This window comes from Anas platyrhynchos, chromosome 2 (genome assembly GCF_047663525.1).
Source record: "Anas platyrhynchos isolate ZD024472 breed Pekin duck chromosome 2, IASCAAS_PekinDuck_T2T, whole genome shotgun sequence".
Classification (NCBI taxonomy): domain Eukaryota; kingdom Metazoa; phylum Chordata; class Aves; order Anseriformes; family Anatidae; genus Anas; species Anas platyrhynchos.
In genome coordinates this window covers 40063621-40188830 of record NC_092588.1, presented here as the reverse complement: position 1 = coordinate 40188830, position 125210 = coordinate 40063621, and the positions used below count along the sequence as shown (strand labels likewise).

The window sequence follows — 125210 nt, the reverse complement described above, 5'->3', positions numbered from 1 at the left end:
AAGGGTTTAGCTCTTTACCTAAACAAGCAGAAGTAATGTCCCAAACAGGGCTGACCCTGCTTGAACTCTGGATCAGCTCAGCCAGGTGTCAAAGGCATCACCCTGTAGTGAATGAGGGACAAGATCTTCCCTGGTACTTGAATTTGTTATCTCAGTTCACAGGGAAGCCAGCTTGGACAAGAGATGAATAAAAATGGGAAACTTGGGTTATCGCCTAGCAATGGGAAACTGATTGGCTGGGGAAGATTTAGATAAATAGGTGCTAATGCATGGTAAGGGCTGTTACTGAGTTAGAGAACAGCGCTAGGGATGCGAGAGGTGGACTGGGGCACTGCTCCAGTGACGTTGATGGCACATCAGTTGTGCAGGGACACCTTGGGGCAAAGACCCAAGGAGCTTTAGTGTTGTTTTAAGCATGCCATGACGTAAGCAAGGTAGACAACAGGAATTTTACGCTCCTTTCCTGAGCAGCACAGTGATTTTATGTTTGCATGAAAAAGTCTTCACTTAGAATCCACACAGGAAATGTATTCTGTGCAGGTGAGTTGTGATTGCAACAAAAAGCTGCAATGAGCAGATCCGTCTACGCTGGTGAGAGGAAGGATTTTTAGGCTTATTTTCCAAGCCATTAAAGCTCTAATTCTGGCGCAGACTGTTGTGCCGTATAGTATATAAAAACAGCAGAGAGACAATCTTTGCTATTGCTCCATGAACTTCAGACTTATCATGGGAAAAGTGAACTTGTCACGATCTCTTTTCAGTAGACTGAGGTTGCAGAGAAGCTTAAGGGGGAAGTTGGTTGAGGGAGAGGCACTGGGAGAAGGAGGTGTGGACAAAGGGTCTGTGAGTGGACCTGTTAAGCAGGCAATTATAGAAGAATAATTATATGAGATTTTGATTGTTGCAGAAAATGGTAACAAAAATATGTTCATAAAACTGAGGGTTGGCATTAGGACTGCTCCCAAATTTCATTGCTTGAATTCTCATTTGGAATAATAGGGCAGATCTTTCATATATATATATATATATATATATATATATATATATATATTTTTTTTTTTTCAAACTCCATGTCCTTTTTTAGTGATTTTTTTAGTGATTTTCCTGTTTTCCTTTTCTGCTGAAACTTTTCTATTTCTCCCCTCTCGTGGCAAGGTTGTTGTATTGTTCTTTGGGAACCCACTGAATTTCTGAGCAGGAAGAGAGGCATTTTGGGGTCAAAACAGACTTACTGTAACCAACTGCCTTGTCCCAAGCTGGCTGCTGAGGGGAGCATCCAATCTCTTCCATTGTGAATGCAGTTAAAACAGATTTAAAATCAACCACGCTTTTATTCTTAATAAAATGTCTTTTCCTGTGTTCCCACTGATGACACAGCCCTGTTGCTTCCCATAAGACACAATCTTTGTGTCTTTTGGAGTTACAAAAGTAACACCAAAACACACAGCCTGCGTCCTGAGGGCTGCGATGTGACAGCAGCAATAACCCATGGCAGCGACCGCTACGTGCCAGGCTCATGTGTTTTATTCTCCAATAAAACACAGCTGGGCGTCCGATGCCGCAACAGCTGCCCAGCCTCATCCATGCCTCGAGCTGAGAGCCCACCCGCTTGCGTTTCAGCTATATATCAAGAACTCTTTGTTTGCCAGCACTGTCAGTTGCTACTGCTCTTTGGGGATCTGCAAAGCAGGAGGCAGACACCGAGGGCCTCCCAGTCTAACGCACGGGTACGGATGCGACACACCACAACAGATACGGACCAAATACCCGCGTCCCTTCTCGCAGAGCAGAGCTTGATTTTGATCAAGGTGCATCGCTGTTGTGCTTCTCAACAGCCACCTGTTTTTCTAAACCATGAAAAGGACCGGGGGTCGGCACTGATTTCAGAGATTTTAAGAGAATATAACCATGTTCCTCTCCATGATCACTGCTTTATTTATTCGTGCATTTGTTTGGGGTACAATGCACCAAACACGTCAAGGTCTTGGCATTCAGGGGATGCTAAGAACTGCTTTACAGCATAAAGCTAGCACAGTGTTTCTACTAAATTACTTTCTGATCATGCTAAGGGAGACAAATTTACCTCCTAAGTACTTTATAAATTAGTCTTACTCTGAAAGCGACATGGTTCCTTAGCCTGTGTCTCAGTGACTTCTGAGAGTTTTCTTTACCGGTTCTAAATCAAAGTTTTCTTTTTTCTTTTTTCCACTTACTGTCAGTCTCTGTGATCTCAGTTTGGGGTTTGGTGATGAACCTACATTCTTTCTCACTCGTTTCGCATTTTACAGTCCCAATGTTGCTTCCAGTCACACCCCATCAACCTCAAACCATACTCTGAGTTGCATGAAAGCAGTTCTGATACAATCAATTGCGCAGGTGGAAGCGGTATCATTATTTGAAGCCAGTCCATACACACAGCTTGCTCTGAAGGTAGGCCACCGATTAACCATTTTTTTTTTTTTTGACTGCAAGCAGAAGCCAGAAGAGAATCCAGGTTGTAATTTAGAGCGTGCTTGTTTTGGTGTGACAAATGACACCTCGGAGAAGCAAATACGAACAAGTTTCCATTAAAGCAGTCAGAGGTAAACCTAAATGCCAAGAGCAAATACATCTGCAAGAACTGTGATGCTACTCTACAGCACATCTTTAGAGCCATAATAATAAACATTTAAAAAGGTTAAACCCCAGTTTATAAATAATAAGATCAAGTTTCAAACACACATTGCCAAACAGTTGCCTGATACTGTTTTTTCTTCCCAGTATGATTACTCTGTGCTCAAGCATGAAGCAAAGGCTCTCCTTACCAGAAAGCTCTGAGGTTTTAACTGAACTGGCAAGGCAGGTGAGGTTTCAGGGTAATTTACCCCAATATCCTTGACCACAAATGGATCAGGGACAACAATTTGGGACCTGCTGCTGTGGATTAGTATCACAACTGCAGAAGAGCACCTCGAGACAAGCTAATCTTAGGTACGAAGATAATGAAGTGTGAAACACCAGCTCTGACCTGTAGCAATCAATAGTTTCTGGCAGTGCAAAGATGGGTGCCTACCCTGGCAGGTTTACTGCTATCATATGGCAGGCCCCTTATGCAGTGTTTTCAGCCACATTGGCCAAGAGCGTTTTTGCAGTCTTGCCCCTGTAGCAGTGCTGACAAACAGCCTTCCCGGGTCACGGGGAGACAACAGAGAGCAGTGGTGGAAATTGAGACTTGTAGCTTAGGGACTAGCAACACCCAGCCATAGCAAACACAGTGGCTCTGCAATCACCACACCATCAGAGAGCTGGGCAGAGGGGCAGAGGCGGGAGGATCAGCTAAATCCAGCGGCTCTGAATAGATGGGCTCAGCACTCTGGTGGGCCACAGCGAATCATCAGCAGTTGCCCTAAGTTAAGGGGCATTAAACTTGCCTGATTAAAATGGTTCATACAGTTTAAACGCATATTATGTGCTTTGTATTAGTGAACAAGCAGAAGCTTCTTGCAAAAATACTGCTGAATAGAAATATGCCTAGGCTGAACAGAGCACACAAGCTATCGGGCACTGATGTAGCACTTCACTGGCATAACACTCCAGGCACTGAAAAAGGAGACATTTTTTAGGTGAGGACAGACTTCAGTGAATTTAGGGGTTTAGTCTACGCTTACATGTCATTAGTGTTTGATATCCCTACATTAGAGCTTTAAATTTCTCATTTATGGTATGCCCCCTTAACTGTATAGTCTACATTTTATTTTCATCTTCCATGTAAGTACTTGTGAGGGAACTTAAGGATTTGCCCATGACCACGCGTGTAACAATTTAATAAAAAGGCAAAAAGCCAGATGTGAGCTTAATTTCAAAGGCACAGCCTGCACAATGTTTCTACTGAAATTGTATCTAATACTACACAAGGATAGCTGACAAACACCTCCCTCACGGGAGTCTGTGCGCCCTGCAGATAAATTGCTGTCTCTCGTAGATTAATCAAATATTTGGTAGAAGCTCTTCCAACTTGCCTGGGAAACCAAGTGCTGTGTTAACCAGGAGATACCTTTACAAACCGCACGATTCACTTTGGACTTGATAAACAGAGAAACTTAAACTTTTTGAAGGGAAACAAAACAAAATAAAATTAATTTCTCAACTTTTCCAGGTTTGATTGGCTCCCCCCATGCATGCATACACATACATACATACGTGTACACACACACACACGTTTATATACGTAAATGTATATATACAACAGTTTAAGCAATATGCTGATTTTCAGAAACTGATGCTATTCTGATACTCTGCATTATTTTATACCCATCAAGCAGAGATCTGGCTGATTTATATGAAAATGACACTAAATCATTCTTCTTTGTACGGTGTAGTTCACTGTGACAGAGAAAATCAGTGCCATGGGCAAACCATCAATTCAAATGATTTTCAAACCAAGCACAGCATGCATTATAATCCTGTTTTCAGAGCGCTCAGCTGTTAGCTGATGTCTTTTCAATCCACTGTGAGGCAAACAAGCTTTGTAGCTGGTGATTTTATGACACAAACATCCCTGAAGGAGACAAAGCTGTGGAATGACAATGAAGAACACAACTGTTAATTATATTTTTAAAATACTTATTTATCAGAAAATATTGATTTCTTGAAGACACACAGGCCATTACAACAACAAAAAGTATACATATATATAATATACCGGACAAGGTGTTACACACTGTATTTATTGTTAGTTGGAGAAGTTTGTAGTGAATTACCTGGGATACAGCACGTGAGCAGGAACTTGTTACTTCATACTACTGTGGTCTGTCATTCTCAGCATCACTTATCTCCGCTGTTGTTCCAAAACTTGTAACAAAACATTGCTGTTTATGTGCCAGAGGCCCTAGCCAGTACCGATAAGCAGCAGCTACTCCCCTACTACACATCTCAAACTTTTAAGCACAGACTAAATTTTGTAATCAAGCTTATCTTGCTGACCTACTTGCTGCCTCTTTGTGATGGCAAACCCTTGCTGTGCCAACTACAGCAAGTGCCACTTTGGAAAACTTAATTTCTATCTGACTTAATACAATGTTTTGATTTGCAAAGCAGGGAAGCCAAAAGCATGTAGCTGCTCAGTTCTTGCTAGTCTAAGCTCTGGATCACAGGTTCAGATTTCTCTGCCAAAAACATTCTGTATGCTAGGGTCAAGAAAGAAAAAAATAAGTAAATAAACATAAAGTGAAGAGGGGAACTAGCATAGTCTTTTTCTCCCACTCCTGGGGGACAGAGACCAGACATGCAGGGCATACTGAAGGGCCATCTTTATGTACATTCATACGTGAGGCTTGGAAAAAGGTGGTTACAGGAGAGAAAGAAGGGATGGATGGCTGTGTTTTTGTACAGCTCCGGTGATCTTTCTGAATGTCCCTTTCCACAAAGCATAATTCTTTTTCTTGCCAAAGGAAGAAGCGAGATAAGAAAATCAAAGAGCTTGATTTTCAAAGAGCTTGAAAGCCCCTCAGCACTAACTAACGTAAAATCCTCAACTTCCACCATTTTGTCTAGCTCTGCCCTTCCAGGAATTGATACGGGACACCCGGCCTTTTTACCCACATGGGCACTACAGAACAAAGAATTTACTCCCTTTTTTAAGGTGCAAGAAAATGCTGGAAGGAAAATTAAAAAAAAATAAAAAATCCCCTTCCCTGTTGAAGATGTGCCAGTTCGCATGAGACATAATAAAGAACAAAGGTTCTGGTCATGCTGAGAATATCTACTCTTCAGTCGGTTTGAGCTAACATCCAACTCCTCCAAGTCTGGAGGAACCCCCTGAATTTAACAGGGAAATGTTTGGAGGGACTGTACCAAGAGATGCCTGAATGCAGCATAGATACCATCCATGCAAACACGTCCCACTTATCAGGGTTTTTAGAGGGTGTCAGTGTGGAAGGACATGTTAATCCAGGGGTGGTGGCTGACACCATCTACAGTAGTGAAAGAATTGGGTGGTTTTCTCTCGGGGGAAGTGGTGGAGGCTTTGCAGAGTATTAAATACATCAGTAGCCTACTATGGATCACGTCTTCATCTCCTTTCTACACCTTTCAAACAAATTTGGATAATAAACAGTTGAAGACAGGAGCCTCCTCATCCTGCAGCTGTACAGCTTTTGATTCTCAACACAGCCAATCCTCCCAAGCGAGTTAGAAACCTGTGACACAGAAGTCATTAAGTCAGTTCAGATGAAACAGGTAAGGATCACGAGGAAGAAGAAATGTCTGTGTATGATAAAGCCAATGACTCGGTAACCATCATTTCTCTCAGACGGGGGTACAGGAGAAAATCTAAAAATTAAAGAATTGGAAGAGAGAGGAACCCAGGAGCAGGAAAACACAGACAATGCTGAGGGTATTTCCGATATACATTCTGAAAAGCAATGAAATGTGAATTTGAAACAGCTACATAGCAAATGCTAGTCGTTTACTTTTCTGGCAAACAGTCCGTGCTAGGGAAACAGCTATATGGAAAAAGAACAGAGGCAACTTTCTGCAATTGTGGGTAGGCTGCTTGTCTGGTTTCGTGGTACCTCTTCCCCCAGTGCATTAGTCAGGCTTCTCAGAGAGGCTTCAACAGCAAGGTCACGGGCAGACAGGAGGTCTGTGGGATCAAAACAATGAAGTTTCTCCTGGAAGCATTTCAGAGAGACAACCCACATACTGTGCCTGTAACACACACCACACCCTTAGAGTTTACCCTATAAACTATAACAATCAACGCAAATTACTTGCATTAATCCGAAGTGATGGAGAATCACTTGCCTGCTTCTCCCGCGAGTAGTCCCGCCATGAAAACCCCAAACTCACCTTCTGGTTTCTGACAGCATTTCAAAGCGCAATTTGATGGCAAACAATTGCTTCCTTCAAGTCAGATCTGCCTTGCCACAGACACAGTAGCATCATCCGGCCTGTTCCTTGGTGAAATCATGAAACGCAGACATTTATGCTTTAAGATTTTTCTGAAAAACTGACATTTTACCAGTCATAAATCAGAAATAGTTATACCTTTGCAAGATCAGAATAAGTACACCCAGCAAAACTAGATGTATTTAAAATTACTTACTGTAATCCCAAACATGCAGACCGAGATTATCTATTGAAATGCCAGGCATAAGGTATTCATTAACTAAAACCATTCTGTAATTTTATTGATATATTTTGTGGAGTTCACATATTTTTGTACAGCAAACATAACACTGTAGGCCACAAGAAGCTGCAGCACTATTGTTTAATAGCAGCAAGGTATATTTTATAATCAGGGTATGTGGACAATAAATAGTCTGTTTCTTTGGATGTGAATGTTTAAAATGAAGTTCTGCTGCAGCTTCATAATGTGATTGCTATTTTACAGAGCTTATACACAAAAATATATATGCAATCTTTTTGTCTATATTTTATACAAATACAACAGTAGTTTGTGAATACATTTTAAAGTACATATACATGATAAGCAACTCGATTTCCCATATCACAGGATAGCAAATTTTAAATGCAAGAAACATATACAAATTCAGTCTGGAATGCAGGGTTTTCTGTGTTCTTTTTTTTTTTTTTCTATATTTTTGACTCAAAACTTTTATCATTAAAACATTTTAGCATACAAGTCCAAACAATTTTTCCACTAGCTAAAAAATATAATTTCAGCAATCCGAGTCAGGTTTGGGTGTGTCATCATTCCCCAATATACTTTTTTTTTCCCCAGTTTTGTCTAAATTCAAAGGCTTTTAGTAATATACAGTGTGTTCTTCACTCCACACTGTACAAAAAGCCCACGTTTAATTTTAATTAAGTCATCTATTTTTGTGAACAAGAGCTGGGCTTGTCAGCGTTTAAATTTGCATGTCCAAAATTTTACTTTTGCAAGTGCATATGAATACATTGTGGTGTTGTACAAAGTTCATTAATGACAAATTAAGTCACAGTATAAAAATATATCATACAACTATAGGTCTAGTATAGTCCTTTTTTCTATGGGTAAAAATACATCTGAATGAGACAGGGAGGTTTGTAGCACCATGAGAGGAGTTGTATCCCAAGTTACATTAGCAGCATGATCCAATATAACAATATTGCAGGAGTGTTTCTGAGGAGATAAACATTCACTCTGGTTCAACTGTACCACTGAAGCTTATACTGAAAAGTGTTTACATATGATTAGCAATAGTTCTGTGTCACTTCCAGGGCTAGATAACTGTTATCAAAAGACACTGCCTTCCAACAAAGTAAGACACCCTTATTACATAAAAAGCTTTGGGACTATCCAAACACATTTTGAGCTACTGTGGCGTTATTTGCATGGTGAGGGTCATGCTAAGTAGGCTATGGTTTTAATGGTACACTGGGAAGATGCAGGATGGGCAGCTAAGTCTATACAGTTTACTACATAACAGGTAAGTACATTTATTTCAGAGACTTATCTAGAGACCGAGAAGAATACAGGACAAGCTGCTAAACCAGTGTATGAGACAGACATAACGAAGGATGCAATCCTGCTCCCCTTGACGCTTATGGATGCAGGATCAGGCCCTAAGTTAACTTCAGACAGCAGCATAGCGTTGATAGCATAGGATAAAAAAAAATCTGCATCAAATACCGCATGTAAGTATTTCTGCAATAGTTTACCATCCAGAACTCCAGAGGACACAGTTTACAATTGGTGAGGACAAACTCCTAATTTTTCTTTTTTTTTTTTTTTTGACTGGTATTCAAAATGGCAGTAGAAGACAGTGTAGTTTGAAACATGTAAACCTAGTAAAAACCATTGTAAAACCCTTAAGAAAGACACACTGGTTCTGTGCAATATAGCAAATTGATAAGAAAACACTGTAAAAATGTACCTGTTTAAAATTACAATGTCTACCATTTTGTACACAAAGCATTATACCAAAGGCCTACATATATGTAATCTAATGGCACTTGAAACAAATTATAATAAAAGGTTTTATAATAAAAAGCATAACCTGTAAGAAACTTTCTTAAAAGGTTTAGGTTTTTCTTTTGAAAGTGCTATATCTTGTAATATGTGTAACATAGAGGTTGACCAAGCTTTATTTTAAAAAATATTGGCCTATAATACATGTTTAGCTCACTAGGCAAATGATCCTGAAAATATGTACTCTTAACATTCATTATTAGCTTAATAAAGCAATCAGCTCTGGCTCATGTTTCAGTCAGTATATGGTTTTTAAAAACCGCTACTGCCAAATTAACAATAAATCACTCTATTCCACAATTTACTACTAAATAAAGCACAAGCAACAAGTACACAAAAATATATATATTAAAGAAAAAAAAAAAAACCAAAAAGACCTTACTAGAAGAAGTTGCACAAAGAGTGGTGCATGATCGGCCAGCCCTCCCCCCTCCCTCGAAGCATCAATTTGAAACCTAGAAAACAGGGTTTAAAAACTGACATTTTAGTAGTGGCCAATAACGACTCTGCCTGAACATTATTCGAAAGCACGAAGGTGTTAATATTGCTTACAGCGTCAAAGCTGCTTCCACGTAATCATACATCCTCGTTCAGCGGCACGCTAACCTGGCCGACTGAAGCCCTGACTGAATGAGGTTCAATATCTTGTCTGAGGTCCCTACTTCTCGAGTGAAATGTACGTCTACCTCTGAAGTGAAATGTCAACCCCTGCTCAGGAAGCTAAGGCACTAACCAAGTGGTAAGGACTCCGGCTAAGTACTAAGAACTGGGTGTTGGCCAAGTGTTTGTTGTGTGTGTGTGTTTTAATCAAGTCTAATCAGAAACTGAGACTGATAAGCAGGTGGCACTGCCTCTCGCTGAGTGTTAGATGGGCCACATCAAATCCCTTCTGCCACTAGTCTGGCAGAGCATCTGGCAGCAGCAGGTGAGATTAAATTTACTGGCGATGCCTGAACGAGCAAATTCCTCCATGCCATACCAAAAACTCCAGCTTTGAAGCTCCTGGTGCCTGCACATTCCCTGCCCAGGAGGAAGAGTGCTGCCACCAATTCTGCTGCCAGAGCTGCCCGTGAGATGCTGAGCACTCGCAGCTTCCCCCTGCCAAGGGGAAGCTCCACGCGGGGCAGCGCCCACCAGAGGAATGAAGTCCACTGATCTTCATCCCTAATTGATTTAAAAAACTGAGAGTAAAGCCAACATCTCCCTATATGCATTGTGGTTGCTGATTTAAACCAGAATTACATTCTGTTGCATTCACCTTGTGCTCTGTTCACCTGTGTTTTTCTTTCCTTTATAAAGGTGACGAAAAAAAAAAGCAATATTGAACAAATCATTCAACTAAAGATGTAAGTAAGCAAGCGATCTGTTTCATAGAAACCAGAGGAAGCAGTCATGAAGCAGAGCTAAAAGCCCACTTTGAGATAACATGCTCCTAAACCCAAAATCTAGGAGTAGTTTGCAGAATTTCAAAAGGTATTTTCCTTATTAATACATCCTTATTTTAATGCCTTTGGAACACAAACACATTTATAAAAATGTTATCTTTCAGTAATAAAATTTAAATACACATATGTATAAAATAGTAAAACTACACCTGCATATTGCTCCTAGAATTAAAAAAAAAGTAGGAGCTACTGATAAAACATCTGGAGCATGAGCTCCTTAAATGGGAGCAACTTTTGTTTCTGTGAAGTATATTCAGTTTAACCACTTAAAACCTTGTATGAATCCTCATTATTGTTTGAGAGATACTAATGTATTTGATTTCTATTTTTTAATTCCTTGTGCAAAAATGACAAGGAAAAGCGCGTTATTGTTGAATTACAGCAAATCTAGTTTGCTTTCATGCATCACAGGTTTGTTTTTTTTTTTTTTTTCTTTTTCCTCTTTTGGTTATTAGGGGTTGGGGAATAGAATATATTGCATTAGGTAAAAGTGGTGTAAGCAATATGCTTTTACTTCACTCCTAAGAGTCCTGTCTTTAAATCTTGGCAGTGGGCAAAAAGTCCCTAACCAAGTACCCAGGTGTAGAAAGTATGATTAACATCTAACTTGTTGCTTAGGAGGACATAACACACCATGTAACACAACTGAAAAGTTCATTCCAATAAAAAAAAATATTAAAAACTGGTATTTGCAAATTTACATTCACTCTCTGACTGCACACTAATATTGAACTGAAAATAGATACACACTTTCTGGCTGGACTCGATCCACCCTTTGGCGGTGGCAGCTGGGAGAAGACTGATGCCTACAAATGTGAATACGCTATTGGAAGATTCCTATGCAGTATTCTTTCTATGCTACTAAAGAGAAAAAACAGCAAGTTAAGAATTAAAACAAAAACTGCGACAAAATATTCTGCATTACTAAATTACAACACTTTTATATTTCAAGATCAGCCATTAATTTTGCCTGTTTTCCTCTACCAGAGTCATGAAAGCACAACACAGTTCCAAATTCAACTTGAAACTTTTGTCATTTAGGCAAGCAGAGATTCTCTGTTGAAATTCTGTTCAGCCACGATTTTACAAAATTAAACTATATTTTTTTCTTCCAATATTCATAACAGGCCACAACAATTTAAGCCAGAAAATGGCAAAATTTGTAACACCTTTTATAATGACTTCAATACAAGTCAAAATGTTATATATATGTACATGTGTATATATGAACTTCTATATATACACATACAAGTTTTCAGAAAAAATCTGAATTCTATATTTATTTAAAAATTTAGAATTGTCATTATAGAACAGATCAGATGTCACCATTTGGGAAGAGGTTTTTTTTTTTTGGAAAGGGACTAGGGATTTTTTTTTCCCAAATCTTTAGGAATCTTTGCAATACGTATTTGAACTGGATTCTTTGCAAATGCTTAATATATAAAAGGTAAAAATGGTAGTTCTACCACTGACATCAATAAAACAGAGTGGCTGGTATGGTTGAAAAAGTTTATAAAAAGGGATGCATGTTGAAAGTTTGCTTGGGATGACTTTCTAGTGAACATTTTAAATGTGTCAATTGGCAGTGAAAATGAAAACAATATAATGAGACTTTAAAAAAAAAAAACAACAAACAAACAACAAAGTAAACACAGCTGAGAATAAACACTTTCAAAACATTAAAAAATTTCTTACTGGCTTCATGAGATTGGTACTGTACAAAAGCAGAGAATTTATAATGTCTTATAGTAGGCACTAAGTTAAAAATGGTCACCTAAGGCATTTCTACAAATAGACAGTAACAAGCCAGCTTTGTACATCCTATTGGAAAGCTTGATGAAATCGTGGTAGGGTGGTGGTTGTGCTTAGACTGCTTGTGAAAGCTGCTGACAATGAGTGCAGAGACCCAAGACCTATACTATTGCTAGGATCTTGTGGATCCTGTGTTTGTGGTGGAAGTTGAGTCATAGAAGAATGTGCCTCCTCCTGCGTATAACTCATTCCAAGGTTTCCCACTGAAACAGAAGGATTATAGGGAGGGCCATTTACAGGTATGAAGTTGAACAGCTGAGAAAAGTCCAATGATGGGGTGTTTAGAGGTTCACTAATAGGAACAGAGCCCTTGGAAAGGGAAACCTCCCCAGACCCATCATCTAGTGGCCCTACTTGTGGATCCAGCCCTAGTTTTGATGAAGATGCTTGAGAATCCTGGGATGAAGAAGGCATACCACTTTGCAACTCCATTAAGTAACTTTCGATTTCCCCTTTCAATGGCTGTTCTTTTTCAGGCATAGAAACTGCGTATGAGGTAGAACTGAGCGGATATTTCAACGATAGCTGGTGAGAAGGGTGGACAGACTCCATATCTATTGGACAAGGCATTCCCAATGGTAATGATGTGGCAACCATTTGGTGTGCAGATGCAGAACTCTGCATGGACTGAATCTGAGTGTTGTAGAGATTTAATTGCAAAGTGTTTGTAAATGGCTTTGATGTCAGTTCACTGGAAGGTAAAGACATCACTGGAAGCAGCTCATCCTTAATAGGCACAGAAACGTTGCAGGTAAAGGGATCTAGAAGGTCCATTGGCTCTGTTTTGACCTTCAAAAGTTCTTGGTTGTGACTTTTCTTCATGTGGCGCGTTAGGTGATCCTTCCGCCCAAATCTCTGTGCACAGTACTGACAGAGGAAGTCCTTTCTTCCAGTGTGCACTACCATGTGTCTACGGACATCCTTTCGGGTGTAGAACCGACGATCACAGTGTTCACACTGGTGTTTTTTCTCCTTCACTCCACCCGATGACTTGCCTGCATGAGTTTTTAGGTGCTCCAGCAGCACTCCTGTGCTTTCAAAAGTCTGCAAACATACCTTACAGGTGAGGTCACCGCTTGTTGCTGCATGCAAAGCCAGGTGACGTTTGAACCCAAGCTTGGTATTGTAGTTCTTTCCACATTCTTCACACTTAAAGGCCTCTTTGTTGGGATTGTGTGTATGTAGGTGATTCTTTAGGTGATCTTTTCGGTGAAACATTTTCTCACAATAATTACACTTGTGGGTTTTCTCAGGAGAATGAGTAGCCATATGCCTTTAAACACAGATATATTCTGTAAGTAATTATTTTGATCAAAAAACACACGTGCTCATTTTTTAATGGCAGCTAAATACTACACTAAGGTTGCTTTGCAACAGAACCTTTTAACTGAAAGCATGACACTACAAAGACAGTTTGACAAATTAAAATATAGCAAAACACGAGCCATTTCTCTTAAATTGACACTTTAGTTTTGGTGGGTTTTAGCTACTGTAACAGGGGTATAAGGGCAAGTATGAAAGTACTTGTGTAAAAGTCCATAGCCAAAAAATTTCAGTCCATACTCTTTTCTTGTGACAATTCCTTATACAAATGAAAATTCTATTCTCATTAAGAAAACAAACAAACAGAAAACAAAAACAGAAAACAAATTAAGAAACAAAATCAAAGACATTAGCTTGCAAACTTATGTAATTTAGATTTCTAGAAACAATCCAATGGCTACTTTTAATTAACACATCCTCTCTGCAATCAGCTGAAGGCGTACACAAATATATACTTTTACACGGCTTAACACGGCCAACATAAAATAGATAATATAATCTGAAAGATAAATAGAGTTTAATACCTTAGTAATTTGTACTTAGAAACAAAGGCCTTGGTGCAGTCTTGTTGTGTGCACTTGTAGGGCCTCTCTCCTGTGTGAGAGTATGAGTGAACCTTTAATTTCTCAACACTGTTAAAGGCCTTGTCACACAGTTGGCAAGGAAAGTTTTTTCTTGGTTTGGTTTCACCACGCTTACGTTTCCCTGAAGGGACTTTCTGGGTATCTCTTACTTCTGACAAATCACCAGGAATGACAGTGGCCATCGCAGCCTAAACCAGGCCTTCTTGTTGGACACTTGGGAATTGCCCAACTCCACTAAATGATTTAGCTTTAGATGGCTTCTCAAGTTTCATGTGGTCGTAAAAGAAAGCAAAAGGGGACTGGAAAAAAAAATAAGAAACAACTAGTTTGTAACTAAACTTAAATTTTGAAGTTTACTTGCTATGTGATGCTTCTGAATAAAACTTAAAAATAAAATTAGGTTCAGCTGGTCTAATGTAATACCTGTAGGTTTCTTTACACTATTTGCTGCAACTCTTAAAATGCATTGCTCAGGATGAACAGATCCACATATGCCCTGAAATTACACCTCACAACTTTCCCCTCAGGCATTGATGGAGAACAGCAAAGTTTCTGTCAGGTTTCAGGAGGCATCAGACAAAGAACTCACTTCAGAACATATGAAGATGGCTTTTGGCAGCTTCAGGTTTCAAAGGAATTAAAGCTGTGCCTGTGGTGTTTGTACGGACATACACACACATGCACGCACACATGCACATACACAGTTATCAGAATGAAAATCTGCACGTCTTGAGATGCAACTGGGTGTTTGAAAATCGATGTGAAAGGCAGCGTTTTGACAGCCTGGGGTGGGGGGGCGGGGCGCAAAGCTCATATTCTCTGATATACCGGCTCATTTTGGTTACTGTCTGTGCGCCTATTCTAGCAAAACGCACACGTTTCCAATAATTTGTAATGCCAAGTGAAATTCTCCTCTGCTAACGGAGGCTCAATGTGTTAATAACAGAAACCTCACAGATTAGGCTTTTTATCAGCCCGGCACGGGAAACCCACATCCTCCTCACACCACCCTGCAAGGCACAAGGGTTTTAAGCGTTGAGGTTAGCTTGGGATGAAGGCTCCTCGTCCTCCGAGAGGACCCCAGCCCCTCCTGGGGTACTGCACACTGGGAACTAAACCGGCAGCCTTCAGCTCCAGGAGGTGGGTGATGCTCTCATCTGAGCTGTTGCCAAGAGCGGCTTTAAACTCGCAATCTGGTAACATATAGTAGCAACTGGGCGCCTGTGATTACAGGGTACTCAACAATCCTCCATTGTCAGAAGCCGCTGACAGCTTTTATTTGATCGCTGGAGCGCAATTGCTACTTTAGATACCCAACCCGGTGCTACCCGTGATGGAAAGGGTCAAACGCGAGGTCTGCAGTGGCAGGGGCAGAGAGGAGGACGGCAGAAGGGCAGCACCCAACGCAAGCAGCGGGCAGGGCTGAAAAGCCCCCAGATTTGGCCTTTCTCTGGCAAAAGCAGCACTCCCCCCCCCACCCCGGTGTCATGGCCCTGCAGCTGCCACCCTCCATGGCCTCCACTGGCACAGCTGTGCGAGAGGAGGCCGGGCCGGGCCCGACGGCAGCAAGGCCGGGGGCAGAGGCAGGGCTGGGGGCTCAGTGGCCGGCCACCCCCTGTCCCCTGGCAGCAGGGCTGGGGAAGCCAGCAGCTGTTGGGACAGGTGGAGCAGGGCGGCCAGGAGTCAGGCAGGGAGCACCAGGCAGCAGCTGCTCCGGCCTGGTGCCACCTCCCCAATAAGCACAACAAACGCATCCCAGCTGGCAGCCAGGGGAGGCTCGGTAGCTCGGAGGTCCCTGCCATAGCCCCAGCGTGGCGCTGGAAGAAAGCGGGGAGGAAGAAAAGCCTGTGTTTATGTCAGGATGTGGCAGGACAGGACATGAGGGGTGGGGTGACAGGAGGGGTAGAAGGGGGTGTGCCTCTTTAATATCTGCATGTGCATTTTTACGAATGCTTCAGATTCAAGATTTCCATTTGAAACGCATATACAGAGTATGTCTTTGTCTATGCCTCTTCCTCCCTCCTCCCCGTAACTTCTCTCTTGACTTTGTAAGAGGAGAGAAACACTGGCAGAGCAAGATGGAAACCTGCTACCTTTCAACCCTACAGTCTTTGAATAGCAGATTAAGCTATACTATACTCTTAAAGCAAGAAGTTTTGTAAGACCACCTTTCCTCCCCCAAATTTTACACGGAACCACTAGCCTCTTTAAAGATACCCAGCAACAGAAAAGGTGTTTCTTTAAGGACTCTTATGATTTCAGATTTGTCTCTGGCCCATTCCCACTCATGGGACGAAGCTTGGGGACAACAATTCCACGAGTGGGAATGTGCACAGGTCTTCAAAGAATCAGCTTAATTTCAGTTTCTGTCTCATAAGTGACATTCTTGTTTATAAGTGAAAAAAATTACAGTTGTTTGGAGGCTTGAGACCAAAGTACTTCTGTAACAAAAGTAAAAGAAAACCAATTCCAAACACTTCAATGGAGCTGCCAATGTATTCAAGAGGTGGAACTCATTCACATCAAGGTTGTGATAAGTTTATAGGTTGAAAGATTTTTCAGTATACACTTTAATGAGAATCTGGTAATAAAATTTATTGTGCCTTCTGTAAACAAATACACCAGTCTTCTATGCACATTGGCCTGAAGATAGAATGAAATCTCATTTTAGCCTGTTCTTTCCTGACAACTGAAGTTCTGAGGGAGAAAAAAAATCCAGCCCCCTCTATGTTTACATACAGCATACCCATGCCTCGTGGGCACCTACGAGACCTGGTTCCCAGAGTGTCCTGAAACACCTACTGCCTCTATGTGGGGAAGCAGTGCTACCACCTAGTGCCTCCCAGCCAAATCCCCACCTAGCCTGAGCTACAGGCAGTGTTAGTGACAAAGAGCGAAGGAACTACCTCTAGTGCTTGCTGTATGAGAGCGTGATTAATTTGACCATGCTGGGTCACAGCAGCAAGTGGCTTCCATGCCAAGCAGATGACAAGAGGAGAAGCAGGCACAGCTGGCGGGATGCAGGCAGGGCGATGCTGGGTTGAGACGGGACAGTGGACAACAGTAGGGGGGTGGGCAGACAGTTGTGGGGAGCACTTCATGGGGGTAGGAACATCTATGGACAAGAGGACAAGGTAGTCTGGTAATGCTGAGGGGCAGGTGGGGAGCTGAATGCATGTTGAACTTGAGAGACACAGCATAGCAGGCCATGCAGACGGGCGATGCGCAGGGTCTGACGCGAAGCCAAAAGCAGCGTTTGTTGTGGAACAGCATACGGAGTTTAGCTGTTAATTTAAACAACCGACAACTTCTCACTCCTGTTCTAAATGCAAGGATCACATCTCAGGCTTGAGGCCATCCTATATTCAGGCCAATATTATGTTACTTTCATCTTCTCCAAAATTTCAGGTGATCTAGTTGCTGAACCAGATGCAACTCAGCACATTCATATGGATGACGAATTCAAGTTTTGTTTCTTTATGATCAAAACTAATTAAGCTGACTTTGAACTGTGTTTAAGTGTCCTTAAAATGCATTATTAGAACAAATATAGTATGGATTCAATCTTTGGCAATGACAGTGTTTTATTAAAAAAAACCATGTAAGTACTATTATCTCAGTATCATTTCTCAACAGATGAGGCAATTAAGAACTTCAGTATTGATTTCTGAATAGCAAATAACCACTTTCTTTTTTTTTTTCGTGTGGATATATAGACTGAGCAATGGAGATAAAACTTAAAAAAACACTGATCCTCAAATATTACACTTTCCAAAGACCAGCTGAAAGAATTTTATGAGTAATATTGCCTGTCTGTGTCTCAACACAATATCACTTAAAATCCTCATTCTTATTGGTGCTTTCACAACTGCAGGATGAGTGATTATATGCAGTATCAAATATAACAAACACATTACACAAAAGCTCATATATAATACTATTTTTAAAGAAGCATATACTTAAAACAGGAATAAAGGAGCCTCTGTTCAATGCACACCTGATGTTTGCCCACTAAAGTCCTCAGATTTTGGTCTTAACCAGTTCCGCTGACTCTTCTTGGAGGAAACCAGAATCCAGTACTTCCCATTTTTACTGGTCTGAAAAACAAAAGGAAGAATGGACTAGACTCTAGTGAAACCAGTATATTCAGAAAGTCTGGGATGTGGTAAGACTGGGGGTTGAAAAGGATCAGAAAGGAAAAGTTAAAAGGGAAAGAGCCAACCCATGCACAGAACATTAAGTACTGTTAATTATAAACTGTATGAATCAATTGCTCTTGCATTATCAGTAGCAATTAATGCACTTCAATTTCCAGCATACTTACATCATTTCAACTAACTCTACGCTGGACAGTAAAAAATAAATAAATAAAATTAGACAAAAGCAGAGGAGTTTTCAATAAAGTTAAAACAAACCAAGAAATCCACAGACCACAAATAATTTAGAAATAGCAGTGAAACATGTAAAACGCTGGGCCCAGACTTGAGTTTCTTACTCAGAAAGGACTGAATAAGAGAAGATTTCTGGATTAGACCCAATTTTACTAGAACCTAATGCCTTCATTCTGCTTAATTATACAGGAAATAGCAGCTTAAAAGGTGACCTGCAAAGGAAAATAAAATTAATTTAAAAAAATAATAAAGCATCCTAATGATGTACGCGCTACAGGTAAATCCCACTAGAGGGCAAGTCTAGGTGTGCCTGAGCAAATCCAGAGGGCCTTTCTGGAATTTCCCTTACATCCCCCTTTTCCCTGCCACCATCCTTTTTAAAATTGCAGTACATCTTCCTTTTCTTGCCAGAAGGCCTCTTGGATGACACAGGTATATACTGAAAACATGCCCAATGCCTAATTTTAGTGGAGAGGTTTATCCCCTTCAAATCCTCCAGGTATGCAAGGGCAAAGCCCTGTATAGTGCATGTACCCTATGTGACCTATTCGGCTGAAGGTATCTGGTAGGACCCCTGGAACAACACAATATTGCCCCCCACACAGTTTTCGCGTCTCATTTTCCATTCTCTCTGTTCAAGTTTTCTTTATTTTGATACCAAATGCAGCTTTGCACAGCCCCAGCTTCCTCTGCTGGGAAGCACAAATGTAAGTAAACCAGCATGCTTGAACACCTATCAAAGGCAGAAGTGCTTCACAGCAACCCACTGAAGCTGTCTGGCAGCCGTGCAGCATTTACAGGGGGCTTCTTACATACAGGCAGGTGATAAAAACAGCTCCAGTACCCAAACCAAAACTGGAAGCTTTGTTTTCAACTAACAAGAAAGAGAGGAGACGCAACTCTCACCTCTTCTTTCAGAGGTCCCCCCATCACTCTGTTTTGGGGAGAAAATGCTGATGATTTCTTGCTCCATCTCCCAGCAAGACCATTATAGATTAGTTACCCTGTGATGCCTATCTCAACATATCCCACTGCCACAGCAGAAAGGAAGTGCTTCATTATCCAAATGTTTCTCCTAAAGTAGCTCACAATAAGCAGACAGCATTTCAGACAGCCACAAAAATTTAATGAATTAAGTCCTAAGGGACTTATTCCCTTCACTATTGGTATTCACAGACTATTTCCAGTTTAAAAAAAAATAATAAAAAAGTGTAAAATAATATAATGAATATAATGCTCTCTCAACTGTATTCAACATTTTTCACTTAAATGCTTATGGTACTGAATTCTCACATCTGAAGGAGCTCTAGCAAAAAGCAGACGGCCTTAGGGACAGGCCATCAGAGGCATGGGAAGACTGTCCTATCAAGGGGAACTGGAGCAATGGGAGCAAGTAAATAAGGAAGGTAAATGCCCGATGTACTTAAAATACTGAACAGAGTGAAGAAGGAAAGTCAGGTACTCTTATTCATTACCTCACAAATATAGCTAAATTGCAACGCAGTGGATCCAGATGAGGGCAATGCAGGATCTCAACTTCTACAAGACCATTATTAAGACAAGGAGTTCAACAAGATACATACAAAAGAGGAGATGTTTGAATGAATGGCAAGAAGATCTGCCACATTTGATGAGATCAGACGAAAACACAAGATAAGAAAACTATGCTTCATGGCAGCAAGTCAGCTATTGGATAAAGGACTTTCTCTTACACACAGAATACCACAGTTGTCCATTATAATGCTGATTTTCAGACCACCTTCTTCAGAAGCTTTTGGTGCTAGAAAATCTCTGAGGCAGAATACTGGACAAAGATTTATCGTTCTTCTCATAACTGCTTATAGTGTTACTAAGCTTTCCTCTCAACCAGGTGAGATAGGAACAATTTTTAATGAATATTAAAGCTCAAATTATTCTTCACATGAAGCAGAGAAGCATCACAATGCGAAATGCACTGTTACATGCGCATACATGCCTGAAACCCACGTGGGAATTCGTACCAAAATAGACTTCCATCATTTATCAGATTATAATTCTTAGAAATTATCAGATTTCTAGTCTCCATGAGGTGTTAATTTTGCCAACCCTACAAACATTCAGATAATTGCCAGTTAGACAATATTTTAATTTACCAGATCTAAGGAGTCAAAGGGAAAAAAAAGCCCCCAAACACTAAAGTAAATCACTTGTTCCTGCTTTTGAAAATAAAAAGAGGTACATTTGTTTTTTTCAAAATTCACAGGTCATCTTTAAGAATCTGAAAAAATAGCTGCACTTGGAAATGTTTTAAAACATGACTTGTATATGTAAACTAAAAGGATAATGAAGACATTAAACAAACACAACCAATAATCCTCCCCCTAGCTTGCATGTCTTACATTTGTTGAGAGCGTCCAAACATAATAAAGGAAAATGTCAGTGTCGTGGTTATTTTCTTTCAAAATAAGGGAGTTATAATGAGAACACAGTATTGAGAACACAGTATCTGTCAGCAAGTGTCATTGCGTTTTGAATACAGAGCAGTGCATCAAGTTTTGATTCTTGAAATTCACCAGTTTGTAAAGCAGAACAAAGGTCCTAGAAACATTAGTGGTAATAATGACAGAATTAAATATTCAACAGCATTACAGAGTCATCTTGGGTTTTAAATATTTATTTAAGGAAACAAAATGAAAAGTGGTTACTTACCCTATGGAAACTGTGATTCTTTAAGTGCTGTCCGCACAGATCCCAGGTGAGCAAGTACTCACGTGAACAGGACCAAGTTCTCTGCAGACAATAATGTCCATCCAGGCTGTGCCTGTCAACCCTCATGACTGCTACCGTCAGTGGTGTAAGGCAAAAGACTGCCAAACTGTGCCGTGCACATCCTTACAACACCCAGCGTGGTGTGCAGCAAGAGCATCTCCAGACTCTGCTTTCCAGTCACACTGTGGGCTAAGAGCCACTCTGTACACACTGCCACCAACACGCTGCTTTGGAAAGTGGCCACCTCCAGCTTCTGCATCTGCTCCTGGGTGGAAACAGTGTCTGCTGCAGCCCTGCCAGCCACAGTCCTGTCTCAGGAGTTTGGATGCTGGATGAGAGGGGGTTGTCAAGGTTTGCGGTGGCTGATGAAGGAGTCAGGCCCTAGCTTGGCAAGGAGAGGGAAATATGTGGCTGGAGGTCGATGGCCTAGCTGGGAGTGTGGTTTGAGGGCAGGAAAGCTGAAACACGGACGGACATCCCAGTTTGGGAAGATGGAGGATGAATAGGTGTAGCCAAGGAAGACAGGTGATGCTGCTGCTAAGGATGGCGATGGAGAAAACCATTACCAAGTTTAGGATGGCCCAGTCTGACCTCCCTCAGATTTGTTACTAAGGAGTAAAAAGATTCCTTCAGAGTGAAGGACAGATCGCTTGTGGTGCCTCTGTGGAGAACGTGTTTGGAAGAACCGCAGTTACTGTAGCATAAGAAGCCACTTTTCTTCTTTTCTTTAAGTGCTGGAAGAGGAGCAAAAATACTGACTGAGGAAACCTGCTCAGGCACACCGAGCAGTCAGGTGATGGCAGTGGTAAGTGATAGCAGGGGGAGCAGAGCTGAGGAAGCATCCAGTGGTCGATGCAGCCACCTCCTTTGGTGCAGAAGAGCCAAGATAGCAGTCAGACAGCACCTCCACTACTGAGCAGCAGAACTGAACTACGAAACTCCTCACCAGGTCTGCTTGTCTCAGCCAACGCCATCAAAAACATCCAATATCAAAGGTGTGGATTTAACCCTCCTTGCATCAAACTCCTCTGCTAGGCCACACAAGGGGGTGTAGGCACAAGTGGCAAAGTGCTTGCAGTGCTCCAGGACAGCACGCTGGGACCTACAGGCCTGCAAGGCTCCACCATCCTTCCTGGATCATCAAGGGTCAGTCACCATGCCTACTGCACACTTGCTTTGACCTCAGGGCAAGTGGTAGGTCTCAGTCCATCTGACTTGGTAGAAAGACACTTGACTTTTGCAGGAGACTCGTCTTAAAGCAGATGTAGGTAGCAGGTCAGCCCCCAACCAAGGTTGAACTCTTGGTCCAACCAAGAGGTACCTCTTACTGAGAGTGATCAGTAAGGGAGTAAGGGAGGGTCTCAGCTGGAAAAGTTGATCCCACCAAAGGAAACAGTCAGGCACGTACGAAAAATCTGGCAAATCTTAACTGGCAAAGATGCTGAAGTATTGATGACTTCAGGGGTGCCTTTCTCGGTGTTGAACTAAAATCGGTCTTCTGATTTTATGCAAGGGTCTGAGACGCTCTTCGTTCTTGGCAGGTGATCTGATACACATTTATTTGAACAGCATGTCACTTTTTAAAGGAAACAGCCAGTAAAGCCTGCTCACCTTTGGCACCCATGTTTAGAAGGACAATCCTGTCACTGGTAGGAAGATTCTCCCCAGTTTGCTCCAGTGAGACTGACATCCAGAAAGTGCTTTAACCAGGGAGCTTAAAGAGGCCAGGAGAGGCTCATTTCTGCATTTCCACAAAATGATACTTCATTTAATTTTCTGCTTGCTTTATTGTGTAATTTGGAAGAGATTTGAACAGCAAACAACATGTACGCACATGCTTCCCCCCTAAGCAAAGAAGACACCTGGCACGACGGTCTATAAACACGGCACTGCCAAATGGCAGGAGGGACAGCTTTCAAACCCCCAGAGCCCTGCTTTCAGCTATCGTGGCCTTTTGTACGGGATGCAGCGAGAGGAAGAGAGCCAACAGGTACATTACCTTGTAGTAACAGAGAACTGGTTGAGGTTTTTACAGCTGCTGTTCTCTCACAAGCCTACGGAAAGAAGTGAAAAGTCCAAGGGATCCACCCAGAGGCCCTCAGGGTTGGCAAAATGGCATTGACAGGTGGGTCTCGATGCCATCAAACTTGGCATTTTACAGTTTTGGACAAGATATCATAAATAATTGCTCACAGACGTAGACATTGGCCCTATTGTACAACAGCACTTTACATAAAGGGAGCACGCACACATATGCGAACTACTCACAAAAGAACTGATAAGTGGTTGTTTTTTTTTTAATATATATGCACAGCCATATTTATCTTATCTTTAACTTCTCCCCATGGCAGGAAACCAAGTTCAGAAGAACCCTTTTCCACAGAACTAAATTCTAGTCTACTGTATGCATGGTCCTTCGTGGTGGGACAGCAGTGAGAGCAGGCATGGGTTGCAGTACGACAAGACAAAACCCAAGCGTGCACCAGGAGAATTGACCATTAAAGCTACTGCAGGAAAATGAAACGATGTGGGAAAAATAATGAAAATATCTACCCAGTGATCCTGGGTATAAGCACGAGAATGACTTAGAGATAACGATACAGAAGACTTCACCCCTCGGGAAATGGCCTAACAGCTAAAACATAAGGAATTACCATGAGCACTGAAACTAACACCAGGCAACCATCGCAGTCTAATGTTAGGGACAGCACACTGCTAATACCTAGCGTGTGTGCAACAAAGATCATGCTGCAAAGTGTACTATGCACAAGGCAGAAAAATACAAGAATTAAGATACTTCATCAAATTCAAAACTTCAACAAAGTCTTTTTTCTTTTTATTCCTTGAAACACATCCACAAAACAGAGAAATTTGCTGAAACTGCATAAAATTGAGTGGGGATAAACAAACATATCCTTTCAAACTAGTGTGAAAGATGGGTAGGCAAGAGGAACAAATGTGCTCACTAAGATGCCCAGACCCACTTCATGTTTCTGTGAATAAACAAATAGATCCCACTAGTAAACATTTGTTAAATATACATTTTTTTTTCTAACTTAATAAAGGAAACATCTGGGGGAAAAAATCTAAATTGCTGTGGAACAATGGCCACTATATGAAGATAGCATTCATCTAGATTTGACTACTACATACAGAACTTTTTTCCTGATCATGAAACAATCTGCAACTCTTAAAAATCTGTACTACAGTCACGAAATACGGACAATCAGTTTTTTAATTTTAGAAAATAACTCAAAACATGCTAGAAAGAGTATTATAAAACTTTTTTTTTCATAATATATAAAAAATCCTATCATGCTTGTCTTTTTTTTTTTCCTTCTTAAGTTTCTGGAAAAGTAGAAAACAAATTCACCAAAGTTTATTTTATCATGACTTAATAGTCTGTAATTTAAAAACAAAACAAAACAGAATTTCAGAATGCTAACCAGCATCTCTTTGTGGGCTTTCCATATTTTAAATTACTTAGGTCCACTTTAAATCTTGAGAGCTCAGTTTTGGTTACTAAATGTTCCAAAGGATTCCGAAGAGCTGCCTAGAGTTTAACCCATCTGATGCTTGTGGTTTTATGGGCTTTTTAAGAATCTCCATGGCATGGCATAGAAGTTTCTCTAAAAAATCTGGAAAGACTGTGACACAAACAATGTTGATGCTATAATTATTTTTAGAATGTTTAAAACCTGCAAAAGTACTTTTACATATTTTGGAGTTAAAACACACACACAAAACACACAGCAAAAACTACCAGGAACGATCTACCTTCATGATGCTGATGGTGCTTATGTGAAAGCAAACATTGGTTACTACATAATCTGCACATAGGAATATGGCATTTTTATAATAAACCCTAATCAAAAGCAATTCCTGCATACATGCAAGCAAACACAGACACAAAATGTGCCTATGAGATCCTACACTAATACAATTAAGAATTAATTGATGTCCATATAAAACATTATTTTCCTTTGTCCCAAGAGTAAAACAAGACATTGTTATATCTAAAAAGATGAGAGTAAGTGTGTGGGACAGATTAATGGTACACCTAGCCCATTATTCTGTCTCCAGTAATAGCCAAAAGAACAGGTCACAACTGCGTGACATTTCTTACCAATACTCTTCTGACCTGCAACTATTTTCATGTCAGGGGCCTCCTGAACCATTATATAGTTTCTGTTAATTTAGCAACTTTCAGCACATCATTCTTCCAAGCAGTAGTTCAGGCTCCCCTTAGAAACCACATCCCTTTCTAATATCCACAGCATACTTTGGAAAAGTTGTCCCACAGGTCTCTCCGCTTCCAATTTTATGGAGAACCTTTTGAAGGCTCGGGAGCAGCCTTCTCCCTTAGCTTTGTATGCTTTTCCTTGTCCTTCTACTGTTCTTCACGGCTGGCTCCCTTCTCCATAGTAAACTTGCTCACCCACTTGCTCATCCCCTAACTTACACCATTTATGAGTGTGATGAACAGCACAGATCTCTGTGGAATCTAAGTGGGACACTCCTTTAATTGAGAATGGACTTTTTACTTCTACCCTTTGATCCTACCTTTAATACGTTATCTGTGCAGAGACCTAAAGACACTCCCTCCTGCATTATAGCTCCTTAGTTGCCTTAAAAAGCCTTTTATATAGTTTACTTGGGAGTTTTGAACCAGAACATCTTTAATTCTCACTGATGCCTCCAAATAACTCCAAAAGGACCCTAAAACAGGACCCTAAGAGTCTTTGACTCTTCCCAAATAATCATACCTACCCGTGTGGCCACTGATTCTATGCTTTATTGTAGCTTCTATCAAAACTGACTGATGGAAATTTCATATAACCTGCTGCAGGCCTGCCTGTCTTGGACCACCCCCAAAACTGTTTTGCATCCTTACCTTTCAGAATTTTTTTCTAAACCTGCATCCTTTAGGATATACCATTTAAACAACATAATTAGGTTGCAGAGCATAACCAGGTAGACAGAAATTTAAAAGCTTTACTTTTCTGAGAGTCATCTGCCCTGAAACACAATACAAGATGTTTTTAACAGTTTCAACAATCTGTCAAGTAAAAGGGTTCCTGCTACTGTGGTCTGCCAGGTGGAATTCACAATGACACTGGTGAACTGAAAACAAACTCCACTCACATCTATTACCATACAGCATAATCTCGTGCAGCTAGATCTTGTCCGGCTCAGCCGGAGAGAGACAGACCAAACTGGAACAGCACAGAAGAAAAGCAGCCACCAGTCACGCTACTTTGTGCTGTGCTCATCATTTAAGCTGAAAATGTAAAACTTACCAAAGAGCTCAGCAATTTCACTTGAAGGTCTGCTATGCAGACAGCACAAAGGAACTGGCTGTACTGGAGAAATTAACAGGGTGCCAGAAGGCAGGGACAGGTTTTAAATAGCAAAGTCTGTAAAATAAGCATGGGCTAGAAAGTCAGAAAACGTTGGACTACAACAATCCAACCAGTGATTCATCGTTTGGGCTTGGAGAAATCCTCTACCCCACCACAATTTTTGCCTGCTGAGGGAAAAAAATCACCTATCTCACTAACACAGGCTCAAGAGGGGCAAGGTGGTGGGAGGAAGTGTTTGAAAAATTGCAATAGCATACAGAAGCTGAAGTGACTGCAACAGGGAGAGACCATTCACAGGAGAGTTAGATCTGCCTCATGAGGTTAGGTTAGATGGTTAGGAAGCTCACATGTGGGACAGACAACTCCTAACAGACAAATAAAGTGACTGAGAGAAGGGTCATCTCCCCCCAGTACCCATGCCACATCCTCAGTTTACATGGTGTGTTATGCAGCAGCCCAAAGAACACAGCAGAAACCCAGTCCTGTCCTTACTCACACAGCCTGAACAACAGGGGCTGGGGCTCAAAACTGTGACAGAAAAAGCATAGCAGTGCTTTTTCTTCTTTTTTTTTTTTTTTAATAACCTCAGATTTTTATATGATTTAACGGTGCTATTTCAATTAAAGCATTGATCACGACTCCCCCATCTCATCTGCTTCTTTTCCCAGCCCCCAAAGTAAAGCAAAAAGTATGAAAAAGAGTGCCCAATTTCTAAGCTGCAGCAAATCCTCCAATATACCCGACAGTCAACAAACTGCTGCTCTATCTGAAAAGAAAATAACTTCATAGATCACCACAGCCTTACATTAAATAAAAAGTGTCACAGATAGTCAACATGGCGTTTGCTACTGTTGCTATAGCTCTGATGCTGTGTGACTGTATCATACAACCTTATGAGCTAAAACACAAAAGACTGAGGAGAGGATAAGTAAAGATGCAGAGTACTTTAGGTGGAAACAAGACATATATTGAGAGATCCAATGGGTTCTGCTGCTTGACATCTCAGGCAATGGCCTATTGCCACATGTATGCGAATGACTTAAAAGAGCATGGAGCAAGGGACAATATGCAGCAACAAAGCAGATCCCTCTTCAAACTTGTCAGTTGTCTGCAGCAAAGCTGTTGTCAGTGAGCCTTTTGCAACCTGTGCAGTGCAGGCACTGCAGGTATTTTTGATTCGGTTCATACAAACCAGCTTCATCTACGCAATGCTGTTAGCATACACACAACCAGCCTGCTCTGCTTATGCAGAACCCACAGAGTGCTTGCATGCTGTTAAGAGAGCATCCTTGCTAATGAGATAAAGACATAGCCCTGCATTTGTTCCCATTTCCCATTTGGTGTGCTGAGCAGTTGGTTCACAGTGCTCTGCTGCAGTTTGTCATGCAACGTGCTTTGGGGTGCATACCTGAATCTCCAAGAATTGAGATGTGACGCCAGATTGCTGAACAATTAAAAGCACTCATGTGTAATTTAGACCTAGACAACTGAGCACAGCAGAGGGAGGTGAAGCCAGGCAGTTAGTATCCGGAGCAGCCACCTGGAGAGCAACTTTTGGGATCAGGAGACTGGCAGCAACTGCTAGTTTCAGGCAGCGAAGGCAGAACTTCCCAAAAAGTCCATACAGAGCCTGCCCTGGAGCTACAAGACTAATCTGGGAGCTCCTATCAGTCTGATGAAATGTCATCAGCATGTAGTCACCAAACAGTTTTGCCATTAATCACCAGATAATCAGCTCGTTACTGGCAGGGCAACCAAGCCAGGAAGGCTCACAGCAGCGTGAGGAGGTTGCTCCACGGCCCGTCAATGCGCAGGAGGTCACGTACAGCTCTGGAGGGATAGGGCTGCTCGCTGGCACAGAAGCAGGTGGCGAGAGACAGACCTCTTCCCTGCTCGATCCCCATCTCTGCCTCCCAAACACACAGATTTAGGACTTCATCAAGACAGAGCACTCCCCCACAGTCCTGCCAGACACAGTTTATCACAGTAAGCATTCACCAGTACTAATATTAGGCGGTCTGTGGTGAAAAATCTGCATTCTGCAAAGTCATTTTTGCTCTCCACAATCCAAGACACCGGTGTAGTCAAGAGTTCTCTATTTTTTTTTAAAGCAACTTAGTTCAGCTTCCCTGATTTCCGAGCCTACGTGAAGTGACGGTAGAAACACACACACATGACTTTGCCTTGAACAGCTGCAGGCTGCCAGCAGGGCAGGCTTCCAGAAAGGTGGAAGGAAGACGGTGACAAAAAGGATGGAATAAAAAACAGTCTTATGACTGTATGGTATGCAGCAATGTTTCACGCACGTTATGGGAAAAAATCCTGGAGGGCAGATGGAAACATGAAGTGGAGATGCTTTCGCGAGTCCCAGAGTACATTCCTGTAATGAGCTGTCCAACAAGACGCCTGAGCTCCTTTCCTGCTGCGGGAAAGTAGCTGTAAACTAGTGAAAAATTTGCCATCAAAAAGGTATGTTTTACTTTAATTTTATTTTTAAAATGTTGTGACAGGGTGAGCTTTACATTAGTCATGCACTCAGTTTGTGTTTCAGACAGGTGTTCAGAAAAGGGATTTATTTACTGATTTCACTGGTGGTACTTTTTCAATAATAATAATAAAAACCCTTAAAAACAGTAGGTTGTGCAAGGAGTGAGATCCCAAATACTGTCAGGAAACACTTCTAATTAACTCAGCTAGCATAGTGGTCTCCTTATGGAGCATCATCTATGCTTTGCTGGGTGCTGCAGGTAGATGTGAAATGCTTGGTCAGTGTTTTGCTACAACTGTTTATGTTTAGCACCTTTGTATTGCCTGTTTCTTGTCCCCTTCCAGAACTGCACAATCCATTTCAGTCTTCCGGGAGTTCTCCAGGAAACCCTCCTTTCACCATTCTGCCTTTGCCACCTCACGCTGAGCTGACAATTTCAAGGTTCAGATCCACCTTTCATTTATCTTCTGAAATCTGATGGCTATCTTTTAGCTAATAACTCCCCTCTTCACATGGGCTGCAGCTTTTTACGTGCTAAGAGAAATCAGAAAAAAATAAAGTTACCACTCACCCCACTTATTACAAGCTACTTCAATAATGCTGACTGGTTTCTTCCCTCTCAACCACATCCAAACTCTTTTCCTCCCAGCTTTTCTTTTCACTGTGTTCCCTTCAAACCTGCAGGATGCTTTCCAAATTACCTCCACATACTACATATGCTGTTGTGTTTTTTTTTTTTTCTGGGGCATGCGGAATGGGTTAAGTTGGTTGTTACTGTTTCAAAATTTGAAATGGTCAGGCACTGCTGCATAGGCATTTGAATGTAAAGTTCTGATTTTTTATTATTATTATTTGTATAGAAAAAAGACAGTTGGGATTTTATTTGTAACTGTGCAAACGTGCAACTAACTGTCCTTAAGCTGAAGGGTATTACTCCCTGGCAAATTCCTGGGAAGTGCAAGGGCCTCATTTATAAAGACAACAGGCAAAGAGGGATAATGCACTACAAGGTTACCTGCTAACAAGATAAATGAACATTTCCTAGAAGGAAAAAAAAAAAAAGGAACTCCTTTACCTTGCCATATTTGTGTCAACCCCCCCTCCCACGCACTCTTTTTTTGTGGTTCCTACAAGTTACTGTAAAGCACAGTGCAAAATTAAGAGAAATCTGTCCTAGTTGTTACGTTTCCACAAGCCCACTATGCTAAATAAGGTTTTAGAAAAGCAAAGCAGTTTGAAATTCCTCGGGCGCTTCACCCTCAGCACGCTAATGAAACTCAGCGACAGCGTGGCTTTAGATTTGAGGCTGCATTAAGATTTATAAACACTCTGAGCATGACTAAGGTCTGGAGCAGGGGGGCAGCATAACCAAAGCTGGGGAAGGCTGTGATTAGTGAGGAGGAAATGAGAGGAGATCAAATCAGCTGAGGAAAGAGGCAGAGGAGCGCAACTCGTGTTTGGGACTTGGCACAGCAAAGAAATGAATTGTTAAAGCTTCTACATCGGCCTGAGGAGGAGGATGCCATTTCAGTAGGTTGGGGGGCAGGAGCAAGAGAAAGAAAACCACACGATATGAAAAATGCACAAGCACCAAAAACCGTGATCAAGAGCTCTTGTATTTGTGGGGTCTGGTACTGAAGAGAGAAATTTAATAATCCCCATGTCACTGGCACAGATTGTCACAGATGGCACTGACTAGGAGGAGGTCAGACCCACGCTTAGAACTGAAGGGCAGCTCGCATGGGCAGAGGTGAGGGGCGCAGACAGGAGGAGGCAACACGAGTCCCATGTAACACCACCCATCCTCTACAACTGTGCCACCCCCAAAAACAAGCTCCCCTCCAGCCCCCCAGTCCCCTCTCCTTCCACCCACATGAGGGGCCAGGATGCTGGAGAGTGTGGGTCCGAGCTGTGCCCTGGCTCAGCTGGCATGGCTTTGCTCCTCGCCACATCTAGCTTTGTGCCTTCCCCGCATAGCCAAGCACCCCAGGGAAGGCAGGGAGAGGGCAGCGTGCTCCCAGGTATGTCAGCACCGACAGTGGGGTCACCCCTCTGGTCCTTCTAAACTCCTCCAGACAACAACCAGGGCAAGGTAGATACAGGATGGAGACCTGGGCAAAGAGGACTTCATGCCACTCCTCATGGGATGGGGCTCTTACACAGAGGGTAGGGAGTGTAGGTAATGGGGGAAGGAGAATTGGAGGTACAAGGAAGCTGAGACAGCAAAGCTTCCTTCAGCAAACCAGGACTGACAACTAGGCAAGGTTAGCTGAGTGAACGAGCCGAATTTACTGGGTTGCATGTGCAAGAATTTGGGGGATGGCAGGGAAGGAGCACCAACTGTAAGGCTGTTATTCTCCAGTGAGGTAGTAAGAGAAAAGAAGACACGCAGGGGTCAGAGCTGAAGCACAGAAGTTTGGAGGTGGCCGGTGAGAGCACATACGTGTGGATGAGGAGCCTGCAGCTTATAAAGACACGTGCCTGCTCCGAGCTGAACGGCGAGGGGAAGGCCGCTACCTGCGCCAGGACGCTCCAACCCAGAAAAAGTAGTTTAAAACCCTGCTGCGAAATGATTGTGCAATTGGGCATGCAATACTTACTGGATCGGTTTCCTCCTCCAGCCTCTGCAGGATCCTGTAGCTGTTTCTTGAGTATTGTTCGCATCTGATGAGTCACAGTGCTTCCAGCAGGCCCAGGCCGGGCCGGACAGTGTGGCATAGGTGAGGCTACTGACCTTTATTTGCTGGGCTTTTACCTGGTTGCCTTGGGCCTCTGCTGTGGCATTGTGCACCATCCGGGGAGAAAAATAAATACATCACTCCTGGACTTGGTGGCAATGTCACCAGCAAAACCCCAGCCTGGGGAATTTCAGAGGGCACTCATCGAGAACCCCGCTGCGTTCCCTCGCCTTCTGACGCACCCTTTGTGGTCTTTTGCATCAAAGCTTCCCTGAGGCCATGCCCAGGTGTGCCCTCTGGCTTTCACTTACACGGCAGTGACCTGTACCAGTCCATCCTGCAATGATCCTCCTCTGAGTAATGTCAGACCAGAGGCCACATGATCCCAGAGCCTTTGCAGACCCTTCGTGACCAGTAACTCACCACAAGCAACCTGTTTGCAGCCATTACCACAAGTACAAGCCAACACGTCTGGTGCATTTACATCCAGACTGGACAATCCTGGAGTGAAGGAGGACACGGACAGGGAGCCAGGTGGGAAGAAACAGAGTGCAGAAAACAAACTAGCACATTATAAGCTAGTAACTCAAAGAAACCTCAGAGAGGAAACTAACTCACTGCGCCGGTAGGCCTTTTAGATACGACTTCGAGAATTAAGTTCAGCACACACACGGCACTGACAGGAACTAGCGTGGTCAAGGTAACATCCTACTGCAGACAGAACCACAGTAGATTGTTAATTATTTCCCAGTGATCAGGAGTCCAGACATTCTTTCTCACTGCCTCGATTTTAAGGTTTACAAAGGGACAGTTCTGCACGTTATTTGCTTGACTGAATCCTACGTTTCCGTACTTAGGAAAGCAAAACAGAAGGAAAAAGAAAAAAAACAGTAAATTTGTCATGCCGTTTTGATTTGTTAGGGCAAAGCTTTATTGAACATACAGAAAAATATCATGCAGAAGGGAAAACAAAACAAAAACAACAACGAAAACCCAACCCCCTCCCCCAGATCATTCCTCATCCTCGGACTTTAACAGCCCACTCTAATAGGTAACAGGAACGGGCTTGGGCACCTGCACTGACTGTTTTCAAGTGCGTCTTCTCAAGCCACCGAGATGCCAAAAGAACGGGTCAGGTGGACACACATCTCAGGTCTGATAGACCCTGGTCCCGTTTCTCTGATACCACCTCTGTATCTTTGAGCAGCGGTGCTCGGATGTGCTGCTTATCAGCTGGTGCATTTTTATCAGCCTCCAATCCTCGCTTAAATAAAGGAACAAAACCACCTGATCGTCTGCCCCTCTGAGGAGTATTCCCTTCCCACGCAACCTGACCTGCCAATTCCTACCCCCGGGGCTCCTGCAGCTTCCCCAGCACAGCGCTACCATCCTCCTGCAAGGATTTCACCTCGAAAATGGTAAAACCTGAGCTTCATCTCCAGGCTGCAAAAGCCTGTAGGCCACCAAGCGTTCAAGTTTTCTGTTAGATACACAGGGTACTTTTTATTTACAAAGGCTTGGATGTTGAGCTGACCCCACCACAAACAAAAGGGGTATTTATTTACAGATATCACTAGCAATTTACAAGAAAAAGTAATAAACAGGTCACACATGAATGTGAAGATGTCTGAGCAGCTGAAGCGTTGAGCAGCTAGCAGGACATTTCAGCTATCTCAGTCAACTTCAGTATTGCATCCAATGCTCTATAAGAGCGACAGATCGCTAATGCCAAGTTAGTCATTTTCAGTAACAGTTCTCATGGAATTTTTTCCTTCTAAATAATCAAAACAATTGGTCATTGGACCTTATAAGGGAAAGTGCCATCCCAAACGGAATTTCATCAAATACAGCTGGTCTAGCTTTGTGGTTCCCCCTCCAGTGCATCTGCAGCACCTGAGTATCGGGGCTGTGTTTTATTTCGTGATTTAAACAAGATGACGAGATCATACTATTAAAATAATTAGCAGTAGACTAACTTGGTCACATAGTTTCAACTCTTCTTATGACAATGAGAAACATCCGATAATACCACAGCATAGCGATTTTTAAACTAGTAAATACAAATACTTTATTTTTAACAGCAAAGTCTTAGCCTGTGGGATGTACTGCCAGGAGGCAACAACGTACAGTCAGGCAGACAACACTTATCTCCAACTGGATCATCCCGAATTGTAACGCGATTTTAAGAGGGCTTCAGAAAAAATAATAGCAACCCTCTTTTTCCAGGACGGGATCCAAACCAGCAGAGAGTTAAGAGAGGATTTGCTCCTCTGTGTCTTACGGTTATACCACCCCCTGCAGCATCTGATAGCTGCTAATATCAAGACAAAACACAAGGACTAGACAGAACGGTAGTCAGAATTCCTGCTGTGTCAGATCTATAGAGGATAACACCTTTGTGAACTCCAAGGAGCAGCCTCCCATCGCTCCAGAGCGTCTCCTGAAACACGCAGTTGAGCTCGCCTCGAGTCTAGCAAAGTATATGTTTTAAGACCTCGGGCACTGGGACACCTGCCAAGTCACAACAAATATGTATACACAATCTAATCTACTTAAATTTTGAGTGGAAACTCTGTGCCCTTTAGATATATCCCTCAAGGCTACGAATAGCTTACTTGTTAGACAGGATGAAGTTTCCCTGTGTAAGTAATAACCCAGCTCGTCTGGCATCTAACCACGCCTCCCGGCTCCTTCCAAAATCAAAGATCGAGGAAGGAGGAGGGATGGGGATGAAGGTGAGGAGATAGACGAGGAGATAGGGGCGAAAGCAGAGTAAGGAAGAGGAAACAGACAAATTATAGGTGGATTAGGAACAACAAGGCTCCCGTAACAGAACAATCATAAGGAAGCAATCGCTTCCCTCCCCTTTATTTGGCAGATGACAAGTCGGTTAAAAAACAAAACAAAAACGAAACAGGGAATACTGTGAACGGGGGAGGAGGCGGGAAGGGGGGGGGACTAGAAAGTGAAGTGAAGCAAAGCAGAGGCAAGGCAGCAAGGTTTAACTGCAAGGCAATGCTCACTGTCCAACAGATCTGAGCACAGAGAGGATTATTCACAGCCTTGGTATGGTCACCTTTTCTTAGGAAAAAGTGTCCAGAAACCAAGCCAATGAAATCCTCGGGAGCCCGTGCTGGCTTCTGCAGCTAAAAATAAAATTAACAGGAGAATAATCAAAAGAGTTTAGTGTACAGATGGATGTAAATGAGCAGGGGCATGTCGCGCCAGCACAACGCGGTAGTTAAATAACTGTGGTGCTTTCTAAAACGAGCTAATACTACTGTTTTTCTTTAGAAGCAGGTGACCATTGTGTTTGAAATTTCATACAGCACTTGTTTTCATGACCTATGAACCCTCTGCTAAGAAAAGCTAAACAACTGGATAAATTTTAAATAAGGGATCTTTGCATTTGGACGCTCTGAGAAAATTTTCACCGGCAGCCTTGTTTCCTACCACTGACCAATCCCTTATAATATAATAGCTATTAATCCTTTAAAAACCTTGGTCTAATTGCACACAACAGTGGACGGGCTTATCTGAAGTAAACCCGGTGCGATTACACACTACTTGTTTTAGCAGGTTTTATTCTACTCTTAACAGATAACGTTACAACTCCACATTTCCCAGTGCAACCACCCTGCTTACACAAATCCGAGTAGCAGAGGGCAGGTGAGGGAGATGTGGAGGTTCACGCCCATGCCACCGATGTTTGTGAGTGCACAAACCTGCAACCTTTAGGAGAAAAGAAAGGGTTCATGACAGCAAGCACTGGGTAATCCAGTCTGACAGCACGGCACCCACCCAAGCTTTCCGTCAGCAGCAACACACGAGAAAGTAACACACAGACTTGGCTGTAGAAATTAAGTTTCTTTCCGGCCTCCTATCAGATCGCAGAAATCTGCAGGAGTAACGAAAGGTATGCATCTCCTCCTCCTGCAGAGAGAGCTGGAAGCTCCTCAGACTGAGCCACGCGTGCTACGTATTACCGACCACACGCGAGACACTTGTTTTGTTGTCCTCCTCACCCCCAGCTGCTGAAGGGATGGGTACGCAGCAGCCAAAGAGAGGAAGGGTTGTGTGGAGGAACGGTTAAGAAAGGCAGCTCAGTGCTGGGAAGAAAAAAAAAAAAAAAAAAAAAGGTAGAAAGGCCTGATGATTTCTGTGTCCCTTTCTGAAACCATCTGTGTCCTTACAGCTTTTGGAGGGGCCTGTATCCCCTGTATCCCAAATGGGAGCTGAGAACATCAGACATTTGTATTTCAGCCTCACTCTTGCATCAGTTGCCACCAAAACTTTGGGGTTTGTAGCCGAAAGGCTGTACGTGCACGGATGAGGGCTGCTACTTCACTTCAAATGCAGGGCTGTGGGAACCAGCACTGAGACACCTCATGCTTTTTTTCCTTTTTTAATTTTCTAAAAACAAAACAGTGAAGAATCACTCAGCGTGGGTATAGATACGGTACAGATAATTGCTGGCAGTTAACCTCAAGGCCTGATTCCTCATCAGATTTGATATCTGACTTGGCAAGCAGCTTCAGCGGTTACGTTCCCCTCTCTGGAGCGGTCCCAAGAGCCGAGCAGCTACCTCCAGCATTAGGTAACTGCGCCCAACCAGCGCCTTGTTTACCGGGCCAGCCGCGGGCAGAGGACACGGTGCCCAGCCCGTGCCCCGGGCTGGCCAGACACAAGCCACCTCCTGGCTGCGGGCCGGGGCGAGGCAGCGCCAGGCTGCAGGGACCGCAGACGGCTCCGAGGACAGAGGGATGGAGGAGCAGCACAGTGCCCGCAGCTCAGTGGGGAGGGTGAGAGGCACTGGGTGGCTAAATCCATGTCACCAGGGGCACAAGCACTTCCCTGAATGAAGCCGGCCTGCCAAACGCCCACAGCAACCACTAACTACAAGGAGAAGCAACAGCAACTGTTTCAACTGGCTACTCCCACTACAGGGAAAGTGAGATAGAGGTTCACAGCCCTCGGTTCACAACCAGAGGCTGCTGCCAGCCTCCGAGAGCAACACGGGGCCTTCTGGAAGGTGAATCAATGAAAGAAACCCAAGTATCTGGCACACGGATGTAGCACCACCTCTGATATTTCAGCACTACCTTCTGATTTAACAGGAAGCAACGCTTCCACGTGATGAGACGGGAGGGTCTCAGAACTGCATCAAATCCAGAAAGGCTTTGTTTTTTTGGCCTCAGTTCAATGTTGAGGAAAGGTAGAAAAAAGTTATCAGGCCATACTATACCTGATGATAGCACGGCCTCCTGCTTGGAGCATGTTTGGAAAGAAAGAATGAAAACACGAAGGTAGAGAGAAAATAGAATAAAACGTAACATGATTTTTAAAAGCTGAACAATGTCAAACATCCAACTTTCCTTCAACATGCCAAAATACTCGTTACACAAAGGAACCACAACAGTTGTAGTCTAGCTCAGTCGGACAGCCGATATACCACCACCTGAGCTGCAGTTTGCTGAGCCGAGAGGAGAGGGGTTAGTTCCAGGATGGCCAGGCAGGAAAAGCAGCAGATCAAGAGGAGATGACAACAGATTTCTCTCTGAAAAGTGGAAGGATGTTATTTATGGAGTGCTGCCAAGACTGGTTGTCAGTCTTTTTTGATTCAACATTTTCATTTCCATATGTACTTTTTTATGCCTGTACGTGAGCACTACCGAAATTTGTGGAAAATGCAAACCGAGGTACCAGAAGCTTAGTACAGACTGAAACAACCCATAAGGAAAAGTGCGACAAATCTTAAGGACAGCTGCGACAGAAAGGGGATGAAAAGTTGCAACAAAGGAGAACTTAATGCACTTAGAGACTAGTGACTTCTGCTGAGAAGTGAGGAGTCATCACCTGGAAGTAGCAGAGAAGGACAATGTCTGTGTATGACCATCCTATAAGCAGCTATTAAAAGACACTAAAGAGAGCTGTTGCAGAAGAAAGAAAATAAAATGATTCAAAAAACATCAGTATTTCCAGTGCAGAAGGGGACATACAGACATTACTATCAGAATCTTGCTAGGAACACCATGTACAAATCTGGTAATACAGATTTGCAAAAGATTTATTTGGGTAGCATAACAAGACATCTGACAAAAAAAGTAATCACAAAAGGTCTTAATAATTACACCAAAGACAGTCAGAAGGCTTGGCATAAAAAATAAATATAAGCTTACCATAAGTAAGTTTAGGCTGGAAATTAAAAGGGTTTCTAGCCAGCAAAACACTGCTTTTCAGTTTACATGTCGAAAGATGGAGGAACACGTAACTAGTTTGCAGGTGGACCTACACCGGGTCACAGACAGACAGACGGACGTGATTCCTGGGACAGCCAGCCACTCATCTTAGCCAGGGCAACTTGGTCCAGTCCCACATTGGAGGTCCCAGCACAGCATGGTGATGGACCCTGCAGGTCAGGCCAGGGGCCCTGCACCAGCCAACAGCAGGCCACGAGGAAAGGTAAGCACACAGGATTTTGGGGAAGTATCACTGCTTTCTTTTAGCTTGTTCTGAACCAACCTCCTACTATTTCTCTTGCCTTCTCGATAATTTTGCTCCTCCTTCATCTCATCTACCTCATTCATGAGTCCTTTATGGCCCGTGATTTGAAACCTCTACTGTGTTTTGTAGTCTCTTACCAGGCTGAAAAATCCAAGTCTCCTTAGACCTTTCCTGTGTGGAAGCTGCTTCACTACTTTGTTCATATTTACCACGTTTTCCTGTATTTTCTCCATTCTACATCTCTCTCTGGTGTGGTATTCAAGACAGAGACACAGTGGCTTGCTGCCTGCTTTATGGTACATGGTCTTCGCATGCTTCTGCTGGGGAACGTCTTGCAGCAGGGTGCTCAGACGCTTGAGAGGCTCAAAAGGTCACAGGAAAAAGTTCATGGAAAAAGTCTAATAAGGGTTGGTAAATAAAAAAAACACCACATCTGGCCTTTGACCAGCAAATTACTGGAGACCAGGAGAATACTCTGGGAAAGCTACAGTGACGTGCTTGTTCCTGTGCCTGCCACTACACGTTTGGTTTTGCCACTGTCAGATACAAAATGCTGGGCTTTGATACACACACCGGTGTAATCATTCTTACTAAACAGATTTGATCAGCACTTATCAAGCTGATTAAAAGCAGGATTCTTCATCTCAGGCCTGAGTTGAAAGCAAGACAATTCCTCTGTTAACTCACACAAGAATTGACAGTGCTGTCAGTAGGTGCACGCGCTAGCTCAAACCCAGCATATTTTACTATTGGCAGAATTAGGAGTATCGCATTTCACGATGCTGCCAAACACTTGCCATCATAAGACAAACTTCTCTACATAAGACAACAGATGGCTCTGCCAAACTGCCATTGTTTGGGCTGAAGTTTTACAAGTTAGTGTCTGCTTCAGTATTTTGTTTCTTTGCTTTTTATTCATTCAAAACAGTACAGACGTTAAAAAAAAAAATCTAAGGAAAAAAAAGTTTTGCTTCCATCAAAAAGCTCTGACGGATTTTTCCTACTTATCCTTCTCCTAGAGTTTTGAACCCCTGTTCTTTGGGATGGAGACTTGAAATCAGACAGAAACAGTGGTCAAGCTGTCATTCCTGTGACTTCTGCCCAAATCTGGCCAGATGGATTTTTTTTTTTCCTCAATTACTTTTTCCACAACCTCTTTAGTCATTCAGAAACGAATCTTTTGAGTCGGATAATTGAACGCTGTCCTGGAGAACTCAGAATCTACCAGAGATCTCTGTCATTTAAATCGAACACTATAGAAGAGGTCATTAATTTTCCAGGTCCTTGGCATGGGTCTCCAAGGAGCGATTTGCAGAAATACTTAATGCCTGCAGTTGCAGTGGAAGGCAGCGAAGGCTGTGTTCTCAAAAGATTACGAAAACAATAGTTTTGAAAAACTAGGCCTAGTAATCTCAAAACAGGTTCTCCTGAAAAAAAAAAAAAACACCACAGAAACTTGATTCTTAATAAACAACCCTCAGGAAAACCACAAGAGCCGTTTACTTTATTTTCATGCTGGATTTTACCCTGGCCACGCATTGCAGGCTGCTTCGTTTTGGTATCGAAGTGCCTAAGGTGCAGGTCCTGTGGCTCTCCATCACGAGAGGCAGAAACGATGTACCACCGCGTAGGTAACGTCGCGAGGGTATGGGCTGGGGCTGCAGGGCAGGGTTTCTCCAAGTATCCAGAGCCTGCGGCAAAACATCAAATGTGCTAGGGAGCATACCAGAACTCTGCATAAATATGTTCCATTGTCAAGATCCATGTATAAGTTTCCAGCCAGCAAACTGGCTTGTGAACTCCCATCTGCGGGATATATACAGCTCCGAGAACGAGCATCCCGCTGGGTATGTGCCTTCAGTGATCCAGGGCCTGAAACGCAGGGCAGCCCCGGAGCGCGCATGGCAGCGACTGAGAGGAACGTAATGTGGCTTTGTGTAAACGGGGGGCAGAAGATTTTACCACTTGGTTTAACAACAGGAGCGTCACCCACCATCGCTAAAGTGACACACAAAGTTAAAGCGTGCATATATGCAACTGCAAACACTTTAACTGCTTCCCCCCGCTTTCCTTTCCACACTTCTCAGCTCAGCTCTGTAAGCCTGACAGGGGAAGGACAGATGCCTGCTGTGTTTTCCTTTTCAGCCTCTAGTACACTGAATCCTAAAAATGGATGCTATTTTTTTTTTTTTAAAGCACGCGAACAAAGCAACACAAGTCCGAAAGCCTCCTTTAGCTCTATTTATTCTTACACGGTCATCGGTGCTTAGAAACAAACATTCTTCCTGTCCACTGCTCTCCCGTGAAAGCCCACAGTATCTATAGTTACTGGAGAAGAGTGCTTCAGTTATCTAGGCTCCGCTCCTTCCCATGCTTTACTTGCAAGCTTGCCCCAGAAGGCTTCCTTTCTCAGAGGATACCAGAACCACGATTTCGCTTTCTAAAGGCAGCGGCTGAAAGTTCTCTCTCATCACTGGGAAGCTCATCGCTCCTTAAAAGATTCAGATACTGCGATCACATCTGAGACCAGAGATCTAGACCTGCTTCTGATGGATTTAACAGCTTTCAGCCAATCCGCCAGGCCCCCAGCGGTGCAAGAAAAGTTGAGAGACTGCAACTCTACCCCTAAGAAATGCTGCTGGAGAGCACAGGCTGAGAACAAAACAACAAACCAAAATGAAACGACAGCTACCAACTTCCCCCAGACCATTTTTTCCTACTTAGTTGTAGGTCTTCCTGTCAAAGGAAAGCATATGGGGTAGGTGGCACACACCACCAGAGTAGCACTGCGAAACTCTCAGCAGGACAGAAATAGCATCAGGAAGAGCACCTCAGCTTCCTTCAGAATGTCCATGGTTTTCTAACAGCCCTGAAAAGCCAACACCACAATGACTCCCCTCTAAAGAACAGAGTGGCATGAGGGTGCAAGAGGAGAAGGACTGTATCAAGCAAGATGCTTTCCTACCTTTCTTAAGCCACACCTGCTTACAAAAGGCAATCTCACACAAATATGAGATACTTTGGGCTGATTTTGCTAGGCTGTTCCCCCTTGGCCACTTGAAAATCAACTTTTCTAAAGAATATTTTGTATTTTTAGATAGAGATAGCTTAGAACCATTCCTCTGTATGAGAGGATGCTTCCCCCTGGTTAATGGGGCAGCAGAAATTTGTGCCTCAGAAATTTGGGACATAATTCTGAAAGGAGCAAACAAACAAGCCAAAGTCCAGTTCATGCAAATATCCTCCCAGGACGGCGTTATACGATTCTTCCAGTGGTGCGCAAGGTGCTCTGAACAAACAGAGCACACTGCAGGACACAGGGAAGCAGCCCAGAGCAAGCCACACACTGTAGCAGAGCCCTTCCCCAGTGTGCGAGGTCAGAGCCCAGGGAACTGCTGTTGTACAGGACACAGGACAGCAAAACCCATGGGCTGAAACTCTGCTGGGAGATATGCATTGCTGGGAGCTCAGCGAGGAGAGCAGACAAGAATCCTCTGACGCACACACGTAGTGTATCTGATGCATTTCAGAGGATGATACATACTGCAGGTATGTCCTTGGTCGCAATCTGCCAGCACTTTATCTATGAGCTCCTCACCATTAGACAAATATCCCTGGGTTTCCTAGTGCTCCTCTGTCACAGAGCACCATCCAGCTAAGCAGGGAAGAAATAAGAACACAAACATTTTTCTTTTGCAAAGACTGAGAAATGCGTGACAGAAAAATGATGAAAGCAGAGTAGAAAAGCAATTTGGTACGGAAAAGTACTACATTAAAAACAGCAAGGAAAGATTCAGAAGAGTTTGAGTCAAAACAAGTTAAAAAACAACAATTGAAGAATGCTTATAAATCAAAGACTTCAAAATACTAAACAATAAGAGACTTCATTATGAAGAAAAATAAACAGAGAGACAAAAGGACCAGATCAGTAAGATGTTTTATAGTGCTGTTAAAACAACAGCCCACCTTGAGAAGGTAGCTTTCAGATGCACTGACAACTTTGAACAAATTTATGCTCTACATTTTTCATTAGAAATATAAATCAGAACTGTTGTTGAGGAACAGTTGCACAAACTTGAGATGAACGTGAAATAAGAGTAACAATATAGGAAACAAGTCATTTTTAGATGGGCAAGGAGAGAAAGCAGAAACCCAGAAAACCTGAAGCAGGCAATGAAACAACCAGTCTGCTCCTTCTGAAGGCAGTGGGATGCAGTGATGATGGCTAGGAACACACACCCTGGTACTCTTTTACTATAAGGAATTTATCAAGGGCTTGACCTCTTGCCTGCCTCGTTGTTTCAAATACAAAAACTCCTCTTTGGCAAATACATCCTCGTCTGTAAAACATAATTATGGTCTGAAAGTTGATGCTAAAAATAACTCTAAGGAGCTTCGCATTCACGTCTTCTTGATTTCTGTATCAATTTACTTGATTGCAACAGTCAAGTGTACACCCTCTGGTCCTCAGGACTGAAATGAGTCCTTAGGAGGTTCAGTCCTTCAGAGGTGTTTGACAGGGTGACAGTTTTGTATTTACATCTGTAAATAATAGTTTAAACATTTGTGTGCGACTGTAAACACGTATCTATAAAGGACAAAGCATTCACAAATGTTTAGTAACTTTCTTATGAAAAGCAAGCATCTGAGTTTAAAAAAAAAGAAAATTAGATTAGGGAAACTTGAAAAAAATAAAAAAGAATACATATTCTACTAATCCATACTGGCATGCCAGGAAAACTTAAAGACAATTTGGAACGAACTTCACAAATTCTTACAATTAGGAAATACATGAGGAATAACATCATGAATAAGTCTTCAAATTAGCAAGTGACCAAGAAGTACGCACTTTGCCAATTTCAGTTCAAATCAAAATACTTCATGATACAAGCATATTTTTAGTACTTTTACAAATAAATGATTTCTTTGGAATAAGATTCTTCACTCACTAACATTTTCATTTTTTCCTGCAGTGTCAGAAACAGCCATTTCAGGATGACTTTCATGGATCTGCAAATTTAAAGGGACAATAGATATGCAACCTCACACAAAGTCGGTGCGTCAGGGAAAAAAAAAAAAAAAAAAAAAAAAAAAGACAAGATTCTTTTAAACAGGAATCTTGAAAAAGGCGTTTTTCTTCACTCTAAAGACTGCCTGAAATGACCACGGGGCTAACCTGATGACACATCTATTTACTATATTTTCTTATGCCCGTTACTCAGTTGTTGGCAGTAAGACAACTTTCATTTAGCAATAGCTTGGACCCCTCGTAAGGGAATGTGTACATAGTAGCTCTCTAATCTCGCTGCCCAGCTGCTAAGACAGTCACATGAGTCACTTGCTGCCTTTAGAGCAACACACACCACTTGCTGAATTTAGAGACAGTCTCTGTTTCTGCACTGGCCATACATACAAACGGAGCAATAACTATCCTAATCACACACCGAAGTGTCTAGGTATTGTTTTCTCTTTTTTGTTTGTTTTGGTTTTAAATGTGAAAGTGGTGAGCCAAAGCACAGCTTTTACTAATGCAGTTAACAACCCAGCTCCACAAAACGATTCGGGAGCTGTTTTTGCAGCAATCGTTTCCACACAAGTTAGGCGAACTCCAGGAATCGGTTCAAAGGTAGGCAACTTCATCTAATTGCTGAGCGAAAATACAGCCGTGGTGGAATGAGGGACTATCTGCCAGGACGATTAAGCATACAGCTGCAGGACAAAACAATTTACAACAATTCCTTCCTTATCAGTTTTTCAAACTGTGGCTGTTTGGAACACCATCTTATTCAGCAGTGGACTTAAAAACACTTTACAAGAAGACTGGCATAGCAACTTCCACGCAGCTCCACCAAACTCCACGTTGCAAACATTACAATCACCAAGATAATCTATACGCACTGCATAGGATGTATTTTCACAAACAAATAGACAGCCTAACAACAAAGCACAGTTAGTTTTTTGGGCTGTCATTGCTTCCTCAGTGTAGGCCCTGTGGTGTTTCATTTACCCTGTACCACATGCTACCTCCTCTCCCATATTCTCCCCGTCTCTCATCCTGGCACTGCTGTTTGCTGGTGGCTGGGTACAAAGTGGTCAGCAAGGCAAGGCATTGAGCTATGGCTGTGTGTATTCAGAGACCACTTGTGTAACAAGCACAGAACCATACATCAAGTTACAGAGCTCATCTCACCAAACGAGGACTCTCTTAAAAAAGATTACCCACATTTCTGGTGCAAAATACATTGGCCCTACTTGCAAAAGGTGTTTCAGTGTCCCAAAAGAAGCAGCGTGTCAAACCCTACCTAACTCTATTAGTTTCATGCACAGCCAAGCTCGTCTCGAAGTGTTCTCTGCAGACATCTTGCCACTAGGAAATCACAGTAGGTAATGTCCCAGCTCACCAGTCAAGCAGCAGCACATTTTCAAGTTAAATACTCTAATTTGACAGATAACATCAAATCGAGCTCCATAACTAGCCAGAACAGAGTATCAAGTAGTAATAACTAAACATTTCTCTCATGTTGTACCACTCTGAATTAGCATTAGCAAGAAGAAAATGAAAATAGTTATTGCTAAGCTGTTCCAACAAATTTTGCACTGTAATTCACCTAAGTAAAAGCAAATTGCTTGCCTTAATATCTAATAACTAAAAAAATCCCGGTCACTGATGCACCCACAGCAGCAGTCAACCTACAGCCAAATTTCAGTTTCACACACATATCTACTGTTCTTCCCAGTAGCATAGAGCAGTTCTGAAGTGAAAAGATAAGACAGAACTTAGTTTTCAGCTGTACTTTGTGTGCTTTACAGACCTTTCTGCAGTCAGTATTGCTGTCTCCCACCTTTGTGTGTCTCTCTACACAGAGACAGTATAGAATTACAAACACTGAATGAGGAAAATGCCACTTCAGGAAACAAAGTGTCAGAGGAACATGGAGCAAGATTAGCAACTGAAACGGGTAATTCCCATGAATTTCCCAGTCTCCAACCCATCTAGCACAAATTCTCATTGGTCTTTAACCTCCATGTAATCAGTAAAGCATTCCTTTCAGGTGTTTGGCTATCACAATCTAATATTCTACATTAAAACCAGGAACTGTTAATGCCCCTACGCCGAGAAAAGGGCTTTGCATTCACCATTTTTAATCATCAATTTGTCTCAAATGGCCAGAATGCTTTAGATCAGGCCAAAGCAGACTGACATGTAAAACAATTCTTGGAAAAAAGGCTGCAATTTGATAATGCACGTGTTACACATACTATTAAAGAAGTCTCTCTCCTGAAGAATTCGAGTTTATGGGTGTATTTCTGTGATAACCTGAAACCTCTCAGACTGACTCTAGTAAGAGACAGCTGCCTGGTATAAAAACATTCCCTACAGAATGATGTACGATGGCTTAGTGGATTAGCATGTTAAAAGCATAATCTCTTTTGACACAGCTATTTTTAAGCTGTTTTAAAAAAAAAAAAAAAAAGTAGAAAATATTAATTCTGTTTTCCAACAAACATAACTTTTGATCTGCTGAGTCAGAGGTGTTATGCATAATAATCACAGCAGGAGTACAAGGCTATTTGTGTTCACTTGCAGGAAAAAAGACAAGCACGATTCTGTGCAAATAATAATAATAAAATCACAGAGCAGACTTCAATTAAAAGCAAATACACCAGAGGGAAACAGCAATTCTGACAAAGCAAAATACTTGTATTCCTAGGAACACTCCACTGTACTAGAAAGCGAAGTCCAAAGCCATGTAACATTTACATTCAAGTTTTATAATAAACACTCTCAACAATGTACTAACATGCCAGGTGTTACCAAAGTCAGTACCACATCGCTTTTAATTCTGAACTCTAAGACACAAACCCAGTAAGCTCACTAACCTTAGAAAGCACATCATCATACGCTGTCTGAATGTAGTAGAAGAGCTCAGTGCTTGTACAGCTCCAAGAAATAGTCATGGCAGGATTCTCAGTACCTCTGCCTGTGTAGGTGTCTAGCCTTTTTACCTCAAAGAAGGTTATGGATGTGCACAACTTTTTTTCATCAAGTTCTGATGGTTTTGTTACATAAAACTAAGTTCCTTTAAATGAACATTACATATTATTTTTATTAATTTACTACTGTAATACACATTTCCTTTCTGAGGGTTTCAAACTATTGCTAAATGAACCCCAACATCTAAATATTATTTCCTTGGTTGAAAAACATCAGATTAGTATAGCAGTTATTTTTGTTCGCTTTCAAGACAGTTCAATACTTTTCCAATATTTTTATTGAAAGGATTTTTGTCCTTTTCAAAGCATTAACTTCACATGTGGTTACATTTAATTGACCTTTCAAGTCAACGGAGTTGTAAAAATTATCCCGAAGTGTCCAATTTTGATACTGCAAGAATAAAAAAAACCTGAAAATGTTACTTAGTGAAGGATCTTATTCCAGAGAATTCATTTATCTGTAAAAGCCAGAGTAAAGCAGTTCTCTGTTCATACTGCAGAAAGAGACCGCTCCTTCACTGCAGGTCTGCTCCTCCCCAGCTCAGGACATTGCAGTGCCATCATTAGGCAGCGTCCCCTGCCGAGAAGCACATGACTCCACTGTTCTATAACATGCCCTGAATGACCACCAGTTGCTGAATGATGCTAAAAAAATACTGACTTTAACCTATAAAACCCTGAACAGTTTGATACTTGGCAACCTGAAAGATCACCCCTTTTCACGAAGGCCATCTGAAGCAGTCTCAAATGCACGTTGTAATGGAATAGAAATAAAAAAGTGGGGAAATATCACTTGCTCCCCAAGAAGCATGTCAGCTTTAGCACAAATCTCTTGCTCTGAGAGAGGCTTACACAGACCACGCAGTTACTACTGTACTTCTACAAGTGACATAGCCAGAATTTGACAGATGGAAATCTTAGATATTTAGAGATAATGAACTAGAGGCTGAATCTTGGAGGTAGTAGTGAAGAAGTACTGTCAGCATTCAACTGGATTTTAAGCTTTGCCAGAGGAACCTGGGACATGCGTTTTTATGGACTTTTTGTTCAACTTCATTTGTTTTGATTTATAGCAAAGCACTGCTGAGGAGGCCAAGGAACCATGCAAATAAATGTGGTCAGAATCGGAAGGAAAAAAAGTCTCCCTCTTCCATCTTCAAGTTTCGTAGTTCAGAGTTTGTCACTTAATAACTTTGCCAGCCGCTGTAATGTACTTTTCAAAAAAGTACCGAGAAACAGACTTCTTAAACAACTGAAGAATGCAACAGGTGAAGGAAAAAAAATAAGAACAAATTTCTGTCTCTGTGGAACCAGTCTAAATACCCATGGCAAGGAGGCAGAATACCTGATATCAGGTTTTGACTGCATATTTTCTCAGATATGCCCTCATCATGAAATCCTATCACGAATTTACAAAGTTGCTAAATAACAGATTATCTCCATCCCCTAGACCTCTTAAATCTCTTACAAAGGCCTAAGTTACAAAAAGTTTGGACATATGCATGTACGGATGCCATTCGGAGCACTGTCAGCATCAGAAATGGCCAATTTTATTTGTAATTGGGGAAGAAGAATTAACGCATCAGTTAAGCCCCATCTTCTTCAAAGTCTTACTGTTTCAATGAAACAAGTATAACTTAAACACTATTACACGTAACAGTTACAGAGCACTTGCAACTTGGTAGCAAATTCCTGCCTGCCTTTACACTTTTTTTCTTAAGCTATTTACATAAAACCTTTATGATAAAAACACCCCCACCAAGTATCAAAGTACTGCCTTCATGATGAAGGATGAAAGCTTAGCAGGAAAGATTATTTTAGCTTCAAACTCAGTTTAACAACTAAAACTACAACAGGAATAGCCTCCAAAGTTTAGGACGTCCCTAAAGACTTTGAGGGTTTGCTCAGAGAAAAGAGACTTTCTACGGCTTGATTCCTAATGAAATGTTGCCCACATTTGAAAAAAACATCACTGTATGCAAGGACTTATTCAGACAAATCCTTTGGGGTCCACCTAAGGAAGGACTACAGAGTTCATCTCACGATAACAGAACGTATCACGAGTTTCAAGGTTGCAATGGGACTGTGCAAGAGAAACCAGGAATTGTCATAATTAAAGAGACCGAGGGTCAGCGAGTGGTTTAAGTCATCAGAGCCCTTTTGCGACCACACCTCCCTTCTCACTCAAGGCTGGAGGAAAGATCTGGTCTCCTACATTCAGTGCTTGTATGAGGCTAACTACAGCAGAAATAGAAAACAACGGCATGTTCAACCTTCCCAGAGCGAAGCACCTTTCTGCCCCAATCGAATGGACCAGTGATCAATGCAGTTAAAAGCTTCTTAAATGCACTTTTCTTTCAGTACAAATATTTAAGCATAATGAAGAGTATGAAGTTTGGTCTACATGAGGCACAGATAAAAACTGTACTAGAAACCAAAATTAATACTTGAGATGGACTTAACTTACTTGTTCTCAAGTATTCTGAAGTGGCCAAGTTCTCAAAGGTAAAATAACGTTATACTGCGGGGGATACCTCTAAAACCAGTGTTTTTTGAGGAAACCGATTCCACAGTTCACTATTTCTGAAAGCACAATCTAGATTTCTGTTTGCCCTCTGTGACTGATGCTCAGAGAGTGTTTGATACCATTCACCACTTATCTGATCAGTGCTACAAGGCTGCAAAACCTGAAGTCTTTTCCTCATAGCTTAATTTAACCTTCATCCGCTCTGGGGCTATTCCAACTGCCCAAATACCACTACCACTACGTTTGCCACTCTACACCCTGCTTTTTACACTTGTAGCATCACCAGCACAAGTCAGTTCCCCAGCACTCCTCAGCACAATTTCTGCAGTACAAAAACGATCAGTATCAACCCTTAATGGGACACAGATTCAATCGGAGAGAATGAAAGAGATTAAAGCAAGTTGAAGAAGTGCTGGGATTTGAACCCAAAAGGAGAGGAAACACTTGTGTAGGTAAGACAAAACCTCTTTAAAAAATTACAACTGGGAAAACATTACAATTTACAAGTAATGAGAAATTAAACTAGTTTGATATAAATATTTCATATATACTTTTTAAAGCAATTTCAACACATATTAAAACCAGCCTGAATAATTAGGATAATTAATATATTATGATTCTCAGTAACTTTTTAAGTAACAAATAATATAACTGTTGTTTAGGAATAGAGCTGATTTCATTGTACTGGTATGCTTATAACCATACTTAAACACCATTTAAAATAGCATGTAGCAACACCATCCTTTGACATATGCAATAATATTTTTATTACTTTTTCTGAAACTGATTAAAATATAGCCATAAGCTATATGTTTGTGCTGGGGTATAATTAGAAGTGGTTTAGTCTAAACACAATCCCAGTATTCAAAAGAATTAAAGAAAACTGTCAAGTCACAGAGCAAGAAAAAAAAGTCTGCATATCCCCATTAGCTGGCATCTATTGTGATCAGCTCTGTCCAGGCTCTTCCCTAAGCTACGTGGTTGACAGTTTCTTAGTGTCCTAGATGAAACAAATTATGCTTGCATTGACCACAATAACTTCCAGAGAACAAAATAAGCTTGAACAATGCCTACGTTCAGCTTTTAAGCAAAGTACAAAACCCCACAGGAATTCTACATTGGTTTTATTTCAGCTGAATCCTCATTCTGCTTACAGGACTTGTGAGGGCAGGAGCACCAGTACCTGATAACAGGTAGCTAACACCATAAATTTACACCTCTGTACTGCATCATCGTATGAAAGCATAAGGATAGCTGTAGGCAATTTCTCCTTTTACATATTTATACTGTATCTATACCTCCACGTGATAAATACTGTATTCTTGTTCCGCCTCGAATGTAGGCAGCTGGACTAAATGCACAATTAGTATACATGAGAATTCCACACGTGACAGTAAGAGTTTGAAGAAACTTAACGTTTACAAACTTGTAAATGTTTTATTACTAACTATACAGGCTTGATTGAAATTTAATAGTAAGCTGCCAGAATTTTTCCTTCTGCCTTTTCTTTTTGGTAATAAGATCACTGGTTTCTTTTCAAAAATGTCTCTTTTCAGAAAAATTCCTATATTACAACTGATTCAAAAGACATGACACTCTTCCTAACCAGCCAGATGTTTCCTTCAAATATGTATATATATATAGTGCATATATGTACCATTCGTGATAAATACGTATACCACACAATAAACAGTTTTATTAGAAGTGACAAGCACTTGGTACAGTAAAATCTAATTTGCATACACAGGGTTTTTCCTTCTGTTCAAACATTTAGTGTAATGAGATCTCATTAATTCAGAATCAGATGACTTGCAGGGCTTTTTAAAGTACTCATGCCCTGGTAAATCTGATACCCTGTAGTATACAAATACATACTCAATAAGTGAAGAGGGAAGATAAGCTTTCTGACTTTTTCCTTGCTGTTTGATTACTTGGCAATTCACAGTGAATGTGCACAAGGCAAAAACCAACCCTCCACATCTCATTTCACGAGGAATACTTTGGATTTGGCAGCCTCAGAAGTGCAACGTGACCACGACCATAAACAGAAGCTTTCAGAGTGAAAGTCAGCAATACACAGCACTGGGCTGCCAGGTAAATTACCTGGATGGTACAAGTAAGGTACAGCCCCTGTGCAAGCTGCACAGCTAAATGGCATGAAATAGAAGTATTCTTTACACAAGTATGGAGGAGATTATTATAAGTTATCCTAACTTTGGTAAAAAACAACTTTGACAAATAATTCCCTTTAAACACTTTCTAATCTGATTTCTAGGGATATTCTCCTCTGAGAGGGGAATTTAGCACATTAAGTGCAAAAGAAGCTTACAGCAACACAGTTTACTGTAACAGACACTTTTTTGCATTTTTCCAAGTTTCATTACATAATTATTTCTTAATTGCATTTGATGGCAATTCCAGATTTTTCTTTCCTGATTCCCACTTGACTTCTCAAAAACTGATTTGAGCTGTTTTACTTTGGAGTTTTGAGTTACTGTTCTGTGCATTATAGCCACACTTGTCTACATTGATTTGTTTTATCTGTCTCATTTTTTGGTTTTGTACTAGTTTGGTCCTGGATTTTTTAACTTTATTTTTCCATTTTCTTTCCTTTAAACAAATAAAATAAATTTATGCACATCAGGGCACATTCTACTCTCTTCATGCCCTTGCAAGTCTATCAGAACTGTCAGGGTTGGGCAAGTGTAAATTTGTCCATCATTTTGGCCATGCATTTGGATGTATTTGACAAGGTACCTATGCTCTGAACAGACAGGGAGGTAGAAAAGGAACAGAATTTATTACAAAGAAGGCTACAATATAAATTGATTTATTCCTTCGACATAAGAATAACTGCATAAGCTTTCCCACTCCTAGCTGTCAGCTATGTACATATGCTGTCATCTCAAATCACTGCTATGCACTGTGGTTAACTTTAATGCCATGATCCTACAATAACTGTTTACAAGACACGCAGGGTCCATTTAAATACTAACAATTTTTTATATATTCTATGAGAAGGCCCCATCATTTATAACTACTTTTCAAAGCATGTAATATCTCGTTAAATTTTTAAAAAATGTAATTCTCTTAATTTCTGCTAATTCAGCCCTATGAGATGAGACAATAACAAGTGAACAGTGATGCTGAAGTAGACAAGAGCTACTTTAACAAGCCTGTCTAAATAAAACACTTACAGTAATGGTGATCAACTTTATTCAACATTAGGTTTTCATAACTGGCACACAATTAGAATTTTTCACATTTGATGCTTGGTGGACAAGTTTTCCCTGAAAATTCATTAGTATTGCAGTCTGCTCAATTTCAGGCAATGGGCCACTATGTTCCTTGAAAAATTACAAATAAAATATAGGCAGCTGCATAAGTGATTCTGCTGAGGGCTAACCAATGTGTTTTACAAGCCAGTTACAAATTTGTACAATTTAAAAAAATCAATATAAATTTAATTAAATTCTGGATGTGATTTTTTGATTAACAATTAAGATACACAATTCCTTATGATCAAAATGCTCAGAAAAAAATTAAAAAAAAAATCCCTGATACTTCAGAAACTTAAACATTTTACTTTTGATCAATACAAAATGTTACTGTGCTCTCCTACTTGAATTATTTTTAAATAGTTTTTTAAGGCTACCTAAACATTTGGTAATTGGATAAAGATGCTCAGCAGTTCAGTGGATAGATGCTGCACCTTTCTCTCAAAAGCCCTGCAAGCTAAATCCTCCCTAGCTGCAGATATTTGGAGTACCTCTCCTTGAAAGCAAGTGCTCTATCACTTCGGTGGAGGTGGCTGCTAGCTCCTTTTAACTCTACACTGCCTTTGAGAATGGCCTCAGTGCTGTAGCATACTTCACATTTTCCAGAATATTTTTCCCTTGGTAAACAGATAAACTTGTTCAAGAACCTCCCCAAAAGGTATTTGCCTGCTCACAAAAACTAGTTTTAAATACATAAGAGGTTACAGACACAAAATGTAACAACATTGTTTTAGACTCTGGAACAAAACCTCCCTTTTAACAAAACAGCCTTAAACAGTTACAAACAGTGGTTTATTTAGTGCCTGAGCAGTGCCCTCTTTAACCCATTAATTTTAAAACATATGCACTGCCCTGAAAGGAGGAGACTTAAGGGCACCATTTTGACTGACTAACTGCAGAGATGGACGACCATTAGAAGTGGCTGCGCTTTGGATGCAGTGGCTTTTTGAATTTAAGAAACTCCTGCAAAGTTTCTTAATTTAAATCTCAAAGTTCTACACTGGAAAAGTCATTTTTCAGGATTACTAACTAAAATGTACACACTGAGAAACACACTCGAACTAAGCATTCAAGACTAGTTTAATGCAGGTCAATTTAAATTCCTCTATTTGCTGTACTGTTGTAGAACACCACAGTTATTAACTTTTAAACATTATTGAATAGGATTGAGAAATAACTAAAAAGATTTTAAATACATTTAGAACTTCCCAGTTCGCCTACAAGAACTAGGATAACTTCACCAACAACAGCCCACACTATTTGTTTCTTCAGGTGTTTTAATTTTAAAAAATATTCAAAAAAATTACTGAATCATGTATAGAACCAAAACAACATATAATAGAGAAGATTATCTTAACTCTTAGAAGTAAGGAAGCTTTGAAAATTACTTCTGTTTTTATTAAACACCACATCATCCCTATAAGAAGAATTCAGTTTTCTTCAAAAAGAGAGTAATTAAGTTTGTAAAAAACAATCCTAAACAACATTTAGCTTCTGCTATTATCATCATCATCTGGATGACACCTTAAAATTAAGCCCATTTAGAAGAGTATCAAGTTCTGTGAGAACACCCTTCCCTCCTTCCTCCTCCCTATGTCCTGAGTTTTGCACTCTGGTTGGACATACCGGATTTACTTTGTAATGCATCGCTCTAAGTCAAGAGAGAGACTCCACAACATGTGTGCCTTTCATGTTGTTATGATCAGTGCCTATACCTTTTTTTAAGCACTACTAAATTAATGATTTAGAAGCTCTTGAGTGGGTAAAAAGGTTGTAACATCTTAAATATTTTGTACTGCTGGTCACAGATGCAGTATTTGAGGAGTTCTTACACACTGCTCTCAGCACCATTAACTAGTTTATTAAAGGCAGTTCTCTAAATCTGCCCATCTACCTACCTACCCTGGCACATTAAGGAGAAGAAAAAAAAAAAAAAAGAAACCACACAACAACAGATGATGTACTGTTATTAATTTATCAACTTTCTATAAATTTTAGGATACTGTTCCTTCAGTCAATAAAAAGAAGAGACCAGTGTAAGAAATATTTGGAAAGGAACTTTGAAGTAGGAATTCTCACTAACTATAAAAAAAGATCTTCAAACCATGAAAGACAGCTCTGGAAAAATGTTCAATTTCATTTCTTTATACAAACTGATTAATCTTTCTTCCTTAATGAACTTCTTTTCTAGCCTAAGAGTAGCTGATGTGATTTAATTTTCACAACTGTGACTCAGTGGAAAACTTTGAGATTTCTTCCAAAATCTCTAACCACAAGACTATACTAGTCAACAACTACTGTACTACAGCTTCTTTGGCCACACTTGCAGAAAAGGTAGAGATCATTTGTGCACAGGCACTGTTAAACACAGAGAGCTACCACAACTGATACTCAAATCCCAGAAGTTCAAAGAAAGCACTTGCTGGAGCAGCCTCCCTGCCAGTTTAGTGCTCCATCATCCCTCTCTAGAACCCCACACCTGCATTCAGCTTTTCATCTAGAAGCAAATACAAAGAATGCAAAAACAAAGGGTGTGTAAGGGAAGCACTGAAACTCCTCATAAAGCTATCAAATTGCCAGGTTAAGAGGCGATGTTAATTTTTTTAATAGGATATTTTACTGAAAACTGAAATCCATAGGAGGTAATTTGAACAAGCAGAGCATTTCACATCATGACAGTTAAACACTTCCAAGTTAACAATTCAGCAAAAAACTGTACCAGGCAAAACCCATGCTAAAAGCACGCATGCACACACACATGCACACGCATACCATGAAACTAGACCTCAGTTAGGATGATTTTTCTCTTTTTTAAACAAAGCCAGAGGCGATTCTTCCGAGAGATGCTATAATTACACAGGTAAGGTGTACTTGTAAAAAGCCCCTAGTTTGGCCAATTAAAACTTGCAGTTATTTTCACTATTTTTGAAACCTTTTGGAACTGTTCAGAAGAATTAGGTGTAGGACAAGCTCCCCAACACTTTTCAACAAACCCAGGTGCCCCCAACAAAACTGCATTTATTTGAAGTAGAAATAATGCGCCCCGCAACTTTTCCAAAATGCCTGCGAAATCGCACTGCACACATAGGTCTCCTCCCAGGGAAGCCATAGCTAGCAGAACAGCACTAGGTTTTGACATAACAACCTGAGACCATTTCATTTCTGCAACACCCTTTCCAAAAAAACGCTCTCCAAAACACAGCATTTTAATTAGCACACCACGAAAACTCCCCTGAAGACTTTGCTACGCACAAAAGAATTGCTGCAATCCAAACGAATCTGCACGTTTCCCCCTGTTATCTATGATTAATTTCTCAGACCAGGGCTGATTTGAGACCTTTCCATTAAAAAAAAAAACAACAACGAACCACCCCTCTGCTAGAGGCAGAGGTACTGCAGAGGTGATGATAACCATAGGAAAAGAGAAGCTGTCTCTTTAAAATGCCCTGATCCCACGTGGAACCAACATCAGCAGCACTTTCGCATTAACTTCAATGTGAGGCAAGATGAGGCATCATTATTTTATATAAATAAAACGAGGAGACTGCAGAATACATTCTTTGTGGGACACAAACAGGTGAACTGGCCATGCCAGGGAAATCAGCAGCCACCCGCAGGAGAGGTGCCCTGCCCCTGAGCACTCCGAGCTTTCCCTATGGAGCATTACCTCAACCCCATACTACCCTGAAGAATCCAGTTTAAAGAGAGGAGGGAGCCACCACGAAAACTGGAAATTCAAAGGCAACGAAAATGCACTTTATAAACCGGAAAGGTTTACTCTTTGCCTCACACATCCTAATTAGATCAGGAAAGTGACACTACAAAGGCTTTACATTCCGGTCCGAAGAGAGAGAAAAAAAAAAAAAAAAAAAAAAAAAAAAGGAAAAGGGAAAAAAAAAAAAAGAGAAAAGACAGAGGAAAAGAAAGGAGCCCCCATCTCCAAAACTCCCCCAAAGACACAAAAAGCATTAAAAAAGGAAGTTATAAAGCAGCATATAGAGCATTTATCTTATCTAGGATCACTGCACATTACCCCAAAGTTATGCACTTTCTGCACTATCATCTCCCCCTACCTCTCTCTCCTGAAAGGGATTTTCACGTTTTCTCATTGTCGGTGGCGAGTTATAAGAGGCTTTTGCCTTCCCAAAGAATTCATCAACAAAAAAAAAATAATAAATATTAACTCCTTGCTCCCTGAAACCTTAAAACGGTCTCGGGAAGGCAGGGGTTTTATTCTGTTCCCTTGAGGAAGAAAAGGGGGAGCAGCCCCGATTTTTAGGTATTTTTTGGCATTTTTTTCTGATTTTTATTTTGTTATATGCCTCAGTTCTCCCTCCATTTTGGTTGTTTATGATACTGACAACAAGCTGTCCCTGCTCTCTCTCTCTCTCTCTCCGGATCTCTCCTGCTTTCAGTTAGCAAACCCCCCTCCCCAATGCAACGCGGCTCAGCACTTACTTGGGTTCACACTTTTCTCTAAACACACACCGATGGGGAAGGGGAAGGCTTCTGGGCCACTCGGAGGGGGAGAGCAGGCAAATTCGTTTCTTTATTACGAAAAAAAAAACTTTTGTCCAAAAAACGACGGGGAAGGGGGGGCGAGCGCCCCAAAGTCCCTCCGGATCCCCCCCAAAGCCGCGGCCGCCGGGTCCGCGGGGGAAATTTCTGTGCGAAATTCGGCCGGTTTGGGGCGGGGGGCGAATTTATATTAATTTTTTCCCTCATTTTTCGGCCCCGCGGGCTCTTAATGTCTTCCGCTCCCTCTTCGCCGCTGTCACTGCCTTCGCGGCACAGGCTCCGCTCAGCCCGGGAGGGGGAAAGGGGGGCGGCCGCCGGGCTCCTGCCCCCGGGCCCCCCCCCCTCTGCCCCCTGCCCCCTTGCCCCCGGGCCCCCGGCCCCGGGGGTCGGCGCCGGGCACCCCGCGCCCTCCTCGCCCGTCCCCCGGGCAGCCCCGCCGCCTCGCCCCGCTCCCTCGCCGAGCAACAGAGCGCCGCGGGGAGGGAGGGAGGGGAGGGAGGGGAGGAGTGGAGGAAAAAAGTCCGGAGAAGAAGGTTTTTCGCTGAAAATCATCCCTTTTTCTCCCGGCCCGGGGAGGAGGCTAGGGGAAGGAGGGAGGGAGGGAGAGAGAGAGAGAGAGAGCGGAGGGAGGGAGGGAGGGAAGGAGGGAGAGAGAGGGGGGCAGCGCTCGCCGCCCCTGCCCCTGCGCCCCGCTCCGCCGGGGGGGTCCGGCGAGGGCCGCCGGGGGCTGCGGGGGCCGGGGGGCGCGGGGTGGAAGGCAGGGGCTGGGCAGCACCAACTCCTCGCCGCCGCTCGCCGCTCCTCTCCGCTCTCCCCCCCCCCTCCCGCTCCTCCTCCTCCCCCTTCATAATTTAAATAACCCTGATATTTCCCTGCTAAACCCCGGCGCCTGCCCCCCAAACCCGCAGCAGACTCACCGCGGGAGCCTCAGCATCCCCTCTGCGCCCCGTTTCCACCCTTTACAGTGTTCTCCGATTTTTCTGAAATTTTTTCCCCATATTTCGGGCTGGACGCGGCGGGCCTGGAAATTGTTTGCTTTCCCGTCCTTCCAGCAGCCATTGTAGTGTATGCGCTGCGGTGCAGCCCAGCCTGCCGCACACGCCGCGCCCACACCGCCCGCCGCCCACACGCACCGCGGGTTGGACGCCTCCCCCCGTCACTCAGCGCCGCGGCCGCGCCCCGCCGCCGGCGCCTGCGGCCCGCGCCGCCCGCCCCGTTGGTGGAAGGAGGCGCCGCTCACGGCCGGGGCGGGCCCGCCGCCGCCGCCATTGGCCGCCCGGCCCTGCCGCTCAGCGCCGCCGGGGCGTGGGCGGCGGCGGCGCTGGGGCCGGGGGGAGCCGCGAGGCCGGGAGCGGGGTAGGCTGCGCCCGTACTTAAGCGGGCTGCCCGGAGCCGCTGACGTCTTTCGAATTGGAGACGGGGCTGACCCGCTCCCGCCGCGGGGCTCCCGCCGAGCGAGGTGAGCGCCGAGCCGCGTCCCTCTCCTCCTGCCTCCGTCCCCTTCCCTCCTCCTCCTCCTCCTCCTCCTCCTCCTGCTCCGTGTGCCTGCAGCGGCAGGTGAGGCTGAGGGGAGCCCGCGCGCGCGGCCGTTACCCGCGCGGGGCGGCCGTTGGTGTGCTGGGGGGGGGGGGGGGGCTCCTCCTCCTCAGCGCCTCAGGCGCCCCCCGCAGCCCCCTCGCTGATGGGGGCGGTGAGGGGCGCCCCGGCTTCCCCACCGCGCCCCGGCCCCGTGAGGCGCCGGGGGGGTCCCGCGGGCCGCTTCGTGGGGTTTGGGGTTAATAAAGTGGGGGCTGTTAGCCGCGGTGTGGTCGGCGACCCCGTGTGTGGAGATGTTATTATTAAAAAATACCGGCTGAACGCGCACAAGAAGTCACCTTTCGGCGGGGGGAGCCCAAAGGAGAGGGAAAAGTGGAACTGAAGTGAAAAAAGCCCCACGGGGAAGGGAGTGCGAGCAGCAAGCGCGTGTCTGCGCCGCACGGTTTCTAACTCCTAAAGTTATAACTGCTAAAATCATAACTTTGAGCTCTGAAACTGCAGCAGGAGAGCGCCCGGGTTTGGAGCCGTGAGCCCAAAGCACGGCTGTGGGGAAGAGCTGTGGGGTCAGGACGGTGACCGCCTGCCCTTCCCTCGGGTCAGGCTGCGAGCGCTGAGGTGCTGGGGACAGAGGGGCTGTCAGAGCTTGTGGCAGCGCTGTGCGGTGCTCTGCCTGGCAGGGTTTGCTCGTGGCTTGGGGGGAGGCTGAGCTGCCTGCTCTGAGTCTCTCTGTAAGGTCCGGGGGTGTCAGAGGGCTCCGGCAGTGCGATCCCACTGAAAATGTTCGCCGCCGTCTGTATGGTGAGCAACGGTGGTGGTGTGTCCTGTGGTGGTGGTTCTTTCAAGAGGGGAAATCTGAAGTCAGTCTGACCCCGTACACCGTAAGACACGCCTGCTTTTGTAGTACTTGCACTTCTGTTACCAGTGTAATACACGAGTTACAACTTAAATACACGCAAATATCTAAAAACTTTGTCAGTAGTACTAACGTGGGTGAAGTATCGTGGTGTACTTCTCTTCTGCTTTGCCTCCTCCTTCTCAAAGACTGGGGTTTTGTAATTGTTCTGCATGCACGTGTTTCCATTTTAGTTAGGAGTTCCTGATCAGAATCCTCCTGCACCCACAAAAAAAGCAAACAAGCCTAGTCTGTAAACTTAGCTTGCCCAGTGGATAGTTCTCTAAGGAAAGCAGAAGGTTTTCCTGATGCTGTTTTTTAAAAGGCCCATTTGCAGAGAGTTGTCATGTGCCATGTAGGAAATAATGCAAGTGTCTGGTCAGTATAGCTTCACAAGAGGTGACATGTAAGGCTTATTTACTTGAAATAGCTTACTTTTAGCCAGGAATGAATCTTCATTTAAAATACCCTGTGAGCTACTAAGAGCAATATTTGACTTGTTGGTAACTGGTATCAAGCAAAACTGGCTGTTTTATTGCAGACCTGCAGTTATCATTTTCCAATGGGGACAGAACAAAGTTTAAGTTCAGACTTAGCAGCAGTGTCTTTAGGCAAAATAAATGAAGGTCAAGTGAGGATGCTGTTCCAAAGTCTCTTTAATAAACCGTATGTTAGTTTTCTGCAAAGATTTCTTATTCAGTCCTGCACTTCTGCTTCCACTGTCTCAAATATGTCATTTGGTCAAGGTTAATTCATGTTTTTGGTTAGAACTTTTCTTTTTTTGAAGAAAAACCCGCATGACCACATCAGTGCCAGAGGTGATGTATGGGAAGCAGTAAAGGGGGTGTGGGTCTGTTACTCTTCTCAGTGTCCTCGTCTTGGACCTGTGTTGATTATTGGCACTGAAAGATCTCAAGCTTACAGTTCTTAGAGCTAGGGTCAAACTAGGTGAAAAATGTGATAGAAGCTGTCACACACAGTGTAAGGGGGTCTGGTCTCCTTGTGGTGAAACATTTTCTGTTTTGTTAAATGTCTGATACAGCAACACAGCGGAAGGCTGGGCGCTTCTGTAGACCTGGGTACAGGTGATGTGATACAACTAAGGAAGAGGCACAAATCTGAGAAGGTTTTAGTGCTTTGTTCCTGAGGCCTGTTAACTGAAGTATCTAAAGTGCATTGGTTGTGAACTGTTTCTATGCAGCTGATGTGGTTGCTTCCTCAACAATTCCTCACCAGCTGAGAAGCTGGTGTAAGTCACCTCAGTGGCTCCGTTTTCTGTAGGAACTTATCCAGGAGTAAGGTAACCTGATGATAAAACTAAACTTGCCTGAGCTGTCTTCCTGATAGTGCTTTTAAAACTTTGGAAAAAAATGTTAAAAAAAAAAAAAAAAAGCCCTGCTCTGTGTGCGTTGAAGCCCTTTATTAGATGCTGAAGTTCAAACTTAGCACTCGGTTACTATTAAAAGCAGATGCTTAACCTGTTTCTTTTCTGTTTCTAGCCAGGGTCCAAGTGCCTATAATGCCCAGGCACGCACAACAGCTTAGAGACCATGACAGAAATCCTTGCATAGCGGTAAGACGATCAATTTGGGATTTCTGTTTCTATGCTTCTAGGTTAAAATGCAAAAATAATTCCTCTAGAAATTGTATTATGGATAGCACTCCTGCATTGTCATTTTGCATTACAGGTTCCTTAGACTCTAAAGATGGGAAAATATGAAAATCATGTATTAGAGTATATGTAAAATAGCAACCTGTAATTCCATATAAATGGGAGTAATACAACTGATAGTAACTGCTTTGCTTTTCTGTCCTTAAAATCAGAGCCTGAAGCCCTGTTTGGACAAGCCCAATGTTATGTTTTGTTTTCTAAGTAGTCCTTTGTGGGTTATACCACAAATCTTTGTAAACAATTATTTTGTGGACTCTATCCTTTCTATGTGAAGAGTATAATGTTTGTTACAATTTCCAAATGAAGTCATTGCTTGCGGATTACTGATTATCTGCCGGGGTAGATATTCCTTTGCTCTCTTTGATACCATGCTTATCTGAGGAACTGCCTCCTAACTTCATAGATATTCCGGGACTTGTTAGAACATTTAGACACTGATACAGTGACTTCACCCAGCTCTGAAGTTTGTTTTTCCTATTAAAGGAAACAGATGCCTCTAGAAAATGTATGGATGACAACAACTATAAAAAGGATATGTGTACAGATTATTTTTTGAAGTACAAGAACTGCAGAAAATTCTGGGTAAGCAGGTTTTCATAAACTTCACGGATTTTGTAAATTTTATTCCACACCTTGCTTTAAGTGTATTACTTGTGTTACAGTGCTTTCTGAACTCTTTGGACTTCACTAGTGCTGGCTGCTGCTGCTGTTCTTAGGGTGACTTACAGACGTTGGTAGAATTCCTAGGTAGTCTCAGTATGTGTTGCTGGAAGACATAAGGAGATGCACATCAAAATACTCCACTTTGTTTTCCAAAGTTTACCCTCTTAAATTGTGAGTCAGTGTTCTTGTGGTATGTTTCTCTCTAAATTAGTCAGATATTTCTGGCAATAAGTTCTGTTTTGCAATGTGTCCAAGGCTTGTGTTCTGAGACATAAGACAAGTTCATCTATTTTTTCTATCCTTATGGGTCATGTTCACTTTAACTTAAGGTAAAACTCATGAGGAGTTCATTATTTGGTGATTATTTCTTACTTCTTTCTGTATTGTGGCAGGAAAGTATCATTAGGAGCTACGTGCAGTTAAACTGTTCTGTTGTCGTTTCTCATGCTATTGTAATAGGCTTTTAGCTTATGCCTTTAAGTACTTGTGTAAGCCACCAAAAACCTGTGTACAGACAATTGCACGTTAGTCTGATGTGTCATGGGAATACTGTAATCTGAAGCAGCAAGGTGAGCTATCAGATAGCTTCAGTTAAATACTAGCACATTTACTTGTCAGCTAATCAGATCTAGAATATCTGGCTCCTCATATATAAAGAGCACTTGTGTTGAAGAATCTCATTTAGTAGGAGCTCAGAGGCAGAGACTTCTGAGAAGTGTGTTCTCATGCTTGCTTTCTTCTATTTTCAGCATGACATAATGATGCAAAGGAAGAGAAACGGTGTGAAACCAGAGATGCCCTCAGCAGAAGAGAGAAGGAAAATCTTGGAATCAATGGAGAAGCCGTACTGACTACAAACTGGCACTGTTTTACTGTTCTCACTGTATATATGGAGACCGGTCAGCAGCAAGTTGGCCTGTTATAAACCAGACTTCACTGTTGCTGTATCTTGGATTAAAATCCGCTCCTAAATTTTGAAATGTGTGAGCTTTCTGGGATAGGACTGGTTCTGTTCGTACTATTCCTCATGGGAACTCACTGGAAGACATGGGTACCAACGCAGTTTGTCTAGACACCTTGGAAGCAGAAACTAACTTGCTGTGAAATGCTAAATATTAAACCAGTGGGACCCCCAAAAAGTCTGTTGGAAGGAAGGAGGGTGGGAGGGGGAAGACTTACAACGTAATTCTAAGGGTGGGGGAGGCTTAGAAAGATGAGTATGAGCAACATCTCTTGTATCCAGCTGTTCTGATTAACATCCTGAATTTATCATGTGTGGCCCCATCACTGTTCTCACATGAGTTGTATTCCATGTCCCTAGTTTAAGTAAGACTGTTCATCAACAAAAATCCCAAATCTAACAAGCTGTCTCGAGGCTTGCAACTGCGCTCCTCGGTGGAATTGGAGGGTTGCTGTACATCAGTTGTGCAAGCTTGGCTTGCTACAAGGTTAGAGAAGTTGGTGAAGATGGACATGAACTCAGGTCTGAACCGAGTAGTGCCTTCTACAGATAGTAAACAGATACTGGGGGGGGGGGGGGGCTGTGTTGGGGTGGGACTTCTAGGCATGTAAACATGCACTTGGAGTGACATAGCAGGTTTAACTATAGTACATCTAAGACTCTGGACAGCTGAACCTCTGCATTTGGAAATGCTTACTCATATGAGACTACAAAGCTCAGTCTCCTCAGGCACTCTGGTCTTAAGACTGATTCCTTATCTAAACCGGATAGCTCGGTTGCTGCCTTAGAACACTTGTTTTCTCTACCTTGAGTACTTCTTGGTGTCCTGGCTTAAAAAAGTCACACTCTGTGGTAAAAGAGGTAAAAAGCCACTGTCATGAGCTCAAGTTCCATGTGAAAACCTCTAAGGCTCGCTGTGATTAAGTTGGCAGAACTCTGGCTGACCTCCTGGAGGATGGTGTAAAAGTGTTGTCTCTATTTAGACTGTTTTGGAAAGACTTCATGGCTTCCTGTTTCTCCTTCTGTCTGGCTTGTCTCATCTCTTTCCACTGGAGGCCTATTTCTACGCTTAGTGGGATTTTATGCTGTTTTCCCCTTCCCTCTTGTCGTTTGACCTGACCAGTAACTAATAGAGATCTGCTTTTCTTCTTTCTTTCTGGCCTTTCTCCTTTTACACCTGAGTGTTGGAGTGGATCGATCGTGCCATTTCTGTTACTGGAAAGTGTGTGTAACTCTATGCCTTCGGAGTGCACAGTGCTCTGAGCATAGCTGTCCAGCCTCCAAACCATGTCACAAGTTTTCTAGTGAGTTCCTGGCAAGGGAAATAGACCTCCTTCAATAAAGATCATGAGATTCTGTATTTTGAAATGTTTTCTCTCTACTTAACATTTAAACTTTGCTGTCGCTGTTCGTTGTGGTTTTTAGTTTGGAGCAGAGGAGAAACTTTCAGAGCAGACCCAAAGGCTCTATCTTGCCCACCACTTCTAAGTTTGTTCAATATCCTCCTATTTACCAGGCTTTTCTTCTGAATTGGCACCATTCTTCCTTGGTTTGAGCATTTTGGCCTATGTTCCAGTTCCAGCATTTTTCCAGTAGCTCCATTCTTCCTCTGCCCTAATGTAGTCCTGCAATGGCTTTCTAGTACAGATCTGCTTCGTGAGGATCCTGTGCTCTCCTGAAGGGAGGATCTCTTGCTTTCATTAGTCAAGCTTAACAGTGGTACTTCCTCATGGGCTGTGCCTCTCATTAACCTTCCTGTTCATCTGCAGTGCTGGATGGAGGAGCTGGCTGTCCACTTTTCCTTAGGGTTGTATCTCTCTGGACTCTTCTGGCATTGCTGCTGTGCTCATCTCAGGGCACCTTCTCTCCCACTTGGCACAGGCTCATCATTTGGCACCTCGGCTGCATCTTTGGGCATGGTCTCTTTGCTCCTATGGCTTTAGTTGCTATTCTAGTGCTCGCTGTTTTCCTGTTGCTGCACTCAGGTTCTGGGATTATGCTTAAATCTACTGTATGCTTTAATTCTTTGCAGCAAAAACAGCATTTCCTCTTCGGGATTATGTTGATGCTGCTCAAGTCTCTTGAAGCCATCTCATTTATTCTAGGTTATTTTTTTCAGATTTTTGACTGTAGAAATGCCCCTTCTAGTTCTGGCATTTACTTCTTTTATTTTTATTTTTCCTGCTAATGTTTGCTTGGAAAGTTTCCACTGTTTGTTTTCCCTTGGAAGATGATTGACTTACAGAGCTGTGCAGGGTGTGTATTATACTGTGTCCTTACAAAGACTTACTAGGACTGGACTTCAGAAAGCCAGAAGAGGAGATGCATTCACTGCTGGAAGTATTTCACAATGCAGAATTGGGATTGCAGGACAGTCTAAGGCATATATAATATAAGGACAGTTTTCTAACATTAGAGCATCTGACCATCAGTGGACACACACGGTAAGTTCCTGGGTGTTAGGGCAAACCTGGTTTTACTGATCTGAGGGCAGTGTAAGCAGTGACCTTGTGCATTTCATTCAGGTAATCAATCGTGTTTTATTTCCATTCACTGGAGGTTGCTGCTCCTACTTCTGAGGTTGAAGGATGATAAATTAATAGCCAAAACATAGGCTCTTAAGTATGAAATAGTTGGTTTTCATTATTTTTTTTGTTGTGTGTTTAACTGTCTTTGGTTGTGAGCCAAAAATAACAGCCTTGTCCTCATATCTGAGTTTATGCTCCTCACTTCATTGAGACACTGAGGTAAGCTGTAGGCTGCCAGCCTTATGGGGCAGAAATAAACTGGACTGGGCTCCTTGTCTCTCTAAAGCGAACACATTCCTGTGCACTAACCTGGGAACGTATCATAAAGGACCAACGCGATTCCCTCAGAAGAAGGGAAAATGCCTCTTGTGGGTTTTATTTAGCAGCATTAATTCTTAATTTTGTTTGTAGTGCGAGGGCCCAATCTGGACAGTGGTGGTAGGCTGTTTCATTTTTTGTTTGACAGCTGGATGGTGCTGTTGCACAGCCAAGACTATATGAAAACAAAATCACTACACCTACTACTGGCTTTTTCTAGCTTTTTTAGCTTCTTCCCACGGAGATAAAAACTTATGCAGGGGAAAGGGAGTCTCGCTGTCGTCTCTACGATATAAACAGAAGGGAGTCTGGAGTCTCGGCTGCTGGAGAACAGGGTTTGTGTGCAGCATGAGAAGTCCTGGAGTACGGTCCTTCAAAGAGTACTTCTTCCACTGTGGTCACTTGATCAGAGCGGAGCACTGAGCCAGCAGCAGCTGCAGGCTCGCTGCCAGGTCCAGGTAAACACCCAGACCCGCGTCTGTGTGTTTTACCAGCTTGCATTTCCCATTAGTCTCTAGCACAAGACTTGCACATTTGGTTCTGGAGCTTTCTGCTGCTGTGATTGGTGTGAGTTTGTGCTCCCAGAGGTGTCCATCATCTAGCTCCAGTCCTGAAGCCCTCTTTGGGTTTAAAAGGTGAAGTTTTGCAAGGCAGGGAGTAGTTCTGCGAGTGTGAAAGGTAATAGAGCAAAACATGCAGACTCGTTTAAAATTTTTGTTGTAGCCTATTTGATAGGAAAATGCAAAAGGGATGTACTACATTTATACCTACTTAATGCAGTGGGTTATCAAAATAAAGCTTTAATAAGTTTATATGTCTGATATCATGTACTTAACTCAGATTTCTCAGATTTTGAATAAATAAAATCCTGAAAGATGGAGAAACTATCTTGATGCCTTCTGTCTCCAAATCCTTTTCTGACTGACTGCAGTTCTAACACCTTCAACACAGCAATCTTTAAGTCACACACCTCCTTCCGTTTTGACACTCGAGCTGCTAAACTAAATGTAGCTGCCTTGTTATTCCTGTACACCTTGCCTGTCTCCCCTTCAGCATCCCCTTCACTGATTTTAGCCTCTTGCCTTGCACTAATGCTAAATTCTGTCCCATGGACTCTTATTCTCCTATTACACTAGTTTTGTGGATTTTTTTTCCCCACCCAGGTACAATGCTATTTCATCTCCTGATTTCTCTATTACTTACTTGCTTTTTATCAATTGTTTTGCCTCCTCACTTGTCTCATAACTTCATGATCACCATCCACGTACAAGGTGCAGTTTGTTGCGGAGGTTTCATTCTGCAGCTTTATCTTTCCTAAGTGTCTATTGCCCAGTCTTCTGTCACAAGGTATTTTCTGTTAGCTCTGGCTGGGATATCGTCCTTGCTTATCTGTTATACAATATTTTTCTTAACATTACATTTTCTTAGCATGCAACTTTTTTTTTTTCCCCCTAAGCATTTCTTACAACACATTTCTTACAGTTTCTTCAACTTCAGCCCCAAAACGTTCTTCTATAGCTTGTTCCTGGTGATTAAAATGAGCAGGTTACTCTAGCCTACATCTAGGAATGTCTACATCTATATAGGCACGTATATATAAAATGTTAATTAGGTTGCTAGTGAAAGCATCTCAATGTTTCTTAGAAGTTCTGGTAGCCATTTCTCAAAAAAAAAAAAAATAAAAGGTTTTGAGTCTCATTTGTTGCATGGTGGTGCCTTGTGTTTAATGCAGGCTGTCGGCTCCTTTGGCAGCAACCTGCTCTTCTGTGTTAGTCTGTGCAATGCTCTACACAGCCATGGCACTGTAGGAGCAGTACAAATAATACCAGAGTTTGTTAGATTGAGAACTACAACTGATTTTCGTATCTTTGCAATCCCAAAGTGGTATGGCAATGGACTGGTTATTAATAATTACTCCTTCCCTGGATAATCTCGTTTTAAGAGACATGAGGGCTATTTTGTCACGGAACATCCTGAACTGTAAGGGACCTACAAGGATCATTGAGTCCAAACGCTTTCTACTGATGCTGTCTGTGGGAGTAATCACTAATATATATTATTTAACAAAATCAGACAAGCTGGAGAGGCGTGGCTCTTCCATAAGTAGGAGAGAGGCTTCTTTTGGTGGTGGTTTTCAAAGCTAATAAAATCTTTATTGCCCCTGAAGCTGGGCATACACCTATTGTTTTCTGAACACATCCTTTTAAAATTAGTTTTTAGAATTGCTTTTTTTTTACTTAGCTATATATATATATATATTTATTTTTTTTTCTCTTTTACCGAGGTAATTGAAAGATTTGCATGCCTAGGTCCATTATTAAATCCAAAATAACATTTGGATTCACAGTCTGCCTGTTTCAGGGGCTAAGCATTCAGTGTGAGCAGATTCTGTTTAAAGCTCCACTCCTAATCTATTCAACTCTGTCTGCAATTATTCCACAACCTGCTATTTTTTTTGTTTTTAATTATTTTTATTTTTTAACATAGAAGGTGAATTAGATTTTGTACTGTTCTCCCAATCATTGCTCTTTCTTTAAAAGCCCTGGTACCCTTGAGCTACCACTTTACTTTCGATACTTCGATAAGCAGATGTACTCTGCAAACATTTCCTGATAGTTAAGTGCCTTGGCAGAACGCAGACTTGAAACTGAAATGAAAATCTGTAATTGCTCAATCTCTGCCATTTTTCTAACAAATAGTTTTCACTTTCATTTTCAAAAAGCATCTTACCTCCTCCTATTTCATATTTTTTGGTTACATCGGTGAATACGAGCTATGGTTTACCTTTTGAAGCTGCTAAATAACAAATGCTTTCTGTTAATGCCAAATTCATATTTTACCTGGAAAATGTTTTTACCCTTTTACAGTAAACACTACCACAAACACCTCCTGTTTTAGCTTTTTCTCTGACCTACGCTTCTCATTCCCTTTAGTGAAGGCATCTTGTTTCTAACATCCTCATTGGCGCTGAAATGTGTGCATCTTTGACTACCTGGTTATCTCAATGTTTTTGATTTACACCTTCTCCAATATGCTTTGTATTTTTTTATTTATTTATTTTTTTTCTCAAAGGTTTTCAAATTCAGCCTTTGCTTTTGGAAAGATGCTGTTAAATTCTTGGCTTTTTTTTTTTTTTTTTTTTTTTTTTTTTTTTTTTTCTTGTTGTTGCTTTGTTTTAACACTTCATGTGACACTTTCCTGGCACAATACCCACCCTGTGTGCCAGGGAATATTAATGTCATCCATTGTCCTGTAAAATAAGAGTAATGGCCCTCATATATTGCAAAACACCATTTCATGCATGCTATGGATCAGTAATTTGAAATAAAGTGACCAAGCTAGAACAACAGCAAAAAGTAACCCTCTTTATAAATTTATTACTACTGGAAGGGATGAAAATGAAACATTTCTTTAGCTTTTATTTTATTTTATTTTTTTTTCCATCAAAGCAATTGCATATGAATGCTGGGTGATGTTAATAATAATAATAAAGTACTCCAAACTTTGCAGTTTGGAAACTTTGTGGGTCAGATATCAGATTTTTGTCGTACATGCATACAACAAAATTGAATTAGGGTCTATCAAATATGAGTATTGCCCGCGTAGATAACACTATACCATGTTATATCAGTGGGTTAAAAATTGTAAGCGGTAAAGATACTTACACTTAAAAGTTATTCCAAAATAGAAGATGATTGCAAGATAAACAAGAAAATGTACAATGAAAGGAAAAAAAAAAAAAAAGCTTATGCTCAAGATATTAAAAGTACTACTAAATATATTAAAAACAGTTCACACTTGTAAGACAAAATTAGACTAGTAGTAGAAATAGGGCATGTCAGCTCAAGCTTGAGGACAGTTATAAGCCAGTGAAGAATTTAAGAACTTTTCTTTGATGATAAAAGATTGCAACTGTTTTGTCAAAAAGGATTTTGTATTATTTTCACAAAAAATAGCCTGCTAGTAATATTGTTTATTATGACACTTAAGTCTCAAAATTTGTCCTAACTTGACATGTGTGAACCCCCAAGCAGTCCTGAGAGCTGGAGTTGCACATAACTGATTAAGTGATCGGGGACAACAAGGTTGCATACAGGAATTAGGGTGGCAGGAGTCACGCTTGTGGTGTTTTCTCCTGAAATTTATTATCAAGTGGAATTGAATGAAGTTGCTGCACTGGAACATCCTAGGAATATTCAGTGCTTGCTTCAATGCATAGGTAAGGAGGAGGGGATAAAGGGACAGATCCCAAGGTATGGTGTGCTTTATGAATTCGCTGTATCCTGCAGTGTCAGTCTTCAGTAGTTTGGCTCTAAATTTCCTAGTGGCTGATGGATTCAAACAGACTTCACTGATGGCCTAAGAAATGCTGTGCTTTAGTATTCTACTTGACAAGTTCAGCAATTCCTTAAATAAAAGATGGCAGCTTAAGATTCTGGGCTAGTCCAATTCTGAATGGAAGAACTGTTTTGACTCTTACACTCAACACGTAGATCCCTAAGGGCCTGTTTCCTTGTTAGCTATCCGTGTAGATGGTGGGAACCCGTGGGTGCCAAACGCTTTGGTATCAGAAGTCCCCGGTGCTTCGTGTTGTGCTGTGTGCTTTGGTGCTGCTGGGCTGGGAGCTGGCCTCAGCTCAGTGCCGCTGGGACTGATGGAGCACGTTCTGCCCGTCCTGGGGGTGCTCGTGAAGCCTGCCTGTAATAGTGTTTATTATGACACTTAAGTCTCAAAATTTGTCCTGCTTTGAAATGCGTGAACCCCTAAGCAGTCCTTAGAGCTGGAGTTGCACATAACTGATCAAGTGATCAGGGACAACAAGGGCTGTGATTCTGGAGATGGCAGGCGGCTAAAAACAGATAAAACCTAGAAGGAGCAAAGAACTCCTACTCTCTCCAGCTGGGCATTTTAAATCATCTTCTTGACAGTGTGCCAGTCTTTTTAGCCCTGGATGTGATCACATTGCAATTAAATGCTGGAAACCTACATACGTGAGGAGCAGAAAAGCACCGGAAAGGCTTGGTGGTAGGTTTCACCTACCCACGTGTTAGAAGCAATTTTCAGGTTTCTGCCCTTTAAATTTTAATGCTCAAAACCCCGAGAATCAATTATGTTAATAAATACTTTAACACCTCAGCTCTTTTAGGGTTGCTGAGGGACAGGAAGAGTTCGCAATGTGTTTTGATTTTCTGTGGTGTAGAGAAATTGCCAGCCATGGGTTGGCAGAGATCACCGCTATCTCTCTTGGTCTCCTCCAGTAGGCAGCCACAGGGGATTGGGCTCCCAAAAAAGCTGCTGTAAAGCTGCCTGTGGACATCTACAAAGAGCCAGCTGGTCCTTGTGGTGGGGAAAACTAGTTCTCAGTTTGACCCAAATGGGTACAGATCTGCCCAGTTTTGTGCTGGTCCAGAAATGCAAGTTTCTGAGTGTGCTGGTGAGGTCGCAACGATTTGGCATGTGTAAAATAGTGACTAGTTGATGATGCTGTCTCTGAAATCACAGAATCTGACTTTTTAAAATATTAATGGCTTCATCTATGTCTTGGTTTTTAGTCTTTCATCAGGTAAAGAATTTCTGTTGACTTGTAGTGAATGGCTTTACGTGCGTGTTTTTCCTCTGATTTATCTCCAGTTCCGTATTCATGCTGCTAGATTCTGTGCAAACCCAAGAGAAATTGAATGCCTTGTTCAGTAGGGGATTAATACTTCTCCTGAGATGTTTCTGACGCAGGAGGCTTGCAGATGTTCTTATACAAGCCTTTAAAAGGACATTCAACATGTGGCATTGCAAGAACAGACTCAGCAAACTTTAGGTAAGCAAATTGGCTTAATTTAATGAGCCACTTTTCATCAAGCTAGATGGGGCCAGATCAAGTGCCTTGCCAAGAAACTTACTTTTATTGGTGCAGTGTAATTCGGTACTTACTAAACTATCAGTTTTATGCAGTGTTTTTGAGGAAGAAAGAGCGGAGCTGTTGGAGTGGGGAGGTTTCCCACCGAAAGAGGGCGTGATGGGGATGGCTCAGCTGAGCACAGCAGGGCTTATTGTGAGCTGGTCATGCAGGTTTCCAAAGCAGAAGTTGATACAGTGCTCCACAACCAGTCCGTGGAGCTCCAAAATCATCATCTGAAACGAAGCCCAAAGCAACGTGAGCTGTTTCATGTGCCTGCCTCACTGCTTTGTGTTTCAGCACAGATAAAATCTTAATCCTAAAACAGGTTGGAGGAGGAAATCGTCACAAAACCAGAAAGCGTCCTGGCACTTCTCATCCCGCAGTAACTTCTGGGGGTTTCTAACAGGGCAAACCATTCACCGTGCTAAATTCACGTGCATACCCTTTTGTGGGTAGTGAATATTTTGGCAAACTCAGAGTTGCTCTTTTGAAATCTGTGTGCAAAAGGAGCTTTTGACATTTCTGTCCATAAGCTCAGTTCCCTGCATCCTGAAAGACCGAGAATGACAAAAGTTAGGCACTTCTTTTAATTAAAAGTGGGAGTACTCCAGCAAGAGATGCTTGCACCATCAGAAATGATTTTATTTTTTCCACCTAGAAACTGCCCCCCTGTATCACTTTCTGTACTGTGGGATGTGTGTAGGTTTTAGTTTGCTGTGTCTTCTCAGTGGGTCTTTGGAGGAGACCTTACTGACCACCTGCTTTGAATATAGTCTGAAACAGCTTGTCAGGCAGCTCGCAGATAACATTGACTACCACAGTATTTAACCAAATGGCCTTAAAATGACCAAATAAAGTGTGTGTTTGACCCCTCTGCACCTCAAGCCCCAGAAGAACAGCATAAATATCAGGATTTTTTGAGAGAGAAGATGACTTTGTTAATATTTTCTTTGCTTATGTTACAGCAATTGATTAATTTGTCCTGCTATCTCTGGGCATACAGCACTCCTGAAGCATAAAACACAATTTATTAGACTATTATGAAGGCAGGTCCCTTACAATTGCTTTTCTTGGGTCAGATATTGACAAGCCCCTTGTTTCACCGCCTGATTCCATTTCAATACATCACTTGTGCCTTCATCACCCAGCACATGCTGACTGCTCTGTTTTCTTAGGTAGGGTAATAAGTCTTCCCTCAATGTGTGAAATAATCAGGCGAGCCATTATTAGATGTCACTACTTCAGCCACTGGAGTAAAAGCTTTGTTATAAAAGTGAAATAGAAGTTAATTTTACTTTGAAATATTAGCACTTGGTTGCTAGGGCATCTGTTTGCCAAGTTACTTTATATTTCTTTATATTTCTAGACTGTACCATTGTTTCCTGGTTTCTGAAGCTGAAACAATATTGTTTTTATCAGTCACATGGCTTCTGTTAAAAGGGAACTTTGGTTTGGTCCTCTTAAAATTAGAAGCATATTTTGATACTATTTGATTATTTTTAATGTTAAGCAACCCAGAAAATAGAGAAATTTCTAAAAGCAATTTCTTAAAAGGTTCTGGACATTTCCAAATAAATATAACAACACTAACTAGTTGTCTTTAAATTATCTCATTGTGTTTTATTTTCTATTTCTTTTACTGTATTACCCCCTAATATATCCCAATAAAGGCATTTCAATCACCATAATCATAAAGGACTCAACTTATTAACACACATCCATATTCATACAATCAAAAGAACAGCCAGCAGCTTACATCCCTGTGACGGCTCCTTACTTTCACTGGTGGATCAGAGGGAAGCTGTTAGGGCTGAGCTGCATTGTTGAGCCCTGCTGGGTGGTGGGAGAAGGAGATTAATTTGTGCGAGGTGGGCAAGAAACGCTTAGACTATCAATACCTGGAAGATGTAAGAAAATGTTTTGCTTCTGCCAAGGAGTTCAGAGGTTATTCTTCTTCCGAAAGAACCTCAGAATGTGCCAAGACATGATGATAGCAGCCTTTTGAAATGTTGTCTCTTTGCTAAACAGAATAAAAGCTGTTTGAGAGCGATCCAAATCTGGCAACCTGCTTATTAGCAGGTGTGTCACCTGCTCCTAACAAGTTACCTGGGTGTAGAGCAAACAGCATCCCTAACAATCAGCTTCACCTACAGACATTAAAAGAAAGCATCCAATTAACTCTCACCCAGCAGTTAAAGTACGTTTTGATTCAGCAAAGATACCAATAGGAAACCAAAGTAATGTTTTCTATTCCCAAGAAGCCAGACTGCATAACTGGTACTCTCCTTCCTCAGGAACTCCAAAGACCTAATCCTCAAGAGAAAAAAAAATAATAAAATTATGTCAGCCAAGATTTTATTAACTTAGAGGAGAAAAACAACTTCCAAATTCCTCAACACATACCATGTTCTACCAGCTGAGCTGAAAAAATGATCCAGGGAATGCCAGTTAGTGGCACTACTGAAGAGGACCTCTCACCCTATTACAAAGACAGGTAATTTCCCAGGTAAACCTATCCTAAGTAATTTTTTACTTAATTTTTCAAACTTCTAAGCTGTCTTCATACTTCATGTGCAGGTTTTCTCTCTGTTGAGGCAATCACATTTTAGTTCTCAAAACCAGAGGCATATTTTCCCCTCTTCTTCGAGACCTGTTTAAACTATTTGGATGTTATTAAGCTAAGTATCATTTATAAGGATAATTCAAGCAGCAGGAGACAGAATGGAAAAATAGAATAGTTGAGAGTATTTGCAGACTTTAAGAAATATATCTTGCTTTAGTGTTTAATAATAAAATTATGTTTTTATCTTTAAAAAATCCCCTGGAAGAGGATTTTTTTATTGCCAATATAAAAAGATCTAGGCCATAGCTACTTCAGTCTTGAATAACAATTAGAAGTTGACACACACCTGTAGCATCAAAGCTCCCAGGTTAGCAAGTGAGAAGATCTGGCTGATACATGTGGGCAGGGAGCTCTGCAGTCTCTGCCCTGTTCTTTGTAGACCTGTGGCATCCCCAGTGAGGCCAAGGACTCTTGTATTTGTAGACCCAAGCCCAAAGACTATGAGTTTCAGACTAGGTTTTCAGAAAGGAAAGCTGTGATTTCAGGCATTTTCTTCCCTCTAAGTGTTGGGCTCTCTGCCTATGTCTCAGGCTGTGCTCACAGTATGGAAATGTTTGGACACTTGATGTGCCTCAAATCATGATGTTGATATCACACTCCTGATGCTTTTACACCTTCTTTTAGTTTCATTTAGCTTCATTTAGCTCAAGAACCTGCACCACATGCTAAATTCCCAACTCCTCCTCCTGTCTGGGGAAGCGGGGGCAAAAAAGAAGAGGAGATCTGGGAGTATCTTGCCTCCACTCATACACTCTTCCAGAAACTGAGCTAGTTTGGGAATCTGGAGCCTACTTCTCATCCAATTTTCTTGTCCTGAGGGTAATCCAAAGATAGTCTTCCCTTTGAGAAGATGAGTGTGTCCTCTCCACTCACCTTGATGGTAGAAATTCACCCCAGGCCATGTGGTCAGAGTGGAAGTGCAGCGGATTGTCCTTTGCCACAGAAATGACCGATCAGTGTGAGCTTCAAGGTATATTTTGACTGCAAGCAAGTGTGCTGAAGTGTTACATTGTCTGTGAATTTGGCTTTTCTGCACTGTGGGTTAATGAGTAATCCACTGTGCACCTTTATCTTGCAGACTTTTGTGTTTAATTGTTGGTTGCACCAGAAGGAAAGGAACTTATTTTTATACTATTTAATACTGATCTTTTTTTTTTTTTTTTTTGACGTGGCAGCTGAGATCAAGAAACAAACTGCTCTAAAGTGAGTTAAACTGGAGGGCTGAGTTATCTAACAGCTTCCTATTGTGGAAACGTGGAGATCCTGCTCCCTTTCCCAACCCTTCTTCCCCTTGCCCAGGGACAGGCTCACCTTCAGCCTGCTGCCATTTCTCACACGTGCGGGATCCTTCCCTGAGCTGATCAAATTTGCTAACCCAGCAGGTTAAAGGGAACAGCTTCTGTGGGGTTAAAGGCTGGCTTTATGTAATTTCACGCTTAAACAAAGTGATTGTGCAAGCACTGGGACACGTGAGCCGCAGGCATGACACGGCATCTGCTCACAGATGATCATTTGCGATTGCTTCCCCTCTCTTCAATTATTAACATTTGGGCCAAGAGACCTCCCGTTTAAGCCTGGGTTACCACAAACAAAATTGATGAGTCAAGACTCCGCAACAGCTCATATCCTCTGTGGCTCACCGAGGAGACCTCTAACACCAAAAGACTCCAGTTGCACGACACGAGGTTCAATTCCAATTTTCCCATCTAATTGTTTGACTTCTTACCAACAATAGTCTGGGAAAAAAAAAGGCAAGAAACCAATCTTATGAGTATTGCTTCCTGTTTTCTGAAGCTGACTCCAGAACAACAGTTTGTGTAATGATGATGAACTGTTAAATATAATTAGGTCTTTTTCCCTATGGACTTTGTAATAAAAATTGTAAACAATATTTTGCAAATAAAGCTGCAGGCCTACAGGCTGTCACTCCCAGATGGCATGAATTAGCAGAGGAAGATTTGTTGTGCTTCCTTTCCCCGGCAATCCACCCCTCCCTTGGTTCTGGATGTGCTAGCCTTGGACAGGGATGACTCAGCTGCTGGTTAATCACCTGCTGAAGTGCTAAAAGTGATAGCTTGGCTCCCTTTCCTTAACAGTGAGCTGTCAAGGCAGACCAGCAAGAAAACACTTTCCTGCGGCTGGGAGAGTTTTCCTGCCTTCACATCTAGATTCAGTGCAATTAGAGGTTGGTGCCTTCATCTGCACAGATTTTACTGTGACTTCAAGGGTCCCTGTTGAGATCTTGTGTAATAAAAGCTTCCCAGTGCATGAACTGGTCTTTCACGATAGAGATGACTTTTTACAAGCATCGCTGTAAAACTTTCATTAGCAGAAAAGCAACTGACATGAACAGCTCACCCACAATGTAACTGGAGAGATACGGGGCAAGGATGTTTCACTGTTTTATGGCTGGCAACATGGAAAGTGACAAAGGATTTCCAACCAGAGAGACTGTTCCCCAAGAGAGATCGGGTCTAGAACCACATTCCAAAATCTTGCAATTTTAAATTACTGCTTTCTGGATTGGTGATGGTAGAGAGGGACGGGAAAACTACAAACCACACGGGAAACTACCAGCCCCTACACCCCCAAGAGGCTGTACGTGTCCAACAGCTGCTAGGGAGAAAAACAGGGAGAGCCATTGGTTGGGTTGTGACAGGTCTCAGTGTCTGAAATATTGTTTACAAACAAATTGGGATAGCGTGAGAGATACAAAAGCCCAGTTTACCACACTCAGTTTTACCTAATGCAATCCAAGGTCCTCATGGACTATTTGTTTCGGTGTCAGTACCTTCTTCCCCTAAATATTAGAAGAAATGTAGTGTGTGAGCCAGCTGCCTGCTCTCAGCATTAGTAACACCAACCACCCCTGCTGACAAGCAAGCAAATATTGTGAGAAGATCATCTCCAAGTCTCTGCTGTGAACCCTGGCAAAAGCCAGCATGCGCTTTGTGTTCTCCACCTGCTGCGGTGCAGATTTGTACTGCTTAACCTAACCATCAGGAAAAAGGAAAAAAAAAATCTAAGCTTTATTTACCATGGCAAATATTTTGCTGGATGTATTTTACTTTGGCCTCTGTCGTATGACTGAATATATTTGGGAGAATTGGCTCCATCCTCAAGAGAAGAGCATCTTCAGCTCTCCTCACTCCCACGGGGATGGCAGCAGCAGTATCACGGCCCCTCTTCAGCTGGTTGACCAGATCACCCATTCCCAAGAGATATTTCCCATCCTCTTTGTCACGGTCCTCTGAGCCAAAATTCTGCTACAAGCCCACGATTGCACAACGCTGCAATTTCAGTCCTGGAGGGCAGAGAAAACAGTGCCAAAAATGATTATTCAAAGTTACAGGTCTGTGTAACTTCTCATTGTAGCGATGCCATCGTAGAAAAAGTTCACCACCTGGCAGGGTCAAGCTAAATGAACACATGTAATTCTTGTTCTCTATTCTTGATTCTTGTTTTTGGAACAAGTCTGATTGTTATTAACATTTTTGTGTAGGAAGGTTCAAGGACATGGCGGAATCCCATGCCAGGTTTGCTCATATAATCATGCTTGCTGTCTCTCAGCAAATTTACAGATTAGTTGTGTGATGAGCTTGTTGTTTGAGAAACAGATCTCAGATTTATTCTTTCACATATTTTTCCTTAATGTTAATGTGTTATATTTAATATATTCCATATATTAAATTGTCTGGGATAGTAAATGTTGGACTTGATACTATTTAGGATTCTTACCTGCAGAGTTAATATTCCAAAACATCACCACATACAAAATGCAGATATCCAAATATCTGCAGAAAAACAAAAGCAAGGGCACGCATACATCTCTAAATAAGTGGCATGTAATACTGTGTACTCCAACCTCAGCGGAATGCCACTGCTAAGCTGTGTTCTTTGATGGATGACAGCACATGCGAACCTTAAGAGCCAAACAAACATTATCAACATTGTACTGACTTGGTGGTTTTTTTTTTTTTTTTTGTTTGTTTGTTTGTTTGTTTTTGGTCTTTCTCAATTCATTTTCAAACCATCGGCCACAAATGTTGGAAGTGTCTCCAGACTAGCAAAACTAACTATTTACCATTCTTTTAACTTCATCTTAAAATTAAGCACAATGTATGTGTATGTGGGCTTATTTTTTTTTTTTTTTATGATTTATTTTTTTAAGAATGATCTTATTCCTTAAGGGATTATACTCCACTTACACTGAATCTATTTTGCTAATCCTCTTTAAAATATCCAAGATAACAGCAATCAATTTATAGCAATTCTTTTCTCTACACAGACAAAATACAAAGGTTCTTAATATTTCCAGCCAAGTTTCCTTATATTCCAGCTTGGGAGTGGCAATAGGATGAGAGCCAAGGAATTTCCAGAAATCTTGAAATGCTAGTAAGTCATTACTGACATGGTGCCATGAATATTTAGTTGAAAAAAGTTAGATGTAGGATAATTCTGACCCTGATTAGCACTTATTATCAATGCACCCCACCAGAAGTCAAAGCTTGCTTTCACAATGGGGAAAGAAGAAAGGTAGCTACTTCCATAACTACAGAATAAACCTAGTGTTTCAGCATTTTCTGACCTCAGATAGTCTCTGAAAGAAACTGCTTTAGCTACTGTCTCTTCTGAATCTCCGTCACTACAAGTTATTATTGATTTGGGTTACATTTTTATTATAATTTAATGATTTATTGATGTGAAAATGTTATTTGAAAATAGTTGTAGGTATATAAAATCTGGAGAGCAGTCCTATGCTAGAGGATATCTTCGAAAGCTGATTTCAGGGGAGAAGGGGGTAGGAAGCCATAATGAATGCAGAACTTCAGAAGCTCTAATGGTTCACACTTAGAAGCGTAAGCACAGACAGCGTAGATTTCTTCAGTGTTTACCTGGATTTCAAAGTGGCTGAACTAGACTCTTCAAAATAATTAAGAGAACTCATATTTGGTTTGTAAAGGCCTGATTTATTGTTCTATTAAATCGCCTCCAAAATCCTCAGCCAAGGAATGATCTCTCTCCTAGCTTTTCCCCTAGATCCGTGGGTATTTTCACTGCTCCTTTTTGTTATTAAGAGAATGCTATATATAAAATATATAGATACATATAACTCAGGTATGGATATTCATGGTAAGGCTCTGTGATTTTGCCTTCTGGAATATGATAAAATGCAGTAAGACAAAAAGTAAGTGTGCAAGAAAACACAGGACAGACGTCAACAGCAGAAATAACACAACACTTTCTTTGGATGTGAAAATCCATTATTTCTGTGTGGCATTATTCTAAAATATATATACATATATATATATTAAAGAAATAGGAAAAAGGCTAGCCTTGTGGCTGAGTTAATATATGATTATGTGAATATGAAAGATATTCATACATCAGTTTCTCCTTAATACAGGTTCTTAGCAGTCAGGGTGCTACCCCACAAAATGCTGTTTTTAATGAGCACAAAGGCTACTCATCCAAGAAGGAAAGCATTGCATAGACAAGTCTCCATGACATCAGATGTAAAGCACTAGTCTGCTAGGGAATAGCAAATTGCAAAGACAAGTTTAAAAGACTTTGCATAAAATCAAGCAATAGTTCTCCCAAATCCTCTTAAGATAGTTGTTCAAGGCCTAGAGGAATCTCTGCTCTTCTATGACTTGGAGATGATTTTGTTTTAGCCTCTGATTGCCTTTGGCTACCTAATTATATCACTGTTTTGTCCACTGGTCTACAGAGATGTCACCTGTGGAATTAGTGGCAGTTCTTGTAAGGGCATCACACAGCTTACAACATGCTCAGATCATTTTTGCCCATTTTAAAGGCGACTGAAAACGTTGCATTTTAACTGCACAGAAAAAAAAAAAAAGTATTTAAAGTAGAGTGATGTATCTATATTTTCTGAAAAGAGTTAAAACTCAGCCAAATAAATTTTTACAGCAATGCTTCTAATGCTCGCTGGGTAACCTGAAAACCTGACCCACTTTAGATGGACAGTTACAATCACTTGCAAATTAAAAGCAAACATATTTTTGTCTTATATTATCTGAATACTAAGGACCAATCTACAACCCTTAAAATGTTAACAGCAATATTTTTGCAGATAAAATCTGCTGTACTGAACAGTACGATGGAAGGTTGTTTGCCATTTCATTGCATATATACATATAAGTGGTAGAAACTAGTTTTGTAGTTATCTTCCAAGTCTTTAGCTCGGAAGCAAGGTTGGACGCGAATTTTGGCCCGTTACTGCAGGTGATGATTAGATCTACAAGCAAGCTCTGCCTGCTTCAAGTATTCCCTTCATATTTCCACTTGCATTACCCTCCACAAGTATTACACTACACTGCAATGCTTGTATTACATTCCCACTTTGTATTACAGAGCAGGTGCTCACGTGGTGACTATTTCTCATAGTCCACAGGCTCAGAGATGTAAGCCATACTGATAAACATGGCAGCTCACCATTTTTAGTCAGCTATCTTAATTTTGCCCTCTTGCATTCAAACTAGTTTATACTCTCAATTGCTTGAGAAGCAACTTACATTGACATCTACAGATCAAAGACTTGAGGATGAATTAGCTCTAAAGCACATTATACAGTATTTTTTGTCACACAAGTAGCAGTTGCTATTCTTGTCACTATAGAGTCACATGAATTGTCTATAGCAGATGTAACGGTAGCCTTAAATTCAGGTGAAACTATATTTACATACATGTAGAGCAAATCCTTAACTATACAGTGTGATCCATACCAAGGAAATATAGTTACAGTTTAGAAAAACTTCAGGCTCAAAAATAGTGTTACCTCAAGCTTATTATATATTTTCCTTTTTTTTTTTTTTTTTTTTTTTTTTGAGTGTGTGTGTAAGATTAACTTGGCATTCAGTTTTAGGAAGCTGTAACACAGGAGATTTCAACTACATACCTTGTCATTTTACTCTCATCCGCTGTTGCAGACTGACTCGATGCCAGAGCAGGGAAGCTGTGTACTTCCTGAAGGAAAGACTTCAAACAAGCACCTCACCTGGCTCTTCTGCTGGGATTTGTTCCTTCTGAGATTTGTTCCTTACACAACCATTACCCACATGAGTTCTTGGAACTGACAGCTCTTTCTTGAGCTGTTAAAGACTTCCCAAAACACAGGTGTGTTGTTTTGCAATAACTGCAGCATGTCTGGAGTCAGATTTAATATTCAGTTAACTGTACGTGGTGCATTGTATGAATTTTGCCTCAAGGACAAACGTTAACATACCAGAAATATGCAGACAGATCAATAAGTAATTCAAAGTGTATTTTTTTAAATTAATATAGAGAAGCCCACAATACCTGCTCTCCATTTATTGATGATGCTCATCAAAGCTTTCACATAAAACAGGTACCTCAACTGTCACATCTCTGCGTTAGTCTCTCAGCAAGCTTCTTTTATACTGACAGACTTAACACAGATGATGCAGACTCCCTGTGGGGCTGCACCATCACCAAGGTTTCATAGCTTACAAAGCTTATTCTGCAAAATCTTTGTTGCTGCTGCTGCCTGCATCTGCTGACAGTGCCATTGCCACTGCTCCTCTCCTGCTTTGCAGTCCGCATAGCTGTCTTCAGATGATCAACTGCCAAAAGTTACCTCTCTTCTGGTATCTGCTCAGTTTCTTCCTAAAATGAGATCAGACCATGATGAAGACCAGCTACCAAACAGATCTGTGCTGCTCTGGAGTATGATTACCAAATTCATAAAATTATATAGCCGGCATCTCAGCTGCTAGCTTTTCGTTTTCCTCTTCAGTTGCATTCAGAGGATCAAGCCAGTGCCAAGAAAAATCATATTCACCATGCTTTGAAGCATTAGGGAATAGTAAGACATTTGCTACCACAAGAATATAGCTCATATGGAAAAGAAATGCAGCAGGCAACAAAACACCATGCCCTGGATTGTCTTTGAATCACTGTATCAATGACTGTCAAGCCAACCTTGCCACCCCAGTCAACTTTGGGACCCAGTTATTTTGTTAGAGACTATTTAGGGTTCCAAGCAATGGCCGTGAAACCAGTAATTCTGGTAGGAGCTGCCTGATGTGAAAGCAACTCTGGGCTGATGTGAAAGCAACTCACGGTGCTGTCCCAACTGAGATACTCTTTCATGTTCTACCTTCTTGTCTGAGTCTCATGGAGATCCTTCTGTGAGTTTTCTTGCCGGGTGCAGGAGGAGAGTACTTCTGGGCATCAGGAAATAATCAGAACCACTGTCATGCTGGAAGTCAGCCATCTGTGATCCTGAGAAGTTCATATGGTGGCAGAAGATCTCCACACTCACCTCATATCTCCTCCTGAATCCATGGGAGGAACCCGTGTTTCTTAACTTCCAGGGCACATCTCTACACATCTATCATTCAGTGATGTGCTTAGTATTCATGGGAGATCAAACCACCAGCAGGATACGGTGTTACCTTCCAGTCACAAAGTAATCATCACACATGCTTTTGCAATATAGCTCTGTTTACTTCTTGCCAATATTCAAGCCTACCATGGGGATTGTCTCTTTCCAGAAAGACACGCGCAAGCTGTAGCCACCTGGATCACTATCACACAGCATTCATCTCTTCCAGTTGCACAGGTAGATAATAGGGACATTATGTTCTACTCCAGGACAAGTAGGGACAAGATCTTCTGTGTCATCAAGCAGACTGAACTGATGCATCAAATCCCCCTCTCTAAAATGCAGACCTAAACTACAACATGGCTCGAGAAGCAATTTACACCTACATCTACAGATCCAAGACACTGGTTCTCAGTCTATTTTCTTTCATGAACAATACTGCCTGAAGAAATTGCTTGTTAAGGAGACCAACAAGAGGAAAAAACATGAAAATGTTTTTTTTTTTTTTTTGCTAGATACATAAATCTTAATTGCTATCATGCAGCTGAAATAATTTCAGTTTCTGGACACAAATCTTGCTTCATTTGACCAATAAGATTTTACCACTGCCTCAGCTTCATTCTAGATGGCTCTTCCCTGCAGAATTTTTAAAGACCTGTATCTGACCTTAGTAGTATCCAGTGAAAGGACAAGAGGCTATGGACACAAAACAGAAAAAAAATCCATACAAGCATAATTTAATTAAAAAAGCGAGTGTGGTCAAACACTGGAACAGGTTGGCTGGAGAGGTTGTAGAACCTGCAGCTTTGGATATACTCAAAACCTGGCAGTACTGAGCAACCTGCTCCAGTCAGCCTTGCTCTGAGTCAAGGTCCCCTCCAAGCCCAATGATTCTCTGAAGCAGAAACAGCTCTATGGAGATACACTTTTCACACACATTACTAGGAAAGATCCTCCATATCTTTAAGAGGTGAGGAGCCTGCAAGAAGCACATACACCACACAGCTGTAGTAGTTGACTTTATTACCAGCAAACAGTGCTATGTACATACATATGGGCACAATATAAGGCATATCTGTTTATTAATTAGTAACTTTAATTTCCTGAGGTGTCCTGAAAAATGAGCAGAATTTCAGAGACAGAAAAAAGACAGAGATCTGAAAGGACAGTTGAAACAAATCTTTTCTTCATCAGTCTGAATTCTACACCTCACAGTCTGTCATATCTGTAAGGCTATTTTTAACATGCTTGTTTGACCCATTGTTTCTTGCTCATCATTAGCAAAATAGTTTTATGTAAACTTTTCTCAAATCAGTAAATCACCAAATGTATGGACAAGGGAAATGAAAGTAGCTTCAGGCCATCATGGGACTTTTTAAAATAAAAATCACCCTTTTCTTTATACTGTCTGCAATTTATTTCATACCAGAGAACTTCATAGTCATAGTTTGTAGGTGTTGCCAATTGCCAGTGGACTACTGTGACACGAGATAAGTTTAACCAGCATGTGCAGAAATGGCATACATTTAAGGTATAATCTTTTTTCTTGTTTGGGATTTACCTGAAGTCATGGTGTCGCTTTCAGTTTTCTTGGGGTCATTGTCAGAAAGGGCTTCCTCAGCCTACCAGAGGACAGTCCGAAGAATAAAGGGAAAGTAAAACAAGTCACTGTAGGCACAAGGCAACCTACTGCCCAATCCAGAGGAATAAAACATGATGCTGTTACTCAAGCTGGAGCTGTATAGGTCCCACTGACTCCAGTTCCATCAGCACCATTCCCTTCTGAAATAATCCCAGGAGAATCCCTGATTATACCACGCAATACCTTTGCTTTTAGTAGCTTTCTTGGCAAGATGTTTGATAGCCTACCTAGACTGTTCGTCTTTTAAGCATACTCCACTTAGGAGGCAAAACGTTAAAAGTTGTTCCTAAAATATTGCACTTAAAAGGTATGTAGAATTCTACTACAAAGTTGCAGGCATAGTATTAGCTTTTAAAATAAATTAGACAAAAAGTCAATTAGCAGCATAAATGTCATTTACATTCATTCCTTCCCACCCCCCCCCAAGTCATGCATAGTCTGTGAACCCTGAGATCGCCAACCTCCCCCAAACTAATACATTACATTTATTTTGCACCAACAGAGAACATTTTCATTGCATAAAACTTCCATTTGTATAAACTTGAATCTGTTGGTTCAGGAAAGTCTTGAGTTCCTCCGTTTACCAAGGAATGGTAATGGCACTGGTAGTACAGCCCCTCCTCGTGGTCCAGTGAATGGCACAGAGGTCAGGTCCATTAGAGTCTCTCCTGGCTCCCAGCCAATCACATGATGTTTCTTAGTCCCATCTCCCCCCCCAAAAAAAAGTGCCAATTATTAATTCGTGAAGCAGAATGGTATTTAAGGCATTATAATAGACCACCAAGGGAACCTATTTCAATCAATCTATTTCCATAACGAGGTAAAAAGAAAACAATTCTTTGGATAAAAAGTTCAGATGAAAACAGTTAAAAGCTAATTAAAAAGTAATTTTCTTAAAAATTGTTACGAACTAGAAGTGAAGCACCTTAAGTTCACAGCTGCTACAGAAGCAGACCTTTCCTACCACCACCTGTAACAAGCTCTGCTTTTGTGTTGCTGAATTTTGAGATATTTTCAGTCCTTCTTCCCACGACCTTTGAAGTTATCCATTAAATTGTAGGCCCCAACAAATTCCGCAAGGAGAACAGAGATTTTCACTGGCATGATGCTGTAAGGCAGAGGAGTAGGAGAAGAGGAGACAAAACCAGAACAGTTTAGAAGAGTTGTGCAGTTTTATCACAAATCATTTCACCTGGCTAATACTGACAAAGAAAGTATAGTCTCCAGAATACAGTACCACTGGTCCTCTACTGGCCCTCTCAAATACTGATTATGCTCATTTGGCTGCCTTCGTTGTTACCATAGATCAATTTCCTGGCTCTTGCAAGCCAGGCTGGAAGTACTCTATAGCTGGGGCAAGAAATTCCAGAGGGGCACTTCCTGAGGGGCAGGCCCAGCCTCTAGAGCCTGCAGTGACACCACACGCCAGTGGAGTGAACAAGCCAGTTAGACATTGCTCTGTGGTCCAAGGGTAGAATAAATCCCTAGAAACTAAATTAAAAAGGAAATATCCAGAAATGTGGAGAACTTAATGAGAATTCGTATCAGCAAGTAGAAACCTAGTTTACATTTTTAATCAGAAGTTTTCAGTCTGGCCTGAAAAGGGGAGGAAAATAAAGAAGGACATGACTTACTTTTTCAGAGCAAAGAAAACATACAGGCTGCGTGGTATGAACAAGATTTCTTGGTCTCGTCGAATAGCAGTCATTATCTTTTCAGCCACATACTCTGGCTCTAAAACAGGAAGCACACGTGACCACCTGAAAGAGAAGGTGTTTTCTTATAACAAATTTCTTTGGATTCACAAAGAAAACAGTAACATTTCATGTTTCAGCTAAAATGAATAGTAAAGTACCAAGGGCTTTTGTCACTTAAGTTGCCCAGTCACTGAAATGTGAGGCCCTGAAGATAATAAAAGCAGAGCAAAGTCTAGCTTGTAAGAATCATAAAGGAAACAAACATGAGCACACAAGCATGCATAATGTGGAAGTTGCATAAAAAGATCACAACAGCTTACTCACTTGGTCTGAGCGCCATCAAACATTCCTGTGTTTATGAAATAAGGACACACAGTTGTAGTTTTAATACCAGTCTTTCCCAGACTTCTCATCTCTACATCAATAGACTCCGCAAAACCAACTGCTGCAAATTTACTTGCACAGTAATCTGTAAAATAAAACAGTAATTGCAATTAAACATTTTAGCTTCTTAATTAAACCTTACTACACAGGTTCAGTGAGTCCTACCACTGAACATGGTCACAGGAGCAGTAGCAGTATTTGACAGAACGAGGACAAAACTATTCGGTTTTTATGGTGTGCAACACCAGCACTGCATTATAGAAACTATACACACTACCTGCAGAAAATTACTGTCAGATAATAACACTTTACAATGGAGTAGGAGGCATTTCCATAGGTTACTAATAAAACTTGTTTGATGTGATTCATTCTTACTTTTCCTTCTACTACGTTCACTGTTATAGATTGGCAGACAGAGTTTCCCATCACATCTCTCTCACCTTCTTGCTTGCTAATGAACAACAGCAGATTAAATTATCTTTTTGTACCAGGCCTTATCATTGAATCCATGAACTAGCTTTTTAAGCAAACTCAAGCTTTCAGAGCTCTCTAATGTGGTTTCAGCTTGCATCCCAATTTGTCTTCATTATCACTGCCTTGAAGCTAGATTTCTTTTACTCCTATGCCACTTATTTCATTTTCCTCCCCACTTTGCAGGCACTTTCCAGGAATTCATTCTGAATTTGCCCTGACCTCAACACTTTCACTGTGTTCTCTTGAATGAATGGCAGAGAGAATGCGAAGTGAGATATCACACATCTACCACTGTACCACATCTGGATTTAGTAGTTTTTTGAGTTAGGGAAGCTTACACAGGACCCTGCTTAGCTTGAGAACACATCTGCAAAGAAATGGTCTCTTCCCCATGAAATACCTTTAGGTTAACTTTGGAAACTGAGAACCACAGTGTTTGTTGTTAAAGTTCTGCATGAAGCTTCTAGGTCCTCTTATTGCCTTGTCACAACACTGCTGAGCATCTTGAAAACCTCTTGAAGGATTGCTCTATTTAAGGTCAGCTGATTTGAAAGTATCACCATTTGCTTTATCTATTCACAAAGACTCAGGAACTCAGAATTAGGATTTTAAATCACACTAATTGTCTAAATGAACATTAGCTTCAATACACTACCTGCAAGACGATTGACTCCAATCAGTCCCGCTGAGCTTGCGATGCTAACCAAATGTCCATGGTTAGAGGCTATCATTGCTGGGAGGAAGGCTTTGCAAGTCTGCAACGTAAGTCAGAGTTCCAATGAAACATTTTAGCAAGTAAGCTACCTGCTAGAATATTTTGAGGATTTTACTCAAAGTGCATGCAGAATTTCCCTATAAGTAAGGTGTCTCCTCCACACCCTCCATTACACAAGTGGGGAAAAAAAACACAGGAATTTTTTGTTTGAACTCTAACCTAAGCTGGAACCTTGCAGGTCCTACCAGTATTGTATTGTTTTCCCCTCAACACCAGCGACAGATGTTAACTTGCTGAAAGGTAAAAACACAGCTTCAGCTAGCTGTTTTTTTTTTTTTTTTTAAACCGCAAAACTCAGCACTGTGTTGTTTCAAATGGACATTAAGCCCTCACTACAAATTTTATAAACCAGCAAAAATTCAAATTTCATGTCTTCCTTCTATTAAATTTACTTAATCTTTGTGATTAAGTTTATTTATGAAAAAACTGAAGCATGTTTTAATATCCTGTTTGTAATTCCTTAATGGTAAAAACACTGTATAGTGATCATTCTTTCCTGAAAGGAAGAAAATTATTCATTTTGGACAAAAGCCCCGCTTACTTAGCATAAGAGCATCGTCTGAACATGTGGTATTTCTTACTAAAACTATCATAACCACAAAGCAACTAGAACAATAACAGAATTGAACACTTCTGTTACTAGAGCAGCAACCTCTAGGCGGGGCCTGCTTCACATCAATGAATATTGAGGGATATCGCATCTGACTCGCCTCAGAATTTAGCAGATGGCAACCTTCAGTTCTTAAGAGCATTTGTAAATGCTAAGCAGTTTTGCTTCCACCTACCTACCCAGAAGTTCCCAAAGGATCTATTCTCCCACCTTTTTTTAAATCTCACAGACTGCAAGGCATAGAAAATTTCTTGCATTATTTTTTACTGAACTGATGGGAGCTCTATATCCTTGCATATTTTACTCTATTCCAAAAGGCAAAATTAAAACTGTAAACATATTAACAAGATGTTTTAATACGTATCTATAAGGAGAGCATTACCCAGAAGTGTGCCATTGTGTTCACTTGCATAGTTTTTTCCACAAGCGAATCTGGAGACTCGATAAACCTCTTCCCAGTTACAATACCAGCATTGTTGACTAGGATGCTAACATCGCCAACTTCTTTTTTAACCTAAAAGAAAAGCCTTAAGATTATTACGCAACAAATAAAGCGTAACAAAAAAAAATATATATATATATATAGAAATAAGAAACAGAAGTGTTGCACATCACAACCAAGGTGAACATACTAATCCAAATCCCTTGTGTTCTTGCATGTTCTCACCTGTTTGGAGCTCATCTCACCACCGGACTTTCCTTGGAGCCCAGCAGTCTCACAGCTCCAAGGGTGCCTCTGCCTTTCAGCCTTCAGTACCTACAGTCCTTGCTATGACTGTTCCAGCAAGCCCCTACTGCAGAGACCTTTGCTAATACTTGTGTTTTGATACGTGAATCCAGTCTTAAAACCAATGGATGATTCTGTATTTAGGGCCATTTCCATGCCGTGCTGTACAGTACATAAGTTCTCATGCTAGGTGAGCTAGGAACTACTTACTAGCATTTTAGTAGTTTGGATATTTCGAGATTCCCAAGGTTCCACTTCTTCTGACTACAATTGTTAGACACTAGCAAGCATTGCACAGCGCCTTCTCCACTAGCAGTAGCTTCACGTGTATGCCATGAGTGTTACCCTATCAAACCAGACCCCCCAGCATCATTGCAGAGGAGCAAGGGGAGTTCCCTACTATGTTGGGGTTAGAATGAGCAGTCACTTTTGATAAATATTCTACATATTTATAAGCAGTGAGAAAAACAGCCTAGACAATTAATTTCTACCTTACAACCATCTCCTTTATTCAAATACCTTGGTTACTTCAAGCCACTTTATGGATCAGGAATTAAAAAGTTTTGTGTTTTTTAAAAAAAAAAAAGTTTATTTTCCATGAAAGCAGCCTGAAAGAACACCACAGTTGCAGTGATGTTAGGTCTCAAGGTAACACAAGAAGTGAGACAGTCCTTGGAAGGACGCTAGTTTGTTACAAAAATTACACAAAAGCTTTAGGGATCTTTTATTTTGTCTTCCTTATAAAAGGAAGCTTTTATTCAGGCATCTGCACTTTAGGTGAGGGAGTGAAAAAACACATGCATTCACAGAATGCAAAAGCCTTCGGAGCCTTCCGGGGCAGGGCATGGTGCAGAGGCTTTGTTTCTAATTTATTTGCTTTGATTCTAACACCGAGCCAGAATCCTTTTGAAATGGTTCCAGAAAATAAGTTGGCTAAACAGTAACCTCTGTGCATGTAGTTCAGTAAGAGGAAGCACAGTTCTCGTTTTAGCTCCAGAATGAGAGCTTCCAAGAATAGACTCACCTGACAGGACAACTATAGGCCAGCTGATATCATCAAGATATTGTACCAGCACAATTACAGTATTTAATGCAGTATTTCAAGTACAGGTCATTAATCTGAGCTATCCAGGAAATAGGAAGTGAGTTCACTACTTCGGTTGAATTTGCACCTTCAAGTGCTAAAACAGGTGGTGATGAGTGGATTCGGGAAACTATGTTCTTATGCCCTCTAGCCACCCAGCTCCCGATCACAGGAAATTCATTTCTTGATGGTATCTCATCTCCTACATAAATACATAAAAATGACTGAGCGGACCACAGAGGGTAGGGTAGCCTGTATAACAGTAAAGAATTGAGTTCACCATTTATTCTCTTAATTTCCCTGTCTTCCTTAAACTTGTTCCAACTTCTCCATGTTCATTAAACCAATAAGTGTTATTAAAAAAAAAAAAAAAAGGAAGTAGCCTTGGTAGGATTTTACAGAATAGCTTTGATACAGCTCCCTAAGCCAGAACCCCTCTCCACTTCAGTCAAAGTGCTGTCATATAACAATTAAAATATTTCTGAAGCAGTGCCACATGATCTTCGCAGTCAGCCTTAGACAAGTTGATCCAGTCACCAATGCATGCACTCCTCATTACAAGTAAAAATGAGTCTGAGTTCAGAGACAGGCAGTAACCATTAGTAAGTGATGCTGCAGTACAGGCTGCTGCCTTGGGTCAGAGGATCTTAGCAAACCTGGAAGCATGGACCCATACCCTAGGGTCTACCCTTTAGGGAAAATAAATACCTGAATAGACAATCATGCTGTTATTGTGCACAGGCACGGATGTGGTGCACAGTTTATAACTTGGAGCTTGAGGCATTCAGGTTAGAAGGAGAGGAAAAATTCTCAGATGGCAGCCAATAAGAACAGCCTTGATCACCCAATTCTAGCCAGGGGCAAAAACCTGAGCAACCCCTTCCTTTACTCATGGTTAGGGATCGCTGTCTCTACCAAGCTTTCCAAAATATATTCACACTTGGGAGAGAATTCAAAGCAGACCCGAGTGCCTTCACGCAACCCAGACAAACGCTTCCAGCTTCACAACACCTTTGGTCGTGCTGCTTCCCTGCTAACCAGATGTGGCAGCTCCTCGTTCAGAGGACTGCCTGTTTTAATCCCCTTCCCCTCTCAGCTATCCCCGTGCACAACAGAGCCAAGGCACTCACACCAGGCTTCCCCATTCTGTTTTCAGGCCAGAACAGAGGACCTTCTCTGAGTGGTTTAGCAGGGCAGGGAATGTCAGCCTTCCAGAACTGTAAACCTCTCCACTGTGCAGAGCAGGAAAGCACGTTCTGGGTGCTTGTTTTAAGCCTAGGTAAGCTGAGCATTATGCAAACTGCTGATCTGGTTAAGCATCTTTTTCAAGCATAAGCGCTATTTCCTGTTTGTTTCTGCATTTACATTTACTCTTTATGTGGGGAAATTTGGTAGTGACTAATTCCCATGAATCACAGACAGCATCCTGAAGTATCTGCTTTCTATGAAGGGAGCCCCCCCCTCCCCCCAGCTGCCTCCAAATTTTGGAAGAAAGCACTGGGCGTTTTATAGTCAACACGAAATATCACCAGGAAGTGTTTCTGCTGTGCAAAGTAGTAACAACCGAAAAAACATTCTTAGGAAAATGGAAAACTGGCTGCAAACTGTCGTGTTGACAAACAAGCAACAAGAAACAGCACACGAGCAAACCAGTAACATGTAAGAGACCCTGGAAGTGAACGTGAGCCCAGATGCAATCTTACCATGTGATAGTTCTGAAAAGGCTTCTTCCCCATAAATTCAAAGCCCCCATGCTTAAAGGCTAGCTAAACTCTGGGGAAGGAGAAGTAAATCAGAGAAGGCCACACTCCTTTTAGGGCTGGTAGTACTTCTGCAACAGGGATGTTATGAACACATCTTAAGGCATAGCTCTTGGTACAGGACAGTAACAAGGACACCGCATGCCCAGCATTTTTGGTTTTCCTACTGAAGTGACTGGTCTGTTTGGTCTCTGTGTGACTGATGAAGTACCCAAAGCAGGTAGTTAAGGATCATTTCATTTTGACTTTGAAACTGTTGAAAATATGATGGGATATTGCTTTGCATGGCACAATGTGTGTGAATTTAATTCCCTATGGTCTTATACAGCTCCAAGTTATTGTATACAGCTGAATCACAGGAAAAGCAGCCCCGGAACAGTCCTGCCTCATTTTGTGACTCTGAGCCAACACCTACTACACAGCAGTACATAAGCACTATTAATCAGTGTTTGATACTGCTATGGTCTTATTGTTGCTAATAAGACAAGAAAGCTTTCAGTGTGGTTCTGTAACAGCTGTCAGCAAAACATGATGCATCTGAAATAACAGTGGTAGTGTGTTCCCTTCCCTGTGGATCAGCTGTTAGTGAACTGCTGACATAATTTTGTAAAGAGAGGAAGGAATCATGCACTGACAGGTTACGGACCCTTTTACCACCTCCTCACTCCTGTCTCCCTCTGCTTTTATCATTCTGAACTCATGCCACATCCTCCATACTCAGCCAGGAGGGTTCTGCTGCTGCTTATCTCCAAAAGATGGGTCAGATCAGGTCTCTTCTTCATTCCAGTGCTCTGCCAACTACAATACTCCTTCCTTCTCTCCCAGCTCAGCCAGAAAGAGTTACAGGCATGTGGTGAAACGTGCAACCACTCTGCAGGGATGGAAGACACGCACCTCAGCCAGCAGAGCAAACCTGCAAGGGCGACTGCAGGCAATTGGCATTACCAAAAATCCAAGAACAATGGCGTGAGCCTCTAATAAGCTGCAAGTCAATTTACAAGCTTTACGTATCAGAAAGCTTGTTCTACGGTCATTTCCAGACAGAAGGAACACAGAAGGCTAGAGCTTCTTAAGCAGTACTTTAGGGGACAAAATAGGAACGTTATTTCAGCCAACAGATGTTCCTAAAGACAGCTGAACTTTTTTTTTCTTTAAGAATTCATCCTCAGGCAAACACTCACTGTGGAAATTTTCTAGTCCAACAGTTAAGTTTAGCAACATCTTAAGCAAATGAGAACAGGTTGTTATAATGGAAACTGTTAAGCAATATTAGCTTTTGGCATTTCTGCTAGTCCTGCCCAAGATATCTAACCACATGCTATATTTACAAAGCTGTTTAGAAAGGAAAATAATATTGAAGCCTTCAAGACATTTATTAAATCTGTTCAAGTGCATTTGCAAAAATCTACTCACAGCCAGGAAGTTTGTCTGAATTTGCTTAAGTCGTTAATCCCTTGTACAAGGTAAGGTCTTTAGGGTTAACTTTTTGGAAGAGATTTCCAGAACATGAAATACTGCTTTAGCTTCAATAAGCTGACTTTCTGTATTTGCCAGTAAGTGCTTGCTGAGTACCTGCATGCATGTGATGGCACCCAGCTGAAGTTAGTTATTGAAAGAACCAGCTTTTTTTTTTTTTTTAATTTTTAAAGAAACAAAAGGTATACAACTCTTAAAAAAAACATATGTATTCTTAGAATACATAGCACATGCAATAAATCAAATGAATTAACTTTAATCTCTTGCTTTGAAATGGCTAGGGCTTCTATCACAAATGCTTTGGAATAGTGTCAAAGCCACAAATGAGATACTTTACCTGATCTGCTACTCGGTAGACTTCCTGCCTTTTGCTGCAGTCGCAGATGTAAGCATGTACTTTCACTGCTCCATTTTCTCCAGCCAGCCTGCTCGTCTCGTGGAGCCCCTCTTGATTAATGTCCCAAAGAACCAGCGTGGCTCCAAGTTTGGCAAATTTTATGGATAAGAGTCTTCCAATTCCACTTCCTGCTCCTGTTATTAATACTATTTCACCACTAACACTCTTCTTACGTTTCGGCACAAACAAAAACACCAGCGACTCCAACATATAGTAAGTCGTAAGTCCAAGGACTTTGAACAACTCCAGGAAGAAGTTCATCTTGAGGCTTTTTCTTCAGATACCTGATAAAAGAGAAGGTTTAGTAGATAAATCAGCTATAAAGAGACCATGTAAACATTAATATTGCAGAACTGAAGAGCATTTTCCAATTCATTCTAACTATTTTTGAAACAGCACTCAGAAGCAGGCCAGCAAGTACATAGGCTTACAGCTGCATGTCTGACCCATTTTTCCTGTTCTCATTTTATTTCCAGAACATTTGTACACCTCCAGTATGCAAGACAAAATTGATTTACCATTCGGAAGAGATAGGGAATACCTGCTTTGGAAATAACCCATCCATGAGTTTCCAGCTCTACACCCAAAGACATCTTAATAAAGTGGCAACAGTTGCCCCTTGAGTATCTGAAGCAGAAACAGCAATTACAAATCAAAACTCATAGCTTGATCAAATTGCTTTAGTGCTCAAAACCTATCACTTTAGGTCAGGAATTTTTATTTTTTATTTTTTAAAGACCATGGCTTTTTGTGCTTGTAGGTACCCCTTGTTGTCAAGCAGCCATGCAGATGGAGGTACAGTCTCAACTGTGTTGAAGAGCTGCCAGCATAGGAAGCTTCAGAATACAGAAGATCTTTGTCTTCTTACCAGTACTATTATTTAATAGTACTGTAATTACCAGTACTATCCTTATGGTTCAAGTGCATAAGGCAGGCTCTCCCCAAAGTGTTTTACTTAGGAATGCACTCTACAGCTGTTGACTTTCTTCTTCTCACATGAAGCAAGATGTCACAGGTTTGAATCACATTATCTCAGGTATGTGTTTACCTGCACACTCCATATTCATCACAGCAACTCTCACAATGAGCAGGTGTTTAAGTCCTTAAAAGAACACTACCTATTCCCCAGCATATGAATACTATGCAAGAAAAATGCCCGTTAAAGTATAAAGGATAAATAGGCAGGTTTTTAACTCTAGGTACATTATAAAAAGATTAATACCTTCTTTCTGAGTCAAAGGTAGAGCATGCTGGTGCTTACACTTCAACCTTTAGCACAGCATACCAGTCTTAACTAAGATGTGAACAAATCAGGTATCTATGTACATAGATAGCTATGTCTGACAATTGCCAAAAGATAAGTTACTTAGGTCTCGGCTACATTTAATGAACTTTGCTCAGGGTAGCATTTGGATGTACATGTTGTCATGAGTCTCAGGTTTTGGTGCATGGGAAACAACTCCATTCCTGCAAAGGGACAGACAACTTCAGGGGCAGAGCAAGTTAGTTCAGAAAACTTTATAGCATAAGCATTAGGACATCTTAAACTATTCCAGTAACAGGAAAAAAAAAAGCCAAAACCATAGCGGGTAGGGAAACAAGTTCTTCTTTCCACAGATTAGTTACAGGGTAAGTGTTTTCTGTTCTTAGTTCCTTTTAAAATGCTACAGAGCACTTACAGGAATTCTAGCACAGGGAAAAAGAGACAGTAAAACTGATTCTGGTATTTCTTAACACACAGTAATATTTTCCTAGAGACAGTAGTGACATTTGCTGAAGTAGACTCTCACAGCTGCAGAAGTATAACAGATATATGCAAAGCTAGGGTTATATGGAAAAAGTGTTTTTTTTATGCATATGAAAGTTAATAACAAGTTTCTAGAAACTTGAATTCATTGCTGGGCCTAAAACAGAAGCAGTAAAGCAGTAGAATCAGTTGCCGAGTTTAGCTTTATCGTGCTGACTTTAAGCAATGCATGTAACACGCCTCATTTGTGTGAAAGAGATTGGCATCTCTGGAACAGATACCAGTTTTTCAGGGACTGTGATGCAGTCCTTAATCCTTACAGAAAAGGCAACTGAGGTAGCTGCCTTCAGAACAAAACATACAGTTTGATTTCAAAGCAGTTTGCAATGGGTGCCAGTAATTTATTACGATAACCAGCTATTGGGCCTGCCTGGAGCAGAGGCACACCAGAGCTCAGGGAAGGGCTTCCTCTCTCAGAGAAGTGCACTTGTTTTAGAGTACAGACTGTTAGGCTACTCACTCCAGACCCCTCAGGAGATGCTAGCCTTCCACTGCAGCTCCTAGCCAAGCTCTGGCTGGACCAGGAGCGCCCTGCTCTTGCTGGCTCACTGCATGGGTGCTGCCCAGCTCCCCCCGTACATAAGCACAATGCCACCAGCACAGAGTTGGTGCTGATGCTCCCTGCTGAGCAGCTCCCACAGACAACCAAGACAGAGCCTCTGCTAGGGAAGGAGCCCCAAAACCGATCCTTCAACCCCACACACAGCGGGTGCTGAGCATGCACCCACCCCCTACCCCCGGAGGGCTGCACCCCCTGCACACAGCAACCCTATAAACCAAGGCAGGCCAAAAACCCTTTAGCACATCGCTATACGGTCACCACGCCACCCCACAGACACCATATCTCCCTATGGACCCTATCAGTCCTGCAGACCCCACCCCACAGACCTCAAACCGCCCCAACGCCCCCTCCCCGGGGGGAGGCAGCGCACCCCCAGCTCCGGGGGCAGCGCAGAGCACAGGTCTCCCAGCCTTGGTCCCACAGAACCCGGTACCTGGGCTGTAGGGGAGGAAGGCCAGGACCCACCGTGGAGCAGAAAGGAGCAGAAGAAGGCGAAGGGGAGCGGGCCGGCCCCGCCTTTATGCCGCCCGCCCGCCCCGGCTCACCGGATGCCCGGGGGCGGAGCGGGGCGGGCCCCGGCCTTCCCCGGCAGTGCTTTGGGCTAAGTTTGTGTTCGCCCTCCGACACAAGGGCTGGGATACTGGGAGGCACTGGGCAGCTACAGCTTCGGAGAGAGTCCCTGCGAGCAGAGGATGCTCGGTTCCGCCGGGAAATACACAGCTGACGGCGTTTCTGTGGCGCTTAGGTCCCCTATATCCCCCCTATCCAAACCGGCGTGTTTGTGTTGCTGCTGCCCTTGTGTAGAGGTCTAAATACCCAATACTTTCCTTCCTTCCACAACACCTCCTCCACAAAATATTGCTGAAAGCGGCCAAAAGCTCTTTTCCTTCATGTGTACGGTGTGGAGCCAGAGCCTGGGCTCTGCACGGGACCTGCTGCACCCTCCAGAGCTGCTTGCAGAGGAGAAACTCGGTCTGAGTTAGGATATCTCAGTGGGAGTTAATGTATAATTGTAATAATGTAGCACATCCAGGGGGCTGATGATAGCCAAACAGTAACAATGATGAAGTTTGGTTTTGGCTGCTGCTTGCCTTTGTGGATTGCATTGTTTGCTTAAAACAAGGAAGTGTTAAAAGCCATTCGTATTCAAAAAGGTTTAAATAAAATACGTGCTTTGGAGTTTTACTTGCAAATTAATAATGTTTAACACAGGGACTGACCTGATGATCAGAGTAGGAGGCTAGAACTTGGGATCCTTGTCTCCTTTCCTCCCCTTCTACAAGTATTTGCTATAAACAATACTATCACCGAAATCAAACTCACTGAAATAAAACGTCTGAATGTCTCCAGTTTGCTTATCTGCATTATGAAATGCTAAAGCTAGCTTGAAGAATACTCTTTTTTTTAGGATTTTTGAGTTATTCTCTACCATGCTTTGGGGTCAGAGCAGACCCAAGCAGAAACATCACTCTCAATTCAAGTCCAGAAGCAGCACCGCCCTCATTTGTGTTAGATGAAGGTGTCTCCCATGTGCCACACATTATCTTCAGCCCAATTTGTGAGTGCTGGCAAGACTCCAGCAGTGCAGAGATGGGCCTGGCATTGTTTCTGTGCGTGTGTACCATCACACGGTGTGTGTTCAAAGGAACCCGAGGTCAATCCAATCATAAGAACGAGTTTGAGCAACTTTGTAAGTCTCTTCTGCTTGCATGTAGTATTTGTGCTACTTGAATGTACTGCAACTCTAGCAGGTTTGTACTGAGGGCTGGACTTTATCTTAGCCTAGCTTAATTTCCAAAAAGCTCCTGAGCTGCTTTTCATGCCTTACATGAAACTATGGTAGATTCTTTACGGCATTGATCATGACTTCATCACCATTTAATCTTGACTGTCACAATGAATGAGTAAATGAAGTAAACAGAGTAAGGGTTGCTCTAAGCTAGATAGATGCAACTGCATGGTGACTAGGACACTCATCCTCACCTCAGCATAAAACAACGTGACTTGCTCAGAGCCATGTTTTGAAATTGTGCTTTTCATCCAGACAAGAATACCTTCCGTGTGAAGCCTGTAACGCCTATGTTTGCTGTGAAAGTAGGTGACTAAATCAGCTCTTATGAGTAAACGATGTTTGTTGATGGTACAAGTGGTATATGCCCTTCAGTCATGGAAAAGTGTGCCAGTCTGTGTTATGGGAGGGTTATGACAATGATGGTGTGAAGAACTTAAAACCACATTTTCCACTTCCCAGGAGAACAGGAGAAGTGTTGTAAATCAAGCCCTCACCTAGCAGCTTCATGTTTTCTGATCCCTCCACTGGGATTTTATTTGCTAATACACAAGCTATAACTTTGATGAACAAAGAACACAGATAATCAATAGCCTGCTGTGGTAAGGTGCAAAGAGATGGCTGCTGTGTAGCTCTATGCTCACTGCTTTGTTATACTCCTTTATGTGCCTCTAGTACATATTCCTCACAGTACCTCTAATTTTAAGAGAACCTGCCTTTGCTGTAGGTGGAAGTGCCCCACAAGAGATTCTTCCCTCTCCTCCGTGCAAAAAAGAAAGAGTTTGGGCTGAAACATCACTTATAATAAAGATGCGTACAGGGTGTCAAGATGATTTAAAGGGAGAAGTTGGCAAAAAAAAAAAAGAAAAAAAGAAAAAGCTAATTCATAATAATGTAATTCTGAATAGTAAACAGAGTAAGGCATCTTCCTACCATTTGAGACTTTTAAAACTTTCTTCTTAATAAAATGTAATTCAAGGTTTCTGACATGGAAAAACTGACATGGAAAACAGGGAAACTCAGCAGGAAAGCAGAATTAGCAAACGAGCTCAGGGGTCTGTAGTGGTGTTTGGGAAATGAGGCAGCACTGTTGATGGCCAGTTAACAGAAAGAAAAGTTAGCACGGTTTTAATTAATTGAGTGTATGTGAAAGCAGTGGGTGGGAGAGTGTGTTCTAATAAAGGAATAAGCAGGGACTGGAGGAGAACTGGGATGGGAACAGCAGGGCCTAACAAAACTAGGGGCTAATTTAAAACTACGTATACTGGAGGGAAGACTCCAGGTGAGGCTGTGACAAGTACCGCATCTGGGCTTTCAGATCTATGCCCTGAAGGAAAGTCAGGGCAGTAGGGTCTGTGTGTGGAGATAAGTGATAGGGGAGAAGAAAACCTATGAAAGAGGAAACATAATGAGTCTTTCTAAGATCTTGTCTTCACTCCTCTGCTTTTCCTCCTTTTCAAATTCTGTTGTTTTTCATCTTGTTTTAGATGGTAAAGAGTCTGCAGGCAGCGAGGGGCAGAAGTTTTAGGATACTCTGATGTATTCTATAACACATGGCCACAAATACTCTGAGTATGCAGCCTTGTTCCATACTTGTGACATTGTAAGCTACTGTAAAAAAAAAGGAACTTGTCCTTTTGCCCCATCATCCTTTCATTACTTCATGTTTTATTGGCCTCAAGGACATAGTTTCCACCTTTGTGCACACTGATCTCTTACACACCAGCTGATGTGATTACTAAGCATCAGGGTTTTGGCTATTCTGAAGTGCCTCTCAGCAAGAAGTACCCTCTCTCCCTCTCAAAGAAACTCACCTTTGCATTTGCCAGTTTTGGTTTAAACTTAAGTGCCACTCCCCTACATCTACAGATTCACATTTTTGTAGTCCACTTAATAGTTCATTTACGTGGAGCAGCTGCCCAGAGGAAGGTGTGAGTGTACAGGCTTGACTTCCACCAGGTGGCTTAGGCATGCAGGGTGTGCCTTGGTAGTACACACTTATGTTACATGGTACACAAGATGCTATGTGCAGTGCAAGTGCTGTTTTCATGATGCAAAATTCAGAAAGATGGTTTGTGTTCTGGATTTTGATGTCTTGAGTGCTCTACTAACCAGGCTACTGGCCTGTGTAGTGCTGCTATGTGGCTTAGAAAATCAGAGAGTATAAGGAAAAAGAAATTTAAAATATAAAACCAGGGGAAAAAAAAAAAAGAAGTCTGTCCAGCTCTTTTAGACACATATCCCAACACTTTTGTAAGTCGTACTACTTTTCAGTGTGTATTAGTTATAATAGTTCCACTTTGATGATTTCGTTACATCAGTTTGCCTGCATCCACTGCATTTTTGAGGTTTGAAATGCATCCACTGCATTAAATACGTTTTTTTTTTTCTGCAATAAACTGTTGTGTTCATATGTGTTATATATAAATTTCATATTTAAGATATTCACTGTTGGCATGCAGAAATTCTGGTTTTAATGCCCAATACCAAGCTTTTGATACATGAGACTGAGCGTCCTGTTGTTAGGTGACAAAGGGCTGATGCATGTGGGATCACAGCAACACAAAGTGGTATTATACAAAATCTCACATTTTAAAATATACCTACACCACTGAAGTTTGTGAAGAGAAGGTCTCTCCAGGAGATCTTTACTGCCAGCTAGCTCTAAGGAAAAAAAATGCTGCTTTTGTAGTCCTTTATCTTTCATTGTATTTTATTCTAGAAAACCTTGAAAAACAGTGTTAAATTAAAAGATTTTTCTACATCTGACTTTGAATAGCCATGGAGGATTTTGACATTTGTAATCTATTTTATTTTATTTTATTTTATTTTATTTTATTTTATTTTATTTTATTTTATTTTATTTTATTTTATTTTTCAGACATCACCTGTCTAAGTGTTAAACCTTACCCACAGAGAATCTGATCAAATCAGCTCAATTCTAGAGGCAGAATTTTTTGCCCTTTTCTTTTGGTTACTTTAGAGCTCAGGATACAATCTTAGCACTCACTGTGGCATTTCTCATCTATCCGAATATGAAGTAGGTTCCTTATATTTCCAAAATGGCTGTATTTCATATTGCTCATTTAATTTCTGAAATATTTTTCTGTGCTACAGTTGAAATCTATAATGTGTTAATTCCATACCTCAAAGCCAAACTAAACCATTTTTAAAAAGCTTTACTGTTGCCCATTTAACTTCCTGCAGTTGAAGGATAGTTCCACTAACGTTATTTTCCTCAGCCTCCTTCCCTTTCCTTGAAAATTATGGTTGGACAAAACATGACCACTGAGACTGCTTTTAGACTGCTTCTAAAATGTAAGGGTTTGGGTTAGTGCAGTTGGTTTACAGCATATTTCTGGACTTTGTTTCACAATCTGTCAGGCTGATATAATTGCTTACTTTTGAAACCCCAAACAAGGGTCTCTGTACTGGGGAAAGAGTTCTGGGAGCACTGTGAAGAATTTAAGAAAAAACCCGAAATGAAGTGATAGTTTTTAGGGAAAGAAATAGAAACAGAAAGCAATAATCAGGCCATGATTTAAAGCCATACTGCACCCCTGTCTTCAACACCGAGTGAATACTAATCCCCCTGCACCTTCCCCCCATTTCAGAAAGGATTTAGCAGAACTCAAAAGGTATGCAGAAGACTGATAAGGATGGTTAAAGTACGCAATAGCTTTTGCTTAAGAGACTTTTCAATAGTTTGGAAGAGAGTTGAAAGGTGACAGGTATGATGTAGGAATATAAAATCTCTAATGATGTGGACGACATAAATTCAATTTCTTACAATAAATAAATAGGTCACAACAGGTGAACATCATCCTCAAATTTCAAACAAAACAAAAGAAATTGCCCTTCTGCTCAGCACCCTTAGTCCTAGAAAGCTCTTTTCAGAAATTCAGCAGTCAGTTAATTTAAAGATAAGTATTGGGCATTTTAGAAAGTGATCATGGAGAGTATTCTTATTCTTCCGAGCAGCAGTTTAAAGAAAGAAGTATTTCATTTCAGAAAGCTAAGTTACATGGTTGATCTGACATGACTGATTCATGTGTCTGTACAGTACTGGCTGTAAAATAGTTCTTTACAGAAGAACAGCCATACTGTATTAGACAAAACATCTATTTAACCCAGTATTTTACTTCTCAGGTAACCAGCAGCATGTACTTAGGAAAACAGTATAAGAACAGGGAAAGCATACAAGTGATATTTCCCCAGTGCATACACACACACTCAGTTCAGGGACTTCTGAAGCCACAGAAAATAGTTTTGTGTTTAATGGTCCTGATGGATAAATGGAGCAAAGGCAGTTGACATGCATGCACATTACAGCAGCTTCTGAATAACTACGGAAACGTCGCTTTTCTGCCTTTTGAACTCTGGATAATCTGCGTGCATTCTGGGGGGAGAGGCGAGGAGGAAGGAGGAAAGAACTTTTGAATGCAAAATGCATGATTTCCATTTATCCATATTGTTATGTTACTCATGTACAATAAAAGTCTCATATTTTATTTTATTTACCTCCTTTACAGGCATGAGAATGTAGGTATATCTTTATACTGTAACTGTCAAGGGAAGTCAATAATTATTGAAGGCACCAGGTACCCCTGAAGTGCAAAATTTAGCCTGTTACATTTCAGACTGTGATCCATGGACTGTGATCTGTTGATTATGTTTAACAGTGTGACAAGGGTAACTAAAAACGTAAATGTCTTCTTGTTGAGCTTAATTTTGCCATATGGGGACATGTCACTTGACTGCAAAATCTCTAGGCATCTGCAAACTGAGATGGAAAAAAATATTTTCAGAAGGGAAGATCAGCAAGGAAAGTTGCTTCAGAAAGGAAAGTGGGAAAAAGCTTCCCATTGTGTTCAGCAGAGATGTCCATTTTTATTTTATTTTATTTTATTTTATTTTATTTTATTTTATTTTATTTTATTTTATTTTAAATAATAAATAATAAAAATAATATTAAAAAATATATTTATTTTTTATCCAAAGGGCCATCCAAACTTCTTGAAGGAAAATAACGACCTAGTAACTTTTTGAGAAAAGAAGAGCCACAGGGCAGCTTGTGCAGTTTTGTTCCAATGGTTTTCAGTTAGAAGCAACCAAAACTGAACCTAAGATCTGAAGATTCAGTTCTTATTTTCATGTTGCCTGCATTTGTTTATTTGCACTCCCAAATACTTGTGGGTGTGGTTTTGGCTTGCTTGTTTACAGTGCTTTGCTAGCCTGCCTTTTTGTTTTTGGCATAACACAGAGAGAGAAAACATTGGTCAAGAAGGTGTGGCCAAAGTGATGGCCCAGCTACCGTTCTCATGCTCCCTGTCTTTTCTAGAGAAGACCAAAAAGCCCCAAGAAATGAAAAGACATGTGATGAGCCTGCAAATCTTGTAATGCAAGAAGTGGGCTACACAAGCCTTTAGGGTGAGAACAGTGCACAGCTGTAGCCCCAGGGCTGAGCTTTCAGTCTGGTTTGAACAAATGGTCATAAACGTGGTAGATAGGCATGGTAATTCTCTAGCAGCTGTTCCTCTCCAGGATGTGTGTGGTTACAGATATCATAAATTTAATAAATGATTTTCAAAATCGATCTTTTTAGTACCAAGCCCTCAGAAGGCAGGGACAGTTTCCTCCATGTAACCACCTGGGAGCCAGCTGAGAACCTCCTCATTATCACTGTCACTTGGCGCTGCCATCAGTGGGCTCAGCAGGAATAGGGACTGAGTAAGCAGTCTTGCTTTTCTTTACATTATGAAGTTACAAAACCCAACCCTCTCCTTTCATATGGTGCACCGAGCCACTCATGCTCCACTAAAACTGGAAAGCAGAGGCAAGGGACTGAACTCCAGACACCGCTGCTGTCACGCACCGGCCCCTCTAAATCCACATGCAAACACTTATGCGATAAGCATTTACATGGGTTGCCTGCAGCGGAGCTTTAGTTGCAGCTTTAGGTGCCTGTTGGCCTTTGTCAACTTAAACCGTGCCCTCCCAAACCCGGGGAGAAGAGGCTGCCGCTCTCCCATCGCGGGCAGCTGTCCCAGCAGCCCCCGCAGCGGCCATGGTGCCTGTTGCCCCCAGGGCTGCTGGGAGATGTAGTGCCGGGGGGGCAGGACATGGCGGGTTATCGCCGAGCTCTCGCCTGCCTTCATGAGGCGCAGGGGTGGCTGCTGGCATGGGCCCAGCTGGGGGCAGCAGGGACATGGCCGCCGGGGCTGTCACCCAGCCGCAGCCCGCCCTGAGCAGCCGGTGGTGGCAGCGAGGGAGGGGAGCAGCTCTCCTGAGGGAGGAGGGGGGCATTGGGGCGGTTGTTCAACAAAATGGTACCTGTGGGCTGTGCAGGCACCGGGAGGGAGCCCTGGCACAAGCAGCGCAGCCTTCTGATGCTGAACGTAGCAGAGGAAGGCAGCTGGTAGTGGTAATCACGTATCTGAGAAGAGATTGGTTTTGTCTCATGAATAATGGCAAGCGAGTAATGCTACCTGATAAACTGGTACATATCAGATGCACCAACACCACTCCTGAGAGTGCTCTGTGTACTTAGGGCTTAGCCGTGGCACTGTGATGAAATCTCCCTGAGTGGAAAAAGCACCTGGATGTTTATATCCACTCCCCATTTTCACAGTGTCAGGGTTCAGCATTGCAGGCCACGTTAAAACCAGACCTGCCTCTCTGTGCTGCCAGGGCGGTATCTCTTTTTCCACATTTGTGATGCTTATGTCTTAAGTCATCCACAGTTCTGCAGCTTGCCATGTGTTCCCAAGGCATTTGCTTTGGCATCTTACTTGCATCAGAAACAGAGCACAGTCCCTCCTTCTTTAGGAGAATCCTACGTACTCCCAATTAAATAGTTTCTAGATCCATATCCAACCGGTATTTACTCTGTGTTGTAATTCTTGCAGTCTTCCAAACATCATTCTTGGATATTAGGTTGTATCTCATACACACCTCTTTGACGAATGAGATTCTTAGCTCTTCTCACCGTTCCCTTTTTGAGAATGACTACCTCTTGTGCTCCCAAAACTCAGCAGTCCTTCCTACTCAGCAAACTCACTGTTTTATTCTTGACCCCCTTACTATCCATTTTCTCTTCACTTTCTTTGATTTCAACTCTTTAAATATCAAAATCAATCCTTTCCTTACTGATTGCATTGCTGCAATGGTTATCTGCATCTCAGATGTTTCCCATTGACTTCAGAAGTCTAAGGATCAACTTTTCATAGAGAAAGTTGCCCAGACACTTTAATATCAGGACAGGGAAATGAGTAGGACATTATGAGAGGCTGGTGGCAGATCAGTTCCCAATATAGCAAAGCCAGAGGACCTCTTAAGTGTCAGGGATATAAAATGTGCCAGAATCCATTGTTAGTGGCAGAATCTGCTTCTTTCTTCATTTCTGCTGTTAGAACTGGAAAACTGGGACAGGGGAACCTCCGCTGCATGCACCTGCTGCCCCCTCAGTGAAGTCTCTGCAAGGAAGGGAAAACGGCAGTAGTTAAAGCAGGAAGAATAAAACACATTCAGAACCTGCTTTGCCAACCTGACTTCTGCAGGTCAGGACTGCAGCACATGAGAGCCTTTTTCTGCATGGGCCTGAGCAGGAGCTAGGAGGGGAGAGTGGCAGCAGCAACTCTTTAAGGGGGCTTAAGTCCTTGATTTCTTTTCAAGGGAACTAGGAAGGGTACTGGCCTGAATGATGCCAACCGTTTAGTTAGTTACCCACTATAATTGCTGAAAGTTTACTGTAAAGTGCAGAGCTCCTCTAACAAGAAATTACAGGAGTACCTTGCTCACAGGCTGAGTACTTTCCAAACTTCTACAGTTAATGGCTCATATTACTCTTCCCACATCTTGCTAAATATTCAAATATTGAGGTCTGCCTCCACAATTTGCTAATGATTCTTGTCCAACTCTTCATTATTTCTGTTTCTGGTGTATTACACTTCCATAGCATTGTTTTTGGGTGTAACGAAATGTGAATAAAATTTAGGTAGGAGGCAAAGTGCTGCAGAACAATTCACTCTGAGGCTTGCTTGCTTTGTATTTTTAGAGAAACAAACCCGGGTTTCTTCATCTACCAAATATTTATCCTGGTAGTATGGTGTTCATATGTGATAGGAAAGGAAATCCATTAGGTTTTGTTTCATGTGCTTCCCTGTAAACCTCCTTCACATTTGGCAAATTTGCTCTGCTGTGTGGAAAATTGGACTGTAAACACTTTGAAACTAGCTCTTGTCTTTTTAACTGTTCCTCTGAAGCATTCCCTAGTGAAGCTTATAATACTGAACACTATTTCCTAATGGCCCTATAGTGGAAAAAAAATTTTAAAGCTTTCTGAGTGCTGTGACTCAGAAATAGTGGCTGTTTGAAGGGGATGTAGTCATTAGGTGTTGCTGGAAATCATGTATGCCTGTCTTTTAACAGCATCTTTTAACTAGATGGAGACACAGAAAGCCACAAATGAATCACACAATGCAAATCAACAACACTTCATTAAGTAATGAAAGCCAGGGAATGAAGAATTATGTTGAAAAGTCTAGTTTTCATCTCATCCCTATATATTTAGACTTATTCTCTTGTTACATGAACTGTCAATAAGAGGTCTAAACCTGGGGACAATTGACTGTATGAAGGTCAATGCAGTACACGGGTTTCAGATTTCATAGGTTAATATGATTCACAGTACAATCTAATTTTAAAGATTTATTTATACTAGCATGGAGGAATTTCCTCCCTAATTTAAATAGTATAGTGAAAACGACTGTGAAAACATAAGTGAAAATCCTCCATGTTGAAGGGCACAGAGCTCCTTGAACAGTTGAGCCAGCAGTTGAGCAGTTGTCTGTCCTGAACAGCTGAATGAGTGTTATCTAGTTTTCAGATCTAGTGCCCAGCCTGCTAATTAGTCTTTCCAATTGAGCCATTACTTGTCTATATGTTCTCAGAATTTTATCACTGTTTCCCCTTTGTAGAAAGTCCCTCTGCCAAATTTCTACTTCAATTTTATTTCTCCTGTTTCAGTGTATCCCATGAACTTCATCTTGTGTGCTCTGCCACCTCCTGCATAGACATAATGATGCATTCCTTCATTTGTTTAGGGCTTGTAGCAACCAGGGTATAAAACAAGCGTTGTAAATATGTGCAAAGTGGAGCAGACACCATGTTATACAGAAAGACACAGTACCAGGTGTTCTTTGTGAAGATTTGATACCCTTTTACAAGTCCTGAGCACAAGCACATTACAGCTTCATAAACTGAATAGTAAAGGTATTCATTAAATCTTCTCCCATTTGTGTGTGTCTGTTCAGGTTTCACATTGTCCGATTCACAACATTTAGAATAGTTGCAGGTAGAAACTGAAGGTGGCTGCAGTCTTTGCAGGAGGTTATCTTCCAATATTCCATGTCAGTTCTAATACGTTCATACTGCTCTTTAGGGAAAAATGTTCATATTTTACACTCTGTGGAATAGTTCACATAGATAAAATACAAAGTTGTTAGGCTTATGACTACGTAAATAGCCAACAAGTGTACCATACATAAGCTCTTAAACCAGAAAAACTGGGCCAACAGTGCATTAAAGACTTATGAGAGATAAACCATGTCATTTTATTTCTGAATGTAATGGCCACACAAAGGAAGAGAGGCTTGCATGCAGAAGGGTGAGGAGGAAGTGGGTGAGCTTGTGATTTAAAAAGCTTATCATTAGTTCAATAATCCTGCCAGTTTCACTGCAGAAAAATGTGTTAACACATTGTTAAAATTGCTTTGTAATGTCTCATGCTATTTCAGGACATGCAATTCAGTAACACTCTGATCTCTGAAAACTGGAGAGTAAGGAATTAAGATACTTTCTAATGCAACCTTAGCTCTGCTTCCTGAAACTGGCAATAATCACTTGGAATTATCTGCTGGTATCCAGCTGTCTCCCTAGTCTTAGGTAATGCTGAATTGAGGGGTCAGGGGATTAGCTGGAACAGCCTGAGAGAGCTGTTATTGAGATATCATCAATAACATTCATGAGATTGGCATGAGATGATTTACCCCATGTATGATCAAAAGAAGAGAGATTCCCTAAGGAATCCAGGATGGCCACAGCCAAGTTGTATACAGGATGTCAGTGTGGACTCCTGCGGTCTTGTAGGAGCTGCTGATGTACAGCACAGAGTGGGTTGTGGGGGTTCATGGCAGGCCTGTGAAAGTATAGCTTTGTGTAAGAGTCATGTGGCTCAGAATAAAATAAATGGTTGCAAAATTTAGCAGAAGCAGGGTTAATTCTGGACACCAGACTAAATGTTTTGAGTACATAGATGTGGGGGACACTTTGGTTTAATATGTCTCACTTAAATACGTGTTTAGATGTAGCAACAAGATGGAATCAGAGTAAGAGCCTTAATTTTAGAACAGGATGCATAATCTTTAAAGGCAAAATATATTTATGTGAATTAAAATACAGTCGCTCAGAGAGAGAAGAGCTAAGGTGATTTGGGAGTTTGCTCTCTCTTCTGCAGTTACCATTGCCTGACTGCAGAAGTGTGAACGACACTGAACACAGCGCGTGGTAGTGTGTGATCCTGGTCTGATCCCTTTACGCTTGGCTATAGTGGAATGAGGCCAATGGTCATGCTTTGAAATAGCTAGAATATTTTACAGCCAGTGAGAGAAATTAAAAATTTGGTCTACCTCTGCCAAATCCTGACAGCATATTGAGGACATCCCTCTCCTTTTCACTTGCCTTCTCACCTTTCCCTGAGACTTGTTGACCACTGGCAGTATTCCCGGCTCACCCTCTTTAATTCCCATTGAGCTATTCCCATTGGACTTTGATTCCCACTGAACAGGCAGTGAAGCTGTAAGTGTGTAAAAAGCTGGTGTTTTCCACCTTACCTTTTCTGTTGCTGGACACATGCCACACATATCAGTTTGAGTTTGAGTTCAGTCATTACAGGCTACCTGAGGTACCCGATGTGCTGTAGTTGGGTGCAGCTGCCCTCAGGCATTTCCCAGGCACACTTCTTTTTATGAAGGGATAATTAGCTTGTTTGTTTGTCTTTGAATAGTAAAGATGAGGCTCTTCTTGTGTTAAGCCTATTGCATTTGTACCAAGATCTGATTGAAGAAACAGAGAATGCATTGCAGTACTTAAATCACTTCCTCAATCCATTTAGATCCTTGCGTTGGGTGGAAGATGAGCTCAGGCCAATGGCTTAAGTAATTTATGGATGGCAGAGGTGTGCTAGCAAAGAGATCGTGATCGCTATAGTCACCCAAATTATTTATAACCATGTGGTTGTAAAGTGCTCCAGGAAAGTAAGAAAGTAAGAGGTCAAGATTTTCTGGCAGCAGCTTCTGGAAGGAACAGAGCCAAGATCTGCAATGGCTTGTGAGCGCTCTGTCTACTCATCTGTGGTGAGGAGGAGACTTTTTAAATCTCATGGAAGTGGAATGTGTTGTAGTTCTGTCCTTCCCAGTCTGAGGGTTAAATTTGCATTTCCTTCAATGTCTCTCCAGCTAACATGCAAATAACTTCCATGTGTCACTTCTTTTCTCTTTAAAAATAGTTTGAGTTCCTTCTAAACTATGTTCAGTATTCTGAATATACCCCCAAAATACAAATGTCCCGATGCACTTGAATGTAGTTTGAATTTCTTCATTTCCATATATCCTTGAGTTAGAAGACCTACTCTGATCTCTCTTCAGTGCTAAAGAACATTAGTCTTCCAATACACAACCAGTGTTGTGTCCTGTAAACTCCAGACACCTTTCTGAGCACTAGTTTAGATAAATTATTTCACTTTTCTGTTACACAGACAGAGAAACCAGGAGTGAGATGAAGTCGCTTTGTGGGGAGCACAGGGAAAGCCGCTTCTCAGTTTGGGTTAGATCCCCAGAGCTCTCATCTCACAGGCCTGGTTTCTGATCACGCTGAACCATTACAAACCAGGCTGTCTTTTTGGCTGCCCTGCCCGTAATCCGTTGGGTGATCTCAGGAATATTTGGCAGAAGGACACAGAGGTTACATTTCCATATTTTTGTAGACGCTTGTAGAGAGACGAGAGTTGAGCTGAGGGAAACACAGGAAGAATTGAGTCACTATCTGCTCCGAGAGGCAGCTGAAGCTTGGCCAGTCCTCCAGTGCTCTCCGGAGAGGGCGCTGCCAGTCCCCAGCCAAACAGGAAGGAGGCATGTAGGGGAGACAGCCTTGGGCACTGAATGGGAACTAAGCATCCTGAACTAGGAATACAACGGTGGGCTGAAGGTATTGCAGGGTCCTGTTGGTGGGGAGGAGTTGGGACAGCTGTGCTGTGGAGCAAAAAGGAGGTGGGAGAGAGAATAGAGGGTGCAGTGGTGATGCTGCTGGGGAGGTGCAGGGCATTGTGCAGGGCCCATTAGTTCTGCTGCCCAGGAGCAACTTACACTTTCAGAGCTCTGATTACCATTCAGGGAAAGAGATGAGAAGAAAACAGGGGTGACAGAGAAAAGTTTTGTTTTCCTTTACGATACAGCGGGATTTCAATGAAAGGCGCAAGATCACATCTAGGGCCAATAATAGCTTTGCAGGCACTTTCACCAAGAATGTTTTTGTTTCTTTGAAGATGAGATTACTCGATTCTGTCAGAGCTGTTTGTCTCCATGGTAGCAGAGCAGGCTATGAAGGGAACAAATGCAAACCCAAGTTTTCACTTCATCTGATGTTGTTTTCTTAGGACTTGTCTACAGTTGGATGCTTAGGAATGTTAAAATGAAATAAACTAACGCACATGTACTAAGTTGCATTAAACCTCTGTGTGGACACTGTCAGTCATTGTAACTTAGGTCACTGTGTCTTGGCCTACTGTGCAATAAAACTGCCTTTCTTCTGGATGTAATAAAGCCTCACTTATGTACATTGACTGGTTAATTTGTCTTGACTAGACATTTTCCTTAGTGTCCCCGTGTAAACGATGCCTTAAGTGAAGACAGTACTGAGGCCACATTGTTGGGCAATGAAGATCCCAAACTTAGCTGAGAATGTTATAAGGATACGATAGGACCAGACACCAGCTTCTCCTTAGGAAGCCCTTGTTAATACAAACCTAAAAATATCTTCTTCTTGATGCAGACAGTCACATCTATTATAAGACATTTCAATTTGCCTTTTTGAAAAAGTTTATAGTGAGGCAATTCCAGAAATATTTGGAGGCTTCATATTTCCTTGATCCCAGCCAAATTGGTTTCAGGCCTCATTATGGTACGGAAACTATAAGACTGTCTTATTAGCCTACTGCCAATAGCCAAAGACTGAGTTTACACATCAATTATCGTCAAAAAACGGGGTCATGAAGTTTGGGGACATCCACGGTAGACAAATACACTTCATTAGTACATATGCTTCAAAAAATATACTGGCACTTCTTTCAGTGTAAAAGGTCACAGTGAAAATGTCAGTTGATCTTGTGTTAGAGGATTTCTTGTATGATGAATGACAAGGTAGGGTGAATATGGGGTCTCATCAACACAAAATATTGTAGAAATGGCTTCACTAATTGGTGTAGCTTGCAATTTCTTATCTTGTTATGATGGGTATACTACAGGGCTTGAATTGCTTGAATACTTGCATTTAAATTGGTCAGAATTGAAAATATAAAAAGTTGCAAATATGCTTTGTCAGTGATCACTGCTGTAGGTACTCTTGCTTTCTTAGAAATTAGATAGAAATGTGTTTGCCACAAGAACAAGAAATAAGGGCAATTAAGATCTTCAGTCAGCTAAGAATGCATTTCACATTTTTCATATCAAAATAACTTTGTTGTATTGAAAAGGGCATTTCTATGGGATGATAAATGTAGGTAACACCCTCATTCATAAGCGGGGGCTGATTGTATCCCAAAGATTAATTGAATTCTGAAGATAGAGATGTGGGAGAACCACGAGAGTTAGCAAAACCCATTGAAAGATTTAGAGCTGAAGATTCCAGGGACTGGTGAAGTTTGTCAGCCCATATGAGCATGTCTGTCTGGATGTGGATAATATGTCATGTTCTTTAAAGAAAATAATCCTCTAAGCCCTGAAGAAAGTAAAATGAGAGGTAGAGGGGGAATCAAGATGTATATGGTTGATATCTCTAACCAGAGCAGGACTATATGGATTTTGTTTGTTCTTTTCCCAAATTGTTAGTTGCACTGTAGCAATTGAAATAACTGTTTTTCACCAACAGTAGAAGAATAATACTTAAAGGGATAGGTCCTTAACAAATAGCTGATGCTGAAGTATCGAAAGTAAATGATCAAAAGTAGGAGATTCCAACTAAAATAAAATTGTATTGGAAAAAGTAAAGCAGAATTAATAGAAGAGAGTAAAGAAATGCATTATACACTGAGGCCACCTACTGGGTATTGTTGAATTAGCAGAGAAAATGTAATCAGTTGGCAGGAGTGTTAAAACAAGAGCGCTATCTTGCTCTCAAAAGAAAGGGGGGGGGGGGGGGGAGAGATAATAAATTTATGTTATGGAAACTCAGAATTTTATGACTGCACTGATCAAGAGAAACAGACCTTGTTATGGAGTGTTTTTTTTTTGTTTGTTTGCTTGCTAGTTTTTTCCCTGTGGCTATGTCTTCTGAAGGGACGTTATCATTTTTCCAATGATAACATCATCCCTTGTGCTCTTTAATAAAACTGATATGGCTGAGCTTGTGCTTAGGGTAGTGAGACTCCTTGCATCTGGATTCTGCTATCCTAAATGAAAAGGCTATCTTCATCTTTCTCTTTTGTAAATTGAAGTAGGTTGTTCTAAAGGAATTTTGAAAACAACTTTAAAATAGTTTATTTGGATGTTTTAGACTAGTTCTAGTCAAACCATCTAGTAGAGTTTATTCATGATGGTGTGGAAGGAAAAGTGCATTTTTATTTCTTGAAACCTAATCAAAGCATTAGAAATAATGGCTTAATCATTAAAATGAATTTACTGTCTGGATTTGCTAATGGCAATTTAAGATAAAGTTGCTATGAGAAGAACCTAGCAGTAAAATCGGTATGTGGTTTAGATTTCATAAAATGACCATGGTATTCGTTCTGTCAAATTTTTTTTTTTTTTTTTTTTTCCAAACTGTCAGATTTAGTATTTATTCTTCATCCTTAAAGTACATCTTTTCCTGGGGGAGTTCATCAGCCCATGAAAGTCTATGAGCCTTATAAATGGTGGCGAAGAGTCAGGAGATTATGGCTGAGTGTAATACAATTTCAGCACCATCTTCAGGGGAACTTTGTGTGAGTACAGCCTGACTGTAAAACTGAAATATTTACAAATTAATTTTAAAACAGCTGAAGGTTCTTCATGTATGATCTTTTCTACTATTTGACTTGCAAAAAAAAAAAAAGTGTGTAAAAAGTAGAAAATTTGGGGAACAAGTAATGCCATCACCAGAAGATACCTGTTTTTTAGGCACTTCTCCATTCCTTTTACTTTCCACAGTTCTTCCCTCTGTTAGTATGGAAAAATGGGAATGACTGAAAGATGTGTAGAAATTTGGCCATTCAATGCAGATTTCACAGAGAAACGATCTAAACAGAAAACTATTATTCTATCACCTGTATCAATGCAATCTATAGCAATGAATTATCCTAAATGAAACACCGGATTTTGAAGAAATCAGGGCAAAATATCAAGAATTTGGCAGAGGAAGTGAGGAAGGTGGTGCTGAGCTAATGTATGCAAGAGAAATGGGCTTTGGTGTGTCAGAGGGTAAAGCAGGCAATGCCTTTTGAGGTTTGGCAGGTCTGAGAGAAACGTATTTGAGTGGGATGAAAAGACAGCTTCATGGCTGGCCCTTTTAGGGACTGCGTAAAGAGCTCTGATTAAGTCATTGTGGAATGCATTAAAACAGAGCAGGCTATGAAATTTAGGAAATAAATAAAACTGAACTAAGTGGAAAAGAAGAACTTTCAGCCTTCCTGACAGCTGATGCTTACTTTTGTGATTGCCCCAGGTGATGGGGTTGGAGGGAGCACAGTGCATTGCCTCCTCTCAGCCTGTATGCATGGCTCAGTCTGATTCTGAAAATCTGGGAGGGGGGAGGCTGCTGAATTCACTGGGAGTTCACCTACCAGCTTTACATCTGACGGTACGACAGGGCAAGAGCCTGCCTGGTTATCCAGCAAAACCTGGGATGGTTTTGGCCTCAGTTGTCATGATTTCTATTTCTGATTGTTTTACAAGTGAATAGAAATGGAGAATACAGAGCTCAAGAGCTTATTTTACAATTAAAAAATACAATTAAGCATGGGATAGATATGGCTACACTAATGGGGAGAAGTCTGAGTGAAACACATGCAGTATTTACAAATGAAAGGGGAGAGGCATGATCTGTCACTCAGAGCATTTGAGCAGTGCCCTGTGCTTGCTGATACTGAAACATCAGAAAGGGGGAAACGTGCTGTCAAGGCTGAAAGTCTGCTGTATAGTTTTCCAGGCTTTTCACAGTAGATTTATAGTCAGTAAACTTGGCTTCAAAATTATAGGGATGTATTCAATTTTTTTGCTGGCCTCAGTATGTTGCTGATCTTCTGTGTATATTTTTTTTTCTTCAGAAAAGTTTCCAGGGAATGGATTGTAGATTTAATTTTTTCTAGTATACTAGTCTTTGACTGGTCTGCAAGAGCAAATCTAACTTTCAATGTATATTCTACTTGGTATTTACTGAAACCAACTATTAAAGAGATTATGTATCACAGCCTTATAAAGCATTAACCAAATATACTCACAGTCTCATTCAAAAGCTTTTCATAGAATCATAGCATCACAGAATACCCCAGGTTGGAAGGGACCCACAAGGATCATCAAGTCCAACCCTTGGTTTCACAAAGGACCACCCAAAAAGCAGACCATGTGTCTGAGAGCATTGTCCACAGGCTTGGTGCCATGACCACTGCCCTGGGGAGCCTGTCCCAGCACCCAACCACCCTCTGGGTGCAGACCCTTTCCCTAACACCCAGTCGGAGTCCCCCCTGTCCCAGCTCCATGTCGTTCCCTCGGGTCCTGTTGCTGTCCCCAGGGAGCAGAGCTCAGCGCCTGTCCCTCCACTCCCCTGTGAGGGAGCTGCAGGCCACCAGGAGACCTCCCCTCAGGCTGCTCTGCTGTGGGCTGAACAAACCCAGGGACCTCAGCCGCTCCTCATATCTCTTCCCCTCCAGACCCTTCACCATTTCCATAGCCCTCCTTTGGACACTCTCTAATAGTTTTATGGCCTTTTTATGCTGTGGTGCCCCAAACTGCATGCAGTGCTCAAGGTGAGGCTGCACCAGTGCAGAGCAGAGCAGGGCAATCCCTTCCCTTAACTGACTAGCAATACTGTGTCTGATGCACCCCAGGGTACAGTTTGCCCTTTTGGCTGCCAGGGCATGGTGCTGGCTCTTAGTCTACTTGCCATCAACCAAAACCCCCAGATCCTTTTCTACGGGGCTGTTCTCCAGCTTCTTATCCCCAGCCTGTACATATATCCAAGGTTGCCTCATCCCAGGTGCAGAATCCAGCACTTGCTGTTGTTAAATTTCATGCAGTTGGTGATTGTTCAGCTCAATAATTTGTATCTCTCTGAAAGGCCTCTCTACAGAGTCAGCAGCTCCTCCCAGTTTAGCGTCATCTGCAAACCTTCTCGGTATACCTTCAAGTCCTGCATCCAAGTCATTTATGAAAACATTAAAAAGCACTGGCCCTAAAATAAAGGCCTGTAGTGACTGGCCGCCAGCCTGATGTAATCCCATTTACTAGAAACCTTTGAGCCCAATGTGTCAGCCAATTGTTCACCCATAGTATTATGCATTTATCTAGGTTGAATGCTGAACATTTTGTCCAGAAGTATAGTGTGCAAAACTGTTTTGAAAGATTTACTGAAATCCAAAAAGATTACATCAACTGGCTTTCGTTGATCACCTAGATGGGGGACCTTGTCATAAAAGGAAATTAAGTTTCTTAAGCAGGACTATCCCCTCATGGACCTGTGGCCAATGACTGCTATGTCCTTCAGGTGTTTTTCAATAACTCCGGGAATAATTTTCTCCATAATTTTACCAGGCACAGAAGTGAGACTGACAGGCCTGTAATTACCAGGCTATTCTCATTCTGAATCAGGTAAAGAACAGACTAGTGACAGTGAACAACCGTTATCTTGTCATCAGACTGGCAATTTTTTACAATGCTTGAACACTAGTGAACACCTCACTCACACATTTTATGGGGTAAATCCATTTTCTATTTAAAAAGACGAAAAAGATGATAGTAGAGAAGATTAATATATTTGAATTGTTAGGAACCTTATTTTCAGAAAGCCACAGTTTTGCACAGTAAATGTTAAGAAAACAGAATTGTGCTTCTTATTCTGAGCCATTTTCTGTGCAGTCGGTTAAATGCAAGGACAGATGAGGTCTGCAATTAGTTGTCCCAGACTGGGTTACTGTATGTCTTATCTAAATGAAATCATAGTTGCTGACCCATCTGTTAATTCACATTCCTTCCATCTGAACTTTGTCATTAACTATGTCACAAAAAGTCTTAATTCCATTCAGTGTTTGATTTTATGGTGGAAAAAATAACTTGTCCATTTTATGGACTCAAAGATATGCCTCTGTATCATCAGATAGATTCTTACTTACAGGCTGAGCAGCAGCCCTGATGGACAACACCTGGTTTATTGGAGTGGACAGATAGGAGTCAAATATGAGCCAAGACTGTGTTCTGGCTGTCAGTATGGCAAACTGCATAGTGGGCTACAATAGGAGGAACGTGGACAGCACGTTGTTGGAAATTGTTGTCCTCATCTAATCGTCTACTAACAAGGTGAAGTAACCATGGATTGTGGCCTGGGATGTTCAGGATGCACATTAGGATAAACTTCTTTATTAGGCTTGATAATGCAGCACTGGAGATTGAGTCCAGGAAGGTTGTGTTACCTCTTGATTTTCAAAGCTCAGATAGCCAAAATCCTGGCTGACCATGTAGTGCTGAACAGAGCTCCAATTTGAGCAGGAAGTTGCGTTACAGACCTCCAGAGATCATAGAATCATCATAAAATGGTTTGGGTTGGAAAGGACCTTAAAGACCATCTAGTTCCAACCCCCCTGCCGTGGGCAGGGATGCCACCCACTAGATCAGGTTGCCTGAGGCCTTATCCAGCCTGGTCTTGAACACCTCCAGGGGTGGGGTTTCCACAGCTTCTCTGGACAAGTTGTTCTAGTGCCTCCCCCACCCTCTGAGTCAATAATTTATTCCTTATATCTAATCTAAATCTCCCCTCTTTTAGTTTAAATCCATTCTCCTTCATCGTGTCATTATCTGAATGAGCAAAAAGTTGCTCTCCATCTTTTTTACAAGCCCCCTTGTAAAGGTATTGAAAAGATACCTTCTGGCCAACATCCCTATGAGTTTGTGATAAGTCCTGTGAAAAAGAAAATTCTGCCTGCATGAAATGAAAGTTGGCAAAGTTTGGCTTCACTTAGTACAGGCCATGAGTATTTTTCATGTGCTTTAGGAATTATTCCAAATACAGTGACATAATTCACACAACTCTGGACTGCACAATGGGTGCAAAAAATAACTGCTATCATTTTGGCTGTTGGTAGATACCTATAGGGGCACAAATTTAAATAAGAAATGTCTATGAAGCCCCTACAATCTTCATCCCAGGCTACTTGCTGATACATGCTCCATAAACAAGATTAGAAAACTCTTTTGTTCTTTGAGTTTATTAAATGGTTCTACAGCAAGTAGCCCATGAGTCACAAGAAGGAAGTGGTCAGTCACCACAGCCTTCTCTTGCTCTCCTGGCACTGTGCAAAGATGCATCATACCCTTGGTTTTCCTCTTCTTCTATCAGTGCCTGCATCTGTACTTGTAAAGAAAACAATGTCAGAGCCTGAATGCTTTCCCGTAGTCATCTGTGGAATTATTGGTGTCATGCCTGATGTGGTTTTTGTCTTTACCAGTCAGTGTTCTCCCAAGTGTGGCTGTGGTTTTGAGGACAGTACAGGCCTTGGGTGGTTCCTTGAGGTCACCCTGTTATTGAGGAAAAGGTACTTTAAGTTTATAGACCTTAGGTACTAGACACATTTTTTATTAGTATGCTTTTTGCAATACAAAAATGTCCAGAGTTGTGTGTGTGAAGTAAGAGAATCTGGTTTCTCAGGTTACTCACTATACATAAAGAAGATTTGGTCAGTGGCAAACATCGAAGTATTGTTAATAGATTCAAGTACCGTAAAAACTGCTCATTTAGTGTCTCAGATTAAAGAGCTTGCAGATGTCCTTCTGATTAAAACCAAAGTGTAATGATACACGTTTTTATCTACAGTGCATTTTGTTTCTAGTACCCTTTGATGCCTCCCAGATGCTCTATTTGGTGAAAAAGCAGAGATTCTCTATTTACCCTCTCCATGCCACCCTTGATTTCTCTATCTCTTACCCTTTTCCCAACTGTCTCATCACCAGGTTTTGTCATCCTAAACTATTCTACTTCTTTTTAGAAGGGCCACTGTGAGGTAAAGTCGTCCTTGCTAGGTTACTCTGTACCTTTTCACTCCTGCTGTACCCTTTCAGTCATGCTCTTGCTATTCATAACATACATATTGATTTTGCACAGTGGCATAGTGACATTTTTTTGGTAAAACCACCACACTTGTTCAGTATTAATTTCCTCATAATTCATGGCATTTCTTTTCATTTTTTGATCATTGTTCAGCACTGAGTTGATATTTTCATGTAACTACCTATTATATCTCTAAAACCTCATTCCCTAGTAGTAATAGCCAATTTGGGGCTATCATTAAAATTGTATGCAAAGTTAGGATTGTTTTTTTATGTATCATTTTACACTTGTTTACATAAATGTGATTTCCTCTGCTCTTTTAGTGCTTAGTCACTCAGCCTCCCGAGGCTCTTCTGTGGTTCATTTTCAGCCCTCATTCTTACTCGGATGGAAGCATCGGCAGCAAACCATGTCACCTTCTGAGTCACCCCCTTGTGGTCATTTTAGACAGATGAACACCTTGGATGTAAGCACAGGTCCTAGAGATGCTCCTGGTTGTCTGTGACAGATAGAGTTTATTCCTATGTCTCCTATTTTTTTAAATAATTGCTAATGACACTTAGTCCTTGTCAGTATACTTTATTTAATTGTTTCAAATGTCTTCTTTGAATCTAGATGGACTATGTTAACTTTTTTTTTTCTTTTTTTCTTGACCATATGATTCTTGATTCTATCAAAGAAAAACAACAGATCTGTGAGGTTCTGTGAGGGAATGTAGTAGTTTTCTTAAAGTATAAGAATTTCTATCTTTATTCTGTATTGCTGTTGTCAGTCATTTACAGGAAACAGATATTGTCTATGCTTATTGTATATAGAGATGTATTAAATGATATGAATGGAAATGAACTCCTGGAAACATGCAGAAATTTTTTTTCTGACATATATAATTGTTTTGCTTTGTTTTCTTTAATAATCCTGTGATAGAATTGCAACAACATATACATTGGATATCTGCCATTCACAGTTTCCTCTGTCAGGAAATATTGTTGTTGTGAGTTATATTTTCTCATTAAAAAAATCCTGAGTAGTTACACAGAGGCAATTACTCACTGGTAAAGAGATGTTATTACTTTTTTTCCTATTCCATTGCAATGAAGATATGCAAAATATAAAGCAATGCTACAGAATATCTGTTTTGACTGAGCAGTAGCTTGTTCTGTAATGTGAATAAGAAAGTAGAGGACTCTCATGACTGCAAAAGAATTAGAAAAATAAATCCTCACAGGCTCATTGTGGTTGAGTCATTAAATCTTCAGTCTTTATTATGATGAATTAACTGTAGAAAATGAAATGGCAGACATTACAGAGCTCAGGTGTGGAATGCAGAGCAGCCCCCTGTGTGTTCCAGCAAGCAAGCACCTACTCTGCAGAAGAAATTACTTGACCTCAGGCCTGGCCATTGACCTACAGAGCCATTTATCTTGAATGGTTAAATGCCACTACCATTAATGGAAATGAGTACATAGAGAGAACTAGAACTCTCCCACATCTGCTCACAGCACTTGCGATGGTCAACCATGAAAATATGTTGTTTATTTCCTCTGAAAGAGGTGGGAAGGAAGCTGGAGAATGTACTAAGCTGCTCTGAGTCCATTCTGCAGGCTTGTGGTGATGATGAATAATTGCTAGATACTATCGGACTGCTCACACGTGGAGTTCAAGAACAATCTCTCTCTGATGTTTTTTATCATCAGCCTAAACCAACCTGGTGGTATAGACTCAAGTACTAGAAAAAGGTGGATGATGCACTGCTCTATCTATTAGTTAATCCATACGACAATGCTGCTGTTTCTGTCCTGTTGGCTCTGTGCTTGGACAAGGTTAGTCCAAGGATGAAAAACAGCTGTGTGAAACAGAACCCCTGCAAGAATCATGAAGTGAGGAAAGGCTTTCTGAAGAGTGTAAAATGCAGTCTACTTTGGAGTTAGTCAATCCACATCTGTAATTGATCAACTGAATCTATAATTTAGAAGTCCTTTTGCATTCCTTGATTGTGCATTCCTTGATTGTGCTAAGTTCGGACATAGCATTACCCATGAGTAATGCTTTGTATGAGCTTTGATTGGCTAGAAGACCCCATCTCATGCTGGCAGACAGTGACACGTTACTCAGTTATTCATGCTTCACTTGCTTCCTGGCTGGACTACAAGAGTCTGATGTATTTGGTCACCAGGCTTTTCAGCACTTAGAACAATTCACCTAGAATAAAAAGCCCTCAGCCATGCTGTTTATTTTGAGAGTATCAGACCTGTCCTCAGCTGTCTACAATCTCTTCCAGCAAAGAAATAAAAGGCAAGATTTGGTCCTTCTCATCACAGCAGGGTTTCCCACAATGGCCAAAAAGCATCTAGAGCTTCGTGTTGACAACTGCACTCATCTGTCTTTGTAGACCATTCCCTTTGCTCCCAATCTCCACCTCAGTAGGGGTAAATGCTGTCATAAAAGTTGTCTGTCCAGGAGACAGAATGTTCTTGGAGACCACTCTGGGATTGTGAAATAAATATCCTGGGATATAAGGACAGTCACAAATCGGACCTTCCATGCAAAGAACAAGACATGTTTATTTGACTTTGCTAGCAAAAAACACCAGGACAACATAAATATTTATAATCAAGCCATCTCTACCAAAAGATGACACTTCACTGCCAAAGCATCTTCCCTTGGGATGAAGATGAGAGAACAATCAGCATGTGCAACAAGCAAGAAGTCCTGCTTTTTAATGTATTTTGGATGACTCTCTAATGCCATGCTAATGAGAGGCATAAAGAACTCTTGCAAAGCAGAGCAGAAAGGCACTTAGAGCCTAGTTCCCGTGCTGTAAGCTGGTCCTGATGCAACCTTGACACCTGCTTCTTTGAACAATATGTAAATGGCATCGAGAAAGTAAATGCCAGCTTAAAGTGCACTTGGTTCTGCCATTTGAACATTTGCAATACTGGCAAAGGGCATGACATACAAACTCATCATTTTTCTCTTGTTAAAGGTTTTATGGTTGAGAACCAAAGCCTGCCAAGAACACCCCCGGCTTTTCTCTGTGCTCAGCCCCCAAATCCTTACTCAACGAACTCCAGTCTCTGCTCCCTCTTCCAGATGCCTAATTTTTTGTCAAGCTAACAGCTTTCTTATCCATGACAAGAGCTCTTAGGTAGACTTAAGAAACACAACAACACACAAACTAAAAAAGTGATTGTCATATTGACTGCAAAACCTAACAGTAATTACAAAACCAAAAGAAGATAGTGCCTGCATTTTTATTTTCCACCTTTTACAAGAATTCATCTTCTTTCATCTTCTACTTCTACAGAATTCAACAGAAAATTAATAATATTTAACATTTAAATTGTAAGGCTGTTTAGTGATAGATAGAGTTGTGTGCACTTAGAAGAAAAATGTAGAGTGGAACCCGTCTTGGAAACCTGGTGACAGAGATTCCTGTCAGAGTTTCATATCTCATTTTCCCTCATGTATAAATAATTAGGAACTCTGTCTCTCTACTGGAACACTTTTTTTTTTTTTTTTTTTTTTTTTTTTTTTTTTTTAGTGGTCATTTTTACCACTGCAGACAGTGACAGGCAAACACAAGGTATAATTGGCATTTGTTACTCTTTCTCTGCAAAAACGTAATTGCACTCTCCCCGCAAAACATTCATAGTTTAGCTGATAGTTTCACAGCTTCATCTGCTTAATTAACTTAACTCATATGGAGTTTCACTGAGCAATAAAGGCCAGACTGAAGATCACACAACTGGAGCCTTACATAATACAGAAGGTATTAAGTCTAGCCACCATTAATTTAAGCTTATTTTCTTTTAGACTCTTAAGTAAATTCCAGAGTCACCACAGCATCTTTCCTGGCACTCTTCTTGTTCTTTGTATGTTCTTACCCTTTCCCAGACAGTCTTCCTATGAAGCCTACAGTTTCCTGATGTTCAGGAGGTACCAGCCCTCTCCACCACCTTTGCATGCCATCTTGACTTTCCAGCTTCTTAAGGTGTGCAACAGTTTGAGATGGTAAATCCGAGGGGAATGCTGTCAGAAGGCAAATCCAGCTAAACGGTTGTCTGCAGCCCTTCACTGAGGCAAGATTTTGCTTTTGCAAGAGGCAGTTTCTCCAGTTTTTGAAGGTCAAGAAAAGACCAAGACACTGGAAATTCATTTCGGAAGTTGGTCAGGATGCTATTTCTGTAATCAATACAATTGGTTAGTTAATTTTATGCATCTAGAATAATATGTGACAATCACTAACGTTCTCTGCATTTAAATGTGAAATTAGTGTGCATGTTATTTGACCCTTTGCATAACTGTGTGCATATCTGTCCACACTGACATGGAATTTGCAGCTGAATGCCATAACTCGAGGAATTCTTTCTGTGATGTCTTTCCATCACATTATAATTTGAGAAGTCACAAGTAACTGGAAAAACACAAAGAAATTTTTATAATACTCTTTTTTAAAAAAGAAAAAAGATAACAGATTAAAGAGGGAAAATTGCAGGGTAATAGGTTCATTTTGAATATGTGTTTTTATTTGTTTTATACTTAAATGAGAAAACTAGCTTCAGGAGAGGAAAGAAATTATACTAACTCCATAAGAGCATATTGTCCATTTCTTAGTTCATTCTTTAATTACATTAAAATATTTTCATATTTTCATTGTTTGAAGGTAGTTATCTAACACCCTACATGGCTACATACATCATCAAAGGAAGGCAAGAAATTAGGAACAGGAAAAATTCTAAATTATTTACCGACAAATAGAGCACAAGATTTATATAGATTACACAGAGATTAATTAAAAATAACCCTGTCTGAAAGTACCTCTTTTACTTTTTTACAAAATATGTGTAAATATATACTACACTAATTTGCTTTCTTTTATTGTTTTATAAGGAAGAACTAAGATTGCAGCTAGGTTTAATGCTAGACACAATGAAAGCTATGTGCTTTTTGAGACCTGCATGCGTGAAAGAATGAAGAGCAATTTTCACAGCAACACTTCGTTTAACAGACAAGAATAACATGTTAAGAATAACATCCTCAAAAATTCTTAAATATCATACACAGAATGTTACCTAAAGGAGGACCAAACCTAAATAACCGATGAATTCTGCTAATGACTAGGGAAGTTCAAATTCCTAGTATTAAGGTTTCTAAAGCTGTGTAGTTTTAGTCCTTTCTTTCCTGGTCAATGATGTTATCAAGGTGGTTGAAAATCCCAGTATAATTCACAATAAGCATTATTGCTTTCCTAAGTACAAAACAGAGATGGGAAATATAAAACTTCTGTTAGCTCATAAAATTATGGGAGTCACCTTCTGCTTTATCCTCAGTAATTCAGTTTAAAATCAAAATACTTTTCATAATTCATAAGTGTTTCTTTAAGTGTCCGTGTTTTGTTTTCATTTTTTGCTTGCAAGGTTGTACAGGAAGCAACAAAAATAGATGAATTCATATGGCCAAGAACACAAGTTGATGCAGCCACGGAACTTGATAAATTGCTGGCACTGAAGATCTCCAGAGACTTATTATATTATTTAATCTTTTCTTTTCATTGAGTGAGTCTTCAACAAACTGAGTCAATTCACTCAATGAAAGACAGCAAGGTAAATGAAAGATTAGCACTACTTCTGAAGGTGCCAAACCAAGGAGAAATTTTTAGCTAGCCCTGAATATATTATATATTCCCTTCACTAACGGTATCTTAAAAAAATAAAATAAAATAATAATGTATGTGTGTCTGTTTTAAAACTGTTAAATTCACCATATTTTCATTAATATGGTTACTGCAATAAGCTATTTGGATATTCCTGCAATACTCTCTTATTTAGTAATAACTGTATTGATAATTGCATTTACATTTTTGACACAGTTCTTCACGATGTATTTGACTTTCTCAGGTTGAAAATGAAGAAGCCCTGTGCTTAAATTGAAGCATTTACGCGACAGAGCAGGCAGTAATAGAGGCTTCAGAAACTGGGAATTGTTGATTTCTCACCCTGAGGGCATTTTGCCAAAGAATTCTGCTTGAGACTCATGGAAATTCTTGGACTAAATATATGCATACATGGGACTGGAAAAATATATACGAAGCATGTGTTTCTATAGGAATCCTATTCACCTAAAACATAACAAGATTTGAAAACACTTTTTTCTTTGTGAATCATATTGAAAATGACTGTGAGCTTGACAGTCTGTCTTACTGCACATTTTTACAAGGTTTGTAGTAATCGATATTTGCTAATCGATATTTGGCAGAGAGAAGAAAGAGGCCATGAAAAGAAAGGACACATTCTTAAGTGTTTAAGTAAAAATGTGCATGCGTTTTTCCACTTAAACTTCAACTGTGATCCTTTTGATGGTGCGCTCTATGTCTGAAATAGAAAATGAAAATGAGCACCTGATAAAATAACAAATGTGGATCTCAAAAAAGTGCAGATTCATATTTGAGTTCCCTTTTTTTTTTTTTTTTTAAAGATATTTCCGTATTGATTCTCCAGTCTTACAGAGTTTCCTCTCAATAAAATATGTAAGAACAGCTGCAGACATTGTGAGATTTTAACAATGAATAAATTACACTTCCTGCAGCACTACTTCCAGAGCCCGATTAAATTTATAGGACTTTTTCCCACAGTAACTGACTTGTTCAAGAGTTTACTAATTCGTGCTATATATAAATATTCAGACTTCTGCTTTTGTAAATGCATGCCTAATGTGCGCCAGCTGAAGGCGACTCTCCATGCTGTCTCCTGCGGTGATACGAACACTTGTCTGGGAAGGCAGACTTTATTCTTACTCAGATGTATGAAGAAAGCTCAAAATCTCAGCAGAACTTCAGACTAGTTACCTTCTTTCAGTTGTCTTTTCTTCAATCTTTTCACTGACTGTGTGTGGGGAATATGCTCCTGGAATTACAATTGACAGTTGTGAGCAAATGCATTAAATATAGTATCTTGAAATATCTGCTCATGGCTGATAAGCAGTACTGCTGGGACAGCCTGATGATACCTGGAACATATCAGCATTACCTGCCTAGGTAACTAAAAAGGATGCCAGAGTTCCTGGAAAAGCCTTCTTTCTTTCTTGTCCTACATGATGCACATCAGGAGCTATAACATGCTGTGAAATCCGTGTGCCTTCAACTGGAAATTGAAGTAAAAGCATGAAGAATTGCAATGCCATTTGATGGGGCGTTCAAACTGGATCTAAATTCTTTTGGGAGAAAATGCTTATTCTTTGAGACTGAAGTGTATAGGTAGTGTAAAAAGATTTCATTGCAAAGGGACATAGCCACACAGTGGGTGTCTCTCTACACATTAGTTCCAGGCTATCTGTACGGTTGTTTTGGCTTGGACGTGACTGTAAACTATTCACACACTGTGCAGGCTTTGCAGAGCCAGAGG

General features: G+C 41.4%; 3 protein-coding genes across 9 annotated transcripts; 1 reads left to right on the top strand and 2 right to left on the bottom strand.

Moving 5' to 3' along the window:
• Positions 1-7139: 7139 nt before the first annotated feature.
• On the bottom strand, positions 7140-57741 carry PLAG1 (PLAG1 zinc finger). Of its 6 annotated transcripts, XM_038175435.2 has the most exons (6): positions 57525-57741; positions 31708-31879; positions 29420-29641; positions 18115-18214; positions 14058-14416; positions 7140-13483 (listed from the first exon to the last, which is right to left on the bottom strand). In XM_038175435.2, the coding sequence occupies exons 5-6, from the start codon at positions 14297-14299 to the stop codon at positions 12220-12222; spliced, it is 1506 nt and encodes a 501-aa protein (XP_038031363.1). In that variant the 5' UTR covers positions 14300-14416; positions 18115-18214; positions 29420-29641; positions 31708-31879; positions 57525-57741; the 3' UTR covers positions 7140-12219. The 6 variants fall into 6 exon arrangements, with proteins under 6 accessions (XP_038031363.1, XP_071890695.1, XP_027308053.1 ...); XM_072034594.1 differs by lacking the exon at positions 31708-31879; XM_027452252.3 differs by lacking the exons at positions 29420-29641; positions 31708-31879.
• Positions 57742-57925: 184 nt separating this feature from the next.
• On the top strand, positions 57926-62350 carry CHCHD7 (coiled-coil-helix-coiled-coil-helix domain containing 7). The gene is made up of 4 exons (XM_027452256.3): positions 57926-58066; positions 60535-60608; positions 61191-61289; positions 62120-62350. Exons 2-4 carry the CDS (start codon positions 60555-60557, stop codon positions 62219-62221), a joined length of 255 nt encoding a protein of 84 aa, XP_027308057.1. The 5' UTR covers positions 57926-58066; positions 60535-60554; the 3' UTR covers positions 62222-62350.
• A 20720-nt stretch (positions 62351-83070) lies between these two features.
• Positions 83071-96056, bottom strand: SDR16C5 (short chain dehydrogenase/reductase family 16C member 5). Of its 2 annotated transcripts, none has more exons than XM_038175007.2 (7): positions 95925-96056; positions 93031-93374; positions 88029-88160; positions 86917-87016; positions 85728-85872; positions 85341-85466; positions 83071-84814 (listed from the first exon to the last, which is right to left on the bottom strand). In XM_038175007.2, the coding sequence occupies exons 2-7, from the start codon at positions 93349-93351 to the stop codon at positions 84721-84723; spliced, it is 918 nt and encodes a 305-aa protein (XP_038030935.2). In that variant the 5' UTR covers positions 93352-93374; positions 95925-96056; the 3' UTR covers positions 83071-84720. The 2 variants fall into 2 exon arrangements, with proteins under 2 accessions (XP_038030935.2, XP_038030934.2); XM_038175006.2 differs by having other exon boundaries at positions 95893-96046.
• Between the last annotated feature and the right edge of the window lie 29154 nt (positions 96057-125210).

Excerpts from the sequence above, each read along its gene's own strand:
- PLAG1 (XM_038175435.2), bottom strand. The coding sequence starts at position 14,299 with ATGGCCACTGTCATTCCTGGTGATTTGTCAGAAGTAAGAGATACCCAG. Across the intron at positions 13,484-14,057 it reads TCTAAGTACAAATTACTAAG|GCATATGGCTACTCATTCTC; the intron begins GTATTAAACTCT and ends CTGTGTTTAAAG.
- SDR16C5 (XM_038175007.2), bottom strand. The coding sequence starts at position 93,351 with ATGAACTTCTTCCTGGAGTTGTTCAAAGTCCTTGGACTTACGACTTAC. Across the intron at positions 85,873-86,916 it reads TGGAGTCAATCGTCTTGCAG|ATTACTGTGCAAGTAAATTT; the intron begins GTAGTGTATTGA and ends TTTATTTTACAG. Across the intron at positions 85,467-85,727 it reads TTTGATGGCGCTCAGACCAA|GTGGTCACGTGTGCTTCCTG; the intron begins GTGAGTAAGCTG and ends CTTCTCTTTCAG.
- CHCHD7 (XM_027452256.3), top strand. The coding sequence starts at position 60,555 with ATGCCCAGGCACGCACAACAGCTTAGAGACCATGACAGAAATCCTTGC. Across the intron at positions 60,609-61,190 it reads ACAGAAATCCTTGCATAGCG|GAAACAGATGCCTCTAGAAA; the intron begins GTAAGACGATCA and ends TTCCTATTAAAG. Across the intron at positions 61,290-62,119 it reads AGAACTGCAGAAAATTCTGG|CATGACATAATGATGCAAAG; the intron begins GTAAGCAGGTTT and ends TTCTATTTTCAG.